This window comes from Amphiura filiformis, chromosome 3 (assembly GCF_039555335.1).
Source record: "Amphiura filiformis chromosome 3, Afil_fr2py, whole genome shotgun sequence".
NCBI lineage: Eukaryota > Metazoa > Echinodermata > Ophiuroidea > Amphilepidida > Amphiuridae > Amphiura > Amphiura filiformis.
The window spans coordinates 5,501,293-5,629,180 of NC_092630.1; the positions used below are offsets into that span (position 1 = coordinate 5,501,293).

Consider the following 127,888-nt stretch of genomic DNA (forward strand, 5'->3'; position numbering starts at 1 on the left):
TATAGAGAAGTCATGCTTATTGTTGTGGTTACACACACAAGAACTCAGGGCAATTGATCCTGGCTGTGATGGTTTATTGTGGTTTGTATAAGGTTTGCACTTATAGCTGCAAGTCCCTGTTGGTTGTTCCTAAAATGGTGTGTTTTGGGTTGGACAACACTCAGTGAATTCCTGTAAAGTGTGCTGAGGCCATGTGTGTTTATGTAAGTGTGTTGCACACTATAAATCACTATTGTAGTAATGCAAATGGCAGCTCTTGCTTCTGTACACATCAGATGTAGCAATGCCATTACATGTCAAAGTCCCATAGACAAGTCTCATGATATAGAGAAAGTTCACTGCATATTAAGTCTGCACGAAAATGGCCTCATTTCTGTTGTTCCACATCCCTGGTTCCAATAACTTCCATACAACAATTATAGCTGCAATGAAGTCCCCCCATGGCTATGGTGTAGATTACTAAAAAAGCGCAGTGATCTATAATGCACAGGCATCACAAAGCCTATACGTTGATCAACAAGCCTCGGCACACTTTACAGGTTGTCGCTTACCACTAACAGCCCATAGCATTCCACAAGCCATTTACCAACAACTCAAGGACTTTGCTGCTTAGAAGCGTGTTCTTTGTTCAGGAGAATTCCAAGCTAACTCAATTTGTCCATGAGAGCATACTAAACCACCACCAGGGTTCGAACCCGCATCCTCTCGCACCAAAATCAAATGCCGTATCAATTGAGTGAACTTAACAGCTCAAAATGAAAGGAAAAAACATTTTGTGAATTACACATAGGCTCACAATCATTGGGTTGTACTCAATATTCAAAGGGGAAGGGAGGAGTCACTCATTAGTATTAATAGGATATAGGACTTTGCACCTCAATTTGACAGAATTAGGCTAAGTCTTTGGTAAGTTGCTTTCACATATGTCTTTCACATCAGTACATTAATACTTTTTTCCAAGAAATACAAATTTGAACTTTGCTGAATTTAATAGGGCATTCTAAGACTGTGCTCAGTTGGTTGGATCGTGATGCCTTTGAAACTCTTGAAAAGTGGCTGTGAAGGCAACCACTCGATGGTGAATGGTGCATTGTGTGTATTTCTTTAGTGTCAGCACAGATCCTGGAATTCCAGCAGATCCCAGAATTCCTGGAGATCCTGGAATTTCAAAGAAGGAGAACCAGGAATTGACCGCCATTTTGAAACGGGCATGGAGCAAAAATTGGTGGTATTCGGTTTCCCTCGGAATGCGCTTGAGGAAATCATTGTGATGCAAGCGCAACATGGATGATATGCGCATGAGAGACGCACTTGATGCTACCTGCCTGCGATACCAAGACGCTTCAGATAAGATGCTAAATTGTATGTGGCATGCAGTATAGGGAGGCCTGTTTCTCCTTCTCTAATTCTGTGGTGGTGTCAGAAAGGATCTGTCACTGGACCAGTGCTAAAGCCTGTGTTCTTCAACAAATCAGTGATTGTTCTTTAACAGCAATCTCCATGCAGTATCCTTAGCAAGTGACATACACGTAGGCAGGAAACATTGCAATAGCAGAATGGTTAAACATTTGTGCAGGTGTTGATATGAAGGCACAAAATACTGTTTAGTTAATAATTTTGCTAATATTTTGGCCAGTTGGTAATAGTTCATTCTGTACATTATTATCCAGACATTATATGTTAAAAAATTTGCTCTGTTAGAACATGTATGGCAATTAGTCAAAATGGTCTTGTTTCATGTGACACATTTCATTAACATGTATTCAACAATTATACAAAGCTTACAACTTAACCCCAAGTTGTAGAGTATGAGTTTTTGTACCCAAGGCATTCAAAAGTCAGTCAATCAATGTACAAAGGGTTATATGAACTGTGCACTGACGTCAAATGAGCATATTCTAGACCCTAATAGTGATATGTAATAAAATCCTTTTATGATGAAAATAAACTTTGAAAGTTGATTCTGTACTTTTAAATTTGTTGGTATCAAATAAGAAACACAGATGGTGATATTTTTGCAGGAAATAATTCTAACTTTTACTTTCAAGGTGTGGAAGTTTTACTGATGATGTCCTGCAAAAGAGTATCTTATTTGACATACACAAACTTTGAAAGTTTCAGCAGAGTTAGTCTGCCATGCAGTTCTAGGAAGCTGTCTACTTCAGAAGGTAGCAGTATTGTTATCGAGGGGTCAGAGCCAAAAGGCCCTAAGTACAAAAATGACATGTAATGATACAGGCGTTTTGTACTTACGGCCTTCTGGCTCTCAGATTTACATTTTTGCTAATAACAGTTTCTGTGGCTATAGCTTGATTATGGCTATTCAATCATAAGGTACCCAGTGTTCTAAGGATTATTTTGGTACCAAGCTAAATCTCATTTTGGCCAAAAATGCACTTGGGGCCTTTTGGCTCTGAGCCTCGATATATCTTAGCAAAGCTCCTAGCTGATGCTATTAGAAGCGAAAATAATGCAGAATGGGTCAAGTTTTTTTTAAAAACTTTTCTGAAAAAGTTCTGATTACCTAGCTGGGGGGTTTACACCCCCCAGCTAGGTATTGTAATCGTTCGGGTTCTTCCGCTGGCAACAAACCACTGTAATCTTCCCGTTTTCTTCCGCTGGCAACAAAGTGAAAATGCACATGTTTTTTTTTGTTACCCTTTGAGTATGAAACCCTGACTTGATGCTATGTAAGAATTATTTGACTAGTGAAGATATGGTTTGGTCTTTTTGAATCATTGTTTTTCTAAAGGAATGAATGTGTTTGTTAGTTTGTTACTGTAATTTGTTATTTAACCTAAGGCACTTAATTAGTTGAAAAGGTAATTAATGACCTGTTGTTTCTGCAAGCCCAGGGAATGTATGTGTGGGAGGATTGATGGCTAATATGATTTTGGATGCAGTTAGTTGGAATTGAAAGGTTGTTGCAGAAAACTTGGATAATAGTGACAGTAGTTTGTGTAGGAAGCAATAGTTGAAATAATGGCATATGGGCACATGAACAAAGTGAATAACTTTAGGTGATTGCAAAGCCAAAGGTTTTCTTTAAGGTTGAATGTCAATGCAGTGGAAATAAGCAGTAATGGCATATTTATATAGGTTTTTTAAATAGAAATGTGATTTTTGATATGAACCATGCAGGTGTGTTAAAGGCACTCCTTAACAGTAATTGTAGTATAAATTTATAGGTTTAATATTATGTTTACTATTAAAAGTACTAGTATTAGGCTCTGGCTTATCTTTTGATTTTGATTTTGCACCCGTATTTTACAGACTTTGGTGGTATGTTTGGAAACAGGGGATTAATGAGCCAGGCTTTAAAATGTTTAGCATTTATTTCTGTATGGTTATGTCCGACCTCTTTCTTTGTATTAATGAAAGTGTTCTCTGGCCTCTTTCTTTGTAATGAATGTGTTTTTGGCTTGATTAGTAATTCCAATGTTAGTACCGGTATATGAAACTATCAGATGTGTTTCCTTTGCAGTAGGAACTTTAATTCTTTCAGTGCCATTATCATGGCAGTTAATATCAAACTCTAGCTAGCATTTGTTTACAGGCTCTATGTTTTGCTTAAGTAAATGATTGTTGGGGATTTTCTTGTCTTCTGATGTTAGGGTTTTTTTTTTATACTTATATCTTAGAGTATGTATCTTATTTTGTTTGATTAAAAACATCTTGCATTAATATATATTTGAATTCCAGTTCCTAATTTGTGTGGTTTAAAACATTAACAATTGGTGTTCTTGTATTTTACAGGGAAATTAAACATGGTTTAAGATTATGCTTAACACAAAAAATAGCTTGCAAATGGAATAGACCTACATGAATGCGGGACATGAATTCATTTGTTTTCCCTACCTTTTTTTGTTTGTTTATGAAGTTGGGGAAAATAGTATAAAAGCCTTTAAAAGTCTAGTAATTGGTAACTGTAAAAGAAGGGCAGGAACCCTTCATGATACCTCCCGAGTCCACTGGGTATTATACTGTGCGTGCGCGGCAGCACTATTGTGGTACCACATTACATTTGATGTAGTATATATGTCATGGACTGTAACATTTGAGCTGTTTAAGGGGTCAATAGGTCAGGGTATACAAGTAATATTGTAAATAATTTTTATTGCACAACCTTATGCCCTACAACAAGTTAAAACTGCATTTCTAAAAGGTTTCAGTGTTAGATGAAAATTGGTCAGTGCATCGTGGTATGATAAAATTCCTTCTATAATCTGTGGATAAATGTTTATAATCTGTGAGTTAATGGTACCAGTACATTTTATTGTTATCATGGTTATCACCCATTTGCTGTTTTCTGTAATCATGGTGATCTTGAATGAGAAATACTAGCTAGTACTAACAAGGTAAGACTGATCATAGTTTAATTAATTTAATTCTATTTAGTGATAGTTACAGGACTATTCATGGGTATTGGAATAATTCTGGTAGACCCCAAGCACAAGTATAACCCTAACCCTAAGCAACCCCAATTATAACCCTAACCCTAATCCTCACCGTTTATAAACCTAACCCTAATCCTAACCCTAATTTAAATTTAAATTATAAGGGGCTGTCATTTTCTTTGGAAGGGGGGTCATGAATATACTGGGGAGTGGGGGTCATAGAATTTTTAGACCAATTATAGGGGGTTATAATTGTTCAACACCCAAAATAGGGGGTATAGAATTATTAAGGGCTGGTGACTCAAACTTTTCGCGCGCTGTGCATGTATTCTTGCACACAATCTTTCATTATATAATGCAGAGATTTTGCGCATACAGACGAATCCAAATACACGCATTCCTACACCTGACTAGCAGCCTTTAGTTGGGTAGCCGTCGGCTACAATGCACTCAAAATGTGAAATGATTCGCCTTGGCGGAAATTTTAAACTGCATTCCATCACCCGTTTTACACCTTCCGCGAAAACACAGGCAGACAAAAGAATAACACAATAGAGTGCCCTTCGACAAAACACACAGCATGGTCGATTCGCTGTTGAAGTGACATAATAATCGGATTAATACACGCGGTATCTATGCATTGATGTACTTGCGAACAAAAGGGCTATATGTATGAATAGATGCGACGGGATTACTCTGGAATTATCTCCATTATATATATTATTAGCTATTATTCTATTAACCCTCCTCGTCCTTGCATCTTCTATAGGTGTTAGGCGGCTTTTATTTGCACAATTGACGCTCAAAGCACCAGGTTGGTGCTAGCGGCTACCCAAAGATGTCCGACCAAATCCTGACCATGACTTGGCTACTTGGATTCGTCTATAGCGCGCCTTCTTTACACACACAATTAAATTTTAACGCACTCCACACACTTTCTTTGCTCTAAAAGTTTTGATGCGCTCCTCGCCTTTGTTCCGGCAATGAATAATTTGTCTTGAGTCTGTGTAGGTGGAAGTGGGTGGGGGGGGGGGGGTCATAAAAAATTTCGACCCAACATAGGGGGGTCTAAAAAATTGTGCCCGCAATAGGAGGGTCATAAAATTTTTACTCCGGTCACCGACCCCGACGAAGAAAATGACATCCCCTAACCAAACCCTAAAACACAGGGTGCACAGGGTAAACCAGAATTATACCTGGGTAATAATAATAATTTCTATTCATGTTTTAGTCCAAGACACAATATGTTTATCAGCACCGTTCAACATCTTTATTAACCACTCCCGTTTACTAACTGCTCCTGTTTACTCTACTAGTGCACCTGCAGCTGTGAGAGCCCTGATGCTGTGAGAGCACTGGCATGATAGCGATACTGTTTGATGACATAAGACCTCGGTGTAATTTTTTTCATGCTCCCCTCATACGAAGGTTTCCACCTATCAAGTTTAAGCCCAATAGGGCAAAGTTTAAATTTAGCCCCTACATGACCTTTGACCTCAATTTTGTTTTATGCATATATTCCCCTCGTATCAAGGATTCCACCCACCAAGTTTGAGGCCGATAGGACAAAGTTTGAAATCCATGACCTTTGACCTTTGACCTCGGATGACCTCCATATAATGTTTTTCATGCTCCCCTCATACGAAGGTTTCGACCCACCAAGTTTGAGCCCGATCTGACCAAGTTTGAAATTTGACCCTCCGTAATGACCTTTGACCTCAGTCGACCTCGATTTTATTTTGGGCATATATTCCCTCATATCAAGGATCCCACCCACCAAGTTTGGGCCCGATTGGACAAAGTTTGAAATTTTGACCTTTGACCTTGACCTCCGATGACCTTGAAACTACCTGGTAAACAGCGCCCGCCCGGTACCCATCTATGTGTGCAATATCGGACGACGATGCGTCGAAGTCGGCGGAACGCATAGCTGGACAGACACACACACAGACAGACACACACACAGACAGACAACGGCTATTAGTGCACCTGCAGCTGTAATGGCCATGTAGCTATTAGGGCACCATCTGCATGAGAGACACACTTTTTGACCCCAGCTGACCTTTGAACTGGGATGACCTCGATGTAATTTTTCATGCTCGATCATATCAAGTCTAAGCACAATAGGGCAAAATTTAAATTTAGCCCCTAGATGACCTTTGACCTCGGCTGACCTCAATTTTGTTTCGCACATATATTCCCCTTATATCAAGGATTCCACCCACCAAGTTTGAGCCCGATAGGACAAAGTTTGAAATCCATGACCTTTGACCTCGGATGACCTCCATATAATGTTTTTCATGCTTCTCTCATACGAAGGATTCCATCCACCAAGTTTGAGCCAGATCGGACAAAGTTTGCAATTTGACCCCTCCGTAATGACCTTTGACCTCGGTTGACCTCGATTTTATTTTGGGCATATATTCCCCTCGTATCAAGGATCCCACCCACCAAATTTGAGCCTGATCGGACAAAGTTTGAAATTTGACCCCTCCGTAATGACCTTTGACCTCGGTTGACCTCGATTTTATTTTGGGCATATATTCCCCTCGTATCAAGGACCCCACCTGCCAAGTTTGGGCCCGATCGGACAAAGTTTGAAATTTTGACCTTTGATCCATGCGGGGCATTTTTCCCCTATGACCTTTGACCTTGACCTCCGATGACCTTCAAAACCACCCGGTAAACAGCGCACGCCCGATACCCATCTATGTGTGAAATATCGAACGATGCGTCGAAGCTGCCCGGAACGCATAGCCGGACAGACACACACACACACACACAGACAGACAACGGCTATTATTTTAGTAGTATAGATAGATAGCTCCCGCTAGTTTTGAATAAAATAAACACACTATCTGTGGTCATCTTGTGACTCCTACATTTTGGTCATCAAAAGTATTATGCCCCCCCCGTATTTTTCTTTCCTAAAATTTATGACCCCTGTATATTTGGGATCCTCCTTCCAAAGAAAATAATAGCCCCCTAAGGGGTATTTATGGGGCTCAAACTCAGTGACAACAAACCTCACAACCAGGGGGACATTTTGCAGGGGTCATGTCAAATCTTAGAATTGCTGCATTTTCTGGCAATATGTAGGGGGTACGGAGCTCAAACTCAGTGACAATAAACTTGATGAGAAGAGTAACATTTTGGAATATTTTGCATGGATCAGGTCAAAGGTCAGCTGGGGTCAAATCTTCGAATTTCAATATCTGGACATCTGTGAGGGTACTGGGCTCAATCTCGGTGACAACCTCATGACCTGGGGAACATATTGGAACATTTTGCACGAGTCAGCTCAAAAGACATCATTCTGGGGCCAAATCTTAGAATTGCGTTATCTGGACATCTGTAAGAGGTACAGGGCTCAAACTCGGTGACAACTCATGACCAGGGGTGAATTATGGAACATCTTGCAGGTGTCTGGTCAAAGGTCATCTGGGTCAAATCTTAGAATTGCATTTTCTGGACATCTGTGAGGAGTACAGGACTCAAAACTCGGTGACAACAAACCTCATCACAGGGGAACATTTTTGGAACATTTTGCAGGGGTCAGATACCTCCACAACACCAACATGCCCCAGCTAGGTTTGTGGTCTATGACCACCATTTGCCTCTAGTTTATTATGCAATTTGTTAGTCCGAATTGTGACACTGTGTCAAGGAACTTGGCAACATTGCATACATTACATTTTAGCATTTGTCCATGATTTCTGATGAGGCAGGGATATTCCTTTGACGTAACAACCAATACATAATCAAAGCATTTAATCAATTAACAGCAGCTCCATTAAACTTGAATATTTATCAGGGGTAGCTTATAGGCCGTGATCAATGAGTCATTTTGCTGATAGCCTATCTCTGGCTGTCCCACCGATCCACTGTGCGCTTGCTTGAACAAGTTCACCCAGTCACAGTGTTTGAGCTGTGCCTGGCTGTGGTAGGATATGCATTCTGTGCTGTGTGCATTCCGTACAAGCTAGTATAGTAAGCCAGAACTGCTGCCTCACTGGATCTAATATACACAGCTCAAGTACAGTCACACCAACACTAGAAAGGATATATTTTCTAAAATACCAATATTGCCTGGTAAAGATAACTGTGGATTTATAAAATCATCTGAACTTTTGTGGAATTATTAGCAGTTTTATTATTTGATTGAGCAGTGGTAAGTATATGCTATATTTCAGTAGCTTTGATGGATATGTATTATGTATGCTTATTTCATGAGTATGCCATATTTCTCAAATATCAATTTATTGTTTGTATTGTAAATATCATATTTGCTAAATGAGATAAGGTGACTGTCTATGGTTTTGTCTTTCAATATTTATCAATATGTGACACCATCTGGTCCATGGGGGCCAAAGGCGGCAAAATTGAAATTGAACTAAAGGCAAAAATATGGAGTAAAAAACAATAAAATACATAAGAAAATAGATATTGCAAAACTTCATAACTTTAGAACCAAAAATACTAGACCGTTGGAGTTTTCAGTATATGATAGCCTGGTGTTTGTATCAGGTAATAATAATAGTAACTCAATTTTCAAAAATGCCTCCTTTGGCCCCCATAAATGGAGCAGATTGTGTCACATATAAAGATACACATATTAGTTCTTATTGTATATGTACTGATTTGCTAGTCATTTCTAGTACTGTCATGGATATGGGTGCTGTTGCAAGTTGGATTTATCATTTATTTATGTTGACAGTGGGCCGATTTCAACTCATGTTGAAATGTTCTATGGCATTATCAACTAAAACTGAACTTTGAAGTTCCAACGACTGAGCTAACATGCTAAGAGTTTCCTTTAGTGGCTGCCACATTAGGCATTTGTGTAGTTCAACACATATTGAGTTGGCAACTTTTCAGAGGCTACATGTAGTTTCCATTGTCCATTCACTTTTAGCTTTTGGCTTACCAAGATTTACAACGTATATAGCTTAATTTGTATGCTGATGAGCCTCAATGGTAATTTGAACAATGTAGACCTCACATTAATGTCATTTTGGCATCAGAAAAAGATCTCTATGACAGGCCTGTATTAAATTGGCAACACTACTAATTTCCCAGTTATGCCTTCTTTTATGAATAAAAACAATTAGCCCTACTATCACGGTTGTTTGATGTGATCATTTATTAATTTTTCAAACAAAACATGAGGTACAACCCAAATTAGGCTTAAACAGCTAAAAGCGGTATCATGCTAACGTATACAGATGCTTTTGAGTCAGTTTTAACTTTAATTTCCCCTTATTTACAAAATTATTCACTTTCACAGCATTTTTAAAGCTTTTTTTTGGATATAAAATTTTTCTATTTATGACAAGATAATGGTGGCGCTATTTAGTTGAAATTACTCTTTCCCGCTTTTAAAACAAATAATTCCTTTTATTTTTTTGATTCAATGTTTATAAAATTTTGTTGTTGCTTGTTTTACCTATTCCATCTGGTTTAATGGCAGTATTGATTACCTACCCTTTGCAAATTTGCCAGCGAAGTGTTACGTGTAATCCGATTATCACCATGTCAACTGGATCACGCTTTTGAGTTCTACACCACGATCGAAATGATCGCAACACAAAGTATATGGCATGTACTACCAATTCCAAAAGGTGCATGATCCAGTTACCAGGGAGTTACGTAACCACTTCGCCTGCGAAGTAGAAAGTATAATTTAGGATAAATAGCGCCACCTATAGTTTGCATTTAGTTAATAATGAAGCCAATTATATGTACATCAAACAGCCGTGCTATAGGGCCTTTTAAACACACTATACCGAGAACCGCTAAAACCACAGATATTTCTGGCTGTACTGGGTTTAGCAGTTCTCTGGATATAGCCAGGGTTTATGATATAGCATGGATTGTCACGGTCTAAAAGCCCTATAGTAGGGCTACAAAAAATACTTACATTTATTTTTGCTATTAAAATAAATTGTATTTAAATCCATTTTACTGCAATTTGAACTTGATTCAAAACCAGAATACCAGGAAATTAAGATATCATGCAGACATCAGAGTGGTGTATTGGTTACGGATATATGGTTTTAGGGGTATATTGACGCCCACTGCATTGTGGTAGAAATTTCGGAACTACTTAACTTCCTGTGCTCAGATTTCTCAGGCTATTGAGGCCAGCATTTAGCAAATACTGGTCAGCTTATTTCATTTCAATACATAAGATTTCCAACATTAAACTGCAATGGTCAGTGAATACATGCTTTATAATCCAATACTCTTTTCAAATTTTAAGCCATTTAACAAATTTATTTGGACAAACTTTTTTTTTCTTCTTAGGCCATCCAAAAGAAGATGATGGACACTAGTCATAATGTAATTTAAGAAAATGTGTATATTGGCTATATTTGCTGTATTTGACTTGACCAATGCAGTAGCGTGCTTTTCCTAGCATATCAAAAAGCGCTCTACGCCATTGGCTAAAAACCAATCACTCATAACTCGGTAAATTCAGATTTAAAGGTACTCTCCTATAATGTGACCCAATCTGATCCACCCAGGCCAAAGTCGGAAATTTGTAAAATTGGGTTGCTTACCATGACTAATTATTACTGATGTTAAATCACCAGGTCTCTTGAATACTTGGTGGAAAAGTTATGAACCTTTTATATGTCCATTTTCTTATGTTTTTTATTGTTGTTTTTTTCTCCTCACTTTTTGCCTATATCTTAGTTTCATTATTGCTGCATTTAGCCTGATTGGACATTATGTGTGTGTGTCTCATAAGATATCAATATCGGCTTTAATAATAGGATGAAATATTAACACAAAGTTTACATTAAAATGTGTAGGTTAATGCTCATCATTTTTAGTGCAAGAGGAAGTATATAGAAATTTGACTGGATCTCATGATTTGTCTGATTTTTGATGTGTGCTATTAAGAATGAACTGATTTAAGGGGTACTACACCCCTGGCCAATTTATGCCTATTTTTGCATTTTTCTCAAAAATTATAGCACATTGGTGACAAGTAAGATATGTATATTATAGGGGCAATGACTACAACTACTGTACTGAAAATTCAGCAACTCAAAGCAAGTAGTTATTGATTTATTTATCAAATATTAGTTTTCCCTCATTTTTGACTGTAACCCCACAACTGTTGTCTGTGCTGAAATAAAATTTACTGTGCAGTAGTTGTAGTCCTTGCTCCTATAATATACATATCTTACTTGTGCTATAAGTTTTAAGAAAAATGCAAAAATAGGCACAAATTTGGGCAGGGGTGTAGTACCCCCTTAAATAGGAGATAATGTTAACCATATGCCATCTAAGATAGAGTCTGAGATAGACATCCTCCTCACAAAGCTTGTCGAAAACATAGCAGCAAATCAACACCGCTAAAGACGCCCCCTTAAACACCTGTAATGAGGATTAAAGTTGACATGTATACCCCCATCAATAAGCACAGTATTAATGAAGTAAGACTAGACCTATATGAGGTAAATGACATGGAAGGAAATACTTAGGGGAGACTTCCTTATTTGAGATATTCTAGATCCCACAACCCCCTGCAACATCAGGTGGTACATGTAAAGATCATCTTGGGAATCCGGTAGTAAACTTTATTTACTCTTTATTTTTTTGGTTCTGTAATCTTTGTTTTGGCTTTTATTTTTATTTCCTTGTTTGTCTGTCTTCTTTCGTTTCCTTGTCTGTCTGTCCGTTTTGTAAATGTCTTTCCTGTTATCCTATTATTTGTGTGTCTATTTGTGTGTCCCTTTTTTCTCTTTAATTTCTCACATTTTCTTTCTTTCTTTTTCTTTCATTCTTTTGTTGATTCATTCTTTCTTTCTATATCTTCTCTTACTCTCTTACTCTCCCCTCTCTATTTCTCTCCCTCTCTCTCACTCTTTTGTTCTTTCTTTCTTTCTTTCTTTCTTTCTTTCTTTCTTTCTTTCTTTCTTTCTTTCTTTCTTTCTTTTTTTCTTCCTTCCTTCCTTCCTTCTTTTTCTTTCTTTCTTTCTTTCTTTCTTTCTTTTCTTTCTTTCTTTCTTTCTTTCTTTCTTTCTTTCTTTCTTTCTTTCTTTCTTTCTTTCTTCCTTCCTTCCTTCCTTCTTTCTTTTTTTTCTTTCTTTCTTTCTTTCTTTCTTTCTTTCTTTCTTTCTTTCTTTCTTTCTTTCTTTCTTTCTTTCTTTCTTTCTTTCTTTCTTTCTTTCTTTCCATTATTTCTCTTGTAGTTTCTGTACAGCATCTCTTTCAGTTATTTCTTTCTATTCATTTGCCTTTCTCTTTTATTTACCTTTTCAAATCAAAGTTTTCAGAAGAGAGCTGTTTGTTTTATTTTATGATGACCTGGTAATTCTGGATGATGTTAGGCCAATCACTTACTTGATACATGTCACAGGTGAGCGTTATCTGAATTTACGCAAGCGTATTATGACGCATACACACCTGGTGCATGTGACCTGCAAATGTTCCGAACATTTCCGATGTTGATTTGAAAAGTTAAATTCTCTCCATTGCTTGCAAATAAAACATAATATTTCATCAAACATTCAACATGCTTACTCATACTATAAATATTAACACAATCATGAAATGTAATTTGTACATATAGCAATCCGTTGTTATAATTGCTTTGTCATAAGAAATAGGCCTATAGTTCATAAATAGCAAAATTATCCTATTGAATTATATGTTAGCAAGGTTTAATAGTAATAGCTTTGTCATGTAACTAGAGGTCTGGTCACGTCCTGTTCTTGAGTGCCATCATAACTTCACCTTGGCACATCTAGTTTACATAACCTGTACAACGGTGACAAACTTGATGACAAACTCTAGATGTATTCGGTGATACATGCCATCACGAGTACTAGGGCAGTATCTGGTTTGCACATAAGCAGTAGATACTTCTTTTTACTTTAGGAGAGTAGATGGATTCAAAGTACCTTTTTGGGGCAGACTGAGCGGTGTCAAAAAATGTATTCCCCAATTCAAAAGACAGTATGTGCTTTGCTATTTTCATGTAGATACAGCTTTTTGGTGTGGAAGGGCATATATTTTTACAGGTGTTTCATGGGTGTATGGATCTGGAATATGCCACGGCATAATTCTGTCATTTAACTAGATCTTATCAATAGTCGGCTCGTCCCACATCTGAACCTCAGATCTCGGTGCAATTTCCACTTTGGGGTTTCAACAGGACATAATGAGGCATGCTATTGAAATGAAAGCCGATTGCGGCACTTTTGTTCTAATAAATTTAAATGTAATGTAACATGTTTAGAGCGGAAAGAATGAAAATGAGTGGTTCTCTCTTCAACTGGGGCAAATTATCAATCAATGACTGAGGTTTTGCTTTGAAAAATCATGATGGCGCTATAATACCTGGCTTGCTAAACAGCCAGCACAGACCTGTTTTGCTCCCCACCCGCATACAACAATATCTGAAATGCACCCTAAATGGCGTACTGCGCACAATTAATTTGATACCCCTCAATGGCATAAAAACATCTGTTTATGTGCACAGTGATTTTCATCATTTGTTCTAGTGCACTTTTGTATTCCAATTGATTCTTGCTGTTTTTGCAGGTTTTTAAAACACTTCAGTGGGCCTTGAAACTGGTAATTTTTGGCTATCAAACTTTGCATACTTCTAATGCCTACATTTGCTGTTCTTGTCCCCCCTGCATACCGTCCAGTCTGTATTTTACTTGTTCCCCACATCAAGTTGGTGTATTAGGCCCTGTATCCATAGGCTGTTCCCTTGTGGCGTGTGCCCTTGTTCTGTGTTCACTTGTTCCCATGTGACCTGCCACACAGACAACGAACCTTTGTTTTGCTTAGTGGCCGTATCCATAGGTTGTCTGTGTGGCAGGTCCTGTTGTTCATATTCAAGGTATCCTCTTGTATCATTTATTGATTCTTGATGTGTTTTGTGACATCATCCGTTGGATTCACCATTACCCACTTTATATGATTTCAGTCATATTTGAATGTTGTTATTCTTAGCCAAAAATGACTGTCTGTCAGTAAGTTTTTCTGTTCATTTTAAGCTGAAATAATGAGGTGAAATGAAAGGAAGAAAATGCCTGAAATTTTAAATGCAGGATAATTTTGTCCAATGTTATAGGCAGACAATCAACTGTTGTGTAAATTTGTGTTTTTCACCAAATAGAATGTTGATTTCACACAATTTTTGGTTGGTCATAGATGGCAGGCAAAATATTTAGTGAAAATACTCTGTATTCTTACAGTGTAAGGCATTTTACATCCCTGTAGCTAGTTCTTGAAGTAAGTGGGATATTAATGCAGCCGTCAAAGGGAATCTTGACCCTACCCTCCTCAAGACTTCACCAAGTCGTTTGGTGAAAATCGTCTAATCTTAAACTTACAAGACAAAACCATAGGGTGAATCTTGACCCAATGAGTTTACAGATGCTGTGAATCTTCAACCAAACAACTAATTGCAAAAGTGAATCTTTGACTAATCTTTACCCTCGTGTGGAGTGTTATATATGCTTTTACATAGAACCATCACTCACAGATCAGGTGAATCTTGACCTAATAATTTTTTTCTTGTGGTGAATCTTGAACTAATATTTTTAGACAGAAGGTGAATCTTTGCCTAAAAATAATTTTTGAAGGGTGAATCAAGGTGAATGGCTTGAGGAGGGTAGGTTCAAGACTCCCTTTGACGGCTGCATAAGCTTTGAGGAATTACCAAGTTATATTTGGACCAGCTATCTTGATTTTCCAAGCATAGTGTTCTGTGTTCTTGATTTAGTCAGGATTAGAAAAGTGGGCGCCCCTGGCTTACTTGAAAACCTAGAAATGACAGAGCATCTATAATACACATATTAAGATCCACAACCCTGACATTTTAATAATTCGCCACTATAGAAACCATCCTTAGTATGTTTCATTCTTACACATAATTTAAATCTTTTTGGGAAATTCTAACTGGGTGCAAGCCATGTTTGCTTAATTTGCACCAAGTCAGACTTTCTGTAGAAAATATTCTAAATATACTATGCATATGATCAGCTCTTAATAGGCGGGAATTATTCGGTTTTTGTTACTGCCTGAGTCAATAAAGTTCCAACTTACGCATGTGTAAATTCACAAAAGCATGCGTCATTCACGCAAAACGCAAAGTGCAGTTCGCGTAGGTGCTGCGCCTAGCTGTGTGAACGCCATTCTGTATCAATCCACGATGTTATGAGTCCCGCTTATTACGAGCTGATCAGAGTATAGGTGCAATTAAGATGCATTTGCTTCTGATAACCAAATGTGTCTTGCACCAGTTTCTTTCAAAGAAATTCTAACTTTGTACACAACACATTTGCTAACCATAACCAAATAAGTTGCACCAAGTTGCACAGAGTTTCTGTACAAGAAATTCCATCTTACATGTCTTAGTACACATTTGCTTCACATAACCAAATGTTGAGAAAAAAGTTTTATCTTGGTGGAAGATGCATTTACTTCACATAATATGCCTTGCAGTGAGTTTCTTTTGAAGAAATTCTAACTTGGTGCAAGACACATTTGCTTTGAATAACCAAATCTGTCTTGCACTAAGCTAAAGCTTCAGTAGAAGAAATTATAACTTACGGTGCAAGAAACATTTAATTATTTGAAGCAAAAAACACCAGAAGTGAGTCATTTTTTGTATAACTGTTGTATAGTTCTTGATGCCGCATAAGCATAAAGTAATGAACACATAGTGAGTGCATAATGAAAATCTCAAATTTCATTCCATGGAAAAAAGCTGAAAGAAAAAGAGATGGAAGATTTGAAGTTTCAATATGTTGAATGGGTAATTGTTTCCTCCTCATTTTTGACTCAAATATTAAGTAAAATTGTAATGTTATTTCTCTGATTCTATGCAGTAGCCAATTCAACAGTTAGTTGTTATCAACTAATTATTCAACAATACAAAGCAATCAAATCAAGAAGGGAAGGAAATACTGTTAACCCTTTCCACACCAGTGTCGACTGCAGACGACATTAGTTCCGAATTTGTTTTGAAAATTTAAAAAGTTCAGAATTGTACATTTTCATGACCATATTTGGAATCGGCATGGAAAATGCATTAAAAAATGAGTACAAACAAGCCTAGTATTGGTTTAGTGGTTCTTAAGATCACTCTTAATATTTTGAGAAAAAATCTCAAAACTCAGGATTTTTCATGTTGCAACAATATGGCCAGTACGCAGAGCTGTACAAAGTCAGCTGGACAAAGTCTGTATAATGACAGATATGCTACAGCTATATTTTTGGCCAGTGGTCATTTGATTGTTTTACATTACATGGTGATCGTTTAGTATTATTTTTTTTAAATATCACATTATTTATGCATATTCTGTAAATGCAAGTTTGTAAAGGTTGTTGCTAGCTTTTCCGTTCTTTTTTAACAAAAATTTTGCTTTTTTTTGTCACCATGTCAAAACGATTAGGATTGAGCACTGAATTTATGAAACATTGATGCAAGAAAATATGTCAAGAAAAATGTAAAACCCCCTTTTTGCCCCAGATTCATGATTCCGCTAAGCCTGTATGATGCTGCCCTGACGCAAATTTATGAAACTTTGATGCATGAAATTATGTCAAACATAATGTAAAACCCCTTTTTGCCCCAGTTCCATCAAAATTCTTTCCTTTTTCATTCAGGTAAATTTTTTAAACAAACCATGCATAAATGGACAATTTTGACCAACTGAATTGGTCTGCAGGGCTGTAAGTGGGGTGGCTAGTTGTGTGTTGTTTATCTGTGACTGGCACACGATTATGTGAATTTACGCAAGCACAAAACCAAATCATTTTCACCAATTATATGTCAAACAAACTTTAGTCCTATCTCCAGGGTCTTATCTTCTAACATAATGCTTAAATACAGTAAAACCTCATTATAACGAAATCTGATACAAGAAAAACCCTGTTATAAAGAAGTATTTTTCCAGAACCAAGATACAAAATTCTTTGTTATTTATTGTTTTTACAACCCTGATATAATGAAATTTGGATATAAAGAACTAATTTCTCTGTCCCTGACAACTTCGTTATAATGAGTTTCCACTGTACATGCCTCTTTGAGCCTGCTAATTTATATACCCCTCAACCTAATTCCTGTCTGGCTTGTCTTAGTTTTCCTTACATTACGAAAGTGTTTGTGTATGTATTGTGAATAAAAATATTGAAATTGAACTGATCCTCTCAATCCTGGGGGAAGGCGTGTTCTTGGATTTTGGCCAGGCAAGTTCCCATGATACATGACTAAGGTAGGACTAGCTGAAACAGGGGAGCTGATACAGTATGTATCAAAATCATTATTTTCACACAAAAGGCCCAAGAAAGGTTCCATATTTGCTCTAATTGTGTTTACGTATGCAAGAAATACATAGGCAAGGGTGTATTCAAAAACCTGACTACCCTCAGAGTGCGGGGGGACTGAGTGGCTGAAATTTGCCCAAAATAAGCCGATTTTTTTTCTTCAAATACACCCTCCACACTCCTGGATACATCAGGCATACAGGGATGCGCCACTCATACAGTTTAAAGTTTGTTCACAAGAAATCTACAGAGACGGGTCTAAATTCAGAAGGGTCTGAATTTGTGTTAAAAGTTTGTAGACTTGGTATTTGAAAAATATTGAGAAAAAGACAAACTCAAAGATATTGGCCAAAAAATGCAAGTTTGGAAAAGTATGTTTTGAATTGGAGCAAAATCCTCAGAAATGGGTGCCTTATAGAGAAATATATACATCCTTATATACATCCTTACCCCTAGAAATGAGTAAGGATGTATATCAGGGCCTAAGGTACGCATCCCCACCCAAGGGGGGTTTACTCACATGCGACAGTTATTCGGGATTTCTTCAGAAATAAACCAATTTGGTTTAAAGTCTTTATCATACTATCCTAAATTTCAACAAATGAGAGGATGATGTTGTCGAACTGGTCACCATCCTGTATATGCTGAAACTGTCACCAAAATACATTATCAGTGCTACAAATCATGAGATCGTGCAAGGTGTCATGATGTGCAGGGTTTAAAAGTTACAGACATGTATGCTGCCTGACCACCCTTCATATCGCAATCCTTCACCATTGATCACAGGCATTTAGAGTAAACTTCAGATTTAGTGAGGTATAAATTGCATATGGTCAATGTATATAAACAATGATCAAGTACATCTGACAGCCATGGCTATAGGAAGAGTCATCGATTTAACCGAATCTAATCATTAATTAGTTGCATTATACAAACCCATAGGGAAAAATTAAGGAAATTACTACTCGGTAAAGTTTACATTTCACCAACCCAGAAAACCAACAAATTGGTTTACAAAAGGGAGGCTTAGTAACCATAATATTGCTTGGTCTGATTAAGGATGCCATATCTGCCGCACTATGCACGCGATACTTGTATCGGGGGTCTGGAGAGGAAGTAAGTTCTTGTTAAGTACCGATCGCAGGTCTAATAGGAAGGATTTATCAGTCTTATGCACAATATGCGCAAGAGTCCCAGCGGAGCGGTGGATACCCTCTTGCAAAGGGTGACCACTTAAAGCTTGACTCAGCTTGAGGAGGGAACGCGATGAAAGCTACGAGTTCACAGTGACTTATTTTGGGTTGACTTTTAATTGGGTATTAAGTGGCATTAAGATCAAAATCAAAACAGTGTGTGTGAAATAATGACTGATGAGTTACAAGTCCTTCGCTGTTGTGGCTGTGATTTTTTTCACTTTTTTTTACTAAAGGTTTATCATTATTAATCATTTATGGGCCTAATGTTTGTCTTCAATAGCAGTAGTTTTCATTAAAACTATAACTACAGTGCCACCGACAAGGGGGTTTAAGGTGGTGTGTTACCTTCGGGCCCGTAAAAAATAAATAAAACATACCTTAATGGGCCCATAAAAGCAAAGAAAAGAGACCCCAAGGGGCCCGTAAAAAGGGGCCCTGGTTTTCATTTTACCCCCGGCCCGTAATGGCTCTCGCCGGCAGTGTATAAGTATCATAACAAAAAGTACCGCAAAGAGAGCCCTTTTTTCAGAAAAACAGTAATATGAGCCATTGTTTTACGATTCTTCTCACAACATTTGATTGCTTAACTGGAGCTTTCATCCAGTTTATTCTTGAACGTCATCAGCCCCAATATCTGAATATGGTCCATTGTTTAAATTTTATACTCGCTATTTGATGAGATTCAAGTTGAAAATCCCTTTTTGGTGTGAAAATTATATGGAGAAAATTGGAAGAATCCTGCCTTTAAAATGTGTTAAAATCAGAGCAATAGTCCATTAACCCTAATGCCCAGGTGCTTTTTGGTGCAGGGGAAGGAAAAGAGAAGGAAGGAAGAAGAAGAGAAAACATTTTTGTCAGATGCAGTTTTGAACCGGGGACCTTGCCAGACACATGAACGGGGATTAAGTGCACTACAGGGGCGTGCCTTGGCTGGCCAAGCTTTCTGTGCGCATGTGTTCACATGATGACCCAATCACATCATGTGGGTTGCATATTGAGGTTTTTTAATGTTTGGTTTGGTTAGGGTTAACCATGGTAACAGCATGTTGAAAACATCAGCAAATGCTCTCTGAACTTGTTTTGCTCCTGGGTTATTATGTACAAAATGTTTAACTCTTCATGATTCATTCTTCCGAATTTTTGACAACATTAATATTTTTACTCAGAAAAATGGATTTATTACACTCATAATGACCTTGGATTTCAAAGTGACATATTCTAATACTTACAAAACACAGCTGAAAATATTTTTCTTAAAAAGTATAGCTTTTGACATGAATTGCTTGACTTTTCCAGTTTTTCTCCTATTGGAATACAAAGCATGACAATTTTGATTAAGTTGAAGGAGTTCACTTTATTATCGTGTGTATTTTTGGAATGCAAGGTTAATCCTTCCTAGACTGTATTTCCTCCATTCCATCAGGGGCAATCGTAAACGATTTCTGTTAGCATTGGTGAGCCGAGAGTTACCTAATCTATATTCAGGAAATTCAAGTAATTTTCTTAATTATGGTAGCATGGAAGATATTATAATTTTGAGATAATTGATGATACTTGTTGAAAAATGAGGTGTACAATGTAAATACAGCAATTGATTTCCTTTTTTTTCCCTCGGGAGAAATAATTACTTTGACATAACATACTGCTTCTGTGAGTATAGTCTCATGCTCTGTTTTTGCTGGACCATGAGGTCCAGCCTACATCTTATGCATGGTTGCTTGATTTAAATCACATCAAAAAATCACTGATTTAAATCAACTTCTTAATTTTTTACTATTTTTGATAAATCATTAGGCGGAGGTGCCGTGTTTAGCGTTAGCTGTTGATATTCAATTATTTTCTTTTTTCACACGGGTAAGTTGGGTGGAAAATATAGTTAATATTTAAATGTCCAAAGCTAATGCTAAATATGGCATCTATGCCTAATATGTGCAAGTTAATTTCTTTCTGAAATTGACTGTTTTACTTAACATGCCTATAATGCTTCTACAACTTTTGGATACAATTAAAATACCTTATGATGGCATTTTATCTTTTGCTAAAAATTCATTTTCAAGGTGCAGAATTCAGCAGGTTTTTTTCCATTATCTTACCAAATTTTTTCTTTGAAATTTTTACATATAAAAATTCCTTTAAAAAAGGAATGAGGCGCCCAATTTTTGTAAATACCTGATAGGATTGTGCATATGTCTAGCATTCCACTGTTCTCTTTTGACTTTATCGTGGGGTGTAGCAGTTCTTGGAATAAAAAATAAATAAAAATATTTTAAATAAAAAGAATCTGATTTTTTTTATTTTTTGAAAGAAAAAAAAAATCAGCAACCCTTATCTTATGTTATGCCATTTGGTCCGATGTCACCCGGCCAGGAGACAAACCATGAGAAAAACAATGCAACTGCAAAATGGGTTTTTTGGAATACAAGGTTAATCCACCCTAGACTGTATTTCCTCCATTGCATCAGGGGCATTCGTATACGGCTTTCTATTACCATTGGTTAGCCAAGAGGTTTATGAAGTGTGTTCCCATCATGCACTACAAAATCACGATGGCACAGCGGTACTGGCTCTACCTCACAGTCGGAGGATTGTGGTTCGAGCTCTGGAAGTGCACTTGGGCAAGGCACAGGCCTCCTGGTAAAATATGTGATGGTCTAACAGAGTTGTCAAACTTGTGGTTAATGGCGGCAATAACTTGCATTGATTTCTGGGATTGTATTGACTCAACCTCTGGGTTAGCTCGGAGTCCATGTTGCCCAATCTCTATAGAGGAAATCAAGTCATTTTCTTATTTAGGCCAGCATGGAAGATATTTTCATAATTTTGAGATAATTGATGATACTTGTTGAATGATTGAGTCATATTAAGTAAATAAATACTGCAATTTATTTCTTTTTCCCTCCAGGAGGAAACACAAGCTTTGAAATACCATACTTTGTCTGGGTATAGTCACATCCTATGTTTTTAGCTAAAAAATGATCTGAATAAACTTTGGGATTGGGATACACAGATCTTCAAGTAAACACAATTTTTTCTTGGGAAATAATGTTTTTGAAGTAGCCGCACTGTCTGCATTTAGATTTCAATTCCATTTGTAGTTTCCATCGCTTCAAGTTTGGTAGTGACGCCAATGCATTTTTGCGGTTGTGTCACAAGTGTGCCAACAAGCCAAAATTTGGAGGCCCCAAACTCACCAGGAGGAAGGCATGTGCAATCAAGTGGCCAAATTATGGTTTACTAAATAGGGGGTCGGCACCGTCGTTGTATGAGGGAATAGGGAGTCCCGGTTCTCCTTCTCTAATTCTGTGGTCATTGGTAATTTCTGGATTTTGGAGGGGAGGTTAGAAAATGTTACAAAGGAGGTACTAGCATCTATAAAATGAGCGATAGATACAAGTTTTCATTTTACTGACAAACTGGCAACATTTTGGCTTAAACCAAAATGATCAGACTTGGCAGTTCCTTCAGCAATTTCCCTATTCAAAGAATAGGTATTAACAATATATTGCATGTAGGCCTATATCACACTTCATCTATAAAAAATACTTTTATATTTCTTTCATAGATGAAACGTTCACACTGGGAATACAGATCAATGGTATTGCAGCTATTTTTACAAACTAACAGCAAATGCAAAGTCTGAGTAAATGGTTGCTATAACTTCAAGTTTTGTTTTCAAATTGGTAACTCACTGTTTGCACGCAACCTTTTAAAATGAATGTAAATAGCTTCATGATTCAGTCCCAAGTTCTGTCATATTCATGACATTTGATCAACTTTATGCAATTTATATTTATTGGCATTTAGTACAATTCTGTTGTTTTTGACTTCTTATAACTGAACAATTTAATTATGCAATATAACCCAACTTTGCATAGCTTTTCTCATACAAATCACCCTTGTATGCAAGTATACATGTATGCTCAGGGCTGTCAACTCTCACGCATTGGCCGTGAGTCTCACGCATTGGGTCACTTTCTCACGGTCTCACGCCAAGGTAGTATAATCTCACGCCTAAAAGTAAATCTCACGCAAAAAGCTGAAAATTGAGTAAAATCTCACACATCGCCATGAAGAAATTGTTGTTGCTACCCCCCCGCTTTACACATTCTCGAGCGCTGTACTGTGGCTCAAATAATCATGTCATGGGTCAAAATGAACATTGAAGTCGCCGTGAATCCTGGTACACCTCTGTCTCACGCCTAGCAATTCCTAAAAGTTGACAGCCCTGTGTATGCTCCATAGGGCTAACTTTACAAGTTTTACACACACTTGAGGTGAACCGAAGTATAGCAAGAGAGAATTGACAGGGGCTGCTATTTTTGCTTCCTGAGTCTAGTAATTTGTTGTTAATGTTTTATGTATCATTCCAATTTTGACACAGAACCATATCCTCGATATGTTTTATGTATCAGTCCAATTTTGACACAGAACCATATCCTTGATATCCATGCTTAATTTTAGCTACCCCAGATCTTGATCGCTGCCCCACATTTTTTTCAACCCTATCAATGTGACTGTGAACGAGTTTAAGTGATGTCAAAAATAAGCTGACACCGCAACTGGATAACATAGGTTTCATACTGACTTGATAGACGTATCTCACTTTCATGGTCAGTTTTACACTAGTGGTCATGTGCGTGCACTAATTAACGAAGCTTAACGAAAGCAAAAGCAATTTAACCAACTCATCCTTGTTTCGGGGTAAAGTAAAGCACAACATTGGGTGACTTCACAAGGGTGGCGAGAACCGCATCAATGTGGGTCAATGTGGACTACTCTTGCAATTGCTGCACATGGAGACAACACGGCAACATGAACACTCTACAACACCTATATGTAGTGGACAGCATGCACTTACCAAGTAAGGTGCTTGCTACGCCATCATCCCATATCCAGATTACAGGCAGGTCAGCATGACGATTGTAACATCCACCAATTATCTGTGCAGCTCCCCAAATTCCATTGGGTGAAGGAAGTTTTTGATAACCAAACAACTAATCACCGATTTTTGCGATACAGGAGGAAACCGGAGATCCCGGAGAAAACCTGCGAGAGCGAGCATGGAATCGGGATAAACCAAGTGCACATGAGACCTTGGGCCGTGCCGGGACCTCAGTGGTGCAAAGCGAGGGAACTACCGCTGCGCTAACTCGCCCTCCTTACATGCTTACATTGTACTCAATGCGGGAAATCACAAAGCATGCCATTAAAGAAATACATATGAAAGCATATATGGTCGAATCCAACGAAAAGTGTACACGGCATGTTCAGGGCCATAACTTGAAAGTATTAATCAATTGGCATTCGTTTTTGTATTGTGTTTATTCGCCTTGATCATACGCTTAGCGCCATATATAATAAGACCCCTTCTGTGAAAAACTTAGACACAGAGACCCCAAAACATGCTATTTTTACCCATTTTTTCAAAATATTTCTTAAAGTATTTTTAAAAACATCTAAATCAGTTATGAAAAGAAGTCATTGGATTGAATCTAAATTGATTTCCTGAAAGGTGTGTACTCAAAGATTGCCTGTTCAATTTTTCACATATTTGTACATAATTATGAATTTTTTGGGATAATTTTTTGAGTGGTATTTTTTTACATTACCTACGAATACAATTTTTCATAGCACTAGATATATCTTTAAAAATGGAAATCACTAATAAATGCATAATTGATACAAGCTTTGATATGTCCAATACTGAAATGCATTGCATTCGGACATCTTTATTATTGTGTTTAGCTGCCAGAAATTCTAAATGGCACAAAAGTAGGTTTGGTAAAAAATATGCATTACCTCCGAATACATGTTAAAAGCTGTGCCATTTCCACAAAGTGAGAGAATAGTAAACAATAGTTAAGCAATAGGTGCAGGGTAATACACTCTTTATTTCTACCAAGTTTCAATAACCTGCGTTTAAATATTTCTGAGATTTCAACAATAAAAGCAATTATTCAGTAGGTAAATTTCGGTAACCGAATGTACCTACGAATACACTTTGACATCATGACAGTATTGTGAAACACCGCCATTCATGCCAATGCCCATATTGGTACATAACGAAGGCCTGTATGTTTGCTATCAAATCATGTGTCAATGAAAGTTATGAATTCACATACATGCCCACGATGAAAAACTGAATACGGCTTAATTGGTGAAAAATATGTACTGAAATAGACGACGGTCTGCTCATTTGAAAGAAAAATCAGATTCAAAGAAGATTAGAAGGGGATAAATACTTGGATTTGTCAACTGTCATGTGTGCTTCATTTTAAATGTTTACCGACCTTCTGGTTTCTTAGTAATTTGTGTCCAAATTGATTTATTCGAAGGTAACTTTTGACGTTTTCGCTAAGGTTACCTACGAATACCATGGAAAAAACGACTGTTCTCATTGTCTCATAATCTAGACAACACATTGATGGACCCTGGTATAAAGCTAATTGTAGTTGCCCTCAAGCGAAAGGCCACAAGGCGTAACTGACTCCAAGATGGACTTCACAAGTCTGCAATAACGGTTTTAAGCGATTTGTGTGCAATTAAGCAAATTAAAGTCACTTTAGTGCCTTTGTTTCTTACTTCAATCCTCTTTCAACCGTTGTGAACCGACATTATTAATACATGATAGGGTCTAAAGTATCAATAAACGCACATAAAGAAAATAATACATTCAAAGTGCTTTATAAAATGAAGTTTTGATTGCGATATCCACCAAAAGTCTAATTCTTACCTACAAATACTGAAATGTTACTTACGAATACAGCATAATACATGACATGTTTAATGAAGTGTCCCTACCAATGGAAATTAATTGTCAAAAACTTTAAGCGGTACCCCAGGACACTATTATTACCCATATACGAATTCATTCAACAATTATTTATTATGTAAAATTGCTGATTAACTACTTGTATATCAAAATGAAGTGGTCAAAATCTTGCTAAAAGCATCAAAAAAATTTTGATCTAAGGTAATAGCATTTATTCATTTGGACGTACCATCTGAAAGGGATCTAAAAACTACCATTTATTAATTCATTACCATAATAGCAAAATTTAAACCTATAAACTCAATATAGATATTGTTAAATCACTCATGTTACCTACGAATACCCGGGTTTATTCACCTTTTCATTGTATAAAGCGTTAGGTGTATGCATATAATTCCTAATATTCTTGAAAACATATATCATACTCGTTCTTATACAATGTGTAAATTGATTCATACTCATTTGATAAATAAAATACAGAAACTGACCTAAACTTCATTTTCAAAAATAAACTAGCATAAATTGACTAAGATCATATTGATCGCGTTATAAAAATAAAAACAAATATTTTCTGGTTGAGTTAGCATTTTCCTGACACCCTGTGGTCTACATTACACGAAAAAAAAGCGTTAATGGGAATATTCCATTTGTTTTAGGTTGATTAGTATTGCGATAGTGAAAGCATCCTAGTGGTATTAAGTAGGTAACATTGGGTTTTGATATCACATTTACTATCACACGTCCTGGATTTATTTTTCAAGATTAGTAATGGCACTTTTGGTTCCTATAAGGCCAATATGTCATCAATCAATGGGCAAAAGGAAAAAATTGTGGAGACATTTTTATTTCGGACTTTTATTTTTGGCCCGTGGACACTTTTGGTTGGATTCGACCATATACATATACAGTCCAATCTCTCCAAAAGATCAATTTCTTATCTGGGCAATAAACTCCAAATAATTACCAAAAAAAGAAAAGGCAAATTGGTATTTTTTATGCAGAGAAAGTAGACTGGCACTGAAAGGCCCTGTACAAACCAATACAGATTTCATGAGGGTTTCCCGTTTGACAGGCATGAGGAGTAGGTAAGTGCAGTAGATGGAACAACTCGGAATGAGAGAATACTCGGTGCGGATCACACAAGTACACATTGATGTGGTTTAATGCAGATCCTTGCTTTCATGTAGAGTCGCCTAATGTAAATAGCAAGTCATTGTATTCAGGAAAGTTTCACTTTCTTATTTGGACAATTTCCAGGAACAAACTTTGTGATAAAAAACTTTGGTGAGGTTATACAGTCTCAAAATGTCACTGATTTTGAGATCGAACACATGCAGTATGTACAAATAAGATAATATGGTACTGTATTATTCAAGATATGGTGCATGATTGATTGAATATATTAGCTCAAGCCCTATACTTTCAATATGGACTGTTTGCGATGACGAAAAGGATAATCGCTAAGGTTAAACAAAGATGATCAAACCTTTTTGCGATCCATGCAGCTTTAGCAGTTTATCTTTTTTGTGCTCTAAGCAGTTGATTATGTACCATTGACTAAAGTTAACTGTTGAGGCTGCTTGGTGCACAGCAAAGTTAATCACTAAGGTCAAACAAAGATGGTTAATCTTTTTGTGCTCCATGCAGCCTTAGTAGTTAATCTAGTGCTCTGAGCAGTTGATTATGTACCATTGACTAAAGTTAACTGTTGAGGCTGCTTGAAGCACAGAAAGGTTTACCCCCTACGGTGGAACAAAGACTGTTGATCTTTCTGTGCTCCAAGCAGCTTTAGTTAACATTTCTTTGCTCCAAGCAGTTGATAATGTACCAGTGACTATAGCTACTTTGTCATAAGAGCTTTCAACATAAGCTTTGTCATAGGAGCCTATAATTCAACGTAACTTGAGGCAGAACAATGTCATTTTGGTTCACATTTTGTGACACATTTGAACCAGCTTTATCACCTATTTCTGTAAAAGCATTTTAAAGTTTCAGTATGTTTCTTGAAGGTGATGGGAATGTAAACTGATCCTTATACAAGATCCAAAAAGAAATTCTATGGATTCTATTCATCAGGTGTTTACCCAGCTTCCAAAAGATGCATCATGCAATTTTTCACTTGTGACCTGCTCCCTGAAAAAAAAAAAAAAAACCAGAAACATTTCGATGTAATTGTCAAAACTAGAAAATAAATGAGCTTAAAATGGTGTAATACCAAGTTTGTTTTTTGTTCCGTGTTTACTTTTGAAGATGTGATACAATACAATTTGATAAGGGTTCTTTAAATATTACTGTCAAAAAGTCAAATTTTTAGACCATTTATTTAACTCAAAAGCGGGTCTTCTGACATGTTCTTTATGCTTTGTGGGTTAGGAACTGTGACTTACACCCCCCCCCCCCAATGCGAAGGGCCAAATTTAGGTAACATGAGTATCCACCACTAGTGTCCTCTCATGTGAATATGAAGCAATTAAAGTCATAGGCCTACTATTAAATATCATATACCAAGGTCTATAGCCTACTTTAGGTCATATCCTTTGCATGATATTTATGATTCTAATGACCTGCTTCATGTATTGTTTGTTTGAAATTATCTTTTTGGAGGAACTTAACAACAACCCATATAAGCTCATATAGAAGTGAGAGATGACAAAAAGTTTTGGGTACTCTCATTACATAACTTTGTCTCCAAACCATGGAATGACCCATTTGGATCCTTTTTTCAGTATCTGTTTTCATCTCACCCTGTTTCCGATGGCATCAGTGAATGACATCATAGGATGTGACTCTATCCTGCAAACGTATAAGGGCCTACTAGCGCTATAGATAAAACATGGAAGTGCACATTGCTTGCCAAAATGATAGGATGATTCAGATAATTGTTAATTAGTTTGATGTCAATTAAAGGGGCATTTCGTGATCCACAGCCTCATCCCCCCACTTTTCCCAAAAAAGTTGAGATTTTTACACCACTGGATACCTCTGGCTACATAATGTTTATGTACCAAATATTTCTTGCAGATTAATTCGTTTAGCAAAAATATCGCTAAATTTGAATTTCGTTCTGGTGCACCAGAACGAAATTACAACACATTGTCTATGGAGCAGTGTAATACACATAATCATGCATAACTCGCATAAGCATAAAATCGGAATTTTGGAAATAAGCTTTTTCGTGGATATCTACTGAAAATGTCATAAAAAGAGGATGCTAGGATCACGAAATACTCCTTTAAATCATTTATGGGTGGGTTATATGAGACAATTTACAGAGGCCCATCTTAATTCATTAATGCTATCAAGAGAAATGTGGTTGTATAACAACATGGGGATATAATAAGGTTTAGAAAGATTTGACTAAAGACACAAATGGGTGATGACTAGATTAAGGGTCTCACATGTTAATCTAAGTATGTCAGTATATATGTTTTATGATATAAGTGAAGGAATTTCCGCATCATTATTACACATGACAGTTTCCATGGTTACAGGGCAACAAATATGTGTGTCAGTCATGAATAATAATGATGTGATTGCATTGTTGTGTATAGTGGCATGGTGTAGGGATAGGATAAGCTATATCTCTTTGTTGATAAAGAAGAAGATGCTAAAGGCTGCCTTTAAGAACCCAACCCGAAATTTAACAAGAACTGTCTTTAAAAAAGACAATGCCATGGACGAAGATCATGTGTCATGATATTGCATTGACAAATACTTGGAATGCTTAGTGTTCCCTAACCCTAACTTACCCAAAAGTTTCTAGCTGTGGCACAGACTAATATTGGGCCAAAAGTGGTAAGAGCAAGAGGTAGCTCTCGGCCGGTAATCATGCAGGTGCCCCTGTTTGTTGGAAAGGGAGGGATTCACAATCTCCTATTATGAAAGGTGTCAAGATTGCCATGACAACATGGGGATAAAAAAGGGGGACAAATACATGCCTTTTAGTGGATAAAAAACACAACACAATGCAGAGAAAAGAGGCCAAAATGAGGAAGTCATTGAAAAGATAAAAGCCTTATTTAATTCCGTTGGTGCCATAGTGCTGCTTGGAACTAATTCAGGTGCATCTCTACAATCTTGGCAGGGATTTTCCAATATAGGTTAAACTGTTGGTAAATACCTCCACCTGGAGCTACCTGGTGCTTCAAGGGGTGTCACCTGCATGGTTAATGGTTGGACTGCTTGGAGTCTAACACAGCTACAGTTTGTGGCCCTCACAACTTGGTTGCAAGTGCGTAATGTGTGAGACTAGCCTGAAGGTTTAGATCAAGTAAAATGCCTGCTATGCTCCTTTTCTGCTTGGATTGTTAGTATTATTATGCTTGACATTATGATAGAGCCTGAAGTACATTTTGTCCTGTACCATAGCTTGCTGCAATTTTGATATAAAATTGGATCGATTGAGCCCATATTTATTGGTCGAGCTATATGAGTTTTAAAATATTGGACGAGACGTAGTCGAGTCCAATATTTTAAAACTCATAGTGAGACCAATAAATATTGGGCATAAAGCATCCAATTTTATCATTATTATGTTTTGGATCCAATATTTTCACACACTTGGATCCATCAAAACATAATAATGATTAAAATTGGGCCACTTTTGTCATCAGCAAGCATATTCTATTTTACCATGTTTACACATATGGGTCTATGTTTTAAAGAAAAGGATCCTTAGACATTGTCTCATTTTTCTAATTGTCCACTATGCACGAATAACTATTTAAAACTCTGCAGTCACATTTTATTGCATAATTGCACACAAAATTTGTTGTTATAACAGCTATAAAATCAATGAAAATGTAGACATATCTTCACTTGACCAAAAATCCTATAATATAGATCTCTATTTTTAAAGCAAATTCTTAGATGTGGATCCCTATGTTCTGTAAAAATACCCTTAGAAATGGGTAGAGTTTCAGCATAGACCCTATGGTCTATGGTTCCAGCCGCACATCCCCATTGAAAAATAATCTGACACCCCTACCCGGGTTGAAAATATAGGCCATGCAACTTAACCCGATCAAGAAATTAGAAGCGGGAAGAATGATGTTTTACATACCGTGATGATAAATTCCAGAATCACCTTCCTTGCGGCAGTGGCAGGAAATTTAAGTGGATTTTAGTGACAAGCTTTAGGGTAAGAGATTTATTAACTCATGACAGAAGATGTCAAGAATATGGTGTTGAACATAGTATGTATTGACATGTATCATAAAGCCATGATATCCCTTTTGACTGACGGTGGTTGCAGATAAGGAGGAGGATTGTACTGGGAAGTTAAGGCCTAAAATATGTGACGTGTCATGTCAAAAGGAGACACTTTTGGGCAAGTTATCAATTTAGAGGTTTTTACATATCTTAAATATAGAGATATTTTGCTCCCCAATGAAATCAGACATTCCTAAGCAAAGATATTGAGTTCGTAGGTTATGGTATTATAAAATAGGAAATTGAGATATCGCCCTTTAAAAATAATATTGACAATGTTGAGAATAGAAATTACCTTGAAAAATGTCTTTAAAAATACCAGATGCAAGTTATATTCCGGTCTGAAACTATCAGACAATATTTTAAACATTAATAACATCACAAATTCTCAACAAACCCAAATTGTGAACAAATCACGTACTGGCAGATTTGGGCAATTTCTCCATTTACGATCCTGCCCAAAAGTGCCTCCTTTTGACATGACACGCCACATATGTCCTTAAAGCTAGGTCTGCTTTTCAATTTTGTTGAAGGAAATAATATTATTACAAATGAAACAAATTGAAAAGTGACGCTTATAAATGTGGTTGATGACTTCGTATCAGTTATTTTTTCAGCAATTGTGAAAAATCTAAACATTTTGCTTGGAGTTTGGAATATCCTCAGTTCCAAAATAAATTTTTATACCATAATGCCCTAAAAACTACTATCAGATGCACAGTCATAAACCTCTAAATCATAAAGCTATAATATCTTGCTTTCCAACAGACAGCAGCTGTTGAACAATGTTGAAGATAAGGAGACTGGTTGAATACTACATACCTGTTGATTAAATATGGAAAGTGATCTTTAGTTATTCATTCTGGGAACCAAAAGTTGTTAAAATTGTTCATGTTATGTTATTGTAACAGCAAATGTAAGAGTTTAATGATTTTCCTGGAAAATGATGAGATCAGTGGCTAAGACTATACTGTCCTTCATCTCTGTTCATGATCATGCATGTGTTCCCATCTGTTCAGTTCTGAATATATTTTCAGAGTAACAGATTAGAGATAAGAAGTTTCAGCCTGGTGGAGTGTTATAATCTTATCATGGGATAGGACTAAGACTATACTGTCCTTCATCTCTGTTCATGATCATGCCTTGTGTTCCCATCTGTTCAGTTCGGAATATATTTTCAGAGTAACAGATTAGAGCAGTAGCTATGTCACCTGGTGGAGTGTTATAATCTTATATAACTATCTCATCATGGGATGGACGTGAAGACACGGGCTTGTGATTAGCGGAAGGTACATGTGATTATATGTTGTACCGTGCGGCATACTTACTTATAAACATGTTACATTATTAACTGCATTAGTGAATTAGTAACACCTTGATTTGTATCCTTTATTGCAGTCCAGTGCTGCATTGGAGAAGGCAAGGTACACAACTACTTAACTCATTTGCAAATTATTTGACTGACTTTATTTTGAACTATTTTGTTCTTCATACAGAAATTCATGGGAAATATGAGCGCTGAAAGTAAGGACACCACCAGACCACCAGACGAAGAGATCCAGGAGCCTTACACCAAGTCAGACTTGCACCCACCACCTTTAACCATCAGAGTACCGGTAGCTCTTCAGAATCCTGATCAGCATAACACAAACTGCAATAATGATGATCATACACATGATGAAGATCCATGCTCCATTATCAGTGATGATCCAACCAGCTCTTCAGGTATCGATGCATTCAGCTCAAGTTGCGAAGCTGATCTCGAAGTCCCTGAAATCTCCATCCATAGTGTAGAGGATCCTTACCAGTCCCTAGATAGAAAATGGCGGCGTCAAAGTGCCTTAAGAGGATCGTACTTTGGAGGCACGGAAAATACAAATCAGAGCAACCAGGCAAACTCAAATTCACTTACCGTACCGGAAGGTACAGATTCTGTCGTTAATGTTGGATACAGTTCAATCGATAGATACAGAATACCTGATACGTCGGGTGCAAACAATAAAATCTGCATTGCTGTGCCAGTCAAAGAAGATAAAGTTCAATCAGTACCAGAAAGAACTCTAGTCAGAGCAGAATCGAAAACAAGGACTGACGTCTCTGCTGTGCAAAAACTAAGAGAAATTAATGCCAATAATGTACTGCCTGGTAAAGTGATCCGAGTGATCCCAGATGGCCAGAGCTCTGTTGGATCATCAAACTCTAGTGTGAATCTGATTCGACATGGATCGAATTGTTCCAATTTTAGTATAAACACAAGTAGAACTCGAGTGATACTGAAAGGACCGAGTCAAGTGGGGTACATTGGATCACAGGAAACTGGAGGAGGTGACGCTGTCTAAGTATGTGAATGGTCGGTTTGAGAACCCGTGGGACACATGGCAGGAAGCGACATTCGGGAGGATCTGTAGATGGTTCTGTTCTTCCGAGCACAGGAATATTCCTTCACAAACGGTAAGTTTAAGACAGTTGTGAATCATACCAACTATGTGCTAAGAAAGCTTTGGTGACAGAGGGCTAGAAGCTCATCCGGTTGCCTGAGTGGCTAAAAATGAGCCAAATATAAATTTAGTTTCCTCAATGCACAAATGAGCACTTGTAAATATCCCCTTGTGTAGCTCCGTATTTTGTGCAATGCATATTGTACGTACAGACTAGACTGATTTTTACAGGGAAAAAAGTGGACATTTTTGTAATTTGGTGTGTTTGCTTGGGGCATCTGGGGGAAAAGAGTTCTGAACGGGAGCACCCCCCCTTCCCCTACTCCCTCCATCCACCCTGTGGCACCGCTACTGGCAGTGGCGTGCGCAAAGGGGGGCACAGCACCCCCACTTTTGTTGGTCATTCGGGGGAATTTGGTACAAAAACGTCAAAATTTGCCCCCTCAAAATAGGATTCCTTTGGCCTTTTAAAATGCTAAAACCCCAGAGCTACGCCTGCACCTTACACTCCTAATCAGACTCCATTCGGGGGAACTGAACAACCTGGCCCGCCACTTTCAATGTGCTGCGCATGCCACTGGCCACTGGTCATATTCCAGTAGGCAAAGTATGTACCTTCTGAATACTAGTACTTAAAAAGCATAGTAAAAAAAATAACCTAAATGGGTGCTGAAGTGAGCGAGAAAAACTGACATTCAGGAAGCCTGAATGACAGTAAACAAAAGAACCTGCGCACTTGTTACGGCTATTTCAATATGACATTTAACTTGATCTGCTTGATTGCAACATATTCAGCATGCTCACTAAGTATGCAGTTTTCATGCAGTCGCTATAAAAAAACCCTCAAAATAATGATGGTTACTTGAGAACTTTAGGAAAAGAGATTGTCATTGGTGAATTAATAAGCAAATCTATAGTCATGGATAAAAACCCCTTTGCAAATCAACCATTCACCATGGGCTCTGACAACTTAATGGCGCGTCATGTGATACAGGGATATGATACCAGTTTGTCCGGGTCACAGATAGAAAAATAGTTTTATCTCAACGTAGACATCCATGAAACATGTAATGTTATAAATATTTACTAGAGAGTGTTTTGGAAACCACTTATTCATGTGTGACTTGTCTATGATGTCATTAGACTTAGAGACATCAGTATTTTGTATAGGGTACAATGGTAATGAAAATTGCACAAGTCATGTAAGTTAATAAAAGTAAGTAAAGGAGTCAAACCTGCATTTTTACAGGACGGAGTGCCCATCTCTCTTTCGTTAACGATTAGGCCAGACTTCAACCGTGACATGTTGCTGTGGGGGGATTGCCACTCCTCCTCCACAGTGAGTCTGTTACCTTCCCATTTATACACTTGGGTGGAGAGGAGTAATCGAGATGAACTGGTTTACTCAAGGGCACAACACGATGGCATCACCGGGGCTTGAACCCGCAACCTTCCGATTATGGGTTAATAATATCTAAAAGACATACATGCAGTATCCTTTAAACCCAAATATTGTGTCTGGTGCAGTAAAATGTAAATAATGGGTGAGGCGCAGTTACGCTTGTCATGTTGCAGAGTTATGTACCCTAACGTGATGCATTTTGACAAATCGCAGTACGTGATTTTCAATAATAGGTTGTGAGGGTAATAGAATAGAATACATATCAGAACTTGGAAGAAGTGTTCCATTTGATTAATATGTGTTAACTGTTGGAAGTTCATTCCCAACTAGCATAGTTTCACAGAAGTTGCTTATCATATTGAATTTTCGAAAACTGACTTTAAAAAATCAGCAAGCATAATAATGAGTGAGAAGGCAAATAGTGCTATACAAATTTAACTAAAAGGAAATTACCATCACTCTGCAGAAATTGCTCATCATGTTAAAATTCAAAAGCAGACTGAAAAACAAAAACAAAGTCACCAAAAGTAATAATTCTAATAATTGATGAGTCTAATATTAAATCAAAGGAAACTTTATAAAACTGAGAATCGGCAAAAGTAATAAATAGTATTAATTGAGGAGTCATATATTAAATGGAAGGAAACACTAATCTATGTAGGGCCTAACCCATAACACGTATTTGCACTAGAACGCTATCTTGGTAAAGCGAGTTTTGGTTAAGTACTGCTCCACCCTGATATCCATATTTTTGTGTATGATAGAAATGAATAGATAATATCATCTAATAGTTGAGACAGACTTACAAACTGTTTCCTTTTTTCCAAATTTGTATTTCATTACATACAATTGTTGTTTAAAAATCAAAAAATTAAAAGTGCACAAACCCAGTCAATACCCAATACACATAGTATACAATCAGTCAATCATTCAAATTACAACAATGCACATTTGAATGAGATGCTCAAAAGGCCTGAAACACTCCTTAAGTTATTGGCACATTATTTTCATAACTTCCGTATTCACAGTTTTGGCAGTTATGATGGGTTGGAAGTTCAATGCTCATTATTGTTACAAGGACATTGAGCGTTTTTGCGCTAGTTCAGCCAGTTTGGGCTGGCATCGAGCGTGCAACCTCTCTGGATAGGGTAGGCCTATATACTAAAGCAACAGAGTCCAAAAGTAGTGCTAAGACATACACAGGGACAAGGTGGGAGGGAGACAGTGGATGAAAAAAAACCCACATAGATAGAGTTTTGATTGTTTTTCACTCATGCTCCATACTAATGAAACTGCTCATGCTCCATTCTAATGAAAGCTTGAAATGCAATTGCATTGCTTCGTATCTTAGGGCAGATTATGGATTATTGGATGGCATTCTGTACACATTACAAATGCAACACTAGCTGAAAGTTTTTAACCCAATTTTGCATTTCATTTTTTCTTTACCGTACAGGAGCTTGACGAAAAATTACCAGTCCTCAAACCAGACCTACACAACATTAATAGGCCACCAAGGGAAGGCATTCGTATGACCTGGTTGGGTCACTCAACATGTCTCGTGCAATTTGACGGCATCACCATCCTTACGGACCCTGTATTCAGTGAACGATGTGGACCAACACCGTGGCTAGGGAAAAAGAGATACCGCAAAGCACCGTTAACTGTCCATGAGCTTCCTAGAATTGATGCCGTTGTCATAAGCCACTCCCACTACGATCACCTTGATGTGCCCTCAATACAGAATCTCAATGCGTGGTTTGGTAGTGATTTACGCTGGTTTGTACCGTTGGGTCTGATGGAGTGGTTCACGACCATGGGGTGTGAGAATGTCATCGAGTTAGACTGGTGGCAGGAAAACTGTATACCGAATCATAGCGAGATTACGTTCGCCTTCACGCCATCTCAGCACTGGTCACGACGGAGTATGACGGATACGAACAAGTCGTTGTGGGGCAGCTGGTGCATTATGGGTCCGAATCACAGCTTCTTCTTTGCAGGAGATACCGGATACTGTAAAGGGTTCAAGGAGATTGGAAAGCGTTATGGGCCGTTTGATTTAGCAGCTATACCTGTTGGTGCCTATGAACCAAGGTAAGATTGGAGACTACCTTGTACAACCAACAAGCTGTAAAGTGGGGAAAAATTTGGGTGGCCATAAAGATATGGGGTGGCTAAAATATGGTTTTATAGCAGCATACACTGTCATAAAGAAACATATAATTATTATTCATATTAGCTATAGGTAGGCGAAGCCCACCAGAGCAGTTCTTCTGGGTGAACCAAACCTGCCTGGTTATCAAATTAGTCAATGACAAGGTTATCTCTGAATTAAACAGGTGCTAATTGATGTTTTGATGTTATTGCATCAATTAGCACCTGTCAAATTCAGAGATAACCTTGTCACTGATTAATTTGATAACCAGGCAGGTTTTGTTCACCCCAGAACTGCTTTGGCAGGGCTTCATTTTGAAAGAATCAAACAATAGTTGTTTGAATATCTTGGTTTTACCTTAATGTGGCCCTTTTGGGCCCGTTTCAGGGATAGAGTAGGCAAATTACACAAAAACTATACAAAAATGAAAATTTTCAAGAAATCACCTTCATTTTGGCATTTGAAGCAGACACTATCAATTTGAAATTTAACAAATTTTTGACAGTTTTCACGTGATTTTTGCTTCATAGAATGAGTTTCAGGATAAGCCCATGACTTTTATGAATGTTTTATGAAGACCCGGCTCAATATTTCAATGTTGTGACTAATTTTGACCTAATTTTTTTCTCAGTCCTGGTATAATGAGAATAAATAGGCTAAAATAGGTCATGCTCGTATATGAACTATGGCACAGTTCTACTTGTAAGTCAGAGTCCTGGCATTTCTATGAACAATACAATTGAAACATTATTACCTTTCCCTGTACAAATACAGTTATTTGCATTATTAATCTACTAGCTTACTTTATTTTACTAGGGGTGTAGACAGATTTAAGAATATTCAAAATGTGTGTTACTTGCTCTCCTTATTCCAGAAAAATACAGTACTAATTTTGTTGGATTAAAAAAATATTATCCTGTTTTGCCAAATGAAACATTAGCTAAGCCTAAATCCTAGTCCTTTAGTTAGTTTTTTTTTAAACTGACAATGAAAGTCAAATTTAATATTTGGTCAATTTTTGGAGATAAGGACCAAAAACATTTTAGGGTGTTTTTTGTATACTGTGCCAATCAAGCCTAAAGACTTGTACAAAGACTATTTTCAAGCTATGCATTCTATTTTTGTGGAAAACACATTTTCTAATCTTTTTCATAACTTATTATCAAAAATAACACAAAATATAAAATTATAATCTAACTCTTAGCCTATACTTAAGATTTTGAATGCTTAGACTTGTGCCAAGTCTTAGATCTTGTGACTACAATTGTAAAAAAACCATGCAAAATTGCATGTTTTGGGCCCATTTTCAATCAAATTGCAAAACTAGTTCAAATTTGACCTTTATTTAGAAGGCTAAGAGGAGGGTGTAGAAGCTCATCGCTGTCCTAGTTTATCCCAGTTGTTCATGAGGAACCTTTAAATTAGCACTGCTGCTTGGTTACACATCTGTGTAACATTAGCCATAATATAAAAAGCAATAACTAAAAAAGAGAATCTGATATTTTATAGGCTATTCCCATTGAACTCCATACACCCTGTGGAAGACATTAGCTTAATCTCTCACAGGGAGTGCACACCCATTTAGGTAACTCCATTTGAAATTCGCACTCCTCTGTGGAAGCTTAAGGTCGTGTCTTCCAATGGAGGTGTATGGATTTCAACTGGAATAGCCCAATCTGATCTTTTCCATCAAATATGCTATTCCAGTTGAAATCCATACACCCCCATGGAAGACATTCATGAGCTTAAGAGTAGTATTGCGTACCAATCAAAGAAAATCAAAAATAGTTGGCAGACTTCAAAAAATGGAATTTCTTCTTACTTTATATCAGGATGCAACTTTGGTCAAAGTCTACAAAATCAAAATTATTTCATCACTGCACCTTAGTTACCATAGCAACGGCCAAAACATCAAAATGACCGGTTTTAGACTATTTCGCACTTTTACAAGGCTAAAAAATAACAAGTTTCAGGATTCACCATATAAAGGAAAAATAGAAGTAAACCTTGAGAGTTCCACGACATAAAGCTTTCTAAAAATACAGTTGTTTTAACAAACAGTCTGTCCTACTTGGCATGCGCGTACGCAGGAATTTTGTAAGGGGGTGTGATGATAAAAAAAAAAAAAAGAAAGAAATGACCGATAGCGGTCATGCTGTCAAGGCTTAGCGACATTAGGGGGTGTCTGAGGGGGATGTGCCCCCTCAGAATTTTGAAACTTTTGCAAAATGAAGACCTAATTGAAGCGATTTGGTGGACAATTTTGGCACTATTAGTGTGTAAAATTTTAATTTGAAAAAGCCGAAAATTAGTGAAATGACGGTCCATGAAGCCTTTCGTGAACACGTTTTCCCTATACAGTTGTAGACCTATTGTGTTAAACACAAATTGGTAAATGTCGAAAGCAGAAGCCAAAAGTACTTCTTTATCCACTACAACAGGGGGTGTCTGAGGGGGATGTGCCCCCCTGAGAATTAAGAAACTTTTGCAAAATGAAGACCTCATTGAAGCGAGTGGTGGACCATTTTGGCACTATTAGCATGATTAGTGTGTAAAAATTTAGTTTGAAAAGCCGAAAATTTGTGAAATGACGGTTCATGAAGCCTTTCGTGAACAAGAGTTTTCCCTCCTGCAGAAGTTGGAAAATTTTGCAAAATGAAGGTCCGATTGAAGCCATTTGGTGCATAATTTTTACACTATTTAAATCATTGCTTCAAACAGAAAAAAGGGCCCGAACTCAATTTGCACAATTAAAACCTTTACGTACGTACATTGCCGGGGTAGGGGTGTGACGATATGGAGAGGTGTTGGTGTTAACATGTAGGCCCTACACACCGTCAACATCCCTATATCTTCGTGTTACAAATTGCCGTGGTAGTACGATAAATCCTCACGTTTTTCAACATATACGCATGGTGATTTTGTTCGAGATAGGCCGTATGCGACTCAGGCTATGCATACAATTTGAGATTTTGAGAGCCGCCACACTGTTTCTATTCTATGTTTTACGATTTTCGCATGATCAGTATATGGCTGGTCAGAATCGCCATTAACGTGGAGCTGCTACGCGTAGCTTACTTTTTCGCTTCGGAGCTAAATTGACCAATCATGTTAGATCTTTTCATTACGCTGGAGCCAGTTGATGCATCATCGCTCCAGAGAGAGAAAACTCTTGCCAAAATTAATGTTTACTATGTGGATTTTAAATGAATCGAATGTAAATAAACCACCAACAGTTGTACAGGATCAATACCAGTGTTTGATTAGTGTATAGTCAATGTTACCTTGCATGCATGTGCCATGTGTGTGGCGTGTTTGTTTGTTTGTCTACTGTGTCAGGCCAGGATCACTGACACCCACGGTACTGATACTGCCATACTATCACGGTGATCATATTGTTGAATGTTGTTGACTTTAAAATAATCATGATGCAGTCATGTCTACAGTAGAATTCACCACGACCTTTGAAGGACTTAAACCCCATTAAAAGCTATTAAACCAAGATAACACTCAATGAAAACAGCTCAACTATGTTACATCAGATCTTCTCTGGTTAACTACACACTGCACTTGTGTCTGTTTTACCTGTGCAATGAACAATGAGCTGGTATTATAGTTTCAGTTGGGTGAATGATTATAAAGCTTAACATAAAGGTAACAATACTGTCTGGGCTTTTGTTTACTTAAATGAGACAATAGTCTGCTTATTGTTAACCAGCGTTCTTGAAAATGAGAAACATAATGGTTTGCAGACTTAACACGGTTTAGAAATAATTTGTTCATATTTTTTGGTGTTATCTGTCGTTTACATATCCTTCCTAAAACACAAAAGTACCAATATTTCCAAACACCTAAATTAGCTAAAAATTTAGGAAATGTTACAAAACTATATTTTCTAGAATTTCAGAGAATACTTGAAATATTGACTGGTTATTTTTTACACAGTGACGTCATATAGGCAATGGCATAATACTTCTAACATACACTAGGTCACGCGTCAATGGTGAGCGCACTGAGTATTGTGTATAGGAAAACGGGCAGTACAGTATGTATGGCCTACTACTAGTATATAAAGTAAATCCGAACTGGTTTGCTGAAGGTCGAATTCCGCGAGGCCACGCCGCATAAGATGTACAAATCAGCTCCCGGCGATACACCGCAGATCGCAGAATTGTGTGCATGGTTTACCACCACTCTGCCTAGCTATATAGTTGTGTACAATACTGTATGAGTTTCTTGTGAGTGCATGTCCATCTTAATAATAAGTCGGTTCGTACTTTTCATAAATTACTTTTTGAATCATAACTATCGTGACCGAGGATATCTTGCAACCACGTGAAGCTCGCCTGGCAAATTCTTAATGACTAAATTCGCTTCACGTAATGAGTAGGCCTAAGTCGTATTTTGATTGGTCAGTTTTACCTCCGAGTAATGAAAAACTCTAACATGATTGGTCAATTTGGCTCCACGGAACAAAAAAGTCAGCTACGCCAGTAGCAGCTCCACGTTATGGCGGTTGCGGCCTACCATATCAGTATCCCATATGATATTTCTATTGTAAGAAAATTTTATTTGTTGTCACGTAAATCACAGGTTTCGTTTAAATGTACTAACTGGAAATTAAATGTACTAATTAGTGAGGACCGGTATTTTGCTGTGGATATGTTTAACTGCAATTTGCGGGTAAAAAATTTGAAATCCTGAGTAAAAATTGTAATCATATTCAACTCTTTGAGAAAAATGTATATAAAAGAATGCATGTAAAATCCAGCTGCAATACAATGTGCATTATTGACACACTATCACGCTCTTTATCTTCGTCAATAATAGAATGATCGATTTCAATCGAATTGAATGCATGAGTTTGTAGTTGACTACTGAGCGACCTAAGCGATCGATTGCTAGCCAATCAGATAGAACTCCTTTTCTTGCGTTCAGTGAAATACCACTTTCGCCTGTCGCTCACTACCACTCGCCCGTCGCTCACCAACGGAGTATTAAATTTATATTTATCGTATAGGACGTCGACGGTGTGCCCTATATCCATGTCAATTAACAATTAAATGGGGATGTGGGTGTGTGTGGGAGGGGTGTTAACATTAATCGACATATTTACGTACGTTGCCGGTCAGTCAATACCGGGTATAGGGGAGAGAAAAATTTGAGTGGGGGTAGTTAAGACATCTATAGGCCAATGATAATTTGATATTATGTCCCCTGTGCCATGCTCATCTCCCTCCTCTCCTCTCCCCCCTCTCCCTCTTTCTTTGCCTTTTCTCCCCCCATTTTTATTTTTTGGACAAACCCAAGGGGGGTGTTTCACACACGTAACACCCACCCTGCGTACGCCAATGCTACTTGGGATATTCCATTGTTTCAAATAGGGGTGTTTTTCGTAATTTTTGACTTTCTGAAATATAGCAATATTCAACTAGGCAAATGGTGGTCATAGACCACAAACCTAGCTGGGGCATGTTGGTTTTGTGGAGGTATCTGACCCATTGCAAAATGTTCCAAAAATGTTCCCCTGTCATGAGGTTTGTTGTCACCGAGTTTTGAGTCCTGTACTCCTCACAGATGTCCAGAAAATGCAATTCTAAGATTTGACCCAGATGACCTTTGACCAGACCCCTGCAAGATGTTCCATAATTCACCCCTGGTCATGAGTTGTCACCGAGTTTGAGCCCTGTACCTCTTACAGATGTCCAGATAACGCAATTCTAAGATTTGGCCCAAGAACTTAGTGATGTCTTTTGAGCTGACCCGTGCAAAATGTTCCAATATGTTCCCCAGGTCAATTGCAAATCCACAGTAGGGTTGCAAATATACCATATGTCACTCGGAGTGCGACAATTTGTACAGATAAATTTATCACAGGTATTTTTTATTAATTTGACCATTCGTCTGCATATTACCAAATATAACCCATTTTGGGCTACCGCTTTTGCCGCGAAGGTCATTTATGTCGACAAATTGTTCACAAATCCACAGTAGGGTTGCAAATATACCATATGTCACTCGTAGTGCGACAATTTGTACAGATAAATTTATCACAGGTATTTTTCTATTAATTTGGCCATTCGTCTGCACCACAGGGTTGCAAATATACCATATGTCACTCAGAGTGCGACAATGTGTACAGATAAATTTATCACAGGTATTTTTCTATTAATTTGACCATTCGTCTGCATATTACCAAATATAACCCATTTTGGGCTACCGTTTTTCCGCGAAGGTCATTTATGTCGACAAATTGTTTGCCAATCCACAGTAGGGTTGCAAATATACCATATGTCACTCGTAGTGTGACAATTTGTACAGATAAATTTATCACATCTATTTTTCTATTAATTTGGCCATTCGTCTGCATATTACCAAAAATAACGCATTTTGGGCCACCTTTTCTCCGCGAACATCATTATGTCGACAAATTGTTCGCAAATCCACCACAGGGTTGCAAATATACTATACGTCACTCGGAGTGCGACAATGTGTACAGATAAATTTATCACAGGTATTTTTCTATTAATTTGACCATTCGTCTGCATATTATGAAATTTATCAAAATAATTTTATAATGAACGCTTTTATGGATATTTGCCAATACAATATACCGTACATCTGACATGTACATGGTATATTAGGTATGCTAGGTGAATTCAAATTTGCCATCAAACTGCATCATTTTATATATCAAATTAAAGCTTGAGTAAACAAAGCCAAAACTGAAAACCTTTTTTTCATAGCACTTTCTGTAGCAAAGTTACATCTTGTCAAAGATTGACTTTCATCAAAAAGATTCAGCTAGCAAAATTCCCCAAAACGGCATTTCTCGGGGTGTTTCTAGATCTTAGTCTCATTATGATAGCAGCTTTTTTTTAATGGAACTGCTATCAAAATCCTCTAAAATTCCTTGTCAGCGATTGTCTTATCACCATAAAAAATCATATATTTGGGTCAAGTGAAGTATAGAAAACATATTTATGTAGGTTTCCTTCTTGCCAGTTGTTTTAAATTTCTATGTAAATATGCACATAGATGAACTCCTGGATGGGGCAGCTTTAATTAGCATGAGGCCACATTGATATGTAAATAGCGTATTGTTATTTAAATTTGTGCCCAGACGTATTGAGGGCGACAGTCATGTTACCCAGACGGAGAATGGCTGCATATGCCAGGCATGTCAATTTGCTGAGTGAAGGCTGATAATCACCTTTCTGTATAGGTAATAAGCTAGTATATTTCGTGTACCAGTTGGTTATAACAAAAATTAGTATCATATTAAATATATTAAATGTATAAACTTTGAAATTTACATGAATTTGAAAAGCAGAGCTTCGAAATCTAGCTAAGTCAGGTGATGTGAAATTCTGCTGCGTGACCCCCTCTGCGTGGTAGAATTATATTCATAAAACATTGAATTTAACAGATATCATGGGCAGCCAACCATGATTTATCAGCATTTAAAATATATGTTAATTAACAAAGATAAATAATAAAGAGTACAAATGGCAATTAACTAGTAAACAAGCCTGAAATCTTAAAATGTTGCCACGTGATTTCCTAACACATGATATTTCAACATGTGACCACTATTCAGATTTACCGTAAATATTTGGAGTATGCTTGCACATCATGCACATACACTGTGCATTTCTTTACCTCCGTATAAAATCAATAATTCATGCTGGGAGCCAAGTAACATTGTCTACTCAGTGCAGATTGGTATTTTATTTTACTTGAGAGCATAATAGAAATACATAAGACTTAATAAGGCGCCATGATGGAAGGTCAGGTCGGGTATCAAAGGTTATTATAACTTAAATACTACTTGTATTTCCCACATTGCCTCTGTCACATATTTCCTTCATATTATTGCCAGCAAGTCCTAATTTTGACTTTGCAAATTGCAAAATGTCATTTCATATCAAATTAGTAGACTTTCTTTGAAAAAAAACATATCACTGGTGCCTGATGGGAATACCCGTCCGCCATTTCATTAAACTGGATCGTTTTCGCCTGGTTTGTGCCCAGATGTATTGGGGGCGCTTATACTCTCATTGAACAGGCAAAGTTCGCAAAACTAACAACGTTGTTATTTGCGAAACTCAATTAACATGATCCAAGGGGTCGAACATGAATTATTCATAACGAGCTATAACGGATCGATAACTGGCCTCACTTTCTAGCTAGTAAACCAGCTGAATTTTTCATAGATTTTGCGTTGCTAATAGAACAACCGTGAATTTAGTGTCACCCCCTTGATTTGCATTTTGTCTGCGAATTTGGCTGACTAGCAAATGTGTTAACTAAGGTTTGCCTGGGATGATTACATCATCAGGTTGTAGTAAGCTACAAATTTCAAATGTTTGAGGACTTGTTCTCATTGCTTACCTGTGTTTTCACATCATATTTTGTGGTCAAAATGATTACAAATGTGTAATTTGCAATCATTTCCGACGGCTAAGTAAGATGGCCTTGAACAGGGATCTCTGATTTGAATGCACACTAACCAGGGCCGTGACACCCGTATTCAATCCCTGTATATCAGTAAGCTTAAAGACGAAATACCTAGGGGAAACTGGGGAAAAGTGGAAAAAAATTTTTGTCCAGCCCAAACAGGATTACGAAGCAAGGCAAGGCAAAACTTATTAAGGTTTACAAGATACATATTTGGTGCATACGCACCGATATGAACCTCAAGCGCCAATCAGGCCGTCTTCACATACTAGAGGTAAAGTTTGACATATCAGATATCGCACGACTCTGTGGTATATTTGGTTAACAAGATAGAGGGTTAAATGCACAAAGTGCTATATCTCATTAACCAATGATCCTACAGAGATGTGAGCACTGACTGTTTTGTTCTTTATGACCAGAGGAAAAGTTTGACATATCGCACGACTCTGTGGGATATTTGGTTAAAAAGATAGATTGTTAAGTACACAAAGTACCAAAAAATGACTATATCTCATTAACCAATGATCCTACAGAGATGTGACCACTGACTTTTTTGTTCCTTATGGCCAGAGGAAAAGTGTGACATATCGCACAACTCTGTGGGATATTTGGTTAAAAAGATAGAGGGTTAAGTACACAAAGTACAAAAAAGTGACTATATCTCATTAACCAATGATCCTACAGAGATGTGACCACTGACTTTTTTCGTTCTTTATGACCAGAGGAAAAGTTTGACATATCACACGACTCTGTGGGATATTTGGATAAAAAGATAGAGGGTTTGGTGCATAAAGTACAAAAAAGTGACTATATCTCATTAACCAATGATCCTACAGAGATGTGACCACTGACTTTTTGTTCCTTATGACCAGAGGAAAAGTTTGACATATCGCACAACTCTGTGGGATATTTGGTTAAAAAGATAGAGGGTTAAGTACACAAAGTACAAAAAGTCACTATATCTCATTAACCAATGATCCTACAGAGATGTGACCACTGACTTTTTCGTTCTTTATGACCAGAGGAAAAGTTTGACATATCGCACGACTCTGTGGGATATGTGGTTAAAAAGATAGAGGGTTAAGTACACAAAGTACAAAAAAGTGACTATATCTCATTAACCAATGATCCTACAGAGATGTGACCACTGACTTTTTTGTTCCTTATGACCAGAGGAAAAGTTGGACATATCGCACAACTCTGTGGGATATTTGGTTAAAAAGATAGAGGGTTAAGTACACAAAGTACAAAAAAGTGACTATATCTCATTAACCAATGATCCTACAGCGATGTGACCACTGACTTTTTCGTTCTTTATGACCAGAGGAAAAGTTTGACATATCGCACGACTCTGTGGGATATTTGGTTAAAAAGATAGAGGGTTTGGTGCATAAAGTACAAAAAGTGACTATATCTCATTAACCAATGATCCTACAGAGATGTGACCACTGACTTTTTTGTTCCTTATGACCAGAGGAAAAGTTTGACATATCGCACAACTCTGTGGGATATTTGGTTAAAAAGATAGAGGGTTTGGTGCATAAAGTACAAAAACATGTGCAATTTCACTTAGTTGCCAGCGGAAGAAAGCGGGAAGATTACAGTGGTTTGTTGCCAGCGGAAGAACCCGAACGATTACAATACCTAGCTGGGGGGTGTAAACCCCCCCCAGCTAGGTAATGAGCTGTAACCCCCAAAGTGGTGCTTTTTATATGTTATATTTTTCAGTGTGGCTGGACTAGATAGTACTTTACCCAAATAAATAAGAAAAAGTTCTGGTAATTTTAATATAGACAAACAGTGTTGCCATAAAGATAGGTATTTTTCCATAAAATAAGAGTTACTGTAGACCAGGTTAAAAATGTTACCACACATGAAAGGAAACATTCTCACATAGTTTTTCTGGACCAGTTTTTCATGAGCAACAAGAATTTATGAGGTAAAAATAAAAACCATGTATCCTGAGAACTTCCTGTGAGGGCGCTTTATTCAAAATGGCTGCCAAAATCCAATGAAAAGCTACTATCGCTTAAAAAGGTCGCATAAAAGATAAAAGTGACTAGATTTCGGATTTGTATTGATGAAAGTAATGTATAACTATGTCAAGGTATTAATAGAATGGTACCAACAGGTCACAGTTGGGAACGCTTTTCAAAATGGCCGCCAAAATCCAATGAAAAGCATATATATGGTTAAAATAGTCACTTATGAGGTATGATTGCAGTGGCGTAACGTCATAGGGGCACGGGGTTACATGGCCCCCAATCAATCTGAATTTTAAGAATCCAAAAAAACGGACTGCCACCCATATTGGTTGGTGCCCCCTCCCATATGATAACTGGTGCTACGCCACTGTATATGCTTGACCAGATTTTGGTTAAGCATTGATAGCAGTAATGTAAATATACGTCAAGATATTAATAGGAAGGTGCCAGGAGGTCACAGCTGAGGGCACTTTTCAAAATGTCGGACCAACATAGTACACCGTTAAACTTAAAATAGTTACTTAAAAAGAGGTATAATTGACCTGATCTTGAATTAATTTTGATCCCAGTACAGTAAAATTAAGTCAATGTAATAATAGGAAGATACCGGGGTCACAGTTGAGGTTGCCTTTCAAAATGGCCACCAAAAGAGCTGCATGATATCAGCCACAAAGCCACAGATAAAAGTGTTAAGAAAGAAAGTTGTCTTTGATAAGAGAATGTAATAGTTGTCTTTGATGAATCATTCAATAGTTGTCTTTGATCATTGTCACCTCTAAGCAAGTGTTTCAAAGTGCTATATAGCGAGCTACAAAGTGCTATATAGCGAGTCAAGATGGCTAATATGATCACCAAATCTCCAAAATGACCACCAGAGAATTGTCCCTATGTATTGACTATTGACAAAGGGCAGGATATTTACTTCATACTCTTCTTGGTTTCACTGAATTCTTTTTATTGTGTGTTTATCTTGAGATCACTCACATCGATATCACTACATTAAGAAAATTATTCTTCATTATCTAGCCTATCTGAAATCAAAGCGGCATATAGGTCATATATATCTTCTTTTGTGAAAACGTTGCATTCTCTGAAAAGAAGATAGCTGCACTTTGAGTCTGCTAAAACCTTTTCCTTCTTTGACACCAATAGACTGCTTTGTTCTCGATGTTGGTAAAGAAACTGTTGAAATCACAAGACAACTGTGATTACCTGGCGATAACTTTGGATGTCATTATTGTCATACCTCTTGTTTGTCTCTCAACATACTTGATGCTTTATGTCAAGGAAAAATGCAACAATGATCAATTGTCTTGCATATAGGCCTACTGGCAAAAGCGAAATCCTCATACATGACTGGTAGGTGTAAATGTCCTGACTAAAGTCATCGGGTCAACGGCACATGCAATGCCAGTTGCCTCTGCTGTAACTTCAAGAAGCAAGTTAAAAAGTGACACACTGGCCTATTCAAAACAACACGGACTAGACATCTGGTTTGAGAGTGGTAAATGGCTAATTTGTGTGTGCCTTTGATTTAAAAGAAAAGGAACAAAAGAAAACTGAAACAAAAGAGCTGACAAAAATACAAGTTATGAAAAGTACAGAGAAGTAAAAACTGAAATAAATATTGCTTTAAAATAAAGCTTCATCAAAGAAACTGTGTAGTCTCGTTGTTGCGCTTGTTGCACATCGTATAGGCCAATTAATTTGTCACTTTTAAAACTGGACCTTCGTCTATTCAATTGCTTGTAACTCTTCTTCTTGAGGTCACATTGGATTCAATGTGGTGTCATAATGTGCAGGATTAGATAGTGCATCTATTACAAAAACCAATTTACCCCAATATGGTTAAGTTTTGAAATAATTGTGCTTATTTTTCCAAGTGTAACTTGGATCGGGGGGCTCTCAACTTTAGAAGTGATGGGTATGTGCCTACCGTGTCATAAGTAGGGGCCTATCGGTAACAAAGCGTTATTTTAAAAAGGGGGTCATTGGGTACAAACAAAATAAAAAGGGGGTCATTGGGTATAATATTTTGAAAAAAGGGGTCATTGAGTATAAGATTTCAAAAATGGGTCATCGGGTAGAATTTTTTGAAAAAAATGGAGCAAAATTTGAAAGTTTTGACATTATTTTGTTGCATTTTGATGATGTTCTTCTAGAAAAAAGGGGGACATTGGGTAGCCGCAACCAAAAAGGGGGGTCATCGGGTATGACTCGGGTTGACTTTAAAAAAAGGGGGTCATCGGGTATTAGTCGACTTTAAAAGAGGGTTGACAGGCACATACCGTCGCTTCCAAAGTTGAGTGGCCCCCTGGGGTAAGGATACTTTCTTAGTGCAGTATATTTAGTTAATATGTTGCCCTTTGTGAACATAAATTATTCCTGTGGACATTTTAGTGGTCACCTTGACTTGGTGACTCGTTCTTTTGCACCCTCAAAACAATAACTTAGAGGTGACAATGATTGAAGACTACGATTACATCAAAGACAACTATTTCAATGTTTCAAATATTTTTTTCAATAACATTATCTGAGGCTTTGTGGCTGATTATACTGTACTTTGATAAATATTAATCCAAATTCAGTTCAATTATGCCTCTTAAGTGACGGTGTACCATATATATGGATTTGGCAGCCATTTTGAAAAGCGTCCTCAACTGTGACCTCCTGGTAGCTACCTATTGAAATCTTAATTTAGCGTTACATTACTGACATCAATACTTAAACAAAATCTGGTCAATTATACCTCATAATTGACAATGATAAACGTATAATGCTTTTCTTTGAATTTTGGTGGCCATTTTGAAAAGCGCCCCAACTCCTGGTACCTTCTTATTAATATACCGACTTATTTATACATTACTTTCATAAATACAAATCCATAATCTAACAAATTCTATCTTTTATCCGCCTATTTTAAGAGCATAATTGCTTTTCATTGGATTTTGGCAGCCATTTTGGAAAAAAAGTGCCCTCACAGGAAAGTTTTCAGGATACAGGATTTTTACCTTATACATTTTTGTTCCTCAGTTTCTCCTTTCATGTGTGGGACCTAGCTCATTTTTAATCTGGTCTATTTGGCCATTTTTCAGCATAGCTGTATGATAGGTAATAACAAGATGAGCAACAGCTTCACTGAGAGACGTTTTTTCTGGCAACACTGTCATTAAAATATTATCAAATCGTGTCTCACTTTACGTGTATTGATGCCAATTTCTTTTGGTACATTATCAACCCTAATCAGGATTTTCAGTGAAAGTAAATGCTCAAAATCCATATTTTTCCACACTACCTTATAATGTCAACAATCCTAAAAAGTTCAAAGTTTCTGGCAACACTGCTCTCCAGTAAAACAATTACCAGAACTTTTTTCTATAGATAGGTAGACCAATACCTTATCTACCTACCCTGCAAAAAATAATTTAAAAAAGCACCACTTTGGAGGTTACGTCATTTTTGAAAAGATCATTTTTTTCATAAATAAATTAATGAAAAACACCCCTATTTTACAAAATGGTATCTACCATATTGAAATAATTAATTGTTTTGTTTACTTCGCTTTTGGAAAGGACAAGGATGGATACTTCATTGTATGGGAGAAGATTATTTTAATTCACGTTCTTCATACAGAAATATGACCTAATATTTAAGCATTTTTCCAGTTGTGAAAAGGGTAAAAATAGTGAAAATTGGGTCAATTCATATTTTGGCCGTTACCATGGTAACCATAGATGAAGAGGTAAAATTTTAACCAAATTTATACATGTTGACTCAATGTCTAACCATGTGCAATGTATAAAGAAAATCGATTTTTTGAAGTCTGCCACCACATCTTTGATTTTTATACACAAGGTCTCTTAATCTCTCACAGATTCAGATTTCAAATGGATTCACCCATTTCAGGTAATCCCATTTGAAATTCACACTCCCTGTGTGGAAAATTAAGGATAAGTATTGCATAGGAGGTGTTTGGATTGCAACTGGAATAGCCCAAACTGATCTTTTCCATGCAATCTGTCAGCAATTTCAATTCTACATCAAATTAAATGTAATTGACAGTATTAATAGAAAACAACAATGTACTAAATGACACCCGTCATTTAGCTTATTACTTTTAAATCTTAAACAGAATATGATCTTGGCATAAAATCAAGCATTCTTCCTTATTTGAAACACTTAACATATGCAGTATGGCATGACTTGAGGATATGGCTTTTCCCCCCAAATGGGAAATAAAACTGAAAACATCTTCACTCTGGTCATCACTGTCCATGACATTGACAAAATCAAGAATCATTGTTTGACATGAAATGCCATCCAGCCCTTCTGTGGAAAAAAAAATACGCGGAGGGGCTTTGGCACTTGCATTTCAACTTGTATATCACCTGCATACAAAATAGAAGGTATTTTTTTCTTATGGTCAGGCAAGGGTATCCAGATAATCCTAAACTGCACAAAAAGGAAGCGGTATATTACTATATAACTGACAATTATTTGTTTATGGTATGAAAACAAGCAAATATTAGGGATTTCATTGGGTGTAACAAAATGTCATATTTCCACTTTTGGGTGTATGTCAGGGCGGGGCAGGAGGCAGAGTGCTGCATGGTAAATTATGCTTTATTCCACAAATTTCCCTCTCTTTGGTCAACTTTGTATCCTAACTCGCTTTTGCCTCCTCACACACCAACTGGGCTGGCGTGCGTATTAAGGTTGGTCTGAACCCTGGAATTATGAAAACTTTCGGGCCTCATAACTGCTAAATTATTAGTCTAAAGAATATAAAAGTATACATTTTTAGAATGGAAATGACTTGATGAATTCATCTGTGAGGTCCAATTTGGGCCAAAATGCTCATTTTGGAGAAAATCCCAAAAACGGGTTTTTGGCCTACATTTTTTTAGTAACGTAACAAAAAAATTGTTTGGCCAAAAAAAAATTTTTGTTAATTTTAAAAACTAGATAAAAATATCTAGGGAGCGTTTTTTCATTTTTTTGAATTTTGACCAACTTCAACAAAAATATTTGAAATTTGGGCGAAAATCAGGCTTTTTTATGATTTTTTTTTAAAAATTTTGTATTTTTTGACCATTTTGGTGCAATTTTCTCAAAGTTGGTCAAAATTCCAAAAAATAAAAAAACGGTCCTTAGATGTTTTTATCTAGTTTTTAAAATTAATAAAAAATTTTTTGGCCAAACAATTTTTTGTTACGTTACTAAAAATTTGGGCCAAAAACCCGTTTTTGGGGATTTTCTCCAAAAATGAGCATTTTAGCCCAAATTGGACCTCACAGATGAATTTAGCAAGTCATTTCCAGTCTAAAAATGTATACTTTTATATTCTTTAGACTAATAATTTAGCAGTTATGAAGCCCGAAAGTTTCCATAATTCCAGGGTTAAGACCACCCTTAATGGCCTGATTTTGTATCACAAGGAAGGAACTTCCATGTCAATACATCTGGCTCCAAACATATGTTCATTCAGGATACCTGTTGCACTATGTAGGCCTACAAAACTACCTAAGGTGAAAATGATAACCTATATTGGGTCTAAACCGAAAACATACTCGCCATATGAACTAGATTTTGAGTTGAAATCAAACCATGTGGATAAGTAGATTATCAGTATTACAGATCTGACAGGTAGCCCTAAACACCAGTAGCATGATGAGTAAGTACACCCATTTGGCTAATGTGATATTTCCTCTTGTAACCCATTTTTCTTTTGGATTTTCTCTCCTAACATTCTCATCTGTTAGGACACAGTTCTTCGACCCCAATATGTGTGTACAGTTACATAATGACCTTTGAATGTGTTGGGAGCTTAAACTCATAGTCCACAACTTGAAGTTAAATATTGAGCTATGACTATTGAGCTTTGTGCTAGCCATGTAGGCTTCAATATAAAGAGAGAGTTTGAGATATTTTCTCAAAATATCAAGAGCTATCTCAAGAACCACTGAACCAATACTAGGCTTGTTTGTACTCATTTTACTGCATTTTTCATGGTGATTCCAAATATGGTCATACAAATGTACAATTTTGAAATTTTGAATTTTTAAAGAAAATTTGAAACTTTTCGTCTGCAGACGACACCTGCCTGGAGAGGGGTAATGAACTCTGGCAATGCGACTATTTAGCTTATTATATGTTTTGTTTTTGTTTCCCTTTGCAATTTCCCACAGGTGGTTTAAGAAGCCCATGCATACAGACCCAACAGATGCTGTGCAGATCCATCAAGATGTCTTAGCTAAGAAGTCAGTTGGCATTCACTGGGGAACCTTCAGGCTGGGCAATGAGGTAATACATGACTTGCTGTCTTACTTGAGGTAGTCCTTGTTGAAACACTGGTGTTGTCAGTGAGGTTGATGGTGAATGAAGAGTATACTCAAAGCCTCCAAAGGGAAGGGTTAAAGCAATACTCTGGTGACCATGAGTTCTTCTTGAAGGAGTAACTGAAGATCCATCAAGAAGGAGCTGTAATGTTGGCAGAATATGTTTTGAGATTATGGTCCAGTAAAAACAATAGAAAATAAAGAATTTCTCAACTCTTTGACGTTTTTTACAAGCAAAAGGGGCATGTAATATATAATTATTATTGTAAAGCTTATTTTGAAGAGAATCTGCCTGTCCAATATCTCAAAAAATGAAAACACCAACATTACAGCCCATTAGTGGTGGATGGTCATATAAACTGCTCAAATAAAGAAAGTCCGCAGTCATGTAACCCGTCCTACACCAAAACCTGATCTTGTTATGAACATTTGATTGATACGGTTGTGTGCAGAATCTTGTTAGCTCTAATTTGATACCAAACACTCAAAAGTGACAAAGACTGATACCAGTTTATGGCATTTGGTGCATTTTCAAAAGTTGCAAATCAAAACGATAACGCGGTCGAAATTGCTTAAGCGTGGCAATGTGGTCAAGCTTGCTTGCCCACGATGAACCCATGTCGACTATCCCAAGTGCGCGCTTTATTCAATTGTTAATTTAAAACGCATGGATTGCTACAGTGCTTTACTGATGAATACTAGGGCTCGATGCGATCGATATGACCTAGCGGTTGTTTCGGGCTTTATCAATGGTCGCGCTGTGCCATTCACCTCTATAGCTCTGGGCGTGGTCCATTTTAATTTGCAACTTTTGAAAATGCACCAAATTTCATATACTGGTCTCAATCTCTCTGAATTTAGAGTTTTTGGTGGCAAATTTGGTATCAAGTTGGAGCTAACAAGATTCTGCACACAACTTTACCAATTAAATGTTCATAACACAATCAGATTTTGGTGTAGGACGGGTTACATGACTGCGGACTTTATTTGAGCAGTTTATATGAAATGCAGGAAAAGTATGATTACATGCACATAATAAGATTTTTGAAGAAATTAGCTCCCAATAAGAAAACCAAAGAGTAACAAAGATGGAGAAATTTTCCACCATTTTGAGAGTCCACTTAATTCAACACAACTTGATTTGAAAGCAAAGATATGGCATTTTACCTGAAAAATTTCAGAGGTGATACTTAATAGAGCATCCGGCATTTTGGACAGAGTGCTCTCCTACCTCTTGAAATGAATTCATGTTGGTGTGACAGTTTTTAATATGCTTTTCGTTGTGTTTATTGGTGTTTGAGGAAAATTTCAATGATAATGTTTTTATTTTTTTGAATTCTGTTTTCATTCAAGTAAATTAATGGTATAAATTAAGTTCCATTATGACAATTAAAGACATTAGAATGCATGGAAACAATTTATCGGATCTCCACAGCTCTTAATTGCATTATTAAGTGCCGATTCTTTCAAGAAATTGCCATTGTTTTATGAGTAACAATACTTTTTGTGTGCAGTTTATTATATTATAATAGATCAACTATGTCATCAATTTTTGAGAACAAGAACATAATTATGTTAGTGTCTGTATAAATATGTATGACAAATTATCATTATCAAATATATTAATTAGTTATATAAGCCCTTGCCTTTACTGTGTGGTCAACAGAGTTATATAAGCAGTAAATTAGTTAGTGCTAGCTGATTAATTAATCAAAAGAAACAGTCAAATGCACCCGTGTGGAAATCTGTAGGGCCTAGATCAATTTGAACATATTTATTGTTTTCCATATCTATTCAACACATATGGAATGCAGTAGGACTTGAATATGCATCTCTTCACTTTCATACAAAAATGTACATGATAAAATCAACAAAATATTTGCTGTAATTAAGCCTCTGTGGCAGTTGAGATGGGATTTAAGAATTTCCTCTCTTTTGACCACAAAGTTGATAGTGAAATTGTTTATATGATTTGTTGAGTGTGGCCTAAGTTCTTTTCCTTGTTCAATTCCTGTATTATTTGTATTAAACACTCCCACTCTAATAAACACCCTTCTCCGATGGACAAAAATGCAAGAATTTCCATGCCATATCGTGTAAGCTTCGAACTGGCATCAGTCATGTTAGTGATGATTTCTAAATTGCATGGGCAAACCTATTATGACTCAAACGTCCATCCATTTCATTGCCTAATTATATGGTAGAATCTCACTAATTTCATCAGAATCTTGTTTGATGATGCCCTGACGAATGTAATTTTGTTGTATATATGGAAAACATGTTCCACATGGGGGTGCCGCCATCTTGAATTTCAACCTGAAAGTGAGTGATTCTTCTGAGGTTCGTTGTCGATTTTGAAGCTTTTTCCACTGAAATTATCACTTCTAATAAACGCCCCCTTTTAGAAAAATGCAATACACTCGGGAAGTTTATTACAAACAATTTCTTTTTGTTCCTTCCAAATAGGCCAGCATGCTTTGTATAGGCTTTTTAGCCTAGCGTGGGCATGGTCCCTGTGAACACGATCCAAGTGTGTTCCCCACATGAAGCGATCATTTAACAAACAGCAAACGAACACACAAAAACTTTAAAAAGGCAAACAGACAAGAATAGATACCGCAAACACGTGGCATGTGCAACTAGTATGTCAAACAACTATCTAGAAAAGATTGAAACTTACTTTGCAAAACTGATAGTTGGCCACAAGATTTAAAGCCTTAATGTACGATTTCCGTCAAATTTTGATTTTGTTATTCTTTATTCAAAATGTTGAAATAATATTAGTAATAACTGACAAGAAGGGTTGCTGTCCATTTTAGGTTGAAATAACAAGGTAAAGTGAAAAAAACCCACTGTTTATTTTGGCCATTTAACACACAGTTCTATGGGAGGACACATTATCATAATTTTTAAATTATGATAATATGTCGAACTTTGCTCTGTTGACCTACAAAGACAACAAATTTGGCCGATTCCATTCAGGTGCAAGTTGGGACATGTGTAGACATTACATATATATGCAAAAAAATCAGGTTTGAAAAAAATGAACCAATTTCATATTATAAGATCGTACATTATGGCTTTAAATTAAAAGGAATTTATAACCTCATCAAGTTTCTGTTTCCACAGATCCAATTTTATGAAACAATCATGCAAGATTAATGTTAGTAGTCTTTTGTAATGAATAAACAGTACCATGGCAAACTATTTAAAAATAATATTCAAGTTGAGATACATATCAGTCAGTGGGCAAATAAAGTTTTATTTTAGGAAAAAAATCCCTTGTTTCAGTGCAGATCAGCATCTGAGAAGGATTTGATTAAAATTGGATTGCTGCTAAGCAACAAAAAATAACAGTTCTCATTCAAAAAGTCATCTTCAGTCTACCATCAATCTAAAAAGGCCTGAACTGTGACTTCAGAACATGAAAGCAATGTTATATGGAAATTGCACAGGAAAACGAATGTATATTTATAACTAAATCAGAGCTTTATTATGTTTACACTGGGAGGTTCTAAACTAGGGTCAGTCGGTCAGGTGTTTATGACTGGAAAATAGTTCGATCACAAGTCAAGTTGGTTGCGAAATTGGAAACTAGACATTTTTGCTCAGTCTGAGGATTTGGTTTTGAAGAGAATTAGCAAGACTAGTAAAAAGTCAATAGATAAATATAAAAAGTATATTAAAAAAATGACTATGATCCATCCTAACTGAGTTGACACCTGCCTTAAGAATCACTAATTGAATACAATGGTCCCAGGGTGTCACAGCCGAGAAGGGGGAAGAGGGGAAATAAAAACAGGTCGTTGCCTTATAAAACACAATAACTGTGACATTTCAATAGGTCCTTATCACCATGAAAACATACATTCTAATAGGGGAAGATGCGTCAAGATCAGTCAAATCGGGGAGATGTGCTCATACATAGAAAAAAACAGCGATCTCCTAGTTAGTCATGACAGTATATTGTGCAACCAGGGGTTTGATCTTTCAACACATAGCATCCATGGATTATGTATTCCATGAGTAATAGGTGAAAGACAGGGGCCTATTGTAGGGGGTTAAATCCTTATATTTTATTGTTGTTCAACTTGTCTTCCTATAGGAAGTTTATTTATTATTAATGGAATGTTTTTTAACCGTTCCGAGCCCGTTTTTGTATAAATAGCGGAAGTTATAGGTGAGGTGTTCAGGTCTGGTGAGAAACATGTAGGAATAAGTCATTTTGTTTGTAATGAATTATATGAGTTGGCAATAGAATTGAAATTGACATACAAACTGAACTTTCTGTGTGTTTTAACAAAAGTTTCATTGGGGCATTTGACATTTCGATGTAGTAAATGGTACTGGTAGGTACGATTATTGATATGATGGTGTTATGATAAAGTTTTATGGGAGTGTTTGACATTTAGATGCATGCAGTCATATTACTGAGAGAGGTCACAGAAACTTTTAGAAATGGGAACCGGCCTTTTTCTTGTCTTACTTCAATCAGGCAATTTCTCTGTTTGATATAGTTTTTGCAAACATTAATTATTTCTTCATGTAATTATACATGAAATTAGTGCTAAAGGTTAGTGTTATAGGGTTAGGATTAGGATTAGCTGATGCTTTCTTACACAAAATATTACACAAAGGATCGATCAAACATTTGACATTTGATTAACTTTTATTCTTATACCCACTCTTTTCAATATTGGAAATCCAGAATCTTCCCTTTTTCTTGATAAGTGACACTGAGCATCTCATCAGAGACAACTGCAACAGTTGGCATCAGTGATGTAGCAAGGTTTTTGGCAGAAACTTCTTTTTTTCATTTACACAAATCAGTTAATAAAACAAACTGCATAAAATGTGATTTAATGAATTCAAGCATCATGTTGTTTCAGGTATATTGCTGATAACGATCGAAAGGCAAAAGTGATGCATGCTTGGAATGAAATGGCTAAAATCTGCTGTCGCTGGTGATGAATTTAACAGCTTTTGAGCCCTTCTCATTTCTAGCAAGCATCACTTTTGTGTATCGATGGCTATCAGCAATATACTTCAGAGAAAGAGAGAGGAGAGAGTAGACAATCGCTGATCAACCTATCTGTAGAGACCTAAAACAAGTGAGTGAAAGTTATCAGTGGCATAGCCAGCACTTTATCAGAGGGGGGAGGGCAAAGGGGGCAAGACAAATGGGGGGGGGGCACCTTTTGGCAACAAAATCAGTTTATGGTACAAATGCGCACTTCGTGCGTGAAAAATTTTGCCATATTGAAGCTAAACTGGTGAAATATGGTACAAAAGCGGAATATATTTGTGCGAAGCGCATAAAAATTGGCACTTTTAGGTTAGAATGGCAAAATATGAGGTTAATTTGGTCAGAAACATGAAAGAATCTTACATATCGGGGTGGCCACCATCCCACGGGGGGAAGACAGACCTGCCAACCTCTGAAAGTCCAAATGCGGGACACTAAAAATTTCTTCCAAAATTCCAACGAAATTACGATTTAACCTTCCGAATTCGGAAACATTGACACAGTGAAATGCTGAAAATAACCTCTTCACCAATCCGAAAAAGATACGCAATTCATCGGTTATACAATGTTGCATCAATGAACCATGCACCGAGCGATGAGGCGAAAATTATAGCCTCCTTTTAATGGCAACGTTCATACATATCCAATGGATTACAATGGGCAACGTGAATTTAACACGCAAGCACGTGCTAATCAGGCTTTTAATAGCGCCACCACATTTTCAATGCATTTAAATAGGTATAGCGCCGCCGCAATTTTTTCGTGCCAGACGATATCGGACAATTTGTTGGTTTTTTTAATGATTTTTTTTTTCAATGGACGGAAATGCGGAATGCGGGGACGCCCCGCATTTTCGGGTTTTAAACTTGAATGGGACTGTCCGCAAAATGCGGGACAGTTGGCAGGTCTGGGAAGAGGGGGGGGGGCAAGACTTTTCACAGGGGGCTGCTGCCCCCCTCTTGCCCCCTTGGCTATGCCACTGAAAGTTATAGAGAGATATGAGTGGGGGAGTGAGATATAGGGTCTATGATGTGAGAGAAGTTAGAGAGAGAGATAATAGTGGGGAGAGACAGCTTTCTATACTGACAGAAAAGTTTGTAAAAATTATAGGCCTATGTGCAGCTAATTTTAGCATACATTGTGTATTCAAGTTCATTATACTGTTCATCATTACCCAACCAGAGGTCAATTTTTTTGAGGGAGAATGAGTGAACGAATCACGCACCTGGGAGTTGGAGAGAGAAAAAGAGACAGCTTCCCTTTCTAAAAGGTTCCTAACAAATTACCGTAAAAACTTGATAGTTAGCATATGTGCTTACTATCGAGCACTTTTGAAAACATGAAATTGTACCAAAGTCCGGTGCTTTACCAACTGAGCTAATGGGGTTGAGACACATATTTGCAGGTTTTACTTGTTCGTATATAACTATGTGTATCAATGATTTGCTCAAAACCCTTTACACTTTTGTGGATGGGACTCTTCATGTTTGCATATTTTAGAAGCGCTTGATAGTAAGCACATATGCTAACTATCGAGTTTTTACGGTATATGTGCAGTTAATTTTAGCATATTCAAGTTGATTATACTGTTCATCATTACCCAACCCAAGATGAAGTTTTGAGGGAGAATGAGGGAGCAACAGGGTTGGGACCGAAAGCTTTCTTCACTAAAACAAATTGTTAACAAATTATATGTGCAACTAATTTTAGCACCTTCAAGTTCATGTTAACCCAAGCCAAGGTCAAATTCTCTGATTAAATCCACTTTTGTTTTCATTTCCATTCTTACTCATGCAGTTCTACTTGGACCCACCGGAGGAGATCAAGGAAGCTATGAGGGCAAAAGAGTTAGCTGAGAATGATTTCTTCACCTTGAACCATGGGGAAGTGAGACATGTGGTCAGTGAGTAAACGCTGTGGTTTGACCCGGGGGCACTCAACACAAATGACCATACGGATATGCTCCCCGGAAAGACCCCCTTTTGGGTTTTCGCAGTCTCGAAAGACCCCTATATTTGACCAAAATACAGCTCCGAAAAGACCCTTGATTTTGATAATTTCAGCTCTAAAAGACCCAAAATTGCTCATTCCTCATATTTCTTGTTTTTTCAGGCGATTTTCAACCAAAAAGCCAAGAAAGACCCTTGATTTTGACTTTTCGCAGCTCCAAAAGACCCCATTTTACTTGTTCACAGCCGGTTCGCAGCTCGAAAGACCCTTTTGCAGTGCACGCCGTCAGCTCCCAAAGACCCACCACCTCAAAATTCGGGGAGCATACCCACCAAAAATTTTGATGTGCCCCCGGGGTTTGACTGCCAGGGAATCATCAGGGAGTGACCTAGACAGAGGATGAATGACTGAAGACGCTGTAATCGTTTCTTCTACTACAAATCGCTTCTGTTTCAGAATATTGCAGAACTTTTGTTGTTTTTAACCTAAGATGGCCTAGCTCAATCTTATTCACCCATTGCACGGTTCTGTCATATCTGAGGAAGCCTTGAACTGGCAATAGTCATGAGAGGAAGAATTAGGTAACTTTACATAGCGTTTTTACGACTGGTTTAATTCTCATTTTTATATGCTGACATATCTAGGCTCTTCTCGCATGGCGGTACTGTGCAATGGGCAAATTGTGTATTTGACCAAATAAGGAAGCAAACTTGTTGTGTCCATTTTTAAAGATATAGGCCTAAAAAGGTGACCATATATTATGCTTAATCTTGCCCTTTGACCTGAAATGGACCAGTTGCTGATAACTTGTAAAAGTTACTCACAAATGGCCTGGCAGCTTTTCAACTTGCCCAGATAATTCATTATATTTTGGCTACATACATGCTCTTTTCATGATAGCCTTCTGGTGGAGGCTATAATACTAATCAGGCTAAAATGTACAACTGTAGTCGCCAACAAGATAGACTTGGACTGAGTAAGGTTTGATCTTTCCCTAGAGAAGTCCTTTTCAGAGGGCTAAGCTTTAGGAACTCTGCAGAGAGAAGATGGCACTTGCTCTGAAGATGACATGACTTTGGCTCTGATGATGGCACTCGCTAGAGTTCCCAAAAGCTCAGCCCTCTGAAAAGGACTTCTCTAGGGACAGGGTTCGGTTTTTGCCGGCAAAAACCTGTTTTTGCCAGCAAAGTGGCAAAAACCTGGCAAAAACTGTTTTTGCCAGTTTTTGCCTGCTTTAAACTGGCAAAAATGGCAAAAACTGGCAAAAACTCACATATAGTCACTCAGATATTAAAAAGTGACACAGAAAGCTCATAAACAGTAACACACAACTTTTAACAAATCATTCAACATATTTTTTGTCTCATCAAGTCCTTAAAATGAAAATGTTTTGAATTTGATACATGCCACATTTCGATTAAATGCACTTGAGCAATAAAAGTGCATGCCTTTAATTTCTTAATATATTGTTTATAATTACAAAATCTGGCCTTGTTACACTCTGGAACTTATTTTTGTAACTTAATAATTTGTTTTGAGATGAAAAAACTGAACTATAAATCACTCTTTTAGTTTTTGCCATTTTTGCCGCCAAAAACTGGCAAAAATTGTTTTTGCCAAGTGGTTAAAACCGCGGTTTTTTCCACCTGCGGCAAAAACCTGCGAACCCTGTCTAGGGAAAGATCAACCCTTACTCATATTTACCAACCTACATGTAGAGTACCAAGTACTTTCAAGTCATAAACTTGGCCTGTTGCATCTTATCGTTATCCTTGAGGGGCATGGTAAGTTTCTGCACTCAAACGATACCATGATTAATTATGGCATCAGATCCAATGATGTTATTAGTTAATCAGCAAAAGAGTCAATCATAGCACATTTCTACTTTGAGTGACATGTGACGTTATGCAGATGCAGCATTTCGAGTTTACTAAACCGAGAATGCATCATTGAGTGCAATGGGCTAATCCAGGGGGAGTATGAATTTCAAATGGAATTAACATAATTAGCAACTCTGTTTGAAACCCAGTCTCCCTCAGGGGCCGATTCAAGAGAATATTTCTCAGAGGTGTATGAGATTCAAATGGAGCTGCCTAATGTGCTCATTCCATTTGAAATTTATACTCCCTCTGGGAGATATTTCCAAAATCTTCCACATGGGTACAGCTCAACTGATCATACTTTTCCTACATTCGACCTTGCATGATTTTTGAGTTGACACAGTCATGAAAATAACTATAGATACTTGACAGACCATTCATTAGTAGCCCAGTTCTGAACCTTTTCATTGATCATTCATAACAATAGGTATCTGATGGATCAGTGAAGATAAAGACGGGATTATAATATATCCGTAACCTTGATATTATAGTACATCTCGAGGAAAAAGTGCAATGGACATGTTTTCATTTTGTTTCAAATATCCCGCGCATGAAAATTGAGTATTTAACCCAAAATGGAAAATGGAACAATTGATTGGAAATCTGTTTTGTTTTAACAGATTTTTTGACATCTTTTTCTGCACTGTATTATACCTAAATTAAGAAATTTGATAAATATTCAAAGAAAATATAGGTCATCCAAAAAATGTTGATTTTTACACATTTTGGGGCAAAAAAGGAAAAATAAGCAAAAATATCAAAATCTGTTTTAACAGCTTTATTCATCAAGTCATAACAAACGGCCTACATGCTTAATTTCTAATAAAATATTGAAATTGTGAAAAATATAGGTATTTATTGATTTTCATGTTTTTTCTTGCAAATATGCTAATAATATGCAAATTATGAAATTGCAAAATAAAGTTTCTACATAGCATACATCTTTCAAGTGTGATGTTCAAAATGACAGACATCAAAAAGAGATTCGATGAAATGTAAAGGTGTAGTAACAATTTTGGCAAGGACTGTCTGGTTAGGCAAAGTAAGGTAAGTTGAGCTGTAGTGTGGATTTTAAATGTACAAAGGGTCTAGAACGCATATACCTGGCATGATGATGTATGAAGGGTTAAAATTGCAAAGGCTGGCAGGATATAATGAAATGGTCAGTTGGGCTATTCCAGTTGAAATCCATACACCCCCTGCGGAAGTCATGACCTTAATCTCCCACACAGGTGGGTGTAAATTTCAAATGGAGTCACCCATTCAGGTAACCCCATTTGAAATTCACACTCCCTGTGTGGAGGATCGAGATCATGTCTTCCACAGGGGGCGTATGGATTTCAACTGGAATACCCCATTGCCAAAGGGCAAGTGCCAAATTCGCATCCTGTACTTAATGTTGTATCTTAATCTATCAGGTTTACCCATAAGGCTTTCATAAAGGACTTTTCCTCTTTTTACAGCATTAATTTATAACTTGAGAAGACAGGTGACACATGTCTGGTTTGTAAATAGCAATATCGCACCTCAGGAAACATTCACTACACACTTCCAGGCTGACATTTGTCAAATTCAATGTGGGCAGGGGACATCTGCCTTCCTAAGTGAAAACACCCTGGATGAATCCTCGAGAGTGGGGTCTGCATCAGTGTCGTCTCCCAGGATGTTCACCCACAATAGAAAAAAAGATCTTTTGAAAGAAAATTCACAAAATTTCCACATTTTAGCTCCCCGCACCCCCAAAATAAATCTTGGCTGTGGGCATGCCGGAATCCACCATGTTTGTAAGTCGCTTGGACGGCAATATATGGTATGCCTCCTAATTATTTCACTGGCAAACTTAATTTGATAACTTTATTCAAAAAATGTGTACTTCTTTGCATTTTTGGTGTAATGCATTGTTGTGATAATGCACTATTATGCCAAACCTTTATAATACTCTAAGGCCTTTGCAGATAATGCTGAAGGTACACTATTTTTTGTCTCCATTGGTGACAATCCAATAATGACAGAGTTCAGAGTTACCATAGGAGCAATTTTAAGACTAAATATCCTAGTTTAACCCTTTTTACTCATGAGGGGATTTTTTTTTCTGGAAATGGTTCAGTGGAATTATTTTTGAAATGGTGTGAATATTTTTTCGTACCATACTCCTTTAAGAACATTCTAAGTATGAAAACATCTTGTACATGTAATTTATTGTGTATATAAAGATATATTGAATAAGTTTTGTATAATGTAATACTAAGTGGATTGCATGGGTTTGAATGTATATATTTTTATATAAACAACATAGATAGACTGTTCATAGGGAGTTTTGGGAAATTTCTTGATGGCATATGGCACACTGAACCATTCAGGCCAGTTTATAATAAAAATGACTTAGGAAAATTTAGAAAAAATATTGGAATATGTGATCTGAATGTTTGTTGATGTAATATACAGGCTGTATCAAAATGATTGGTACCCGTCAGGTTTTGGTGTTTATTGATAAGCCCGCTTCTTCAATATGCAACATTGTATCTTCTTGAAATGCCCAAGATTTATAGTTTTTGACCTTTTATAACATTCATCTATAAATAAGGTAGCCCTCTGTTGCATTTTGATGTGGTAGTTTTGTTCATAATCACTGCAAACTGATGAGTACCAATCATTTTGACACAGCCTGTATTTCCTCCAGATATTTAACATCCATAATATTGATTTTTCATCAACAAACATTCGTTAGAAGATAAGAATTAACTGGGACAGTGATAATATACTTGTTGCATCCAATATTTGATGTCGAATTGCAAAGTACAAACCAAGTCTGAACAGAGCTTTTCAACTGAAATTTCCCAGGCTGCTTCAATGAGCCAGTCCATCTCTGAGCAACAAAATTATGTTGGTTTACGGAAGACGATGATTTGTTTATGAAAGAAATTATTTGAGATTGATGATTTGCTCTGGAATTATGTTGAATTATGAATTTGATAGCTTGTATAAAATAAAATGCTGATATTTTTTTTCTTCAAAAAATGCATTTTGATTTAAGAAATTAGAATGGCAGAACTTTTGGTGTTGATAATTACGCAAACAATCCTGTTGTTCAAACATCTATGCAGAATGGTCTTGATTATAATTGAATAATTGTTTTATATGTATATACAGCAATAAGATGTGCATGACAATAATATCAATTATTCTGTAGATAATAAAGTTTATGCACTTTGCCTTCTAATTTTACACATTAAGAATTGAATTGTAAATACAAGATGATATTAATAAATTAATAACAAGATATATTTCTTGTTTATGAAAAAACAGATCAAGCATTGTGATTGAAACTGATCATGTATAAACGATAACAATTAGATGCACAGAAAAGTGTATTTTGTGATGCTTAAAATCATAGTGTATTGAACGTTGCCTCTGAGAAATTCATGAATATAATAATTATGTGTGACACATTACAGCACAAATTTAAGGACATTCCATGTGCTGTGTATAATGTAGTTTGTTTGGATGGACATTTATGGTTTCCATGCAAAACAATGTCTGGTATTATATGGAAATAAGAATGTCAGTCATTAAACCTAGAATATCTAGATGTTTTCCTGTTAGTTGATAAAATATTTTTTTACAAAAATTGCATGCTACATATGCATAAATTAGGGCACTTAGTATAATCGTGACTTCTCTCTAGTCCGAAGGGTCGCTAGTCTGAAGGTTCTCTAGTCCGAGGGGTCGCTAGTCCAAAAACCAAATTAAATTTGCTAATCTGAAGGTTCTCTAGCTGAATATAGAATAAGGGTTAGGACTAGATAACCTTATTTACTATTTTCGCACTAGCGAATCCTCGGACTAGAGAGCCCGATATTCGGACTAGCGAACCTTTTGCAGAATGGTAAATTATGTGTCCGGACTAGCGAACCTTCAGACTAGCAAACCTTCGGACTAGGGAACCTTCGGACTAGAGAGTTGTCGCCAATATAATAGGGTAGATGCTAATTAGGTTGAATGATGACTATTATAGTGTATCTCATCTCAAGTTGAGAGTAACACCATTTTGGATTTTGCAGTGGCAGATTTGAAGCGCTGCGTTTACACGGTTGCGTCACCAGCATACAAATCGTGCTTCTACGCGTGTGTATACCCGAATTTGCCACTGCGAAATCCCAGATGGCGTTACTCTCAACTTAAGATGAGACAGACTACAATGTGTAATGCAATGAGGATTTAATTTTATACCAGATAATAAATTAAGCTTTAAATGCTAACACTCCATAAGTCCTGTTAATCAACAGTTGAGAGTCAAAAGATGACTTGAGCCGATTAAACAATTGTCATCAAAGAGGTATCATCATAAATTTGTACCAAATATTTACTCCCAAAATGTGAAAACCCTGTAGGTCTGCCATATCCAAAGTAATTATGAACCATATATTGGTAACCTATTTTCCTGGTTTTGATTTTATCATTTTTGAAATCTTCACACTCATTGACATTAGAGTGATTGTATCAAATGAAGTCACACATTTTATAATCTAATAATTTAAATTTGCATTGAGTGAAAGCACAAAAAACAATTAAGTGCATGTTTCCTGAAACTTCAAACATGTGTATCCTTTCCAAATAAAATGATGCAAGTATGCTGGAAATCATATTTAATTTTCAAGCTTCTAGAGAAAATGACTAATCTAACTTGTCTATTTTTGGGTTAACCAGGGAAGGATAATTAAAAACAGTCATCTAAATTTAATTAAGTAATAAGTAGATTTTATCAAGATGGATTTTCATGCATGTTATCAAGTGCAATGATATAGGCCTATATAATTATTGTTGTATAAGGTGGTTGTGTAAACTCATTAATATTCATCTAATATGTTTCTTTTGTCACAGAATAGAGGCCCTGCATGCTTTTATCTATTGGCTCCAAACAAAGGATTTGAACCGGTTTCCTTCCCCGTAATCATGGCGCAGTGCAGTCCATTCAATCAAATGTTGTCATCACCTATTTGATCGTAGTGCATTTGTTATGTGTGTTTGGGGAACTATCGCGGTAGATGCAATCATGCTTTTGTTGAATGAATTTGAGTAGTCCGCCACATTTACGGGATGATACATCATATAGTTTTGTACTAAGTGCCATTTGTGAGACTACCAATAACCCTCAAACTTCCAAAAAAAAGGGGGGCCTGGAATTTTTTATCCCTCTGAAGGGGAGGCCTTTAAAAATTATAAAGATCACCTTAATTTTTCTTGTAAAACATGATGCATGAGTTCACACTATTTTCTATGGGGTTGATGTTCATTTTTCATGGCCAAAAAAGGGCCCTGAATATATTTTAGGTCAGAAAGAGGGGCCCTGAAAAGAATTTACAAGGTTTTGTAAATTCTTTTATTTCAAATTATTGCTAATTATTATTGAAATATTGTAAAATTCACATTGCTGCATGCATGCATGCAAAACAGTAGCTACATTTAAGTGAAAATGGAAATATTTATCATTAAAATTAGGTTGGAAAGGAAATCAATCAATTACATGATTGAATTATGTTGACTTGGGCTGACTGTCAAGGTGTTGATTGATATGCATACTGGGTAGGTGCCAAAGATTCATTGTGCTGCCAAAACCATTCAGACTTCACATGAAACTGATCCTGGGGAACTGATTTAAACCTTGCATGCTTTATTTTCCAGTGTTTTAGACTAAATATAGATGAGTTGACTTCTGACATCATTGCCTGGCAGTATGCGCACATGTCATTACAATTTCCATTGTGTTTTGCCTGGCAGTATGCGCGCTCATCACATTTTGTTCAGGGCCCATGTTTTTCAAACTCCCACCACATGACAGTGAGCAGTTTAGTGGTTGTAGGCAGTTCGCCCAAGCATATCGATATACCAGTCCCTTGCCTTTGTTGATAAACATTGAGGTCAACTCATTTATAGACAGGTAAAGGGAATTCTTCTTTGTAAAAATTTAGCTTTATGCAATGTTAAGTCGAATACCAATAAAGCGACGGGAAAAAAAACCTGTTCTACGGGCCCGACTGACCCAGAATTTTGTGTTTTGGAGATTGTTTATGGGCATGGTCAGTGATGGTTGTGACCAAGTTAGGTTAAAATCGGTGGAGTGCTTGAGCAAATGTTAAGGTCGACAGAAGAAAGAAGATCCTGTAAAGAAATAACATAGGTCACGGCTGTATAACAATTACACCTTTTAGGTGTTTAAACAAGGAACTTGTTTTATGAAAATAAATTCAGGACATATACTTCTTTGTAGACCTTTCATAATCAAGATATTTGTGCCTTATAATCAAATACAAATGTTCTAATTTTATTTTGTATGCATATCAGAGAAATAATAAATATCAATAATAAACAATATTTCTGTAATTGTCTCTTGTCTATTGAGGATTCATACCTGTGATTCTTTAACCCCAACCCAACTAGGTCTCACTAAAGCTCACTATTAAAACCACTCTGCGTGCATGCATTCCACGTGACTTGATGATGCAATCAGCCCAAGTCATACCCAGGGAATCGTTGGCCGGGCCAACGTCACCTGTCTGGCTACATGCTGGGGATCTTCTGCGTGGCATGCGAGGGGTCCCAGGCTCGAATCCCGGGGGTGCCAAGTGACTTTTCTCCTCATCTTCCCTCCTTTTTCGTTTCTTCTTTCCCTTCCGATAGCAAAAAAACCACAGGTAGGGTTAGGGTTAATATGCATGTTTTTCCTAGACTTATGCCTCCTTAACCCTAACCCAACTAGGTCTCACTAAAGCTCACTATTAAAACCACTCTGCGTGCATGCATTCCATGTGACTTGATGACTTAATCAGCCCAAGTCATATATACCCAGGGAATCGCTGGCGGGCCAACGCGTCACCTGTGTGGCTACATGCTGGGGATCTTCTGCGTGGCATGCGAAGGGTCCCAGGCTGGAATCCCAGGGGTGCCAAGTGACTTTTCTCCTCATCTTCCCTCCTTTTTCGTTTCTTCTTTCCCTTCGGATAGCAAAAAAACCACGGGTAGGGTTAGGGTTAAACAGGTGTCGCTTGTCCCTTAATTATCTTGGTTCTTTCCTGTGTTATGAGTCAAATCGCTGTAGAAGTGATGTTAGAGGATTAATTACCATAGCAATTGGTTTACACAACTTTTGAATGTATGCCGCCGTACAGTGATAAAAGACCTAGATCGTAATTGTATAGAATTTTCACATGCTGATTGCCCGCACCTGTAAGATTTGTCTTTGAAAACAGCAGTATTGTAGTCAATCTATCACTGCATGCATAATTATACAGGTGGTGAGTTGATCCTGTGCAAGGCAATACATTCAAAAATAGTGTAAACCCATTGCTATGGCGATTCTGTTGCATCACTACTTCTACGGCTAATAGAGCACATTAGCTTAATGCCCGGGCCGAATGTGTACTGAACTGTACCGCTTTGTGTATCATTTGTGGTGCATTAACATGGTATACGTGCAGTGATCTTACGTGCCGGTGCGATATTTTGCAACCGTGTGTGAAGGACTCGATGGATTCGTGAATGGGAGTGACTGGTTTAACTTGATAAAAATGGCCATAAAGATTTGGAGCAGTAATTGAAGCAGATCTACTGTATTTACTCTATTTTACATGCCAGGACTCTAATAAATGCACCACCCCCATATGCAGATATTTCCATGCCATATCATGTGAGTAATCTTAAAACAGATATACATGTATTAATTGCCTTGTTTTCTGGATATCAAAATGTGAAATTGCATGGGCAATACCTGTTGTACTTCCAACTTTTTCCATCCAGTTCATTTACAAATTATAGTAGAATTTTTTTGTATGAAAAAGCACATACAAATGCAATTTTAAAGTGTTAATGTTCCCCACCCTACCGATAAATCACAGAACGAACACTATTCACATCGGCTGACATTTTCAAAAGAGTAAATACAGAATCCTGTATCACATAATTTTGGATTGTAAAAAGGATGAAATATTTTTCTATTTTTACTTTAAAGTTCAAATTGACTCTTAAATAAACACTCCTTTGTCTTTAAAATTAATTCCATTGATCTGTTTATCAACTTTCAAAATACATAGGCACTGTACATCAATGAATGATATGTACACCTGCAGTATTCACTTTAAAAAATATTTATCATGTTAAACATGATATTGATACTCCAAAATGCTTCACATATTACACCACAATTAGTACAATATAAAGAATACTAATATTTGAACTAAATCTAGTACAAACAAGATATTTTTGCAACTTGCATTATAATTGCTACATATACACCAAAATAATTATACAATATATAGAATTATATGTAGATTCTTGTCATTTGATTGGTCAGTTACTATGGATTTTTTTGTTTGTTATAATATCAGCTGCAAATTTATTGCATTTTAAATTTATTTAGGTTTCCTGATATTTATAAAATTGAGTGGAAGAAAATGAATTTATATTATGAGTTATATATAAAAAGTTTTTCTATAAAACAAATATTAAATGTCACTAAGGAACTTGCAATATTTTTGATAACCCACTTCATCAATAGAGGGGGTAGTTAACCATTTGCCAGTAAAGTGAATGTAGACATATAGGGCAGAGTGACTCACTATCAGCAAGTACATTGTACATATCAGGGGGTGAGGTGGTGACAATACAAATATCCAATCAATTTATAAGATGAAAAAGTTTTTCTGAATAAAATTTGGTTAAAAGCTGTAAGCCATACCATTTATGAAAGTTGATTCAAAGTTTCCTGTCACCTGCCTGCATCACTTTTATGATTTTGGCCAAAATTTTCATGTTTTCCTGAAAGTCAATTCGATTGATTCATAATACTCACAGCGGTTGCTAGGGAGAGGCCAAAACTGCATATTTTGGTCCAAAATATGCAGTGCATCATGGGAAAAAGCTCAGGTTAACAATTGCAATCCTGGTAAGGATCTTTATCCCTGTTCTCTGGTAATCTAGGGTGCAATGCATTATGCAGACGGACATCATAATGTCTAGTGTTGGGCAATACATTAAAAAATAGTGCAGACCCATCGCTATGGTAATGCTGTTACATCACTACACATTTACAGTGAGTTAAAGGATGATATTTTTATGAATTTGTACATTTACTTAATAAAATATTTGAGTGCAATTCTGCAAATCAACCGTACTTACGAAACATGTGAAGTGACATTTCATGCTTTCCAATACATATATTATAGGTGTAAAATTACATAATAATATGCAAAATGGGCACATGAAATTTCCAGACCCATATTGATATGAAAAATATGTTACAACTGACCACGGTGTCATCTCAAAACAAGGTTCTAGAGCTACCCGCAAAGTGCATGTTGTGTGTGTTCGTACGCCTGTTAATCACATGCTTTAATTACCACATATGCTTTGCAAAAGCCTTCTGGCGTGTTGCTAGAAAAGCACGATAAATATAAATGCACCTTTTACGCAAACGCTTGCAGGGAGAACCTCATTATGGTAGCAAGGTTAGTACATATACTTTTGTCTTGAATATATTCATAATAGTTCTGAAAGTATTTACATTCTTTATAGGCACAGTGCACACTAATAAATTATTTCTTATTTATTATTAATAATATATATTAGGCCAAAAAAAAAAAAAAGGTTTGTATAAAAGCAAGCGCGCGAATTTGTAAAATCGTGAGATTTGGAAAAAAAGAAATGCAGAATTTATTTTTATTTCAAAAAAATTTTTTTAAAACTTTTTCCAGAAAGATTCGGCGAAAATCTGATTTTTTTTCTCCAAATACCATGAAAAAAGTCGGGGGAAAAAAATCAAAAAATCAAAAAAAAAAAATCGCATTTCGCATTTGTTTTCAAACAACTCGTGAGCTTTGAGACAAACCATTATCTTTTTTTGGCCTTATAATTGTTTCATCAGATTCACAGGGCTGTGCAAAAGTACATAATATAAAACATGAATAAATGAAATACATAACTAGTTATAGACAGTTTCCATTTTAAAGGAGTATTTCGTGATCCTAGCATCCTCTTTTTATGACATTTTTCAATAGATAACCATGAAAAAACCTTATTTAAGTTGATTCAGTTTGCGAGTTATGTATGATTATGTGTATTACACTGCTCCATACATGTATGCCAGTGTGTTGAATTACGTACATTCTGGTACACCAGAACGTAATTCAAATTTGGCGATAGTTTTGCTAAACAAATTAATCTGCAAGAAATTTTTGTACATTATAAACATTATGTGACCAGAGGTTTCCAGTGGTGTAAGTATTTCGAGGAAAGTAGGGGGATGAGGCTGTGGATCACAAAATGCCCTTTCAAGTTACAACATCATTATTTAAGTTATCAAATATAATCGGATGAAATATTGCAGAATGCAACTTACAAAGTATCAATCACACACTAAATGGTTTAAATTCAAGATGATCAAGGCATCATTTCTGATGATGAATTCATCCAATGGACGATCTCTGAAAACAGTTTGTACACGAGTCATAACCAGGCCCGTACGAAGGGGGGGTGCGGGGGGTGCGAATTTGGAAAAGTATACAAAAAGTCCAAAATTTTCAGAATTTTGAAGCGTAATTGAGCCAAAAAATTAGGGTTTTACGCCTTTTGGACAAAAAAGGTCCAAATTTTAGGAAGAAAGTCCACTTTTCACAAAATTTGGAAAGGTCCACTTTTTCAAAATCAGCACCCCCCCAAATGAAATCCTGCGTACGGGCCTGGTCATAACCATAATTTATCATAAAAGAATCAAATGTCCAATTTGCATAATTATGATTTCATCCAATATTTATTGCAATAATTCCAGAAGAAATATAATCATGAAATAAAGAAGACAGTTGCAGAAGAAGACATCAAAGCTAATTTTGCATCATCCAATAATTATGGAAGAAATATTCTGTATCGATCTTAAAGGATGACTCCGGCAATCACAACATTATGCCTTATATGTTAGAAAAATAATTATCAAGCACGAATCACATGGTTTAATTTTAAACAAACTCATATTGACCATAAAAAGGAATTAAAACAGCCGTCTCTCAACTCGCGATATTCAAAATTCCCGGGCACTGAGATTGTCGAGTGCAATAACGTCCCAGTAATACAATGAAGGCTGACAACAATTGAGCACAAATAACCACCACGTCATTGCACTGGACAATTTCGGCGCGGGAATTTTGAATATCGCGTATTGAGAGCTGGCTGTTTTTATTCATTTTTATGGTCAATATGGTTTGTTTTAAATAATACCATGTGATTTGTGCTTGATAATTATTTTTCTAACATATAAGTCATAATGTTGTGATTGCCGGAGTCATCCTTTAATAACATGAAGAAAGCTATTTTCCATTTTTCATATAAAGACATCCATTACTAATGAAGTATTATGATGTCTTATTAGACAAATGATGGAAGAACCATTCTGTGAATACAAAATTTATCACTTGGTTACAATTTTACAAGGAAAAAGGTAGAGTCTGTTTCAGACTACGGTATTGATACTGACAAATTACTACATTGATAAAAATATTACAAAGTATTAAATATTTTGTGAGTACAAAACTACAAGATGAAGAAAAGGTAAGGAACTGAAAACAATTATACTCTATTTGATGTAGACATTGCTGAAAGATCAATAAGCCACTTTGAATCCAAAATGCCAGAAAATGTATACTATATGTACTGCTACTTGTATGTTATACGCCAAGGGCAGAATTTCCAAAATGTGGGTTTTTTCCACCCCCAAAAAAAAAAAAAAAAAAATTGCTTTCAAGCAAAAATTGGACTTCATCGTCTTAAAAATGGGCTACTTTGAAAAGTTGACCATGATAAAGTGGTCCCTTCATTAATTTCTTTTCAATTTGGACCTTCTTGTACATCTCACCTAAAAAGTTGACATTTTTGGAGGGACCTTCCTTTTTTTTTTTGAAGGAGGGTGTAGCTGCACCCCCACCCCTTGCATACAGGTGTGATAAATGCATAAGGATCTGTCCATAATGCAATTTAAACAGATTTGGCAACAGCCTCATTCTGCAGTTAGCTTGATTGGATCACATATTTTTACTTTTGCTTTGATTAAAGCTACAGTTTACTTTGCCCATCTTCTGTAGACACATTCCTGGATTCTCCATGTTTTAGCACAAAGAATTCCTCTTCAGATATCTGCTTCTCTTCCAATGCTTTCTTGAGATCTTGAGGTGGCTGAAGGTAGTACTATTGAAAGTAAACAAAAGAGAGAAAAAAACATTGTCCATAATTTAGGTATGTTTGAAAAACAGTATTAAGCTACTTGCACGGTTCCGCCATTATGCACTATGTGCGGGGAGAGCCTCGAACTGGCAGCATACATGAATGGGAATTGAACTAGTCATAACGTTCTGTGTAAGGTTACATAATTCTTCCTTTCATGTATGCTGCCAGTTCGAGGCTCTCCCGCACATAGTGCATAATGGCGAACTGCAAGTAGCTTAATATAGAGGTTATCCACTTTACTCATGTGTGACTTCAGTTCAGTTCAGTTCAGTTTTATTTCATCAAATTCATCCATTAAATAAATACAATATAAAAAAGCTTTTACAAACATCGTATAATATGGTGAAATGATGAGGATGCCACTGAACGCAGAGCGTGTTGTTGTGGCACCCTTTACAAAAGTTAGTATTAAATAATTATGATAAACAAAATTTTAGAATAATAATAAATACAATAGCAAGATATATGCCTTGTGGGTTAGGTATAAACTTATTATCACAAGAGCTATGCTATGCTTCTAACAAAAGGCGCTGATTCCCGTAGTATTCCTTATTCAAAACAATTCAATGCATGACCTCGGAGTTACCTGCATGCTCCTGGCGGGCTATTTTGAAACAGTCATGGTTGCACATGCATGTACTTCTTTTGAAAGTCCTAAACAAGGTATAGCAGTCATTCATAGGATATGCAGTTTATAGAACACAGATAACCTCTATTGTTTTGATCAGAATCCTTTTTCTGCATTGGTTGACCTTCAGTTGAAGTGCACACATCAAATAGTCTTGCATTTAGCCGCGTGATGTGTATGGAACACACATGAAAGAACATAGCACAACCTCTTTTTCTGGACTTTTTTTTTTATATAGAGATATGTTATTTGGCTGAAAGATCTAGGAAAACATATTTTGTTCAGAACTCTGTCTTTTTCATGCATGATGAATGACCTTTCACAAATATATATATCCTAGTAAAATAAAGCATACAATGTAATAGTAAAGCTAGTAGCAAGTGTGGTCAAGGAGAGCAATTACATTGATCAGTTTAAATCACTTGTAGCTACTTGTAAAGTGATCTTTCAGCAAACTCACTTTATAATAGATTTCATATTGATCTGATCTTCTTGAGTGGATTTCAGACTTTTACTGTATTGCAGCCTAATCACTGAACTCCTCATATACGTCTAGCCCTTTTCTATTCACAGATTATCCATTGTATTCCTTTTGTTTGAGGTTCGTTGCCTCGACCATCTATTCTCATCTTCTCTGCCTGGAGTAATGGAGGTAGCTAGCTGCCCAGAGACCGTTATCAACACAATAGCTCAAGATAACGGTCTCGGGCAGCGAGCTAAACAAAAGGAATACCATGGACATTCTAGAAACACTATGGAAAGGATCACAACATACAATGTACATGTAGAATCCGAGTTGGTTACTATTATTTGGAAAAAATGCATTTACAGCTCGATTTAAATGCAAATGTTACATGGCAAGAGAAAATTATAGAGGGCTCCTGCAGTCCGTATAACAGTAATTAAATTTTAATTAGCATAACCAAGTAAATATTCATAAATAAAAAGTAACCGTTTCATTGAATATAAACTCAGTACATGTATATAAACTTGCCATTGGTTTTTAGAAGGGAATCTGCCTTTATCCTTGCCCAACCCAAAAACGCTCAACGGTCCATGCAAATTAGCTGCTAGGCAAGAACCCCGGATACTACCCGACCAGGGGAGCTTCGCAACTAACCTGCGGTACTCATTACAAGTCAAGAGGCTGGGGGTGCAAAGCCTTACTGTGACCTACCCATAACGGGGAGCACCATTGGACACAACGTTACTAGGTCTTTCAAATATCTGCTTATACTCACATTTTTCTAAGATATAAATTTCATGGTGTTGAAACAGATTGTAGTCCATATAATTTGCATTATTCATTAATTATTTGAATAACAATGGTCACGGGGGGAATAAACGCCAGCGGATTAAAGCAAGTGAATAACCTACCAAACCACTTCAAATACAATTGTCAATTGAGATCAATTCTGTATTGATTTGATTAAATCACTTGCATTTGTCATTAAATAGACTGGCACGCAGGACACATGGGAAGAATATTACACTCGAGGTGTTTTTATTTTGGGAAAAAACCCACAACTTTTACAAAATAATACATCAGTTTTTTCCATTTTGTTTTTTGGAAAATGAATGTACTTTTACAACAAATTTGTTTATTTTTGCTCGCCGTATATGTAAGATAAACGGTTCAAAACAGACCATCACCATAGATAATCGGTGTCTTGTTGAGGTATGGTTAGCATGTTTGCCGGAAGACCTCGGGGCTCGCCCGAGCCACTAACATGCTAACCATACCTCAACAAGACACCGATTATCTATGGTAATGGTCTGTTTCTCACCCTTTATCTACTACATAATGGTTCTCAAGCAAGCATTACTTGTTATAATCCTTTTGGGCCTATATGTGATCAACCAGCATGATAACTTGCCTGCATGTTGTACCATAGACAAGGCCTACTGCATTAAACTGCCTGTCATACGTATGGTAAAACAATGTGCCTATCTCAAAACTAGAATCAGCTACTACTCAAACTCATCTGCTACGTTTCATGACCAAATACTGAGAGCTGGTGATGTAGACACAACCCCAGGGCCAGTTAACCATGATCATCAAATAGTCTCACCTAAAGACCACATAAATCGTACTTACACACGTGATCAACTTTTCGAAATTGGAAACTCTTACAAAACTACCGCATTGGCTCCAAATGCCTGGTCCCATATTGTTAATTTAGGTATTAACAGCCGACCCTCTTCTACTCATAGGGGGGTTCGGGGAGGGGTGCGCAAACATACACGCCCAGTATCCAGACCATTCATGTTAACAATGATGAATCCTTTGATAATGCTCCAAATATAGAACATGAGCAACAAATTCCAGTTTTGCTGTCTGCTAGACGAGAAAAAACTTTCAAACCTAGATCTGTTGACAAATCAAATCTACGGGATGTGCAACCATCTGGTAGCTTTCTTGATGTTCGAGTATGGAATGCAACCTCCGTGAGGAAACAAGACTAACTATATTTGTGACTATGTCCTGAAGGGGATGTTGACATTCTCTTTCTGGTAGAAACCTGGCTTTTCAGTGAAGAATACGCTATAATTCAAGAACTTAAACCAATGGGATACTCATTTCTGAACTTTTCAAGAGGAAGTAAGACAAGGGGTGGAGGAATAGGCATTTTGTATAAATCAACTCTCAATCTTACTATTACAGTAACTGAGTGGGATACTAAATTATTTGAACATTGTTGTGTAACAGACGTACAGTCTGGATTTCGGTTTATATGTATTTACAGACCACCTCCTTCAGTTGTAAACAAATATCGTACATCTGATTTCATCAATGAATTTGACAACTTTATTAATGATGTCACCACTATGCCAAACAAGTTGTTGATTTTGGGTGATTTTAACATTCATTAATATTCCTACTAAGTCTGAAGTTCAAAAATTCCAAAATTCTCTGTCTACTGCTGGGTTTCAGCAACATATATCTTGTCCTACCCATGAGTCAGGTAATACTCTTGATCTCCTAATATAAAGGGCTGATGATAATATTGTTGTAAACTATAGTGTTAAAGAATCTCTTCTATCTAAACATCATTTTGTTAAATGTACCCTGAGATATAAAAAACCATCTCCCAAAAAGCTTTAAATAATATTCCTGATTCTATTGATCATGTTAATGACTTGGTTTGTTATTTCTCTAAATCGTGTGCAGTGACTCTTGATCATCATGCTCCATTTAAAACTTAAAGTAGATCCACTCGTGGTACACCACCTTGGTTTAATGAAGACATTTTTAGTGAAAGGCGTCTGCGAAGACAGCTTGAAAGGAAATGGAGAAAATCAATGCACGAGGAAGATCGTGCTAACTACCGTAACCAGCTGCATATTGTTAACACCATGATTGCTCAACATGATTGCTCAAGCAAAAACATCTTTCTTCAAGACCAAGGTGGTGGACGCGAATGCCAAAGATCTTTTTCGTACCATTAGCAATCTTCTCAATGGATCAACCAAACCCCTCCCTGTTCATGATTCTACCGAAGCATTGTGTAACAAGTTTGCATTTTTCTTCAAGAAAAAAATTGACAAAATCCAGCATGAGTTGGAGGAAGTTGGTGCTCCCACTGAGTTAGATAGTAGCTTTTTAGACACAACAACTCATAGATTACACATTTTTGAGCCTATTTCTATGGATGAGATCGAAACGGTGATTAAACGCCTCACAAATAAAACTTGTGCTCTTGATCAGCTACCAACATGGCTACTGAAACAAAATCTGCCTGTTGTTGTGCCTACAATAACCCGCATTGTAAATATGTCTCTTGAATCTGGTAATTTCCCTGATTTACTTAAAAGTGCAATGGTTACTCCTATATTAAAGAATCCTTCTCTGGACCAAAACATATTTAAGAACTACATGTATAGGCCTGTTTCCAATATACCGTTTATTGCCAAAGTGATCGAGAGTGTTGTGGCATCCAAGTTTAAAGACTATTTGAGTTGCCATGGACTGAATGAATCTAAGCAGTCTGCCTATCGCAAAGGGCATAGCACCGAGACAGCACTGCTGAAAGTTCATGGTGATGTCCTGCGTGAGCTTGATGACAACAAAATGGTGCTCTTAGTAATGCTGGATCTCACAGCAGCATTTGATACGATCGATCACAACACTCTTTTTCACAGACGAGAAACAGCTCTTGGAGTTACAGGTCCACCTCTTGCTTGGTTCCGGTCATACATGTACATATTAAATAGATACAGTCGGGTCTCTATTGATGGCCAATGCTCTAGTGACATCCCTTTAGACTGCGGAGTGCCTCAGGGTTCCATAATGGGGCCTCTGATATTTACAACATACATTCTTCCCTTGATAATATATTACGCAGTCACAATTTATTGTACCATATCTATGCCGATGACACTCAAATCTATATATCGTATGATCCCAGGAACCAAGCAGAATGTCTTGGTTCACTCACTTGTATTGAGAGGTGTATAACGGATACATGTATTCAAAATTGGATGACATCAAACAAATTGAAATTAAACATGGAGAAAACTGAGTTTCTGATCATTGGATCACCTCACAATTTAAGATCTCATCCTGATCTCACCCTTAATGTTGGAACTGCTGAGATTAAACCTACAAATTCCGTCAGCAATCTGGGTGTTATCACGGATTCGGATGGGTCAATGACCAGCCAGGTGGGAGATTGTGCCGCACTCTTAACTACCAGCTAAGAAACATTGGCCGAATCAGGAAATATTTAGATGAGGACACTTGCCATCATATTATCAGGGCTTTTGTTCTATCTCGCCTTGACTACGGAAATTCATTGCTTGCAGGCATCACCAATGCGCAATTTGACAAACTTCAGCGTATTCAAAATAAAGCTGTGCGCCTGATTTGCGGAGTTAAGAGATGTGAGCACATATCTCCCTACCTGGCGAGGCTTCATTGGCTACCTGTCCGCCAACGTGTTAATTTTAAGTTGCTTGTGTATATGTATCAATCTTGAAATGGCTCACTACCAACATACCTCTCCTCTGATATTACTTTATACAACAGTCAAAGCATTTCACATCATTACCTCCATTCATCCGTTGATCATACTACATGTAGGCTCCATATTCCCAAAACCCATCGTTCAACAGGTGACAGGGCCTTTTCCGTTATTGGACCCCGGCTATGGAACATGCTTCCCGTCTCCATCAGAGAAGCTGTTTCCTTATTGTTTTCAAAAAACTTTTAAAACACATCTTTTATGTAAATGTAATTATTTCCTTATGTATTTTTTGTTTGTTTCTATTCCAGCCTTGGCTGTAGTTTGTAAAGGCGCTTTAACCTTTAATTAGATATTATGCGCGGTATAAATTGTATATGTATGTATGTATATAAGTTGAAATTGAACTCAGTAGTAAAAAAGACAACAAGCTTAAGCTTTGTCTGAATTCAATGAAAGCAAGTTCACATGTGGCTTATGTTGGAATGTGTTTTACATTATAGCATGTGGTTTCTTCCGTTTGATTTAATTTTGTTGTTGTCTGTCCATGGGTTCTGGAATTGGTCATTTTTAGTTTAGTTTAATCCTCTGTGGGCTCTGGAATTGGTCATTTTTGACCATCAAACTTCAACTACTTCTGTACGTACATCTGTTATTCCTTGACATGAGTTCAGTTTATAGTCTACCTATGTACATTGTGATTTTCATCACAGTGCACTTTTGTACATTTCCTGTTGTTTTTACAAGTTAACACTTCTGTGGGCTGTGGAATTGATTATTTTGGGCTATCAAATTTACCTCCTTCTGTGTTTACAATTGTTGTTTGTTGCCCCCTCTGCATACCATCAAGGCATTAGCCAGAGGGGTGTCCACGGCAGGTGTCATTTGGACGCCCTGTTTTCAATTTGGACACCCTAAAATTCTGATTTTTATAATGGAGTGAATAGGAAGTGGACACCCTGATTTTGTAGAATAAGGTATTATTGACCATTTTGGACACCCTAAAGACACCTTTCTGGCTAATGCCTTGCATACCATAGTATGTTTTCCTACATCTAGTTGGTGTACCTTGCTCTCTTTACAGTAGATCGCATATTCAAGGCACCCTCTTGTATCATTTATTGATCCTTGATGTTTTTTGTGTCCTTATCCATTGGATTCATCATCACCCTACTAAGCTCACAAAATCAAATGACTACAATTCTACCAGCGGTCACATGATCATGTACTACACCACCAATTGGGGTTTAAACTAAAATCCGAGTCCTCGAGGGCCCATGGACAAGGAGCAGTCAGCAGTGCAGGCCTTTCTAATATTTATCAGCCCCTATTTCATTTTCACTTTTGCTCGGACCCCTGAACCCTCAGAACCCTGGACTTTCATCCACCCTGTCTACCTGATTACTACCCTCCTGTGGATGCCAGCTGTAGGCTACACACCTCCAACCAAAAGTTGTGTGAATTAAAAACATTTCTTCTTGTAATAATTCTCCTCTTCAGCAGCATCTATATTCTTACCTCGTATGCCAAAGCAAATGTGCCCCAGTGTATACCAACTGATTTCTTTGCCTGTACATCTTGATGGATGAGAACAGCTTGAGCTGGATCAACATGCTGTGGTTCCATGATTGGCCTGATTAGTGAAAACAACAACCAAATACAGAAACTATTGGTAAATCGTAGATTTATATCACTTGTGACAACATTTTAATTTATGGTCCTTTGCAACTTGTAGCTTCTAATTTCACATCAAGAACAGCCTGAGTTACCCAATGGGAGTACTGGGGCTTGGCAGGTGCTAGGGCTACACTTTTGTTGCCGCCATATAAAGCAAGCTCAAACTTCCCACCCATCATATATCCTTAAAAAGCTTTAAAAGGGCTAATAATAATTCTTCATTGTTTCAAATATTTTGCCATCTTGTTCCCTAGGTAACCACATACATGACTGGTAACACTACCTCTTGCACTGGGGGACCAAATGAAGTGCACCGGTGAGCAAATCATTCCACTTTATTGGCTGATTGCAAACAACACAACTGACTTCAATGTCTACACAACCTCATCCCCATTTCAATGTGAGATGTGACATAGTTTTCCCTATCTACACAACCTCATCCCCATAGCCTAGGTTGGGTGTAATAAAACAAATACTACATGTACATGGTTTATATCGGGGAAACAGGGCAACTATTTTTCCCTCGGTACTGGCCATGGGCCTATCACCCCTCACCCGGTAATAGGCCCCGTAGCCAGTACATTTGTACATGTACCTCAGGAAAAATAGTTTGCTCTTTTTCCCCTCTAACCATAAAGTGTGTAGTATTTGAATAATGCTTTCCGACAGTCCTTGGGCTTATCATAAACAACAACCTACCTTGGAAGGTATGCACCGATAGGGATAGCAGCCAAGTCAAACGGTCCATATTTCTCTCCAATCTGTTTAAAAGCTTCACAGTATCCAGTATCTCCAGCAAAGTGGAATCTATGCTTTGGACCAATCACACACCAGCTTCCCCATAGAGTTTTGTTCTTGTCCAACACTATATTCCTAGCACTCCAATGCTGGGCTGGTGTAAAGGCAAGCTTCACACCTGGATGACCCGGCATATCCTTCTCCTCCCACCAATCCATCTCATGAACATTTTCCTTCCGACAACCGCAACCCGTAAACCATGATTTCAGATTCTTTGGTACAAACCAGTGGATATTTTCTTTGAATCGTTCATGGAGATCATGGACAGATTGTGAATCCAGATGATCGTAATGGGAATGACTGATTACAACGGCATGGATATCAGGTAGATCGCCAACTTTGCAGGCAGGTGGGCGATACCGTTTGTCTCCAACAACGGTACCGCATATGGAAGGACCAGCTGTATCGCTGAATACCGGATCTGTGAGAATGTTGACTCCATCCATCTGGACCAAGGTGGTTGCATGACCTATCCAAGTGACACAGACATCATTATGTGCGTTGGGTTTGAAACTGGGAGTCAGAACTGGTAATTTTTCGTCTAGTATCTGTAAAACGTAAATATAAGAGAGAACATCAAAGAAGTTGGTCAACTCAAAATAGAAAGGATAAAACAACATTACTCATTTAGATTCATTTACCTGGACTCTTAAGGTGGTACTACACCCCTTGATAAATTTGTGACTATTTTTGTATTTTTCTCAAAAAATAATTAAAACACTGCATGTAACAAAAGTTATGTAATGTATATTATAGGGGCAAGGAATTCAGTTACTACACTGGAAAATCAGTGACTAAAGCGGTATGTTATTTATGATAAGAAAAGAGGTACCGCTAGAATGTACCTCATTTCTGAACATATATATATATATATAAAGAACTACTTGTCTTGAATCACTGAAATTTCTGTGAAGTAATTGGATTCCTTGCCCCTATTATAATATACAGAACTTTTTTTACCAGTGTGCAGTTATTTTTTGAGAAAAATGCAAAATAAGTCACAAAATTTATCAGGGGGTGCAGTACCACCTTAAAGGCATAATGTAAAGTCTTTTACAATGAAATTGGTGTTTTTTTTTCAACCCCGATTTATTTTTGGCATTCTAGTCTAACCTCCCTTATCCGGACTTCTATTCAACAGATCTCTCTATTATCCGAACATGTAATCTTCACAGGAAAACATGTTTTTAATGCTGTGAGACCTTGATTTCATGCATTGTATGTTGTATTTAGATAGACTATGTGGCATACAGGACTCAAATACAATCTTTCATTGTTATTACCCCATTTAATTATATTTTTCTGGGGCAATGTTAACAACTGTATTCAATGCAAAATTATATGATTCACTTAACCAGATTTCTTACTTATCCTGACAAAATGCTTGGTCCCATCACGGCAGGATAGAGCTGGACTGGATTTGTAATGTTTACACAAATAAAAATTGTACTATACATTTAAAATGTCTTTGTCTAGCGCCTATAATCCTTTTTTTTTTTTTTTTGCTCTTCACTTTTCAAACGACCAAAAAAAAATTGGGTCAACCTTTTCAGGCTGTTGAGGAAGGGATAGGAGCGGCCACGGTATGCCACTGCTTACACATAAAAAAATTGTAATCAGCCATATTTATTGTGTTTTTAGGACATCAGAGCAAGTTTTAAACTTGAATATTGTTTTAACATGACATTAACCCTAACCCAACCAGGTCTCACTAAAGCTCACTATTATTTAAAACCACTTCGTATGCATGCAATCCATGTGATGCGATGACACAATTAGCCTAAGTCATACCCAGTGAATTGCTGGCCAGGCCAGCGTAACCCCCGTGGCTACAGGTCGATGACCTTCTGCATGGCATGTGAGAGGTTCAAGGTTTGAATCCCAGGGGTTCCAAGTGACTTCTTTGTTCATCTTCTCTCCTTTTTTGTTTCTTCTTTCCCTTCCGATGGCAAAAAAAAATAACCACCCATGGATTTGGTTAGGGTTAAATCTGCCAAAAAGCCAAGATATACATGTATGTAGCCAGTAGGGCATGTACCCCCAACTGGCTACTACACTGTTAAAAACATCAATTACCGTATTCATTCCAATAAGGGCCCAGGGCCCTTAACAAATTCATTTTGGGTGGGCGCTTATTTTTTACCTGGTTTACCCAATGTTTCGTAAGGGGTGTTAGACGAATTAATGTACCTGGTATGTTATAAAAGGGTCCTGAGACGTTCTAGTAGCTTTTCTGATGTAGAAAATGTATTTCAAGTTTACACAGGACTTGTAATCCTCCAGCTATTTCACTGTATCGACGTCTATCTGTCACTTCAACATTGATGGTACCCTTAAAGCAAATTGAAAATACTCTGGGTGGGCGCTTATTGGGGCATGGGCGCTTATAATTGGAATGAATACGGTATTCCAATTTCAATATTTTACCTTTTTGTCTTCAGGAAGATTTGTTTCATTGGTATACTTGGTCTTCCATTTCACCACTGTCATCAAATTAGGTTCTCTCCAATTTTCAAAAGGATTGGAAAAGCCCCACATCTTGCTGTATTTGCATACTGATGGCGTTGAATTGTCTGCCATGACCTCTTTACTTTGCTTGTCTTGTCCGCTATTCTCACTGTCAAACTTCTTTGATGCTATTACAGCAGCAGCTGAATGAAAATAGTGATAAGAGTTGCAGATACAACCAAATGAATAAGCTAACAAATATGCATAAAATATGTAACTCTATTTAAAGCCATATCGTAACATTTGCTGAAGATTATAAGTACTAACATACCCTGCAAAAATCAATTAGGTGCTGTAGTTTTGTTAAAATCTGAGATTTTGAATAAAAGCAAAACTCATTTTATTTTTTGTAAGCATCCGCATGAAATGACTTTCAAAAAGATCCTAGAAGCGAGGATGTTGCGTGGAATTGGTTTGAAATTTCCCCCATCACCCACAATAATTGAATTTTTGTGGTTGTAGTTGCTATCTGGGAATGTGCACAACAAATTCCCACCGTAGTGAGATAGACACCCATATGATAAAAGACGCGATGGTGGGATGTTTCTCACTAGGCTATACATCGAATGTATAGTAGCTTTTATCTTCACTTAGTGCTGCTAGGACTCGAACCCACAATTTTGTGGTAGAAATCAAGCGTGCTACGTGGTACTGCTAAAAATAAATAAAAAAGCGCAGTGATTTATAGTGCGCTACGCACAGGCACAATGCCTAGACATTGATCCACAAGCCTCAGCACACTTTACAGGTTGTCGCTGACCACTACGGCCTCACATCATTCCATAAACCATTTAACAACAAATCAGGGACTTTGCTGCTTCATGCAAGAGCGCACACCCTAGACATTCCACAAATAACCTTCGCAACCAGGATCAGCTCCCCGAGTTTCGTACGGGTTACAACGAGACAATTAGCAGTTAGTTCCTTGTCCAGGGGCATTTCAAGCCAACTCAATTTTTCCACGAGAGCATACTATAGGCACCGCCAGGGTTCGAACCCGCAACCTCTCGCACCATAGTCGAACGCCGTAACGATTGAGCTAACTTGACTGCTAACAAAAATGCTAATGCATAGACTAAAACAGGACTTGCCTTTCTCCACCTGGAATGTCGAGCCATAACGTAAAGAAGGAGGACTTCCAATCTGATCTATATGACACCAACAGTACACTTTACATGTACATGCTTCAATCGGTGACAAAACTAATACAATTGTGACTGAGTGATAGCTGCACAACTTCAAAATGCGGTCTCAATTAAATTATGAAAACCCCCCCATTGACAATCCTGGATCCACTCCTGCAAATAAAGTTTATTCTATACATTTATGACATGCATGTAGATGTTGCTGAACAGGTTTTTGCAGATGAAAAAATGTTAGTACCTGGGCCTTCTCAACTGCATGACGGCGCGCGCACCACTTGTGGCGCTTGGAGTCAGTTGAAGTGGCACACGGTAATTTTAGTACTGTAATTTTTTCACATAAATCTTGAACAAAAAAGCATTGAAAATACCCAATCTGGACCTTCAAAAAACCTTTAAATCTAGGAGCTTCCGGGGGAATTGCACCCTGGACCCCCGATAAAGCACCACTGCACCTTACCCTCTATGCACATGCGCTACCTTGCAGAGTCCTCCCTCGACATGTTGGCACTTCATGATCACTAAAATTTTCCAGCAGTTGGCACTTCATAAACTATAGTTGAGAAGGCCTATAGTACATTTATACTAGAAGTAGAGACGCTCAGAATCAGATGAGATGAAGTGAGAAACATCCCATGATCCCACCGTGGCATCCTTTATCGATGGGTGTCTATCTCGCTAAAGTGGTGTTGTGTACATTTCCCCGATAGCAAGCACCGCCACACAAATTCAATTATTGCAGGTACTACTAGCTCTATACAAATGTATAATTGTATACATGTATACTTAGTCCATGGTAAAAACCTTCCCGCAGTTCGCCGTGTCATGTTGGCTCCCAATCTCCAAGCATGCTGTGCACTGTGCAGATAAACTTACCGAGGACCATCACAATCTTCCGCTATGTGTTTCAGCAGGTGGTATGCGCCGTGAATTCTCTAAATTCAGTAAATTTCCATCCGCAACAGTGTAATTGAATGGGATTATTTTGACATTTTAAAACGCTCGAATATCACTAACAAATACGCCTAGATGTTAATAAACATACAAGCTAAAGCCATTGGGGTTCGATAATGAATCCCACAAAACTAACCGAGTACATTGTACATGGAAAATGTCATATGGCTGAGAGCGGTTTTGCTAGCTCTCTCCGATCATCATGCCATTCGCCGCCTGTGTTTCAGGGATATTTATTGTGTTCCGACCATTAATAAAATGTCAGTATGATAAACAGTCGATGTCTGTTCTGAGTTGGACGTGGACAACTAGATGAGATGTAAAACATGGACGGTAAAAAATAATTGGAAGCTTTAAAGGTCCAGAACCCGATCGACAGCATCATCCCCGATTTTTTCATTGTTGATGAGGTTTTGGTATCACATAATAGATACTATTTTTCTCATTACTATCCTGAAATTTGACGCCCAAGTCGATGTATTTCGGAGAAATCATGAATCACAGCGGTTTTACAGGTATACCAGTTTGTAAACAATGGTAAATACTTTGGAATTCTGGGAGGGAATTATGAACGAAATATCAGTCACCGCAAGACGGTGCGCCGTATATAGTTATGAAAACGGCAACGGTAAGCGTGTTGTGCTAAATAGCTCAATTGACTAGCGCGTTTGTTTTTTACCCGAGAGGTACCCAGGTTCAAAACCCGGTCTCGGAAGGGTTTTTTTCCTCTCCATTTTACCCAAACTTTTTTTATATTCATTTGAAATGTACATATTGCAAGGGGAAATATATTTTGTTTCCTTTTTTTCTGAAACGGTACGAAAAAAAAACATTTTCCGTTCAATATGGGCCGGGCATTGTACAGCATGTCAGCATTCGTCATTGCCTGCCCAGAATGCAATTCATGTATACCAAGGTATTGGATTGCAAATTTGGCTATTTATTCACATTTACGCTGAAAATGCTCTCGTTTTTTCACAAAGCAGCATAAAGGAGGCGATATTTGATATTATTATGTAATTTTAAAGACAATCCATATCCAAAACCAATAGGGTTACCCCCCTTTAAGCTTACCTGTTACTGTTGCAACAGTTGTGATGGGTACTACCCTTTTCCTAGTGAGATTTCTTCCTAGGGATAGGTATAATGTTCTTCTTATCCACCACCAAATCATCTGACTACGAAAGAACTAGAAGACACACAGTGCAGATAGAGCATGAGTCATGGATGTTATTTCATGACATGTCAACGTGTACGCGTGTGGTACTTTCCCAAGCCAAGCATTCAAATTCAAGTTGACTCAACCCCGGACTCAACTCGGGGAATCACCGATGACCAAAATAGCTCTTTCAAAGCTATGAATGATAATGATTAAATAAGAGACGTTACTGAGTAAATTTACTACAATTACATCAATACAATGTTAAAAACAAAGAATGTCAAAGAATGGTCAGAACCGTCGGTCCAAAGTTGACAAACCACAGAAAAAATGTAATGACCTATGACCCGCATATGAACAGCCGGTATTACAGCATTGTGTGACACATCTCGTGTTTTGATTGGTTATTCAAACGGCTGGGATTTTCCCACAAGCGCGTTCTCATTGGTCCGAAACTTTTACAAAGTCCGAGACAAGTTCAAGATTGAACTTCTGAAGGAAAAGAAGAACGCAGGTGGAAGAATGTTTGTATCAATTGTTTGATTTTTTTCTTCTTGTTTATTTAGGTTCTGTATTTGCTTGGATACAGCTGAGTTTCTCAACGCTTCTCCACACCCCCGGAGGGCCGGGGGGCACTTCAATTTGAAATGGATATAGGTGTAGGGCTGGCTCTTTCGCACTAAGGGGCTGGCATTTTCTTCGGAAGGGGGGGTCCCAAATATGACGGTGACCGGAGAAATTTCTTTATGACCCCCCCATCTTGGGTCGAAAATTTTTATGACCCCCCCCTTCCACCTACACAGACGCAAGACAAATTATTTATTGCCGGAACTAAGGCGTGGAGCACACCAAAACTTAGAATGAAGAACGTGGCATGGAGCGCGTTAAAATTTTTTATTGTAAGTGTAAAGAAGGCGCGTGTAGCGTGCAAAAATTTTGCATATATTGTACGCACATTTTGATTGTGAATGCGTACGTACCGCGCTAAAATTTTGAGTCACCAGCCCTTAATAATTCTATAACTCCCCTATTTTGGGTGTTAAAAAAATTATAACCCCCCCTATTTTTAGTCTGAAAATTCTATGACCCCCCTGTATTTTTGGGACCCCCTTCCGAAGAAAATGCCAGCCCCCTAAGGGGCATTCGGCGAGAGCAAAATGTAAAAAATATGGGGTCATTGGGTGAGAGTATGATTTTTGGCATTCAGTGAGAGCAAAATGTAAAAAATATGGGGTAATTGGGTGAGAACATGACTTTTTTTAAATGGAATCTTTGGGTGAGAACCACAGAATTAAAACCAGAGAACCAGGACTCGACCGCCATCTTGATACAGGCATGGAGCAAAAATTGGGGGTATTCGGTTCCCCTCGGAATGCGCTCGAGGTATTCGTTGTCATGCAAGCGCGACATGGATGATGGGCGCATTTGAGAGACGCAGAATTGTTTTCGTTCGTCTCCGCGCACCGTCGGCAAGGACCCGAATACCCCCAATTTTCTCCCCATAGCTGACGGCGCGATTGTACGTGGCGGTATAGGGTGTCCCGGTTCTCCTCTAATTCTGTGGTGAGAACCCAAACAACGCCACAGAAACCTCGATAATCGAATTTCTGGTTCCAAATGGCTTCAAATTTCTTTGTTTTTTCAAAATAAGTAACAAAATCAGTGATAAATGAAAGTTCCTGTTCAAATTGAACTTGGATGACCTAGATATCCGAGTCACGTATATGATCCACTGCTAAAATTGTATTGCAATCAGTCTTTTTGAATAAAAGAAACACTACATTTTGGTCACAAATTTTTCTTTCCAAAAATGTATGACCCCCCAGTATATTTGGGACCCCCCTTCCAATGAAAATGCCAGCCCCCTTTTAACAAGTTTAAACATTGGAAAGTGAACTTTGACGTACGTGGTGTGAAAATTCTTGCTAAATTAGCTCTGGCCAAAAATTTTCACACCAGACATTTATTGTTAAATGAACAATTTTTTTATGTTTTATTAATGAACGGGAATGCGGGCCATCCTGCAAGTTGAATGTGGAACTGTCCCGCGAAATGCAGGGGGGGGGCAGTTGGTGGTCAGCAATTGGATGTGAACTGTTCCAAATTTAACCAAAAAGACTTACATAATTGTTGACAGACACTTGACGCCATAAGGTCTTTTCCTTCGGACGACCTAAATATGACTCCAAGCTCTTTAAAAATGGCCCCTGGTTCACTAGATAATCACAGGAACAGGAGCTGCTTTTTCCGAATGTGTGGCTCCTGGTAAACTTCACAAACTACATAGATGAGAGTTCAGATGCAAACTGCGATATAATGCCATTTTCAACTTTTTGCATTAAAGCTGTCAAAATCTGCCCTGAAGTGCTAGCTTTTAATCAACAACATATTTAAAAAATATCCAATGTATATTTTTGGAACTATGATCAAAAACAGTTAGTTGATGAGTTATATCTCAAATCAAGAAAACTTAATAAACATCTCAAAATAAGTAATTACAACCCATCCCCATTCAAAAATGGGCTATTGTATTACAAATCTGTAAAGCAGTTGGAAGCAGAATTTATTTCTGCAAATTTTGACACCTCATTTTGAAAAATGACCATTATTTAAAGGGGGGTAATTACTTTTTTTGAGATGTTTATATCACTTTTTGCATCTGAACTCTTCAATACAGAGAATCAATCACTTGCAGCAAAAAAGATAATTTTATTATTATTATTTCACTTGGTCATACATTGTATTACAGACTATATTATGCTTAGGAGTAGTTATAGTAGACTTTTTCGGAGGTTTATGGGCGTGGCTAATTAGCATATATGAATATTCATGAGGTGGGCGTGGCTAATTAGCATATATGAATATTCATGAGATGGGCGTGGCTAATTAGCATATATGAATATTCATGATGTGGGCGTGGCTAATTAGCATATATGAATATTCACGAGATGGGCGTGGCTAATTAGCATATATGAATAAAATTTCAAAAAAAAAAATTCAAAAAAAAATTTCAAGAAAAAATTTCAAAAAAAAAATTTCAACAAAAAATTTCAACAAAAAATATAAAAACATTTTTTTAAAAAAAATAGAAAAAAAATTTTTTTAGAGTGCCCCTTGACCCTGAAGTGACCTTTGACCCGAAATGACCCGTTTTTGTTCTAGAAACACCGAAATTTTAAAAATAAGGGAAAAATTTGCCTAAAATAACGCGTCGTATCGGGCGTGTTACGGAAGGTATCGGCTTCAAACTCGGTATATACGGTAAGGGTCGAATTACGAGCTATCCGCTGGGGTCGAGGGGGTCGAAAGGTCAATGCGCTTAAAAATTAATTTTGTCTAGGGAAATATCGTATTTTTCGTTTTTATATTACGATCGAGGTAAAACTCCCTCACCATGCTACACGGAAGCGACCCTCGACCGAAGTGATGCTTGGCCCGGAGCGACCCTTTGACGAACTTTTATCCCTACGTGTCCACGTACTCGCATAAAATGACTTATGATCGGCGTGACATAGAACTGGATTAAAACCAGTTAGAACCAGTCCTACCACCTCCCACTACCACCATCACATACAGCAAAATACACCAATGCGTCGATCGGCAGAATGAAATGATCGATCGCGAATGAAATGCGTCAAAGCGTGAATCTAAATGCGCCGATTACGTAACGAAATGCGCCGATTGCGTAATGAAATGCGTCAAAGCGAACGAAATGTGTCAAAATGCGCCGATCAGCAGAACTAATTGCGCCAAAATGTGTCGATCAGCAGAACGAAATGCGCCAAAGCGTAACAAATTGCGTCAAAAATGCATCATTGCATCCTAAAATACGTCAAAGCGTAACAAATTGCTTAAATTGCGTAGTAACAAATTGCGTCAAAAATGCATCATTGCTTCCTAAAATGTGTCAAAGCGTAACAAATTGCTTAAATTGCGTAACAAATTATTTCAAAATGCGCCAAAATAGAGTGACTCTTTACGTAATTTAAATCTGACATCGTTTCCGTACAAAATGGCGACTTCCGATACAAAATGGTGGAACATTTCAAAATGCACTTCGGTTGACCTTTGACTCGGAAGTGACACTTGACCCCTTAATTGCGTCTTTACGTAACAAATTGCGTCAAATTACATCCATGGCGAGACAAAATGCGTAACGCGAAAGGGATGTTAGAGGTTTAAAATTGGGGTAATAACGACTAAAAGCGGCGATATTTTGTTTCTCTACTTTTTATTATCTTTAAAAATATTCGCGGGTTAATCTTCATCGTCTTCGCCCATGGTGGATTCTTCAACATCTTCATCATAATGGAACAGCCCATCAAATTTAGAGCGATGTTTAGCCATCGTTCTCTTCACGGCTTTATCCACCTCGACGCCATTCTCCATTTTCTCCTCGAGATCGTCCGCGATCTCCGCCAGAACTCCGTCTGTCTTTGAGAAGCGCGTGGCTTCGTAGAAACGCGCGCTGTACCGCTTCGAAAAAGTCGCGCTTTTACGGCCCATACCGCTTTCAAATGGGCCTTTTCCCTCGCCATCTCCGGATCCATCCCGTCGCCGACGTACATTTAGTATTTTTCCCTCCTCATATCTTCCGTGGCTTCTTTAGCTCCCGCGTACCATTCCCGATAAGCCTCGTTGTCTTCCAGTTCGTCGCCGGATTCTCTGTCCGAGACAACCTCCGAGTCGTTATCGTCGGACTCCTCCTCCTCGCCTTCATCATCATCCTCTTCTTCTTCAAGGTGTACGTGTCGCTTGTGTCTCTCGAGATCGTACTTTGCGCGAGAACGCCCTGCCGCATTACACGGAGCAAGGGTAAGATTTAAAAGTATTCATGTCGACTTTTCGGAAGTTAGGATCGAAATGATCGAAAGGTTTAAAATGACCGACTTATATACTAAACTTTTGCGTTACGCTAATCATTACGCAATTTACGCATTAAACTGCTTAATCAACGCATTTTAAAGCAATTTATTACGCTGTGACGCATTTCAATACGCAATTGACGCATTTTGTTACGCTTTGACGCATTTTGTTACGCTTGACGCATTTTGTTACGCTTTGACGCAATTTGTTGCGTAACTGACGCAATTTGTTACGCAATTGACGCATTGATTCATTTTGTTGTATGTGGTGGTGGGAGGGGATAGGAGAACAGGTTTTATCCGGTTCCATATCGCGATTCCCCTTCACAATCGGAATACGAATACTCCACACGGGTCTACGAAAGAGAAATATTCATGGTCAAAATGCACTACATTACCCAGCTCTTTGACTCATTTTGAAGCATTTTATCGTGCAATCGGCGTCACTTCCGGGTCGAGGGTCGCTTCCGTGTAGCATGATCAGGGCTTTAAGTTTTACCTCGATATGATATTTCCTAGACAAAATTAATCATCGTCCTTTCGACCCCTCGACCCCCGCGGATAGCTCGTAATTCGACCCTTACCGTATATACCGAATTTTACGCCGATACCTTCCGTAACACGCCCGATACGACGCGTTATTTTAGGCAAATTTTTTCCCTTATTTTTAAAATTTCGGTGTTTCTAGAACAAAAACGGGTCATTACGGGTCAAAGGTCACTTCAGGGTCAAGGGGCACTCTAAAAAATTTTTTTTTCTATTTTTATTCCAAAAATGTTTTTATATTTTTTGTTGAAATTTTTTGTTGAAATTTTATTTTGAAATTTTTTTCATTTTTTTTTCAACTTTTTTCAAAATTTTATTCATATATGCTAATTAGCCACGCCCATCTCGTGAATATTCATATATGCTAATTAGCCACGCCCACATCATGAATATTCATATATGCTAATTAGCCACGCCCATCTCATGAATATTCATATATGCTAATTAGCCACGCCCACCTCATGAATATTCATATATGCTAATTAGCCACGCCCATAAACCTCCGAAAAAGTCTACTATAACTACTAGGGTTGCTGTCCATTTAAGCTGAGGTTTTTATTTTTGAGAATTTCGCGAGTTGACATTATAAAGCTTGCGAAAATATTCTTTTGCAATAGAGATGCACTGTAATTGATGTAGATACCGCAAAATTAAATTTTTGCACATTTTCTGAAACTATAAAATTGCAAATATATCTGCACATGAAAATTTCTGCTTTTAAAGTAATAAAAAAATTATGACTTTACATGTATGTCGAACTTTGCTCTGTTAACCTACAAAGACAACAAATTTGGCAGATTCCATTTAGGGGTGGTGCAATAATTATGTGTACCCCCGGGGGGGTGAATTATAGGGGGGGCAAAGATTTTTTGGCAGGCCAAAAGGGGGGGGGCAAGCATTTTTTTGGCAGGTCGAAAGGGGGGGTCAAGCGATTTTTGGCAGGTCGAAAGGGGGGCAAGCAATTTTTGGCACAGATATTTTGGGCACTGTTTCTATATTCCGCCCTAAAAAGGCGTAGGAAAACGTTACGAACACGCTCAAATATGCAAAATTTCCTGCTCGCTGCGCTCGCATTATATGTTAAGACAATTTAAGGTTTTAAATTCGGGTTCCCTAAAATCTTGCATGTGTAAGGGGGGCAAAGATTTTTGGCACGTCAAAAGGGGGGGCAAAGGTTTTTTGGCCCGGGGGTACACATAATTATTGCACCACCCCTTAGGTGCAAGTTGGGACATGTGTAAACATTACAAATATGCAATAAAATTAGGTTAAAAAAAATTAACCAATTTCATATTTTAAGATTGTACATTATGGCTTTTAAGTATTAAATGTTCCATGATGAATAAAATGATCAAATCTTTTCTAATTTTTCGTAGGTCGCATTGATGTTTTCAACCATATTTTAAGTAAAACACAAGGAATTTCAGATTAAGAGAGTGTAGTCTTTCTGATTCACCAGTTTATTAAAGGTACTCTCGGAGATTCCAGTTGAAGTGTGACAGACAAGTCAATAAAATTGCAAATATATCTGCACATGAAAATTTCTGCTTTTAAAGTAATAAAAAAATTATGACTTTACATGTATGTCGAACTTTGCTCTGTTAACCTACAAAGACAACAAATTTGGCAGATTCCATTTAGGTGCAAGTTGGGACATGTGTAAACATTACAAATATGCAATAAAATTAGGTTCAAAAAAATTAACCAATTTCATATTTTAAGATTGTACATTATGGCTTTTAAGTATTAAATGTTCCATGATGAATAAAATGATCAAATCTTTTCTAATTTTTCGTAGGTTGCATTGATTTTAACCATATTTTAAGTAAAACACAAGGAATTTCAGATTAAGAAAGTGTAGTCTTTCTGATTCACCAGTTTATTAAAGGTAATCTCAGAGATTCCAGTTGAAGTGTGACAGACAAGTCAATAAAATTGCAAATATATCTGCACATGAAAATTTCTGCTAAAGTAATAAAAAATTATGACTTTACATGTATGTCGAACTTTGCTCTGTTAACCTACAAAGACAACAAATTTGGCAGATTCCATTTAGGTGCAAGTTGGGACATGTGTAAACATTACAAATATGCAATAAAATTAGGTTCAAAAAAATTAACCAATTTCATATTTTAAGATTGTACATTATGGCTTTTAAGTATTAAATGTTCCATGATGAATAAAATTATCAAATCTTTTCTAATTTTTCGTAGGTCGCATTGATGTTTTCAACCATATTTTAAGTAAAACACAAGGAATTTCAGATTAAGAGAGTGTAGTCTTTCTGATTCACCAGTTTATTAAAGGTACTCTCAGAGATTCCAGTTGAAGTGTGACAGACAAGTCAATAAAATTGTCATTTAATGTTTTTTTTGCCAGAAACAAATTCTGGGATAAACTAAGAAAACAGCTGCGTTGATAAATACAATTGTATAGACCTCAAACTATATAGTCTGTACAAACAAACTATCCGAGCATTCACTAAACGTAACATTTTGCCTTGCTACTATTAGGTCATCATTTGCAAGGTAACTTATATGTTAGAACACACAAAAACAAAACAAAAAACTGATTTTTGATAATTTTGTAAAAAACATTCTTGAGAACTGTGCCTTTGACTTAATTCTTCTACTATACTGCATTTTTCAATTGGTACCTTCTACTGCAGTTTTCAATGATTAAAGTACAGTTCCTGATTAAAGTACAGTTCCTGAGGTATATTTTCCTGTGAATAGGATTAATTACCATTGCAATGGGTCTATACTAGTTTTGAATGTGTTGCCTAGCACTTGTTCCATGCGGAAGGGACTTTGACAGGTCCTCTCTGACATTACAAAATCCACATCGTCCACTTTGTGCACACATCCCTCCTTGGTGTAAGAAACTGGAACCAGGTCTATGTATAGCCCTGCACTAGATGTTATAATGTCCCTCTGCATTGCACCACAGATTATCAAAGAACAGGGCTAAAGGTACCTGGATCGCAATAATGTTCTAGAGAAATTTGGTACTATGCAGAGTACATGTATTGGTGTCTTCGAAAAGAGCAGCATCATAATCCCTTTCTTTGATAATTTATGATTGCACATTATACACAGGTGAAGTGCAGCAGTCTGCTTAAGATTAAAGTGCAGGGCAATGCAATAAAAAATAGTGTATACCAATCGCTAATTTAACAAGAGCACCAATGGCGCTGTGGCTCTGTGCTTTATGGTGACAGTGAAAGTCGAATGTGCAACAGGTGAAATCATTTGAGTATATGTGACATATTACATTCAATGGGTACATCTGGTCGGTTGGTAGCTATCTCATTTGCAGAGCAGGGGAGAGCGGGGAGTGTTCGCCCTATTTTTTTCTGACCAGCCTAGCGATGTCAATTTTAAGGTTAGGGATGACCTGATTAGCCCATGTGACAGCCCTATGTCTTAGCTATATACGGCCACAATCCCAGAACTATAGGCCTTACAATAGCATCAGGATAGAGCAAACAAAAAAGTTTTGCAAAGTGGCGAACTTGCCCCATATTGGGGCCGGTTCGCCCATATGGTGGGGTAAGTTAACCCTAATCACAAAAAAAGGTTTAAACATTGCATAACAATAACATATTCAATGCAAGCATTTAGCAAGAGTATACAGGGCATTCATTCTCTTCTGGGGAGTCACTAAATTTGTTGCAGGGGTCGGGTCAGGGTAAAATGTAGGGGTCCAAAGTGAGCTTAAACGTATCATGTTTACAACTTCGGGGAGAAATGGATTAGGACATAAACGGTGGTATGAGTAATACCGATATCACATAACTTTAAAAAAACATGTTTTCAGTAGTTTTACCTTGTTTAATGGTTTAATTATCAATATTTTGCATAATACGCTGATGGGGCAGGTCCGCCCTCCAGTTTGGGGTAAGTCCGCCTGGGGAAGATATAGGGCGAACATGCCCCATCCTCAAAAGGGCGAACGAGCGCCCTTGTGCACATTTTTGTATTTTCTTCGGGGTATGCAAAACACAAATCGAATAAGGAGTTTATAACTGCATTAAATATTTGACAAATCCCATATGTTCCCAATACAGATTTCCATTAAAACCATCTATATTTATGTATCAATGATAATACAACATTATTAATGCAAGAAAAAATTATGTTTTGATGTAATTTTTTTGTTTTGGCTGCAGTTCGATGAACACGTCCCTATATGTCGCGTAGCTAATATGAGAAGTTTATAATGACCTATGTCACCTAATTTTGCCATCACCAAATTCCCTGATAGCCGTAGTGCTGAGAAACAAGGGGTGGGCGAACCTGCCCCTAGGGCGAACACTCCTCGCTCTCCCCCATACAAAGATACATCAATCAATTTTGGGAATTACTATTTAGCCACATGGATCGAAACGGGTGGAATTGGATGTTAAAGGGTCCAAATGGGTCTAAACTAATCAAAATGTATCAAAATAGGCCTATGTCAAGAATAGTTGTGGGATAGGCTATTACGACGGGAATTCACAACAATTAGTAGGTTTTTAGCGGGTTCGCCGTCGGACAAGTTTAGAACTGTCAAGCTTTCGTCAGGAGTAGCTCTGACTTCTTCAGGACAAAGTACCTAAGAATGAGACATGTAGACCGCCCCTTGTCTACTGATGACTCTGAAAAGAGCCGTTTGCTGAAGACTGCCCCTTGTCAACAGAAACTAGCAGATCTCGCCTATCTGCTGATTTTGTAAGTTTTGGTGGCTCTGAAAAGAGCCGTTCAATGAAGACTGCCCCTTGTCTACAGAGAACTAGCAGATCTCGCCTATCTGCTAATATAATGGTTTTGGTGGGCCCAGAATAGAGCCGTTTGCTGAAGACTGCCCCTTGTCTACAGAAACAAGCAGATCTCGCCTATCTGCTGAATTTGTAAGTTTTGGTGGCTCTGAAAAGAGCCGTTTGCTGAAGACTGCCCCTTGTCAACAGAAACAAGCAGATCTCGCCTATCTGCTGATTTTGTAAGTTTTGGTGGCTCTGAAAAGAGCCGTTCACTGAAGACTGCCCCTTGTCAACAGAAAACAAGCAGACCTCGCCTATCTGCTAAATTAAAGGTTTGTTCGCTCTGAGGAAGAGCTGTTCAAAGCTGTTCAATGAAGACTGCCCCTTGTCAACAGAGAACATGTAGCCAAATTTGGCTTTAAATGTTGATTGTACCCACCAAGTTTCATGCCCATACGACAGTTTTTACTAATTTGACCTCAGATGACCCCTGGTGACTCCAAAATGACCTTCCAAATATTTGGTTTTAAATGTTGACTATACCCACCAAGTTTCATGCCCATCCGACAGTTTTTACTAATTTGACCTCAGATGACCCCGAAATGACCTTCCAAAAATTTGGCTTGAAATGTTGACTGTACCCACCAAGTTTCATGCCCATATGACAGTTTTTACTAATTTGACCTCAGATGACCCTGGTGACCCCAAAATGACCTTCCAAAATTTGGCTTTAAATGGCCGGGGTTCAGGGGCCCACCTTACAAATTTGCAATCAAATTTGGCAATACCAAAGAACTATTTCATCAAAGTAATAAATCAAAACAGAAAGATGCTTCCTTTACGAGTTATCACTCATTGAAAGTGCTACTTTGCTATACAGTGTATGTTTTTGCCGATTCTAACACATTTCTGTATTTTTTCGTGTAAATCGCCCCCAACCATCAAATACACATAAAATCACAAAAAACCCGTGTAAATCGACTCAACCACCAAATACACAGTAAAATCACAAAAACCTGTGTAACTGCCGTGTACACAGGATTACACAGAAAAACATCCTTGCATTTTTAATTCACCCCAATCCAAATTACACAAAAAATTCCCCTGCATTTCAACTTATCCAAAAAAAAAATGCAGGGGAAAAAATTCCCCTGCATTTCCCAAAAAAAAAAATGCAGGGAAAAAAATTCCCTCTACATTTTTTTAACCTCTTCATTTTATTCATTTAAGAAAAAACTATTTAAAAAAATAAATATAATAAAAAAATGGAATCATTCAAAAATCATTACAACGTTAAAAAAGAAATAACTCTCGAATCGAAAGTAGAAAATAACCGTCTGTTCGTATTTTACAACAACCAGTGGGTTCAACTCAGTCAAAAAAATCCAAACAAATTTTACAAACCCGTAACATTGCAGAATCGTTACAATGTCGGTCTATGTAAAGAGTTGGGAATTCCGACAAATAAGGGTAAAAAATATAGTTCGGCTTATTACCAAAAAAATAGAGAGAAGTATTGTATGGCTTCAAAAAAATATTACGAAAAAATGAAATCCTCATAATAATTTGATATTGATTTTTTTTAAAATTAAAAAAAAAAAGGGTTTAAGAAAATAAAAACATTGTATATAATAAAAGAAGATGAGAAGAATACTAAAATTTTCATCGAACGCTGAATGGGAGCGTTTTAAAAAAATCAAGAGTGAATATACGGTAAAGGATCTACGAGCCATTGCGAAAAATGCTGGCCTGCAAGGAGATTGGAGACACACCCGCAAAACCGATCTGATAAAAATTCTTCAAGAAAACTATGTCTTAGATCCGCTGGATGCTCCGATACAAAATATCGATGTACCCATTCTTGAACCAACGCCGTATACCACCACCCCCGTTCCACCCCAGATAGAAATAAAGCCAACGCAAGATTGGTCATTCTTGGATACCCCCAAACCACCTCCCAGACGAACCAGATTTCAACGAAAGATTGCAAAGCTTTACAAACAGAAGGAAAAACCTTTCAAAATTCAAGAAACCGAATCTGCTCTCAATCGATTTACTACTCAATACAAAATTGATGGAAGATCACGTTATGAACCAAGAACCTTTTTAGCAGCAACTAAACAACCTGTTGTGAACCTTTTAACCAACAATCGCCAAACAAAGGTTGTGCTAGTTCTTCGCTGCATGATGGAAAAGACGAATCTCCAAACGGGAGAACTTATCACCAAAGAAGCCTCATTTACCTCCACTACGGATGTTAATCTGGAGGCAACTGATCTTGATGAATTATACAAAAGGTGGTCTGAAAGAATTTTGGAAAACATTGCGACATTTCAAAACAGCGGAAGCGGATGGGTATTCAAATCGATCGTAGACTTGAGCATTCACACAGTTAAATACAAACCGATGAGTGGTTCGTCATACATTCCGACTCCAAAAGATCTAGCCAAAAAGAAAGCGATCATCAATCTTATAAATGATGACAATCAGTGCTCCAAGTGGTCTATCACTCGAGCTCTTAATCCAGTTAACGATAATCCAAATCGGGTAGACAACAAGCTTATAGAACGAGCCAAAGAGCTCAACTGGGATGGTATCCCCTTTCCAACCTCCCTTAAAGATATTGCCAAGTTTGAAAGGAACAATCCTACAATTTCCGTTAATGTCTTGGGATACGCCGAAAAAATTCATCCAAGAGGTTGTACAAAAATGAAGTCTACCCGCTGAGAGTAGGTGCTAGCAATCGAAAACACGAAGTTATTCTTCTTTTAATTTCGGGCAAAAATAAGGATGGCTATGACACCCAACATTACTGCGTCATCAAGAGTATGAGCAGACTAATGTCGTCACGAGAGAGTAAAAATGGTCATGCTAGATATTATTGTATGCGATGTCTCACGTCCTACATCTCCAAACAAAAATTGGTGAAACATAAAGAGCTATGTCAAAATAATGAAACCGTGAAAATTGAAATGCCGGATCCAGAGAAGGATTCATCTCAGTATTTTAAACATCATTTCAAGTCTCAGAACGTCCCTTTGTCGTGTACGCCGACTTTGAATCCTTGACGGCGCCGATACAAACCTGCCAACCGGAAGTTTCTCAGAAGACGACGAAATACCAAAAGCACGAACCTTCGGGCTTTTGCTACTACATCAAGTGTTTCGATGACTCGGTGTACACTCAAGAACCAGTGATCTTCACCAAGGAATCCGAGGACCAAGATGTGGCTCAGATTTTTGTGGAAACTCTAGAGCAAAACATCAAAGAGATCTATCAAGAATTCAAGTTCCAAAAGGAAATGATCTTCGGGGAGCAAGAGCGAGAGATCTTCAAAAATCCACCCACTGCCACATCTGTAAGGATCCACTGACTCCTGATGATAAAGATAATTACAACGTCAGAGACCACTGTCACTATAAGGGAACCTTTAGAGGAGCTGCTCACAATATCTGCAATATGAAATATAGGAAACCAAAGTTCTTTCCCGTGATTTTTCATAATCTAGCCGGATATGACGCTCATCTGTTCATCAAGAATCTTGGCAAGACCGAGGGAGAGATCGACTGTATTCCTTCCAACGAAGAGAAGTACATCTCATTCACCAAGAAGATATTGGTTGACACCTTTACCAATAAGGAAGGAAAAGAAGTCGATGTCAAGCGTGATCTCAGATTTATCGACAGCTTCAAATTCATGGCTGCTGGACTTGGCAAACTCGTCGAAAATTTGGATGAGTTTTCTGAATTACCGAAATTTTATCAGGATGAACAACTTCAGCTGCTCTTGAGAAAAGGGGTGTATCCGTACGATCACGTCAACTCTTTGGAAAAACTCCAGGAGACTAGTCTTCCACCCAAAGACACCTTCTACTCCAAACTTAACGAAGAACACATTTCCGATGAGGATTATGAACACGCACAGAATGTTTGGAATGCCTTCGAGATGAAAACCATGAGGGAGTACCACGATTTGTATCTCAAGTCAGACGTTCTTCTTCTAGCGGATGTTTTTGAGAGTTTTAGGAAACTATGCTTGAAAAATTACAAATTAGATCCTTGTTGGTACTACACAGCTCCTGGACTTTCCTACGACGCCATGCTGAAAACGACGGGTGTAAAATTGGACCTCCTCGTGGATTATGACATGGCTATGATGATCGAAAAAGGGATCAGAGGTGGGGTTTCCATGATATCAACCAGATATTCAGAAGCAAATAACAAATACATGGGATCCGATTACGATCCGAGCAAGCCCTCCAAGTATATCCAATACCTCGACAATAATAACCTTTATGGCTGGGCGATGAGTCAACCATTGCCAACCGGAGATTTTGAGTGGATGACTCCGAAACAGCTAGACTCTTGGGATGAAATCCCATGCATTCTTGAAGTGGATCTGGAATACCCTAAGAAGCTACACGACCTCCATAACGACTATCCCTAGCTCCTGAGAGAGTCACCGTAAACAGGGTGGAAAAACTCATTCCAAATCTTGGAGATAAGGAAAAGTACGTCATTCACCACACGGCTTTGAAACAATGTCTAGACCTTGGACTCAAATTAACCAAGATTCACAGAGGAATCATATTTAATGAGAGTCCCTTTATGAAAAAGTACATCGATCTGAATACCGAGCTTCGCAAAATGCAAACTCGGAGTTTGAAAAGGATTTTTCAAATTGATGAATAACTCGGTTTTTGGCAAAACTATGGAAAACATCAGAAATCGCGTCAATATCCATCTCGTGAATTCGGAACACAAAGCCATCAAATTAGCCGCGAAACCCAACTACGAGCGAAACACAATCTTTGATGAAAATCTTATAGCGGTTCACATGAAGAAAATCAAACTGTACTTCAACAAGCCGATCTATCTCGGAATGAGCATCCTGGATATCTCAAAGACAATGATGTACGACTTCCACTACAATTACATCAAGAAAAAGTACGGAAACAAAGCGAAGCTCTGTCTGACAGACACGGACTCGCTACTTTATGAAATCGAGACCGAAGATTTTTACGAGGATATCGCACTAGACGTGGACCGCTACTTTGACACTTCCAACTACCCAGCTGATCATCCGTCAGGAATTCCGACGGGAAAGAACAAAAAAGTTCCCGGCATGTTCAAGGACGAAGCCGGAGGAAAGCAGATAGTGGAATTTGTTGGACTGAGAGCAAAGTTGTACTCTTTCAGAATGCACGAGGGAAACGAGGAAAAGAGGTGCAAAGGCGTTAAGAAAGCGGTTGTCGAAAGAAAAATTACCCACGACGACTACAAGCGTTGTGTCTTCGATGAGAAACCTCTGATGAGAACGATGAATGTGATTAGGAGTTCCAAGCACGAGGTGTACACTGAAACCGTTAACAAAGTTGCTCTAGATCCGCACGATGACAAACGAATCATACTTGAGGACAAAATTCACACACATGCATACGGTTACTGTGTTGAAAAACTTGAATAAGAAATTTTACTTCAAAACTCTTTCGGGTGGCAACTGTGTGCCCTCGGGTACTATCATAAGCTCCTGTCTAACAAACGCTCTTTTTGGTGCACCTTCACTCAAATAGTACAAAATTGGATCACCCGGAGTTCTCACGATACTATCAACCGTGTAAGTTTCCAGAGACCAAATGGGATCGGTTGCGCGTCTTCTCTCACCTCCTCCAACTCTCCGGGAGCGTACAAATACCTCAATCTCACGTTACCTGGAATTTCAATCTCATTTTTCAACTTCTGTGGAGCTGAAGACATCGTTTCAATCTTTTTCTTCTTGATAGCATCAACCGGTTTCATTCCTATCAGCCGAGTCTCTTCGCTGTTCAAAGCTCTGATCACATCCGGAAGCCTACCCACCCACTCGGTAGACCTCACATTTTTTTGACCACGAGCTTCCATCAGTATTTCCTGCGAGTACTGATGGCCAAACAGTCTTTCAGCCAAAGTTCTGTTGAATCTTTCAACAATTGCCTGAGCTCTATGTTGACCAGGCAACCCTCTTCTGATATCGACCTTGTGCTTTTTCATCACTTCGTTCACTTTGCCCATGAATTCTCTTCCAGGATCGATCTGCAGAAGCTTCGGCCACTTTAAAACTCGAGAGTAAATTTTTTCAAATGCCTTAGCCACCTCCCCAGATTCCTTCGAGCTCAGAGGCTCAGCTTCCTTGTATCTGCTCGCGACATCCACCACAGTCAACGCGTACTTGTAAAGCTTTTTTCCTTTACTCGGTCTGTCGTGAGGAGAAACAACAAATCGGCTTGATGAACTTCATTAGGTACACTTACGTTAAATTTTGCTCTGGGAATGTACTTCGGAGGTGGTAGGTAAATTTGCCACTGAGTTTGCTTTTTCAAAAAATTTCTAGCTTTTTCTTTTGTCACTCCAACCTCTTTCGCCAGCTTGTCTATCGCAGAAACACCCTTCCAATACCCTCTCGGACTGTAGTAAACCTTAGACATTTTAGTTTCAGCCATCTTTTATTTTTAGCCCGATTTGAAAATAAAAACAGTTTAAGAAAATCCCGGCTAATAAAAAAACAGTTTAAGAAAATCCCGGCTAATAAAAAAACAAACAAAATGGCAAAACAATCAAGCATACTCAATATTGAATTTGAACATTTGTTAGAAGGGCAAAAAGGATCCTCAATTTTGAAATGGGTTGAACTAGAAGAAGGTGGAATTTACGAAATTACCAATTTTGAGATCATGGAAACCAGGGTTGGAAAATCCGGAGTTATCACTCTCAGTGATAACACTCGAGTTTGGAGTTGTTCTACCCTAACAAAAAGGCTAGAGAACTTGGACTTGGACTTTGGTGAATCAATAGCTCTTGTTAAACCCACGGGCAAAAAAAAGAAAGCAAAACAACCGGGAACATGTACCACAGTTTTGACCTTGTAGTGAAAGAGTTGGAATATGATGAAGACTCAGACTAGTCGTACAGTCTACCATAACCAACAAAAAAAATCTCCTTTAGACATTCAGTCTAAAGGAGATTTATTGTTACAAAAATGAAGTGTACGAGTAAATATAAGCGTTGTTTTTGCAAATTGTGTAAAAAGAAAACTCGCCTCCGGAACAAAAAACCGATTTGCAACCTATACGGTACCGAATTCACTCGGTTGTTTAAAGAACCCGCACGAGTGGAGCAAAGAGTTCCGCCAAAATGTAAAAATTGCAACTCAGAATACATAGTAGACGATGTGTGTTATGATTGTGGTTTAGAAAATGACGCGTCTCTTAACGAGAACTCACCCCGAGTTAACATCGACCAAATTCGACAATCGAAAAAGTACTGCGAAACCAAGACCTACCAGTTTGAAGAATACATCGAAATCTATCGAGGAAATGTTACGAGTACTTCTGAGATTTTGATCGACGAGTTTGTTACAAAAATGAAGTGTACGAGTAAATATAAGCGCTGTTTTTGCAAATTGTGTAAAAAGAAAACTTGCCTCCGAAAACAGAACAAAAAACCGATTTGTCTATACGGTACTGAATTTAATCAGTTGTTTAAAGAACCCGCGCGAGTGCAAAGCATACCAAAATGTGAAAATTGTAACTCAAAATACAGTGGAAATGTTACGAGTACTTCTGAGATTTTGATCGACGAGTTTGTTAAAAAAAAAAAAAAAAAAAATTGTTCGAGTCCCTGAGTAAAAAAGACTTGTTAAAAGTCTTGAGATCAGACCCAAAAGCCGTTCACAAGATTTACTACAAAGTTACGGGCAATTCTCCGTTGATTTTTGTCATGATCGAGCTAATTTGTTATGCGATCTTGATAATATACTGAAAATTTATCTACAAAATAAACCCAAGAGAAATTATTTCAATATTCACTACGTTCTCTTCTACCTACTCAAGCGAAGAAATTATTCCGTAACTCTCGATGATTTTCCAGAGATTAGAGGCTCAGCTCCCACCCAAATACTTTTATCCAAAGTATTTGATAGCGACCACACCGGTTCCGAGCAATCCCAGTCCGAGCAAAGCTAATTCCCCATTTTGGATCGATTTTGTTTGATCTTCGTCGAGATACTCTCCATCATAAAGTTGTGGTTCGGGTGGAAAAGAATCCATCAAAATTCCCGTTAAATTATAATACTGTCTCATCGCGTCATCGACGTCCGAAAAGGTTCTCTCCGCGTGACCCTGTTTTTTAATTGATCGTTGATGTAATCTATTCTTGAAAGACGCGCTAGATTCCAAGAATCTCGGTCGTGCTGAAGTTTTTCGAGAGCGAGATCGTGTCTTTTGCGTTCTTCCGAACTACTGAGAGAGTTGAACAGATAATTGCTCCCTGAAAATGCCAAAGCGTTAACCATGGCTCCACCAACCATGAATGCGATCGACGCCATTTTTCTCTTTATTTTCATTAACAAAAAACCCTCTTAGCACAGATAGTGCTAAGAGGGTTTTTAATATACCTACCTTGACAGAATGTTTCCCTTGGACTAAGCCATAATTTGATCCGGAAGAATTCCTTGATTCACGAGCCAATCTCTGAGCATCGTAGCCGAATAGACGCTCAAAGTCAACTTTACGATATCCTCCACATCAAGCTGCGAGAGATTAGTCGGCTTCATTTTTAGGAACTTTTTCATAACGAACGAGTTAGCCCATATACCGAGGCTTATCGTTGTTGCGTGATACGCGCCGTTTACGATCATTTTTACGTTTGGATTGGTTTCTGCCATCTTCTTTATTGTAACTAAAAATCATCGAAAGGATCGACTTTTGGTTGATGATCGACCGCTGTGGTCACGGTGGGTGGGCTTTCAGTCGTACCGTTTAAGGTAGAATACCCATATGCCACTATCCCTCCAACGACGACGACCGCTCCTCCAACAAGAACTGGACCTGACAACCAGTTTGACACGTCTGAAGGTGTACGTGACGTTTTGTCTATGGTGGACGGGTTCTCCCGTGTCGTTTCCTCTGCTTCAAAGGCTTTCTTTTTTGCTGCCCTTTCTTTGTTTCTTGCGGCTAATGCTTTTCCAGCGGCAACCCGGTTCGGGTTTTTGACTTTTGCTTGATTCACTCCTGCCGTCACTTTTGTCGGAGGCGTCGTGTCCGCTGCTGGAACGTCTACTGATTTGGTTTCTAGATCACTCATCTTTTATTATTAGAAAAAATCTATAGATACCTGTAGAATCATCTATAGATACCTGTAGAAATCATCTATAGATACCTGTAGAATCATCTATAGATACCTGTAGAATCATCTATAGATACCTGTAGAATCATCTATAGATACCTGTAGAAATTATCTATAGATACCTGTAGAATCATCTATAGATACCTGTAGAAATTATCTATAGATACCTGTAGACTCTTGCAAAAGCTGAAATTTTCTTTGAAACTTCATTTTAAAGTTTTGATAAATGAGTATAAACAAAAATCAGGCATTGATCATCGGAACCGAGATTGGTGTTTTAATAGCGGACACGGAAACTCAGTAAGATGACGGATTCATTCTCCGAAGAATCAGATTTCAGCGACGAATGCGACGCGTTCGATCCGCTGTACTGCGATTCAAAAGGGGAGCATCTCACCCTATCGCAGAGGGTAAAAAGAAGCAGAGAGAGGATCGCCGAGAAAAGAGAAGTCGAGCTCCTAAAGACACGACTCCTGGTGGAAGAGATCGCGCAGAGCAAATTTCCCAGGAAAAAATGCCCTACAAAGAGGACGAGCCCCCGGTGACGCTCGTTCACTTCCTCTCGTTCGGGTGCAAGAACTCGGTCTACGAAAAGAGATAACCTGGGAAAGACAGTGCGACTGCAAGAGGCCGGATCTGCATAAAAATCGCACAGTATTCCAAAACCCGAGCCGGCGATCGTGATCCAAAAAAGCCTCCCAAAGACGTGGAGCAACCTCTTCAAGACCGAGACCACCATCGCAGAGGAAAGCGCAAAAAGGTTAGAACGGCAACGTCTCAAAAGGCTCGAGCGCGAAAAACGACGCGCCCCCAGGGTGATAATCCGACTGTGCAAGTTTTATCAACAAAATAAGCCGTGTCCCAACATTAAAGAATGCAAAGACGCTCACTCTCCCAGAGATTTTGAACAAGAATGTAGATTTGGAAAGAGTTGTAAATTTAAAAAAATAAAAAGTGTAAAAATTTACACGGTAAATTATAAAGAAGTTGCCGCGACTTGTCAAAAAAAATGTTCGAGAGATATTTTTCTCTTGAACATTTTTTTTGGTTTTGAAACTTTTGTAATTTTTTTTTTTTTTTTAAATTAATAATATATCCATTAAGATAAAAAACAGCATGGCACTTTTAAAATTTGAAGATTTAGAATTGGGCAAGGATTACGAAGTTACCGAAGTAGATTTTAAAACTGGAATCCACACCCTTGCCAATGGCGATCGAGTTCGGGTGGAGGATGAAGCGTATGTTACAAGCTTGCAACAGCTTCAAGGAAAAGATGTTAGCATAAGGAGTGTCAGTAGAAGAGATCCGGAGGATAAAAGTAACTTTGTAATCGTTCAAGATGGACAAATAGTAAAAGAAAAATTTGAAAATTTGTCAGGAGGAACGTATAATATCCTTCCTATATTTACAAACGTTGAAGATTTGATGGAAAGTATCGATTCTCAACTAGCCTCCATCAAACAAAGAAAAATGGAAGACGATAAGTCACAGACATCTTAGACTCGGCCTTGATAATAATTTTTTAAAAGTTTAGGCAAACCCAAAAAAAATGCTCGAGAGGAATCGTTCCTCTCGAGCATTTTTTTTTTAACCCTTTGAGTCGCCGTTAGTATTCAAAGGTTAATCAATCACATCAATACTTGGGAGTCGTCTACTGTGCACTTCGCTTCTGGTGGAAAGTCATCTTTTTTAACACCGTTGCTAGTTAACAGAATAGCCTCCAACGGAGCTAGCATACGTCCAAAACTATGATATAGCCCACAGGTCCATTTGTTTAAAGCTAAATCAATAAAGGGCCCTTCGTTCAGAGACTCTTCCAGAGCATCGCGATCAGTAATCGCCAAATTTTTTGGAAGGAAGAGTCCGACCAAATTTACGTAAGCGGTAACGAAGTGCTTTTTCATTGACCTGGTCACTATCCCACCCATGTGAGCCTCGTATCTGGCGTAGAGTCTCATCAGGCTCTTTTGATCAAGCCTATCGATCTCAGCGGAGGTTATGGTCTTTCCCAAATACTCTTTGCTTTTTCCTGCCTCTGCTACGCTGATCAACCGTTCCGCAGCTGTTCCGTTTTAGCAGAGTCCGTGTTTACAGGTTCCTCCCGTGTAGCCATACCGTCTAAGGTAGACATTCCGCCTATGGTAGACGTTTCGCTCAGGGTGGTCGCCTCGTTAACTATATCTTCAATTTCAGTCATCTTGCTTTTTTATCTTAAGATTATTTTTGCCACCAGTACTCAGTCGGTTGCTCGGTAATTAGAATTAGTTTGGAATGTTTTTGTTTAGCTAGCTTTTTTTTATCTCTTTCTTCTCTTCTAGAGTTGGGATTATATCGTTCTCCCTTAGAGTCTCGCCAAAACTATCTTGATCTTTTGTGTAAAACAGGGCTGTCCATTTTGTCTGCTCTCTGAGATCGGTAACGATGGAGTTATATTTTTGTGTAAGCACCCAAACGGAGCAATTATCGTGTCTTCCCGAGAATGCTAGCTGAGAAAGCATCTGTTTCTTTTTGGTTAATGATCTGTCAGAGCTGCAGTCGTCGATAATGAAAAGTGTGTGTCCGTCTTGTATTCCATAAGTTTTGTAGCCAAATTTCAAACAATCGTTCAGCCAATCGTCGGACTTTGGACACCAGTTAGGATCCATTGGAATGACATCAACGTCCTTAAAAACCAGGATCTGTTTAAGTACGCTTTGTTGCGCGTCCAGGTAGGGCAAACGATTATGATGTATTCAAAGAAATTCTTGTAGTCCCTCTCGAGTAGATCCAAAACAAATTCAGTCTTGCCACAGCCGGTGGCTCCGCAGATTATAGCCGAGTGCGCGTGTTTTGGAAACATCTTTTATTCTAGTATTTCACGCTCTGCAATTTTCCGGCTTCGATATTCACCTTTGCATCCTGTATGTAGTACACGTAAGCGTTCAACGCTCCTGCAGCCTCGGCTTCTTTTTCGATTTCGATTTGAATACTCTGACTAGCTCCTTCAATTTTCCTACCAGATCCATGCAACGTGCCATCATCCGTGGTTCTCATGTCCAACCAGAGTCCATACTTGGTCGTGAGATAATCTGGTAAAATCACATCGGTCAATTCCGCTTCTTTGATTATGTGTGGGACGGTTCTGAATTTTCCATCCGCAAAGTGCTTTTGAATTTCTTCAAAATGGTTGTGAGGTAACATTCCGCTTGCATACAGCTGGTTTGGGTTTCCGTCTAGAGTGGCTGAGACTTTTTTGATTTTTGGGTTGTATAATTTCTCGGAATCTCGAGCGTAATCGGCTCCTCCATCCGCGGGATCTACGAAAAGAATCAAAATGCCTTTCATGGACTTTGCTCGTGGTGCCAGGACAATATTCCAGACGGTGTTTGATTTGTCCAGCGACTCCTTGCTGTGTCTCATAACTCTATCGTACATAACCACGCTTTTTCCATCGTACATGTTTTTGATCATCATCGCCGTCTCTTGTGAGCTTACCACATCAAACTCCAGGTGAATGTTAGAAATGGAGTAACTGGCAGCTGTGTCTGTGGAAACTATCACTTTCCCATAGTTGTTAAAAGTTAGTTCGTAAGAGAGTCTGTCTTTTAACTCGAACTGGAAAAATGGGTTGTGGGAACTCAGCATTTCAAAGTCCAACAGGATGCAGAACATGTTGCCATAATTCTTGTCCACGGCAATATCCTTGGCGTCGGCACCTTTGTCACCGGCATCTATTCTGTGCTTACGCCCTGCTCCAGATTGAATACCCTGATAGACGGCATTTGATCGCTCCTTGGTTGTTTTCCAAAGATCTTGATAGCACAGGAAAATGTCAGCATCGTTCAGGGTGTATATGCTCTGTCCTTCCAATTTGACCTCAATTTTTGACACTATCGCTCTTCCAAGATTATTTACGATCGTTCGATTAACATCTTGGTTTCCACCAGCCGCAGAATTCAAATCAACATTGAATGAAAGTCTGCTAGTTCCAGGGACTATGACATCATTTTTCCAAGGTCTGGGAACCTCACTGTGAGGATTTCACCCTGATTGATAGTACTTGGAACGTGTGTGTTTCGAATGCTGCGTCGAATACCATTGATTCCTCGTGCATTACGAAGTTGTCGGTATGGGTCCAATTTGTATCCGTATTCAGTCGCCATCTTTTATTTATACGTAAAATAAAACCAAAAGATGGCAGATTTTAATCCTCGAGAAGACATTCAGATGGATGACTTCGATGAATTCGAAGATACGATCGGAGATACCACGGGAGCAGTTGGTGGTACACCGGCTGAGACTGATTTTGGTGATGAGCAAATACAAACGGAGGGTCAGAGACGACGAGGAAGCGTCGGTTGGGAAAATCCCGATGTGAGTTTCGTTTCCGATAAGAGTCGAAATTCCATCGAAGATCTCAACGAACGACTCGATCTATTAAAAATGCGCGACAGCAGTCCTTCCCTGAGGAGAACCATCAAAACATTGAATCGACAAAAAGCGGAACTGGCTAGGGACGAGTTTCGGGATTACGTGAAACGCTTAGGATACACGCAACAAGGAACGATCTTTGCTACTGAAGCGGTTTTTGCGGTAGATGAAACCGGAAGAATCAAAGTTAGTTACAGAAAAAACAAGTTTGGTTAACCAAACAAAATTCGAGCGAATTTTACCCCTAGAATCGATAGCTAAACAAGTCAAAGGCAAAGATCCAGGAGGTACCAATTTTGTCAAAATAGGTCTCGGAATCAAGGATTTCAAACGAGGATTAACGCCGCAAGTGCAGGAAAGTGCCGAAAAAGCGTCAACTAGCGCGGGAGATGTATCACCCCTAACCACTACACCCGCTGGTAGACCAAACAACACTAAAAGAGTTTTGGAGGGTCTTCAAAAAACAAACCAAGACATGGAAGGTTTAGCCAATGAATTGCCAAATGATACTCACGAAGAAATCCGAATTTTTTAACCGAACGAGGACAACTCAAGAAGCTGTCTGATGTCTATGAGCACCTTGTCCGAAGAAGGAATGAAAAGGAAACTGAACTGAAAGAATTAAAGTCTAAAGGACGCGGTTCGGTCAGTTTTACTAACCCAACTTACGAAGGTGATGAAGGAGAGCCTCTGCTACCTGTCAGCGAAGAAGATGCTGAAAGAGCTAGGGAGCTTGAAAGCGATATCAAAGAGTTTGACAATGCCATCGCGGATCAAGATGCCAAGGTCAGAAATTCGCTTCGGCGTCTGCGAAGATCGATCGAAAGTTTCATAGACAGCGATGCTACCACGGGAAGTCGGATTCGAGAACTCTTTAGACGAGAGGGTGTTACCATAGTTTCGCTGCTCACAGCCATCGGAATGACGATAGCAACCGTCGTCGAGGGTATTCTGTTAGCCACCAAATCCGCAGTCTCAGCGATCACGCCGAAGCCTCCAGAACCAAAACCAGGTCCTCCTAAACCAGACCCAGGTCCATCACCAGGACCCCCACCAAAGCCTAAAACTTGGACCGATTGGATTAAGGATCAGCTCAAGAAAATAGCCAATCTCCTTTTGAAACTCGGAGACAAAGCTTCCAGGGATCATCAGGGCTGTTGTGAATTTCTGTCTCAAAGCTGCGGGGTCTGTTGCTGGATTTCTAGCTGATCACATATGGACATTAGCTTTGGGTGTTGGAATTTTGTTGTACACTACAGTTATGGAATTTGTCAAAGAAGTAAAAAAATCTTCTCACTAGAATTTAGTGAGAAGACTTTTTTGTGTGTGTCCAACTTTTTTTTTTAAACCCAGAAAAATAAGAAAATTGCAGCGGCTGCCAAAAATAGAGAAAGCTTTTTTTCATCATGCATTAGAGGCTCTTCAGTCAAGGGTGGACTTTCAGTCAAGGGTGGACTTTCAACCTCCTCTAAAAACAACGGACTTTCCTCAGGAGCACTGTCTTCAACATTCGGTCGAGAGTCGGTGTTTACGTCTGAGTTTAGCCCTATCTGCATGTCATCCGTGGCGATTTGGATGAAATTGTTGTATCCGTTTACGGATCCCACGAGGATTTCCATGTTGCTCGGGAGCAAGTAAAGTCCGTGACCCACGACAAAATCCAGTTTGCTTTGAGCGTACTGAAGAGTTCTCTGGTATCTGTCGATCGAGTCCGGAAAATCCACGACCGAGTTGATCGCATCCTCGACGTTTGCTAGAAATTGTTTCTGAGCGTCGAACGCCTTGCCGGAGCCCAAGATGTCGGATCTGGCTTGAGCTTGGGATCCGAGAATTGCCCACGTGTAAGTCCTGACGGAGTCGTTGATTCTCGAAACTCCCGCGCGTGTAAAACCCTCGTTCCAAGTGTCTGCCACGAAACTGCCGATAGCAGCCATGGCATCTCCTTTCCGAATGGATCTGTCGGTTATATCCGGATCGTGATCGAACAGCTGTTCAATGTATAGAATCTTGTCAGTCTGATTGTCCACACCTCCGAAGCTGTCCGCGTCAAAGTGAACTTTCCAGTCCATCGACTGACTGTAGTTTCCTCCGTTGGTAAGCTTCGACCATTTTTGGTGGTCACGAATTTCCAGTCGTAAAATTGTTTGTTGAAGAAGTAACTACCCATTCCGTTGGAAAGATCGAACTTTTGTCTCCAATTAGCTCTCGCGGACACTCCGAATTCGTTGCAAATTCTTTCGTAAGCGTGGGTGTCGATCCCGTTGTTCAGAGGATTGAAGGATTCCTCCGAGGGTAGTGGACAGGACATTTCCGACAGGATTCTTCTGATCTGATAATATGCGTGAAATCTGAACACGGATCGAATCATCGGATCTTTGTGACTGAGAAGTTCTTTGGACACCCGCATCCTGACGTGGCGCACCAGACCGCGAAGTTCAGCTGGTTTTGCCAGAATTGCATCTGGTTGGAGAGCCAGTCATCGTACACCTCTTTTTCCGTGACTCTCGGAAGTTTGTACTTTTGCCACAAACTAGGAAATCTTACGTAAAATTTTCCTTTTTTTTTGACTTGAATTTCTTGATTCACGAGACTGAAACCGTGCGTCGGTTCGAATACTCCTCCGGTTCTCATTTTATTGAAAGATAAAAGAAAAATGTTTGTTACAATTACCGGCACCGGCAAAGGAAAACCTTATCGCCCGTTGCAAAGTATAGATAATAACGGCAAAAACTTAAAAATTGGAATCAAAAGGATCTCGGGTCGAGTAGGTTGGTTCAACGTCGAAGAAGAACTCGAATGGAGGTACACTCAAGGAGGGCAGGGACCTGAAGAAGCGATAAAAATAAGCCCGGGGCTGTATGATTTTGACCTGCTCGCGAAAGAATTCACGAGTCAAATCGACGGTTTCGAATTCGAAGTCGACGACCGCGATGGAAAACTCAACATGAGAATTCACGAGCAGTATCAGATTTGGTTTCCGGACCGCGTTCGAGAAATGTTCGGATTGGACGACGAAGGGTGGCTAGCAGATGGTGAATACACGGGAGATCGGGCGATAGAATTTTTACCTCGAAGAATTCTCGTATACCTGAATCAGCTGTCAACCACGGACAATCTCAAAAACAACGACGACGTTCTGCAGGGAGGACAGGTTCTTGGGTCCTTCGATCTCACAAACGCCGCGTTCGGGGAATACTTCGTTTCGACCTATGAAAAGCCGAGTTTCAAAAACTGCAAAACGGAACCATCCACGAGCTCGACTTCAACTTCAAAGTAGAATGGAAAATTCTTCGAGAAAGCTCGATAATCACGATCAACCGCTGGATTTGGAATTTGAAATCCAATAAAATAAAAGAAAGAATGTCTATCCGGGGACCAACGATCAAAAAAAAATCAACGTCAATAGCTGGCGAAGATGTAGATCTTTCCGCGTACGTCAAAACTGGAGCGCGAATGACCGGAAGGATTAACATGGGAGGAAAAAAAATAACTGGGTTGATGAATCCAACCGAGCCGCAAGATGCAGCTACTATGGGTTCCGTGACCAGCCTAACCTCATGGTTAAACGACAGAAAAGTTTCGAAGGATGGCGACTCGATGACCGGCGAACTCGCTATGAGCGGCAATAGAGTCACGGGTCTCGGAACTCCCACGGACAACGAGGACGCTGTGACGAAAGAGTACGTAGACCGGCAAATTGGACACGAGCACGATACCAGCTTGCATGTTTTGGGGAGATTCATGGTATGGATGAACGAAGACGGAACGCACTATGTTTCCATCCGAGCCAAAAAAACATCGACTTGAGAGAGACAAGTTGATCGAAATTAAAAACGGAATGAACAACACTTTCAACGCTAGGCCTATGCAAATTGGCATCACTGCTGGGTTTACGAATTTGCCGAATCCCGGAAAAGATTTGACCCCATGCGACTCACTAGACCTTTAGAAATTTTCTTCAACAACCCACATTTTATTGCTCAGCCTTGGAACCTCTCTTTTTTTGTTTTTTTTTGGGTGAACCCGCCGAACGCCCCAGCGAACGCTTGTTCTTTGACGTTTCAGTCTAATCAGAATTTCTTCATGTACCTAAATATTACTTGGACCGACGACTCGATATCGTTCAAAGTGCTAAATAACGCGCGGCAAACCCTCTTTCCACATCCGTTCAAACGGACACTACGATTATGCATCATGTCTCGATCGAGTACGTTGAAAATAAGCTTTGCTTTTGGATCAACGGGGTTTCAGCAAATGTCTACAAAACTCAAGCCCTGGTAAGTCTCCTTGGAATCAACATGAATTTTGAGCAACTGGGAATACTTAGCTTCTACGAAAAAATTTAACCAAGCAAGAAATCATACAGCATTTCGTTGAAAATCACATCTCGAATTTTACAGAGCACGAAGTTTTGCTGGACTAACGTGATATAAATAAATAAGCATGAAGAAACCTAACGCACCGCCACTTTATCCCGATCTTCCTCAGGAAAGCGAAGATCGAGGAGTTGAATTCCGACTAAAAAATATCGAAGAGATTAGGAATTTCTTGGACAACGAGGTTAACGAGAGGGAAAAATTGAGGAGAAAATACAAGGCAGCGTGGAACATGTTCTACAACACGGCTCAAGTTTCCGGGCTCATCGCGGTCGGATCTGGAACAGGGGCTGTGGGGACGCTGGCCAGTGGAATTGGCGCGATCGTGAGCATTCCACTCGGTGGAATCGCCATCGCTGGTGGTCTAGTTAGCGCGGCATGCGTAGCTCTTGGAAAGGCTACCATGAAAAAATTGGAAAAGCACGAAAGCGTAAAACGAACGGCTGAGTCCAGTTTGAATACGGTAAATGATCTGGTGTCCAAAGCCCTCGAAGACGGACGGGTCAGCAACGAAGACTTCCACCACATTCGGCGAGAGTTGGAAAACTACAGAGGTCACAAGGCTGGAATCAAGCACAGAACCAGAGCGGATCTAATTGAACTTACGGCTGATAGAGAACGTAAAATTCGCACAGAGGCAGAACAGGCTGGATTGGAAAGGGGAAAAAAAGAAGCCCTGGAGAGCCTCCGAGATACTCTGAAGCCGTAGAAAATAAAAAATTAGAAATCAAACTTGTTTTGTATAAATAAAAAAGAAATGGATATTCCATATTTAACGGATAACAACTTTGTTGAGGACCTAAAAGCGTATGGAGAGTATCGAAAAGAAATGTGGGACGATAAAGGAAAACCATACGGCGTTTGGAGATGGTATCATAACAAAGAAAAAAACAAAATGAAAGCTGAGATAGTGTTTGATGACAACATTCCCACGTATATAACAAGTTGGCGCAAAGACGGATTAGTAGAAGCAGAAGGTAAATACAGAGAAGATGGTGTACCAGCTTTTACTCTTTTCGGCCATAAAACATGGTGGGACTCTTGTACTGAGTGTGACCCCTTGATTGTTGTATTAACTGCATTTATAGCAGGGTACGGTGCTACATCCATTGCTACATCCTTTATGAAATGGGTGTAGTAAACTATAACAAAAAAACCTCTTGTGATTAATAATCACAAGAGGTTTTTTTTATTTTTTGTACTCATTCTGCCTAAGATAGAATTTAAGTTCGTTTTGTACAAATAACCACGTTTAAATAAAATGGATCTTCCAAATCTAACGGATGACAACTGGGTTGAGAACCTGAAAGCGTACGGAGAGTATCGGAAAGAAATGTGGGATGATAAAGAAAAACCATGCGGCGTTTGGAGATGGTACTATGACGAGGAAAAAACAAAAATGAAGGCTGAGATGGTGTTTGATGATAATTATCCCACGTACATGACGTGTTGGTACAAAAACGGATTAGTAAAAGCTGAAGGTAGATACAAAGACTACGCACCTAGAGAACCGTGGGAATTTTGTGCTGGACGGGATCCTTTAGTTACTGGATACGCCGCATTTGTAGTAACCTACTTGATTACAACCATTTTAAACTGGGTGTGGTAAACTACGAAAAAAAATCCCGTAGCACTTAATTGTGCCACGGGATTTTTTATTTTAGTTTAAAGAAAAAATATTGTAAATAAAAGTATGGAAACTCAACAAATGCTGTACGAACGTTTGGATGGAACTGAAAGGAAGTGGTACAAAATGGTCAACTGATGAGTGAAAAATTGCCGGATGGAACCACGAGGGAATGGTACGAGAACGGTCAACTGGAGTATGAATCATTTCCTGATAAAGCACCAAGGAGATGGTACGAGAACGGGCAACTGGAGTTTGAAACATTTCCTGATGGAACTATCAAAAGTTGGTACGAGAACGGTCAACTGGAGTTTGAAACATTTCCTGATAAAGCATCAAGGAGATGGTACAAAAACGGCCAACTGAAAAGTGAACGTTTGCCTGATGGAACTATCAAAAGTTGGTATAAATCTGATTAACTGTGCAAAACTATAACAAAAACCTCTTGTGATTAATAATCACAAGAGGTTTTTTTATTTCTGCACGACCTACTCATTCTGTCTCTTTAGCATCGTTGTAGGCTTTTAAAATTTCTGTCATACGCTTGGCTTCCATCCTGATTCTTCTCTCGGGAGAATCCAAAAGAGCGCTCGTGAGAATCCAAAATGCTACGATCATCTTTTTATTTCATGAAATTTATTCACAAAACCAAATTTGTCTTGATAATTTTTTAACGCAATCGTGTCTTTTTTCCCAATTGGTAGTTCATTCATAACAAAATCTATTAACTTTTCCAATATTTCTATTTCTTCGGTTCTCTCAGGAAAAATCCATGGTGGTCTCATACACAATCTCGTCCTATATCTATCTTTGTACCAATTGACAAAACACAACATTAAGTTAACGGCTTGATGTCTAATCTTTTCTCCGTTGTAACCGCTAGCAGCAACAAACAGGTTTCCGAGACTAGTACCATTCCACATATAAAAATCTCCTTTGGAAGAGTCTTCCAGTTGTTGAAATATTTCATCATCGGAGCATTCAAAATATAGAGAATCAGCCATTTATTTTTTCGATAATACAGGACGTGGTCAAAAATTGGTAGTGCTCCATTCATCCTTAACCCTTTGAATACTAACGGCGACTCGAGTCGCCGTTAGTTAAAAGTTTGCAAAACAGTTTTAAGATATAAATTTTTCTATATTCTAAAAATGCCATTTATTTCTTCGGTTAGCGATTTGATCGATTTTTCTCCAGAAGAAAACCCTAGTTGGAGAAAGGGTGAATTTCCAAGTATCAAAGATGCCATTCGAGAGATTCTGAAGTGCAAAAAGATGAATAATTGCGAGGTTCCAAAAGACTTTCTCTTGACAGAATTTGTTTATCATTGTCTAGACGAAGAATATCATGGATTTCAAAACCTATCGCAAACGCGAGTTTCTATCGAACCCTGACCCCGATGACACCTCCTTACAAGCAAAAGAAACGCTCAACCTACACGAAGCCTGCCAAAATTTAATGAGTTTGAAAATGATAGCAATTTTGGGTTTCTAGAAGAAAACTTGATTAGACAGACCAACAAAATTGTGAGGAAAAATCTTCCGTTAGAATTTGGCGAAACAAAGCCCGGAGAGTATAGTCAGGCTCGGAGGTTTACAACGTTTATGGGTCAGAGACACGAGTATCGCATGCCTGAAGATATGGAAATGGCGGCAATCAACATTGTTGTTAGATTCAATAGTTTGTTTATTCAAAGCAGGGAAGATCCTGACGAGGAAAAAAGATTGTTGAATACCTTCAAAGCTTGCGCATATTTTGTAGCCGAAATGCTCGAACTGCATCCTTTTTCGGATGGAAACGGAAGAACCGTAAGGCTGATGGCAAGCTACATACTTTCTTCATTTTCACCATTTCCGACTCCGCTTTACAACATTTTTAGCGAATCCAGCAAGGATGATTTTACAAGGGCCGTGATTTTAGGAAGAAGCGAATCGCCAGCTCTGTTGACTACCATGATGATCGAATGCAATCTTTTCTTCTGGAGACAGCTCGTAAAGTACCAAAAGCCCGTCTAGTATGGAAAGGGTTAAAAGTGAAATACCGCCACCACTCAATAATTGCTCCATATCATTTCTGCTACACTCATTCCAATCATAACCCCCTCAGGAAATTAAATAATCACACAGTTTGAACCTTTGACCTTGAATGTCTGGCTGAGAACAAAGAACTAGCTGTGTGTCAGCATGAATAATCATACCCATCCTTAAACATAAGAAAAATTACCCATGATGCTTTCAGGATGAATAATCATACCCAACCTTAAACATAAGAAATAAATATTACCCATGATGCTTTCAGGATGAACAATCATACCCATCCTTAAACATAAGAAATATTACCCATGATGCTTTCAGGATGAATAATCATACCTTATCATAAACATAAGAAATAAATATTACCCATGATGCTTTCAGGATGAACAATCATACCCATCCTTAAACATAAAAAATATTACCCATGATGCTTTCAGGATGAATAATCATACCTTATCATAAACATAAGAAATAAATATTACCCATGATGCTTTCAGGATGAACAATTATACCTTACCATAAACATAAGAAATATTACCCATGATGCTTTCAGGATGAATAATCATACCTTACCATAATCATAAGAAATAAATATTACCCATGATGCTTTCAGGATGAATAATCATACCCAACCTTAAACATAAGAAATAAATATTACCCATGATGCTTTCAGGATGAACAATCATACCCAACCTTAAACATAACAAATAAATATTACCCATGATGCTTTCAGGATGAACAATCATACCTTACCATAAACATAAGAAATAAATATTACCCATGATGCTTTCAGGATGAACAATCATACCCAACCTTAAACATAAAAATGTAAATGCCTTCAGGCTAGGTTTCCGCCTGGTTAGACATATTAAATTAATTCTTTCCGCTTAGCATAAAACCACTTTGTCTCACTTCCTACAACTCAACAGTGTACATAAGTGTGCTAGTCAAGGATTTGTGAGTTGCCTCCAGGCTAGGTTTCCGGTTAGACAAATTGATTGTTCCCCTACTTGGATCAGCTTAAGGTCATAATAGTTGAAGACAGAATATGAGATACAGGGGGATTTTTTTGTGTGTAGAATATCAATTTTTTTGATTTAAAATGCAGGGAATTTTTTCCCTGCATTTTTTTTTTTTGGATAAGTTGAAATGCAGGGGGAATTTTTTCCCTGCATTTTTTTTGGATAAGTTGAAATGCAGGGGGAATTTTTTTGTGTAATTTGGATTGGGGTGAATTAAAAATGCAAGGATGTTTTTCTGTGTAATCCTGTGTACACGGCAGTTACACAGGTTTTTGTGATTTTACTGTGTATTTGGTGGTTGAGTCGATTTACACGGGTTTTTGTGATTTTATGTGTATTTGATGGTTGGGGGCGATTTACACGAAAAAATACAGAAATGTGTTAGAATCGGCAAAAACATACTACTTATACTTTACATGGAAAGCGACTATCTTAAAGTCGTCATATTTCCTTAATTACATGACCGATCAAGCTGTTATTTGGATAAATTTAATTAATTATTAAAAGATTTGGTGACCTCAGTTGACCTTTGACCTTTTATGTGACCTTTGACCTCACGAAATTGGATAAAATATGTTGCGCTGAAAATCTAATCAGGTCGAGAACCTCTGGCCACGCAACTCCCCACCAAGTTACGTCACTGTACCCCATACGGATCTCCAGATAATCTGTTCACAAGGTATTTTGCTTATTACGCATATATTATGCAAATTAGGCACTTAATTACCATATTTTCAAAATCTAATTAGGTACTTAATTAGCATATTTTGCGCTGATAATCTAATCAGGTCGAGAACATCTGGCCACGCTACTCCCCACCAAGTTACGTCACTGTACCCCATACGGATCTCCAGGTAATCTGTTCACAAGGTATTTTGCTTATTACGCATAAATTATGCAAATTAGGTACTTAATTACCATATTTTGCGCTGACTGAACCTACCAAGTTTCATGCCCATATGACAGTTTTTACTAATTTGACCTCAGATGACCCCGAAATGACCTTCCAAAAATGTCGACTGTATCCACCAAGTTTCACGCCCATCCAGTAGTTTTTACTAATTTGACCTCAGATGACCTCTGGTGACCCCGAATTGACCTTCCGAAAATTTGGCTATAAATGTTGACTGTACCTACCAAATTTCATGCCCATAGGCCTACTAGTTGTTATTAGTTTCCGAAAGCATCCATCGGTTCAAATAATTGATCTTTGTAACTTTTTTCTGATCAGGGAATACAAAAAAAAAAGAAGTGATTTCCCCACCCCCTGCTGTCATTGATTGCTTGCCATTCCTTTTGATTTCTCTCAAAATTTAGCTCATGATTAATATTGCACAGCCTATAGTAAAAAATGAAACTTTGCAACTTGCAATCAATGATTTCTGAAACCACTAATTTCAGTCACATTTGAATTCAATTATTATTATTATTATGTACATTATTATGTTCATTATCCAACATTATTTTGACCTTTTCTATTACTGCCACCCCCCTATTGACCTTGTGAATTATTCATTCATAACTGTGACGACCTTGAGACCATCCAATCAGAACAGATCAGAATCGATCAATACGCCATAGGTCATGACCTCCTGATTGTAAACATAAAACAAGCCAAAATCATGGCGAGATCGGGGACCATCGACGTAACATCGATCAAATAAACCTTGGTCTTGAATTTCTTAAGAAGTCCTGGCCTAAAAATAGGTATATCACCCCAAAAATAAGCGCAGCAGAAACATGTTATTTGACGCTTTTAATTGAATCATCGTTATGAATGCTTCAAAAACAAAAACAGAATTGAAATCGGATAATGCAAAGTGATGTAACGTCAACTTGAAGATACCCGGAAATCGGGTGAAAACCTGCCACAAATTGCTATAAATGGCAAAATGGTAATTTTGGGATTTGTAATGCTTATTCGGACACTTACTTGAAAAGGTAGCATTGATTTAAGTATCACAGATTAATTGCATATCTTTCCGGACTTCGTTAAAGAAAACAAGATTAAAAATCTCTCCTCGAATAAATGTAATAAATCCACCAAATATACAATTTTAGCCATTTTGACGAATCTGCAGACAAATAAAAGCTTAAAAATGAGTAAGTCCAGCTAATTAATATGCAAAAATAATGCCAACAGAGAACCGTACATGATATGAGGATGCGGGTTTTTTGCACACATAAGTACCCAAAGTTCTTTCATTTGGTAACAAAAATACACAAAAAGTCATTAATTATGCAAATTAGCTAATTACATCTAATTATATATTTATGCCATTCTTATGTTAATTAGGCATATGTAATTTTACTTTTTCAATGTTTTATTTATGTTTTATTCATACAGCATGATTTTGTCAAATATGAACCTGCTGTGATGTTGAATAAAGAAACTGCAGTTAATTGCCTAAGTGCACCGAGTTTTCAATTGGTATAGGGAAGTGTTTCACTCATTGTCCAAGGAAAAAAATACATGATAACAAACACTGGTATTTCAGACCGATGGTACTAGGTCCTCTATTTCGAGAGACCTATATTTATTGATTTATGGACGATCTAAAAAAATTCATAAAACAGGTCTTAACTCTTAAACTAGGCAGTGTTTAATTTCGGCGGAGTTGATAGTGATTTAGGAAATGTTTCACCTACCATATATTAAAAAGACAAATTATTGTGATCAATGAAACATAACGAGGAAATCGTTTTTGACATGTATGTTTTCAAAAATTGGCCAACTTTGATCCGCGCGCTTTTTGATTCACTGTTATGTATGCGTGCACAGTATGACAGAATTATTGTGCAGCCACTGTGACATACCTACTAAAAACCATGTTGTTTTTCAAGAGAAAACATATCAATCTTTGATATTCTGAAGTATAAAATTGTTGTGCAAAGTGGAACATCATTTATTTAGACTGTTTTGGCTTGTGTTTTACAATAGCCGCTTGTGTTTTAGCTATGGAAAAATACGGAAATTGTTCAATATTGCGAAGTGGGGTAAAGTAAAATCTCATTGAAAATATAATTGTCCCTCAGAATCATGTCCACAATATGATTAAATTGACTTTTAAAAACTATATTCTAACAAAACTACAATGAGTGTGATGAAATACGAACATTTTTCATGACTTTCGGTCCGTGTTTTGCACAAAAATTGAGGTCACAAAAATATGTGCACTTGCGCAAGGAAAAATAGTCCACTAGGAAATTCATTTACCCGATTCATTAGTTCAGATTTATTCAAGATTCAGACATGTTCTTGACCATTTTTGACATTCCTCAACTATTTCTTTATTTAAATTGTAAAGAAATAGTTAAGAAAAGTTATGAAATAGTAAATAACTTCTGAATCTGAACTGAATCTTAAGAAATTACCCTCCGTTGGTTTCGGTCACTTTTACGCAACTTAAATTATACAGACCAAAATAATCTCTAGCACACACGGGGTACCACAAAACAACTCGTTCATCGTGGCTTTTTTTACCAAAAAATCATATTTTATCGACAGTATTTGAAATCTACCTGGAGTGCAATCGATTAAATAATAAATAAGCAAAATTTAGAAACAAATTTCAAGACCAAATATCAAACAGACAAACATCCTTAGCATAAAAACCAAAGCCCGAATTGGCTCTCTAATTGTTGCGATCAGTTAGGCCCTTTTAGCTTCGCTCAGAGCCAATAATTAATCCTGTTAGATCACTACTTCTACAGTGAATTGTGGCTCATTCTTTTGACTATATCTACATATAAAAAATAAAGTTCAAATTCATTTTGCAAGTCCCTAGCTTTCTATACAATGTGCAATTAAATAGAGACTATGTACAAAGTACCAACTACAGCGGTCCAAAGTACCAACCATAAATTCATTTTGCAAGTCCCTAGCTTTCTATTTACAATGTGCAAATAAAAAGAGACTTTATGTACAAAGTACCAACTACAGTGGTCAAAAGTACCAACTACAGTGGTCAAAAGTACCAACCATAAATTCATTTTGCAAGTCCCTAGCTTTCTATTACAATGTGCAAATAAAAAGAGACTTTATGTACAAAGTACCAACTACAGTGGTCAAAAGTACCAACCATAAATTCATTTTGCAAGTTACCTTGGGATGTGCAAGGTCCTTGGTTAAATAATTAGGACACATTTTGTACATGTAGGTCCATGTGGGTCTTTACAAATGGGGTGTGTAACCACTCAAAGTATGTTTTGCATAAAATATCTGAATGTTGGTTCCTCTACCCATCAAGACCTGTCTGCACTTGCAATTGACTGAGATCAACTTCAAAGGTAACAATTTGATTTTCTGGCTGTGATTTTGATTTTGATTTTGAATGCACCTCTGTGGCATGTTTTTTCTTAGCATACACAGTTGGAAAGATTTCTCCATAAAATGCACACTTCCATCCCGCCGGTGTGATTCTTCATATGACGCCTCATACTCTGATTTGTAGTAAACTCTTTACCGCACAGCTTGCACTTGTTCCAATCCGTCACGCCAAGATGCTCTACTGCCCTGTGCCTATCCCGTAGCTCCTGATTCTTAAATCTTGCTCCGCACTCAAGACAGCGCCACCCATCAGTCCGGTGCGTTCTTTTATGGAGGTTAAGGGAATGTTTAGTTGGGAAATCTTTACCACATGTATCGCATTTAATTTCGACAAGACCCTTGTGCCAAGCTTCATGGGTTTCATGGTGACTTTTGAGGAACAAAACTTTGTTGCAAATGTGCATGGAAAGCGACGCTTTTCTTTCTTTATACCAAGGTGATTATATTGTATGTGTTTTCGTAACATATGCTTGGTTCCATATTGCTTTCCGCAATCTGGGCACAAGTGAGGTTTAAGCTTCAGATGTACTGATTGATCATGTGAAGCCAACTGATACTTCCGCTTGAAGGTCACACCACATTTATCGCACTTGAAGTTTCTTTCCGTACTATGACAAATTTTGTGCATGGCTAGCATGGATGGGGTATGGCATACTCGTTCACACTGGTCACATGGATAAGTGGGAGGAGGTATCGCTTTCAGCTGCTTTCTTTTCTCATGAGACCTGAGATGACGCTGCAACTTATCGCTCCTGAAAAACCCTTTTCGCATTCTTTACAAACATGAGGTTTGTAATTGTTATGCACTGCAGCGATATGACTTCTCAATTGCTGGTTTGTATAAAATGCTGCGCCGCATTCCGAGCATAAATTTTCGCGAACTTTTAAGTGCACTTGTTCCATGTGCGTTTTCAGACCCCCTTTCATACAGAATGATTTCTCGCACTGATCGCACTTGAACTTTGGTGGCTGGTGCGTTAACATGTGTGTTTTAAACCTGGATTGGTTAAGGCAAAGTTTGCCGCATACTTCACATTGGTGCTCGGGTACTTCGGGCACTGTGGTGGGATCATCTTTCAGATGTAATAAACGGTGGGTTTTCAGGTAATTCTTGTTTCCACAAGTTTTCCCACAAATGTCACACACACATACATAGGCTTTCTCATGTACCATTTTGATATGTTTGTTTAAATCAAACTTTTGAACAAAACCGGTTCCACAGATGCTACAAAAATGAGTCTTGATTTTCTTGTGCACTTCGTTGTCATGCCTTGAAAGAGTTCCTTCTGTTTTACACCTCTGTCCACACAACTTGCACCGAAACTTAAAAGCTGGTTCGCGGCACCGATGCTTCTTGAAGGAGGTAGTATTTTTATAAATTTTCAAGCATTTGTCACACTGGTTAACCCCTACGCCCTTTTGCGCCCTTAATTATAAGTTCTTTTTGCTTCCTCAGTTGCTTTATTTGAATCATGAATTTTAGCATGTCTTTGTAAGTCTGTTTGACGTATGAAGCCCTTATTACACACACTACATTTATAAGGCTTTGTCTTCTCATGCGTTTCTTGCACATGTCTCTCCAGAGTTTTTTCTGACAAACACTGCTTGTCACACAATGCACATTGAAACATCTCCCTAGGTGTGCAATCATGTCCAATTAAGTTTGTGCTGCTGATTGTTTTGAAACATACTGTACATTTCTTTCTGAAGCTCCCCATGTGCTTCCGTTTCACATGGATTTGAAGGTACGATGGTTTCGTAAAACTGATGCCGCAATAGGTACAAACATGTTTCTTGTATATATCATGGGTTTCTTTTATATGCTGTTTTTTAAGCGATGGATCACTAAATGTTTCTTTGCATATCTGGCAAACAAGTTCAATATCGTCGTAATTTGAATCAGAGTGCGTATTTTGTGTTGACAAGTCTGTTTCTTCTAGACTATTTTCATCAACATCTTTAGGTAGACAATGACCCCCTTCCTCTGTTTCACTATTTTGGCTATTTGCAGTATCATCAACTTGATCATTACTTGTTGCTGTACTACCAACTTCTTTTTGATTTTGACTTTCTATTCGGGCATTTTGCCTCGTAGTTGGAGCATCATTGACCGAGCTTGATGCTTCATTCGCTTTGTTCACTCCACTCTCATCAGAACTTACATGTAT

The 127,888-nt window shown here is 37.9% G+C and overlaps 3 protein-coding genes across 3 annotated transcripts; 2 read left to right on the plus strand and 1 right to left on the minus strand.

The window, feature by feature from the left end:
- The first annotated feature begins 8,343 nt into the window (after positions 1 to 8,343).
- Positions 8,344 to 60,605, plus strand: LOC140147926 (N-acyl-phosphatidylethanolamine-hydrolyzing phospholipase D-like). The gene is given in 6 exon segments (XM_072169721.1): positions 8,344 to 8,568; positions 32,378 to 33,157; positions 33,159 to 33,332; positions 36,178 to 36,815; positions 53,510 to 53,624; positions 60,483 to 60,605. Coding segments are annotated over 5 exon segments (1,815 nt in total). The 5' UTR covers positions 8,344 to 8,568; positions 32,378 to 32,383; the 3' UTR covers positions 60,597 to 60,605.
- Positions 60,606 to 74,288: 13,683 nt separating this feature from the next.
- Positions 74,289 to 88,878, minus strand: LOC140147927 (N-acyl-phosphatidylethanolamine-hydrolyzing phospholipase D-like). Its single transcript, XM_072169722.1, has 5 exons — positions 88,525 to 88,878; positions 85,274 to 85,497; positions 82,748 to 83,394; positions 81,890 to 82,004; positions 74,289 to 74,740 (listed from the first exon to the last, which is right to left on the minus strand). Exons 1-5 carry the CDS (start codon positions 88,622 to 88,624, stop codon positions 74,609 to 74,611), a joined length of 1,218 nt encoding a protein of 405 aa, XP_072025823.1. The 5' UTR covers positions 88,625 to 88,878; the 3' UTR covers positions 74,289 to 74,608.
- Positions 88,879 to 102,220: 13,342 nt separating this feature from the next.
- LOC140147029 (uncharacterized) lies at positions 102,221 to 103,207 on the plus strand. Its single transcript, XM_072168801.1, has one exon. The coding sequence runs from the start codon at positions 102,221 to 102,223 to the stop codon at positions 103,205 to 103,207; it is 987 nt and encodes a 328-aa protein (XP_072024902.1).
- The last annotated feature ends 24,681 nt before the right edge of the window (positions 103,208 to 127,888 follow it).

Bases quoted from the DNA above. Each gene is read 5' to 3' on its own strand.
- LOC140147029 (XM_072168801.1), top strand. From the start codon at position 102,221: ATGAAATATAGGAAACCAAAGTTCTTTCCCGTGATTTTTCATAATCTA.
- LOC140147927 (XM_072169722.1), bottom strand. From the start codon at position 88,624: ATGATTTGGTGGTGGATAAGAAGAACATTATACCTATCCCTAGGAAGA. The intron at 85,498-88,524 runs GTAAGCTTAAAG...ATTTTCATTCAG, and splicing joins AACTGTTGCAACAGTAACAG to CTGCTGCTGTAATAGCATCA. The intron at 74,741-81,889 runs GTAAGAATATAG...TACTTTCAATAG, and splicing joins CATTTGCTTTGGCATACGAG to TACTACCTTCAGCCACCTCA.